Source organism: Setaria italica, chromosome V (assembly GCF_000263155.2).
Source record: "Setaria italica strain Yugu1 chromosome V, Setaria_italica_v2.0, whole genome shotgun sequence".
In the NCBI taxonomy this organism is placed as follows: domain Eukaryota; kingdom Viridiplantae; phylum Streptophyta; class Magnoliopsida; order Poales; family Poaceae; genus Setaria; species Setaria italica.
In genome coordinates, this window is record NC_028454.1 from 7178705 (window position 1) to 7316591 (window position 137887).

At 45.5% G+C, this 137887-nt stretch overlaps 16 protein-coding genes and 1 non-coding gene across 21 annotated transcripts in view; 15 read left to right on the forward strand and 2 right to left on the reverse strand.

Moving 5' to 3' along the window:
- Positions 1-3232: 3232 nt before the first annotated feature.
- LOC101769496 (indole-2-monooxygenase) lies at positions 3233-7363 on the forward strand. The gene is made up of 4 exons (XM_004968034.2): positions 3233-4118; positions 5195-5871; positions 6045-6479; positions 6587-7363. The coding sequence occupies exons 2-4, from the start codon at positions 5308-5310 to the stop codon at positions 7217-7219; spliced, it is 1632 nt and encodes a 543-aa protein (XP_004968091.1). The 5' UTR covers positions 3233-4118; positions 5195-5307; the 3' UTR covers positions 7220-7363.
- Positions 7364-25342: 17979 nt separating this feature from the next.
- Positions 25343-28121, forward strand: LOC101769087 (heavy metal-associated isoprenylated plant protein 37). Its single transcript, XM_004968033.4, has 3 exons — positions 25343-25673; positions 25784-25859; positions 26627-28121. The coding sequence occupies exons 1-3, from the start codon at positions 25635-25637 to the stop codon at positions 27817-27819; spliced, it is 1308 nt and encodes a 435-aa protein (XP_004968090.1). The 5' UTR covers positions 25343-25634; the 3' UTR covers positions 27820-28121.
- A 4665-nt stretch (positions 28122-32786) lies between these two features.
- On the reverse strand, positions 32787-35682 carry LOC101768403 (nucleolin). Of its 2 annotated transcripts, none has more exons than XM_004968031.3 (3): positions 35502-35682; positions 35222-35386; positions 32787-33897 (listed from the first exon to the last, which is right to left on the reverse strand). In XM_004968031.3, the coding sequence occupies exons 2-3, from the start codon at positions 35361-35363 to the stop codon at positions 33107-33109; spliced, it is 933 nt and encodes a 310-aa protein (XP_004968088.1). In that variant the 5' UTR covers positions 35364-35386; positions 35502-35682; the 3' UTR covers positions 32787-33106. The 2 variants fall into 2 exon arrangements, with proteins under 2 accessions (XP_004968088.1, XP_004968089.1); XM_004968032.3 differs by having other exon boundaries at positions 35497-35682.
- A 1562-nt stretch (positions 35683-37244) lies between these two features.
- LOC101768005 (actin-interacting protein 1-2) lies at positions 37245-42752 on the forward strand. Its single transcript, XM_004968030.3, has 6 exons — positions 37245-37709; positions 38344-38505; positions 39324-39510; positions 40047-40472; positions 41176-41583; positions 42100-42752. Exons 1-6 carry the CDS (start codon positions 37318-37320, stop codon positions 42355-42357), a joined length of 1833 nt encoding a protein of 610 aa, XP_004968087.1. The 5' UTR covers positions 37245-37317; the 3' UTR covers positions 42358-42752.
- Positions 42753-43992: 1240 nt separating this feature from the next.
- LOC101767608 (probable ubiquitin-conjugating enzyme E2 23) lies at positions 43993-50220 on the forward strand. 2 transcript variants are annotated; one of them, XM_004968029.3, is made up of 8 exons: positions 43993-44139; positions 45308-47344; positions 47565-47699; positions 47810-48214; positions 48589-48658; positions 48748-48887; positions 49026-49337; positions 49594-50220. In XM_004968029.3, exons 2-8 carry the CDS (start codon positions 45362-45364, stop codon positions 49861-49863), a joined length of 3315 nt encoding a protein of 1104 aa, XP_004968086.1. In that variant the 5' UTR covers positions 43993-44139; positions 45308-45361; the 3' UTR covers positions 49864-50220. The 2 variants fall into 2 exon arrangements, with proteins under 2 accessions (XP_004968086.1, XP_022682510.1); XM_022826775.1 differs by having other exon boundaries at positions 44004-44139; positions 45350-47344.
- Positions 50221-62750: 12530 nt separating this feature from the next.
- LOC101767209 lies at positions 62751-66998 on the forward strand. Of its 2 annotated transcripts, XM_004968028.3 has the most exons (8): positions 62751-62917; positions 63064-63374; positions 63677-63808; positions 64141-64224; positions 64309-64340; positions 64482-64565; positions 65257-65349; positions 66664-66998. In XM_004968028.3, exons 2-8 carry the CDS (start codon positions 63355-63357, stop codon positions 66735-66737), a joined length of 519 nt encoding a protein of 172 aa, XP_004968085.1. In that variant the 5' UTR covers positions 62751-62917; positions 63064-63354; the 3' UTR covers positions 66738-66998. The 2 variants fall into 2 exon arrangements, with proteins under 2 accessions (XP_004968085.1, XP_022682307.1); XM_022826572.1 differs by lacking the exons at positions 62751-62917; positions 63064-63374; positions 65257-65349; positions 66664-66998 and having other exon boundaries at positions 63447-63808; positions 64482-65140.
- A 6040-nt stretch (positions 66999-73038) lies between these two features.
- Positions 73039-75409, forward strand: LOC101766795 (multicopper oxidase LPR1 homolog 1). Its single transcript, XM_004968027.2, has 3 exons — positions 73039-73354; positions 73471-74934; positions 75042-75409. The coding sequence occupies exons 1-3, from the start codon at positions 73112-73114 to the stop codon at positions 75093-75095; spliced, it is 1761 nt and encodes a 586-aa protein (XP_004968084.1). The 5' UTR covers positions 73039-73111; the 3' UTR covers positions 75096-75409.
- Positions 75410-76023: 614 nt separating this feature from the next.
- On the forward strand, positions 76024-77671 carry LOC101768699 (premnaspirodiene oxygenase). The gene is made up of 3 exons (XM_022826620.1): positions 76024-76908; positions 77057-77313; positions 77368-77671. Exons 1-3 carry the CDS (start codon positions 76024-76026, stop codon positions 77669-77671), a joined length of 1446 nt encoding a protein of 481 aa, XP_022682355.1.
- A 6042-nt stretch (positions 77672-83713) lies between these two features.
- LOC101766383 (multicopper oxidase LPR1 homolog 2-like) lies at positions 83714-88034 on the forward strand. The gene is given in 4 exon segments (XM_022826976.1): positions 83714-84270; positions 85915-86662; positions 86665-87404; positions 87539-88034. Coding segments are annotated over 4 exon segments (1782 nt in total). The 5' UTR covers positions 83714-84030; the 3' UTR covers positions 87593-88034.
- Positions 88035-89415: 1381 nt separating this feature from the next.
- LOC101765974 (factor of DNA methylation 4) lies at positions 89416-95229 on the forward strand. Its single transcript, XM_004968026.2, has 7 exons — positions 89416-89544; positions 91939-92862; positions 92992-93173; positions 93586-93675; positions 93769-94056; positions 94192-94404; positions 94597-95229. Exons 2-7 carry the CDS (start codon positions 91968-91970, stop codon positions 94822-94824), a joined length of 1896 nt encoding a protein of 631 aa, XP_004968083.1. The 5' UTR covers positions 89416-89544; positions 91939-91967; the 3' UTR covers positions 94825-95229.
- Positions 95230-95466: 237 nt separating this feature from the next.
- LOC101769102 (multicopper oxidase LPR1 homolog 4-like) lies at positions 95467-97470 on the reverse strand. Its single transcript, XM_022827265.1, is given in 4 exon segments — positions 95467-95688; positions 95776-96174; positions 96177-97238; positions 97327-97470. Coding segments are annotated over 4 exon segments (1623 nt in total). The 5' UTR covers positions 97435-97470; the 3' UTR covers positions 95467-95634.
- An 8801-nt stretch (positions 97471-106271) lies between these two features.
- TRNAV-AAC lies at positions 106272-106345 on the forward strand. Its single transcript has one exon. It is a non-coding gene; the product is annotated as a tRNA-Val (tRNA).
- A 13526-nt stretch (positions 106346-119871) lies between these two features.
- LOC101765562 (phenazine biosynthesis-like domain-containing protein 1) lies at positions 119872-122374 on the forward strand. The gene is made up of 5 exons (XM_004968025.2): positions 119872-119959; positions 120109-120339; positions 120435-121156; positions 121239-121322; positions 121455-122374. Exons 1-3 carry the CDS (start codon positions 119924-119926, stop codon positions 120561-120563), a joined length of 396 nt encoding a protein of 131 aa, XP_004968082.1. The 5' UTR covers positions 119872-119923; the 3' UTR covers positions 120564-121156; positions 121239-121322; positions 121455-122374.
- Positions 122375-123786: 1412 nt separating this feature from the next.
- On the forward strand, positions 123787-124443 carry LOC101764889 (Bowman-Birk type wound-induced proteinase inhibitor WIP1). Its single transcript, XM_004968024.3, has 2 exons — positions 123787-123944; positions 124043-124443. Exons 1-2 carry the CDS (start codon positions 123866-123868, stop codon positions 124231-124233), a joined length of 270 nt encoding a protein of 89 aa, XP_004968081.1. The 5' UTR covers positions 123787-123865; the 3' UTR covers positions 124234-124443.
- A 3956-nt stretch (positions 124444-128399) lies between these two features.
- LOC101769912 (tetraketide alpha-pyrone reductase 2) lies at positions 128400-129811 on the forward strand. The gene is made up of 4 exons (XM_012846215.1): positions 128400-128567; positions 128658-129013; positions 129139-129301; positions 129398-129811. The coding sequence occupies exons 1-4, from the start codon at positions 128462-128464 to the stop codon at positions 129730-129732; spliced, it is 960 nt and encodes a 319-aa protein (XP_012701669.1). The 5' UTR covers positions 128400-128461; the 3' UTR covers positions 129733-129811.
- A 5128-nt stretch (positions 129812-134939) lies between these two features.
- Positions 134940-136064, forward strand: LOC101764482 (Bowman-Birk type trypsin inhibitor). 2 transcript variants are annotated; one of them, XM_012846230.2, is made up of 2 exons: positions 134940-135401; positions 135487-136064. In XM_012846230.2, exons 1-2 carry the CDS (start codon positions 135005-135007, stop codon positions 135726-135728), a joined length of 639 nt encoding a protein of 212 aa, XP_012701684.1. In that variant the 5' UTR covers positions 134940-135004; the 3' UTR covers positions 135729-136064. The 2 variants fall into 2 exon arrangements, with proteins under 2 accessions (XP_012701684.1, XP_004968080.1); XM_004968023.2 differs by having other exon boundaries at positions 134941-135401; positions 135478-136064.
- Positions 136065-137554: 1490 nt separating this feature from the next.
- LOC101770320 (Bowman-Birk type trypsin inhibitor) overlaps positions 137555-137887 on the forward strand; it is a 1269-nt gene continuing 936 nt past the window's right edge. The window contains exon 1 of the mRNA XM_004971568.2: positions 137555-137887. This exon is cut by the window's right edge and continues 94 nt beyond it. Within this exon, the coding sequence (XP_004971625.1) occupies positions 137846-137887 (42 nt within the window). The 5' untranslated portion in view covers positions 137555-137845.

Genomic DNA, 137887 nt, shown 5'->3' on the forward strand with positions numbered 1-137887 from the left:
GAATGGGTTTGAAATGGGATCAGTTGATAAAACACTCTTTTTCCTCAGGCAAGGCAATGACTTATTGATTATTCAGATATACGTGGATGATATTATCTTTGGTGGTTCTTCTTATACTTTGGTTGTCAAGTTTGCAGATGACATGAGCAGGGAGTTCGAGATGTCGATGATGGGTGAGTTGACCTTCTTACTCGGGCTACAGATCAAGCAAAGCAAGGAAGGAACCTTCGTGCACCAAGGGAAGTACACGAAGGACGTGTTGAGGAAGTTTGACATGGCTGATGCTAAGCCACTCTCCACACCCATGGGTACGACGACGGCACTAGATGCGGATGAAGATGGCGAACCAGTGGACCAGAAGGAGTACAGAAGCATGATCGGCTCCCTCTTGTACCTGACGGTGACAAGGCCGGACATACACTTCGTCGTGTGTCTGTGCGCTCGTTTTTAGGCTTCACCGAGGACATCTCACCGTCAAGCAGTGAAGAGGATCATGAGGTATCTCCGCTTTACCCCTGAGTTCGGTTTGTGGTGATCTGCCTCCTCGACACTCACGCTCCGGGGATACTCCGATGCGGACTTTGCTGGGTGTCGCTTGGATCGCAAGTCTACCTCAGGTACTTGCCAGTTTCTCGGTTCGTCTTTGGTCTCTTGGTCTTCTCGCAAACAATCTAGTGTTGCTCAGTCTACCACCGAAGCTGAGTATGTTGCTGCTGCTAGCTGTTGTTCTCAGGTGCTTTGGATGATTTCCACTTTAAGAGACTTTGGTTTGGATTTTACTTGTGTACCCCTTCTTTGTGACAACACGAGTGCCATTAGTGTAGCTAAGAACCCCGTTCTCCACTCAAAAACTAAACACATTGATGTGAGATATCATTTTCTGAGAGATCATGTTGAGAAAGGGGATATTGACCTTGGCTATATTGCTACCCAAAACCAACTCGCGGACATTTTCACCAAACCCCTGGATCAAGCCACTTTTGCTCGTTTGCGGGGGGAGTTGGGTGTTTGCTTTCCTTTTTGAGTTGGTTTTTTAGAGCTTCTCTTGTATTATACTTGTATCATTTTTTTTTACAAAACCTGGTAGGATAGTCACTTGTTTATGATAGCTTTGAGTTCTTCATGTATATCTTATCATGCTATCTTTTGTGATATAATATGGAGGATGATACATATGAACATCATGTCATGCTTTACCTTAGTTCACATTTGGGTATGGCATGTTGTTCATCTGTATCATTTTAGCTTAGTTTCCATGCATTTTGTATCATATTGCATTTTGTATCATGTTGCACTAGATAAGCTTCTCCTATATATCTTGTGTACTCCCTTATGCTACCTGTGAGGTAGTGTTGTGGTTGGTGATTTTGATGCAATGTGCAGTTATGCTCTTGATGATATTGTATACTTGTTGAGATAACTGTTTTTGAAATTCAATGCTAAATTCTACTCTATTAACTTGCTTATAACCCCTGAGTAGATGCTTGGTTATGGTTTGCCCTTGGTTGAATACTGGTTCCATATCTAGCTTATGTTTGGAATTCATGTTCTTTTCAATTGGGTCAAAGATCTAGGTATCATTGCAAATGTTTAGCCCATGATGCACCCCTTGGGGAAGCATGGCTTCTTTGTGCCGCAAAGGCACTTCATGTATTTTGCTTTGTGTGAATACTAAAAAGAAATATGCTGAAAACTTCATAAATTCACCAAGTTTTTGTGCTTAATGTGATATTATTGCTTGCTTAGTTGTTACAAGATGTCTACCAAAAGAAGTAGACACTTGGTTTCAACAAGCTTTAAACATGACTTGTGATGCATATGTGGGTGTTTGCAATGATCTCTTGTTGAGAATGGATTTTCCTAGTATGAGCTCTTGATGGACTAGTCTATTGTTGCTTGGGTGATTCTTAACTAGGTGAATGCTCATGTGGTGATCTTTTTATACATTGCTGAAACTTGATACTTGCTTCACCTCCACTGTTGTAACTTGATATCATCTTGTTGGCGATGCTATTGTTTCTTATGATCTATCAAGCTTTATCTCCCTAGTAGCCTTTGAGAGTGCATTGTGATATATTTGAGAAGCTTGTTAGGTTCTGCATTTCCATGGCATGCATTTTGTGCTTTCATCCTTTTCTTGATGGTTGCATTGTCAACAAGGGGGAGAGAAATCTACACAAATTCTTTCATCTGTCAAGAGGGAGACTTTGCATGTATGCATGTTTTCAGGGGGAGTGCATATGTTCAGGGGGAGTATTTGTGAGTTGTTGATGTGCTCTTGTTATGCTCTTATGCTTGTGAGTTGTTGATGTGCTCTTGTTATGCTCTTATGCTCTTGTACCGGTCGCGTTGAGCTGTTTACCTCTTCTTGAGGAGCCGGTTTTTTGATTTGAGTTTGGATTTTCATGTGATTGGTGTTGAGCCCGTTTTCTATCTCTTCTTGAGGGATCAAATGATTTTGTCTCAGTTGTGTAGAGCCGTTGCCCTTATCTTAGGGGACTGAGATTTTTCTATTTTGAGGTTCTTGTTTTTTTGTTTCAATACCATGAATTTGTGGGGTGTTGTCAATGCACTCATCAAGGGGGAGATTGAGGACCAATGGTGGTCACCCTTGGATGATGAGTGATTGACAACGTTGTGTTGGTTTGATGTTGCTCTTGGCTTGTGATGTGCAGGTGTAGGATGCGACGTGGCGGTCGACGGCGTGCGGTGAAGGTCAAGCGAAAGGTTCATGCCGATGGACCAAGGGCGGTGAAGGATGAACACGAGTAGGCTTGGACCGATGGACCCGAGGAGTCCGGGCGAAGTCACGGGCGGTCCACATGGTGCACGGAATGGCGAGAGGGCATGACAGGATGGAGACGACGTCGGTCGAGTCAAGCGGGAGGCTTGGCGGAGGCTGGACACGCGTCAATGGATGGTTTGGGTGGTTTGGGCCTCAAAACCACTGCGCAAGCAGGTTTCCCAGTTTGAGCCTCAAAACCGGGGGCGAGCCCGGTGCGGCCGGAGCTTCGAGAAGGAGGGCACGTGCGTCATCGCGAAGCTTGCGTCGAGGCGAAGCAAAGTCGTGAAGGCGGCGTGTCCGTCCGATGCACGGATAAAAACTTGGACCAAAATACCCCTGCGTGGGTAGTTATCTTAGTTGTAGCTGTAGGTGTAGTATAGTCTTTCATCCTGGACTATAAATAGGGATGGGGGGCTGGTTATTTCAGCACCTCTTTGCTTAGCAACTCATTATCTATTTGCTTAGAGGCTAGTCATGTGCTTAAAGTGAGAGGAGAGAGGGAGATTAGAGAGTGATTACTCTTTTCTCTTGATTTCTTCATCTTTAGTGGGTGGATGAAGGGAGGAGGCTAGTCTTCATCTTGTAAAGATGTTGTCCTCATGATTTAGTTGTGTTTTGATGTCTCAATTCGTGCTAAATCTTTGTCTCCCGAGCGTTTTTCTATTTCGCTATTTTCGGAGCTATTTTTGGGGATTTATTGTTCTTCGTATTTGAGCTCGAATCTCGTGAGATTGGTTGAAGGGAAATGTTGCTAGGTCCTTAAGAAGCATCTTTGATATGATCCCCCTTCAAATCCCTCACGAATCCGGCTTGAATTTTGAATTTTCCCAAATCGTGTTCTTGAGTTAGGGTTTCGATTTTCTCCAAAATTAGTGATGAATTCTTGAGCTTTTCAGGATTTGTTTCATGGATCTATTTGCCCTTGGGGTATTGCATCCGTGTCTCAAGTTTCATGTCGATCCGCGAAGTATGGGAGGAGATCTTATGATTTGAAGTTTGTTATTGTTCTTCGGTTGTTCTTGGTGTTCCTGTCTCTGTTCGCGCAGGTTCTCTGGATAGCGGAGCATCAGGCAAGATGGCGCAAGCGCACGTGCCGTGCACGCAGCAGCGCTCGTGCTCACGTGCAACGAAGCAGTGCAACGGGCCGTCAGCAGGCCGCACCAGACCCAGCTTGCGGGAGTAGGCAGCCCAGGGGCGAGCGTAGCTGACCAAGCAGTCCAGCAGATCGTTCGCTTCACAGGCCAAGCAGGCCTTTCACGTGAGGCAGGCCTAGCAAGGCCAGGTAGGCCAACAGGAAGTAGCAGGGGCACGCAGCCCAATAGCAATTGTCCAGGTGAGAAGCAAACCGTGTCAACCTGTGAGCTTTTTTTTTCTCTTGCTACGATTAGTTCTCTATTAATTCCTTCACTTAGCTAATTAATCTATGTCACCTTATTTAACTACTTGTTTGGTGGTTTATCTTACTAAATTTATGTAGTTTATTTAATCTATTACTAATCCTTCCATACCTAGTTAAGTAAGTGGTTAGTAGTATTTTTGTTTTGTCTCATCTGTGCAATTTTGATGGAGTCGATTCATGCTATATTTCCGCTGTGATTTGTGCGTCTCTTATCGTTTCTAGGGAGAGCTTGTCACGAGTTGACTTGCGTCATCTTGACGATTGAACGCACGATGTGCTTTGGGGTTATGTTAGGGATATAGACCTTGTTCTCGTAAAGAATTTTTTTTAGCTCCCATTCATCCCCCTCCGGTCGTCCTTACGATCCTCCAAAACCTTACCTGGAAAAAGTTCTATTTATGGTGCCTAGCCAAATACTTCCATGTCATGCCATGCACAGGCACGCATTGATCGATCCCAGTTGCTGTATGGGACAAGAACGCACACGTGACCGTACTGGCTGCTGCGCTAGATTTTTCTTTCTTTTCCTTCAAAAGTTAGATTTTTTCTTTCTAAAAGTACACGCACGTGTTTTCTTCTACTGACTTATTTTTAGCACGTGTCATATCGAATGTTTAGATACTAGTTAGAGTATTAAACGTAGATTATTTACAAAATCCATTACATAAGACGAATCTAAACGGCGAGACGAATCTATTAAGCCTAATTAAGCCTAATTAATCCATCATTAGCAAATATTTACTGTAGCAACACATTGTCAAATCATGAACTAATTAGGCTTAATACATTCGTCTCGCCATTTAGATTCGTCTTATGTAATGAGTTTTGTAAATAGTCTACGTTTAATACTCCTATAGATTCGTCTTATGTAATGGGTTTTGTAAATAGTCTACGTTTAATACTCCTAATTAGTATCTAAACATTCGATGTGACGGGTGCTAAAAATAAGTTAGTGCACCGCTGGACAAAGGTGACGTGTGAGTATGACTTGCTGTCGCTGCTATCTTCAGACACTGGAGCTATTCAGCTATATAATATAGGAGTAGTCACGAAGGAAGACACGGCACGATTCAGTGGATCGTCATTCCTGTTCGATCCAAGCAGTAGTGTTTGCCGCAGAGCCATGGCTCAGATGTTGCAGGATGATGCTCACCACCATGGCGTCCATGAGCTGCTCCGCGAATCGCCGCCTCCACGAGCAGCGCTGATCTACTACTCTCTCCTTCTCGCATGCCCTGTGATCCTCCTGCTGCTGCTGCGCCGCCGCCGCCTGACGGCGTCGTCTGCCGCCGCGAGAGACCGGGAGCAGCTGCTGGGCAGGCTCCCTTCGCCGCCGCGCAGGCTGCCCGTCATCGGCCACCTGCACCTGGTCGGGCGCCTCCCGCACATCTCCCTCCGCGACCTCGCCGCCAAGCATAGCCGCGACGGCCTCATGCTGCTCCGCCTCGGCGCCGTCCCTACGCTCGTCATCTCCTCTCCGCGCGCGGCGCAGGCCGTGCTGCGCACGCACGACCAGGTGTTCGCGTCCCGGGCCTACTCCCCCGTCGCCGACATCCTCTTCTACGGCTCCAGCGACGTCGCCTTCGCCCCCTACGGCGAGCACTGGCGCCAGGTCAAGAAGATCGCCACCACGCACCTCCTCACCAACAAGAAAGTCTGGGCCTACCGCCACGCCCGCGAGCAAGAGGTAAATCACTTGATGCCTTGAATTTAAATCGCATCACTACATGACTTAGTCTATATTTGATCTGCTGACTAAAAGTTAGTAACAAAAGATTAATCACTTGTTCCATTAGTTGTCACCTCACTGTACTGAAATCCGCTCACTCTCCCTCTACATGACGGATTTGGTAACGACAGGTGAGGTTGGTCATGGCCAAGATCCGCAAGGCGGCCGCTGCAGCTCCAGGCATGGCCATCGACTTGAGCGGCCTGCTAAACTCCTTTGCCAACGACATCGTGTGCCACGCCGTGTCGGGCAAGTTTTTCAGGGAGGAAGGCCGGAACGAGCTGTTCCGGGAGCTGATTGAGGCGAACTCGGCGCTCATGGGGGGTTTCAACATTGAGGACTACTTCCCAGGCTTGGTGAAGGTGGGCATGATCAAGAGGATGGTGTGCGCTAAGGCCCAGAAAGTGAACGAGGGATGGAACGAGTTGCTGGATAAGCTCATCGATGATCACGAAAGAAGGTGGGAGTCACAACTTGGGGACGAGGAAAGCGACTTCATTGATGTTTTGCTCTCTGTTCAGAAAGAGTACAATCTCACAAGGGACCATGTAAAGGCACAACTGGCGGTATGACCTTTAAATTATGCATGCAGCATTCTTTTTCCGGAAATAGACATAATAAAGTTACTGTTTTTACAAACAAGCTAACGTTGGTTCTCATGCATCCTATGTAGATCATGTTCGAAGCTGGCACAGATACATCATTCATAGTGCTGGAATATGCGATGATTAAGCTCATGCAAAACCCCCACCTCATGACCAAGCTACAAACCAAGGTGAGGATGGCTATACCAAAGGGGAAAGACATGATTACTGAAGATGATCTGAATGCCAATGACATAGCCTTCTTGAAGGCAGTCATTAAAGAGACACTCCGACTCCATGCACCAGCTCCGCTTCTTGCACCCCACCTATCCATGGCTGATTGCGACATAGAGGGCTACACAATACCTTCTGGGACACGTGTCATCGTCAATGCATGGGCTCTTGCTAGGGATCCTAACTATTGGGAGAGCGCAGAAGAGTTCATGCCGGAGCGGTTCATGGAAGGCGGCAGTGCCTTTGCTATGGAGTACAGGGGGAATGATTTCATCTACCTTCCATTTGGGACTGGGCGAAGGATTTGCCCAGGTATAAGCTTTGCAATTTCTGTTGTTGAGATTATGCTGGCGAACCTCGTGTACCATTTCAACTGGGAGCTGCCACCTGAATCGAAGGATAGAGGGATTGATATGTCAGAATCATTTGGGTTGACCGTGCACCGGACGGAGAAGCTTCTCCTTGTCCCTGTACTGCCTCAAGAATAATTCGGTAGTCTTGTGTGCGCAGTAGCTTTGAGGACACTCTAGTATCTTTTGCCTACTCTATGCGTGTTGGGACTTGTTAAGTAAAAGTGTGTTGAATAAATAATGAGTAGCATCAATTGATCATGAAGAATGATTGTTTCATAATCTATTCGAATCATAGAAGTAACGGAAACGTATCTGGTGCAAACCATCTACTCCGTGCAACCTTAAAAATTATGAATCAAGACCACAAGATGCTAATCCAATGCATTAAAAACATTTATGTAAGTTGTGCCCCAAACTGACATTTGTGGTGGAGATTTAATTATGGATTTTGTTGTCATACTCCCTGAGTCCCTGTATTCTCTTTTAGTAGATATATTTTCAAAACTGAATTTTTCTCTTTTCATAGGCCTACTAAAAAAGCTAGCGCGGCTTTGCCGCGTCTGGCTTGGAGCGTGCCAGCCCACCATACATACATTGTACAGGCCAGCAACGTTACCTTATACTGACAAATTTGAGTACAGACAGATAATTACGAACTAAGCAAAGTTTGTTTAATTTATGTAACAGATGAGATAACAATTCTAGTAAAAGAGGTGTGTATGCAAACTTTGTAGGAACATTTTGGTACCAAAGTTCAAGGATGCTGTAGAAGACATTACCGTTTTGAACAGAAAATTACTTTATTAAGTATTGTGCGGTACGTACGAAGCAGGGAGTTTGTAGCAAAGACATTTTTTTTGAAAAATAGAAACATATTAGAAGATGAGTAAATTACAACTATAATAAGTATTTAGTAAAGTGAAGTTCAGGTGTTATGCCATTCTAGAATTGTAGGAGTACTTTAAATTATGCTTTGTTATTTGAGTGAACTATGAAGTATTAGGACGAAATGGCATATGTACTTTATATCCAACACTGCAGCAGCAGCCAACTTTGGCTGTCATCAAGTTAGGATGACACCTGCATGAATTAAAAAAAGGGGAAATGAGGAGGCGGGAGAAGAATTTCCATGTAGCTTCAAGAATATAACTTTGCTTTGCAGAATAAACTGGCCACTAACCGTATGATTCAAAAGGTGAGTACTCATATTACAGAGCTCATGGTGAATACAGTGATACTTGAACTAAACTAAATATTAGTGACTTGCATTGACTACTTTGCTTTGCTGAATAAACTTGCCAAAGAGAAAGTTCTCGATTGCAGCACTATAAATTCTTTTTTGGATATTATAGCTTACTAAAAACAATAACAATCCAAGATATGATCATCATTTTTAATTTCTCTATAGTAATATTAAGGCTTAAAGTAAGTGTCTTGGGCATGAACTTTTACAGATGGAAAAGGGGCAGGAAATAAGTAATAATTTGTTTGTACTTACCATTATCTATCATCTAGCATTCTGAAGAGCTGACACTGATGGCCAAGCAAGGAGGAGCTCCGACACTGATGCTACCTGCACCTGAAGACCCGGGCCAGGGCGACAACACCGATCAGGAAGCGTGAGGAAGAAGAGGAAAAAGGAGGAGGGGATGACCGGAAGTCTGGCGAAATCTGTCCATTTTCTCACAATCGTCGATCCATGTCTGTTTCGCAGCGATCGTGGGCTGTGAGAAATCTAGTGTTGTTAGATTTCTGTTCTAGAACTCTACTTGGAGTTGGTGATCAGTTGTCGTGTGTTCGAGGTGTAGCCTAGTCTCTTAGCTTGAATCAGGTTAGGAGTATTAGGCTTTCGTCTTTCTTTTCCCCCTAACTGTTTCTGTACCAAACTCTGGAATTTCTGTTGCGTTCAGTAATGGGAATGGGGGCAGCCTCGATTCGAAAAAAATCTAGCATTCTAGCTCTTGGAGCTTATATGCGTTCATCAGCCACAGCTGCGACTGACTGTACCATGCTTGTGCATTTCATCAAATACATATAGAGCGGCTTGACTAAGTTGTGGCAGCATTGCAAAAATGACTGTCGGCAGTGATTTCAAACTGCTGCACCTATAGGTCCACAAGCACAAACGTCAAGGATGACCCAGCCACACACACGGCTCGGTGAGGGCTGCCCGCTGGTAGTGGACGTCGCACTATAACCAGCAACCATCCTCTGTACATAGGCGTCCTCTCCATCATGCGGCCCACACATGGATCAGCACATATGAACATGCAGCATGCATCTGCATATAAGATATTAGCACCAAAAAGAAACACAAAAAGTTTCAAGAGAATTTAATCAAAGTACTTACAAGAAGACGACTTGCAGCAGCAGCAGTCTTCATGGAACGCGAGTAAGACATGGCCGAGGATGTTGTTGTCACCTTGTTCCAGGGCCGAGGACGTCTGGACCTAGAGTTTTCACTGAGCAATTTGTCTTGGAGGCATTTCATCGGGCGTCGTCCATGTCAACAGCCGCTCCGACCGGAGGGACGCGCAGGGACGAGGAGGATAAGCGCCCTTCCTCTAGCCACGGGCACTCCGGGCAGTGCGGCCGGTCAATTGCCCAGGTGCCTCGTGCGGCCGCCTCGAGCCCTCGAGTCCTCGACCACCAGGTGCCTGTGCCTCACGCCTTGTCCTTGCTGGTCGCGGGCTCGCGGCCCTCGTACTCAAAGTGCACGGCGTAGGAGCGCTTCCGTTAGGGACTCCCCACTACCGCCATAGCTGCCGCCTGGACGAGCGCCGCCAGCAAGCTCGTCACATGGAGTCGCGGCTGAGAGGCAGGGAAGGAGCGACGGCCGACGGGTCGAGGAATGCGGCGATCGGGAAAGCTCTGGAAACGCACTAGATGTTACGCCCGCTTCGCTTTTGGACGGCCCGATCAAAATCGGACGGCAGGGAATAACAGGCTACGTGGCCCAATGAAGTGCTAGAGCTTGGCTTAGATTTCGTTATATAGAGATTTGAATTGACGTCTTGGTTATGGCACGGGATGATTGCACAGTATCCTCCGTTATCTTTTGACAGTCCTATTTAACCATGCCATAAGTTATACCTCATAAACAAATGATTCATTAAAGCTCAGACTTCTTGATACCCACATAGCCAATCTCACGTAGAGGAATGAAGGGTCGCGCGTCAAACTCGAGACATCTATTAAATGGATGGACAATTGGATTGAAATGAGACTATCAAAAGAGAATTTTTTTCAAATTTGAAAATAATCCTATCAAAAGAAAATGAACTGAGTAACTCTATAAAGAATAATTTGTGAATGTATATGATAACCTCGGTACCGAGGAGCCCTTGCGGAAAATCGTTTCCACTAACAAGAGTATATAATGACGTGATTAATTGGACTATAAGTAGGGTCGTTCTCCTTGTCAATAAACCAAACTGAAATAGGTCTAATAAAAGAGAATAAAAGGAGTACTAATGTGCTTATCTTGCTTGGAACTCGCGCGGAATGCAGCCCTAGCTTCCGGGGCTACCGCAGTCTCCAAGAATCTGGATATGCATGTATCCTGGATTTTGAGATCGAATTGAATTGAAGGTAAACTTTATTGTTTCTACCCAAATCGTCTTCCATCAACAGAATATATGTTGCATTACTCAAATGCTTACATTGCCACCCGCATGACTTTGTAATACTTGGATTCAGTGTATATGATTATACGCCGTGACAGGTGCGCCAAAGGCGACAAATCTGCGTTTGTCACCTTCTAGCTAGCAGCCCCCCAACTAATTAGCGCAGGCCGGACCAAATAATTAGCGTGCGCCGTTAACTGTTTGTGTGTGTAGTGTGCTCTGTTATTTTTTTCGTTGACTGTTTCTCTCGTTGACCATTAAACTTCTTTATTCATTCACACACACTTGTAAACATAATATTAAGATGCAAATAATTTGTTGTATTAATTTGAAAAACTACATAATTGGATAACACTACATCTTGTTTTGTGAGTCATTTGAAATACTCAGGCAATAATAGAGTAGATTAAAGTTACGGCATAATTGGAAACTTTTGAACTGCAATCATATGTCCTTATTCTCTTGTTTTGAAGATGCAAATACTCAGATGTTCTCTTGTTCCTGTTGTAACAAGAAATAAAAATAATTCATGAGTTTGTCTCAAGATATAGTATTTATAGAAATTTTAGATTCTAAAAACTTACATTATCATTAACGAATTTTCTGATAAACTCTAATTTTGTCTTGTTGAACTGACTGGTACAAAGTTGATATAGAAATTCAGCACGCATTGCAATAACATTCTCCTATATAACAGAAATAACAATTTGTAAATAGAAAAAGAAAATTCTTATATTAAAACAGTATGAATAGAACAGCTTCAGAACAAGTATATATTCTATTTCGAACAAATTAACAGATATGCGGAACAAATTAATAAAGATGCAGAACAAATCTGTATGCTATTTCCAACAAACTAATAAAGCTGCTGACAAGTATGAAGTATATTGAACAAGTGTATTGAACAAACCATTCCTGTTTTGCATAACAGGAACAACAATTTGTAAATAGAAAAAGAAAATTCTTATATTAAAACAGTATGAATAGAACAACTTGAGAACAAGTATCTTTCTATTTCAAACAAATTAATAGATACGTAGAACAAATTAATAAAGAGGCAGAACAAATCTCTATACTCTTTAGAACAAACTAATAAAGTTGAAGACAAGTATGAAGTATATTGAATAAACAATTCATGTTTCCTGTTTCGTAATTTAAAGCAGAATCAATATAATAGTTCTCATTATATAATTAGATTTTTCATATTACTGCAATACAATAGTTTAAAAGGTTTGTATGAATACATCATAGACACATTGCTCATTCCTTTAACAACCATAAATTAATTAGTCACAGGAATCTTACATTTGAAAAGGCTGATGTCCTAGTACCATTGTAGATTTGCATGAACTGTATCACAAAAATTTCTGAATCATCTGGAAAATACAAGGAAACAAAATAATATTATTAGTTTGAAAGAAAATTTTTGTATGCTTGAATTAATAATATTGTCACCAATGATAATTGTGTAATCTGAACTTGTATTTTGGAACTGATTTGTATTTCAGTTGAAATTCCGTAACATTGTAACTGATGCAATTTGGATAGCCAATGTTGAAGAATTTGTGAAAGTTATAAATAACGGAGTGGACAATCGGTTTGGCTATATCAGGATTGGGATTTGGGTCAAGAATATCAAAACTATTGTGCATGAAATTGACAAAAATTAGAAGCCACTGATTCTGGTTGAAACACGGAATGTGTACCTGGAATTAAAATAAATTATGACCTCAAGGAAAATTTATACATTGTATGCAATTGTATTTAGTTCAACAATTTGGTTACCAGTCCAGCATTGTACAATGAAAACCCAACTGATTCAAGGAAATCCACCTTAAAGTGTTCAAAATTTAAAGATTTGGTCATAAGAATGTTCTGCAGAACAAACAATGGAAAATAGAATCAAGCAACAGTATATTTGAGTAAATAGTTTATTAATCATGTGATAAGAAAAAAGAAAAATAATAGTATACTAACCACTTTTGAAAGTGCATCTAGACCTCTAAGTGGGTTTTGGTGAATTGAATGACAAACAATTAAAGAACTAACTTGGTTGCCTAAGATTGTGAGCAAGATTCTACTTTAATACCCATGTTGTAATATTGACCCATGTGTTGAATGAGTATCATATGGCTCGCAATGAAGATAGCAAGCAAGTGTGTGAGCCCATAATACAAATAAAAGATCAATGACAAGTAAGAGCAAACTGAAACTTGGGGATGTATTCTATGATGGTTGAACTATGATTCTCCAAATCATATAATAGCTTGTTTGACAAAGTAAAGGGATCATTAAGAAAAGAATAGCAATATTCATAAATGGATAGTTGCAAGACTTCATGTGAATATAGTAAATGAACATTAGTTATTCATTGGTCTTGTTATTGGAAGCTTGCAACTTATAAGAGATTTTTTACCAATCAAGAACAAGTAGTTGAAGCGGATTTCAAATGGGATCTTATTGTTGATGTAAAAAGCAAAGCTAAACTCATAATGGCTTGAATGGATGAAGAGATCAAGCAAGGGATTTGCAACGAGGTACTAAGCAAGGTTTAGTCAAGTGGTGACTTGAGCCATGAACGATGCTAAGGTGAAGTGGCTATCTCTTGAGGATTTTGAGGTATCAAGTCAAGCCTTATCGAGAGAAGCAATGCAATGCATCTAATCTAGTTTGATTGGTAAATGGAGTGGCTTAAGGATTCAAGTATGTTTTACATGAACTAAGGAGAATCCTAAGTCACTAGCTTAAGATGATAGCTATGTCAAGAGCCCTCAAAATGATTATTGATCAAAATATGACATGGATGAAGACTTTCAAGATCAAGTGGAAAATATAGTGTTTATATTTATTCGTGAGTATAGATATGATGTACTATCAAGAGGGATGCAACATTAGCAAATTGACAATACCAAAAGTGCTCTTAGTTGACCTATGAGAGTTTGGCCTTGAGAAAAACCTCTAAGTGAGCTAAAAGTTCCATATCAGCTAACAAAGGTTGGTTCATTCTTTGGGCCAATCAAGGGTGAGTGTTGAGAGTTTTGGGGCTGACACAGCCAGACCGATCAGATCGGTCTCAGATCGGAGACCGGTCTGACCGGTCCAGGTGTTTTGGGTGATGCTAAGTTGAGAGCTCCGGATTATTTTGGAAGTTTTTTTTAAAATTCCGGAAGTTCCGGAATTTTTCGAAGAAACTTGCGGAAATTTCCGAAACTTTGTTCCAATGGATAGTTTTTGAACTAGACCGGTCTGACTGGTCTAGCCAGTGTTCCTAACGGCTAGTTTTTGGGCAATGGCATATTTATACCCTACGACCTCCTCATTTGGAGGTTGCTGTTCTGAGCTTCCAAAAAGTGTTCTTTGTCCATTCTAAGCTAGGTCAAAGCCAAGAAAAGCTCTCCCCAACCCCTCTTTGTGAGGTTGTGTGATCCTTGTGAGATATTGTGAGTTGGGTTGTAGAGAGAAGTCAATTGAGAGCAATTGTGAGCTGAGAAGAGAAACCATAGTTTGAGCACTTGTGGTTGATGTCAAGAAAGCATTCAAGTATTTGTTACTCTTGGAGGTGTGTCTCCTACACGGCTAGGCATCGCCGGTTAGCTTCCAAGCTGTGGTGAGCAGCGGCAAGTTTGTAAGGGCTACGATCTTGCCTCCACAAGAAAAAGGATCAAACTAGTGGAAACGAGGGAAGTGGTTGAAAGAGATCCTGCTTGTTGGAAGAGAGTTGAATTAGACTCGTATTCCAATAGGCACCTCAACGGGAGATGTAGGATTCACAGGGGTGAATCTGAACTTTGGAGAAACAAATCCTTGTATCTCCTTTTGGTTTGCCTCACTCGTGAATTTCTAGCATAATATTTGTACTTCTGCTTCGATCTACTTGGGTGTACTTTTCTTGTGTGTAGGAACTGCTTTATCCAGCAAGAAATTATCCATAGAAGCTACTATCCAAGCCTTGCTAGTGCTAGAAGTTGAAGAGAGACTCGGGCAGCATTTTGTGTGCTACACAGCTCCTGACCGGTCTGACCGGTCAGGCAGACTGGTCTAATCGGCCAGCCCTAGCTGCAGTGTTTTGGTGGGTTGAAATTTGAATAAATTGTCAATTTGACTATTCACCCCCCCTCTAGGTGACATCAAGATCCTTTGAACCGTGTTCTGCTCAAAATATTTCTGATGAATATGTCCCTCAAGATTAGCTATCAGTTGTTGGTGCCATGAGAGCATTTTTGAGAAACAGTCCATGACATCAAAAATGGACCCAACCACCAGTCATCGTTGACAAAGACAGCTTGTACTAATCTACCTAGCAATATCCATTCTGGAAAATCTTTTGGCTTCTATATAGAAAGAGAAGAAATCAAAAGATTGTCTGATATAGTTATTGTGATACATGAACAAAATATTATTGTAGAAGAAATAATTAGTTTAAATACCTTATTTCCTTATTGATATTAGATGCCATTAATTGAAAAGCTTATTCTCAACTTCAGTAGCAAAAATTAACTTAACCCTATTATTTGTCCTACTTTGATCATTAACTTCCTGACTAAGCATTTCAGCACAATTATGGAAACCTTTTTGCAAACTGTCAAGCAAAGAGTCATGTATTCCTTCTACAATGTCTTCCTATTTGTCAGTTTCTTCAGCATCACTAAAGATATCAAAATTTGGAAAATCTGATTGTAGATTTGACAAGTCAACAGAAGGTGATGCTAAAAAACATTGCACATGTTCATTCAGAGACAATCCATAGTACTTATTGTGCTTTGAATTGCTGCATTCAGAAGATCCAGTTCTATCTTGAGAATCTTTCAAAGGGTAAAGCATCCTTAACCAATGATTTCTTGTTGGATAGTTTGGAAAGTTTTGAGAGTTTTGAATTGCTGCATTCAAAAGGGTCAGTTGTATCTTGAGGATGTTTGAAGGGTAAAGCATCCTTAATCAATGATTCTTTCTTGCAAAATTTTGAAAGTTCTGATGTTTTGAAGTTAATTGAAATAACCAGCTCATTAAAGAAAGTTGTGTCTTCACTTTTCTCAAGAGCTGCTATTAGTAAAGTTGATTTTCTCTTGACCCTAGTAAAGTGAGAACAAAAGAATATAAAGAAACATGGTAAGAAGCAACCTTTTAACATGCTAGTAATATTATGCATAAAATTGTTAGTGACAAGATGAAATTATTTGAACAAAGACTATATATATTGAACACTTACATCCCGCTAGTGACATCAAGTCAACTTTTTCTATCTTCATCATCTCAACAGAAGTAACATAATCATCATTTGTTGTCTCAACAACATAAGAGAAATCGTCTTCTATACTTGTAGATGCACTTGTGAAATTCAAAGAATAGTCATCATCATGATTTATCATATCCAGTTTCAATCCTTGGAATACATTAGAAGGTTGGAGAATAGTGGAATTTATGTTTGATCCAGGTAAGTGAGGGAAGTATTTGCAAAAACATTTAATGAGCCGAACAAATACTTTTACACAGCGAATAAATACAGTAAGGAAACGAACAAATAACAAATATCCTTGAGACGAATACATTAACATACAAAAGAACCTCTAAGGCCAAAAGGACCTATGAGGTTTTATTTATTCAATGTAAAAATGCAAAAAGAGTACATAGCTTTTAGGTCCTAAGGGTAAAAGCGCCGCAGGTGTTGGATGATCGCCACAGTCCAGAAACTGGGTGGGTTCGGGTGGATCTTCAGATTGGATCTGGAACGACTGCGTGAGATTTTTGAAAAGCATGACAGCCGAGTTCTTAAGGACAAAAGGGGCATGGGGAAGGTCTGGCACCGACCTTTTGGGGCATAGTGCCTCCTCAGAGAGATTGATGCACTCAGCAATGATGTTGCTGATGCGATCTAGCCCTACGATTAGATCGGAGCGCATGGGTGGGCTGGTTGCTGCGAGGATGTGTGGGATCCTCTCTGAGAGAGAGATCACCGATCTGGTGGGCAAGCGACGTGATGATTCTCGGGTGGAGACCTTGCTCCGTTGATGCAGATCGGACAGATGCTGAGCTAGCGGCGAACACTGAATCGGCGATAGAGGCGGCAGAATCGGAGTCCACCGACATGCTCCCGAAGTAGAGCTGGATCGAATTGGTAAGGAAGTTTTTCATGCTCTCAGGGAAGATGACGCCAAGGAGGGATGCCATCGAGCTCGCTAGGGAGGATCTCAGCCCTATCTGATGCGCCAACTGTCGGATTCAGTAACCGGCAGTCCACCAGGAGGTTACCGAGGTGGTAGATTTGTAGCAGGGGAGATCGCAAGACCAAGAACTCGAATGGCAACATATAGAAGCAAGGTTTAGATAGGTTCGACCTCCAGAGAGTAATACCCTACGTCCTGTGTGTTTTTGTGGATTGTATTACTGATAGCAGGTGTCAAGAGTTGAGGCTAGATGAGTTGAGGTGCGTTATCCTCGAGGGCACCCCTGGCCACCTTATATAGACTGACAACCTAGGATTACAATCGGATAGGATCGAATCCTAATCGGTTGTTACATGGAAAACAATTCGATTCAGTTTACGAGAAGTATCCTGTGATATCCAGCCAGAATCCGTTCGCCCGACCTTCGAACTTGTGCTCCACATATCTTCATGCTTGGACCCGCACGGTGTGGACCCACCTGTCAAGCCGACCAGTATCTAGATGGATGGGATCCGTTGGTACCTATCGAGGGACGTTAAAATGACTTTCCCTTAATTTTATTCGTTTTCCGTGAACAGCAACGGTCCACGCAGCACCCTGAGTGCAAGCTTTCAAAAAAAAAAAGTGGTGGACTCGCCCCGAAGCCCAAACAAAACGCTGGCCAGCATCCCGCAAGTGGGCCGTGCAGTTTGCTTTGCTTCCTCCGCGTTTCCTCCTCCCATCCCTCCCATACAGGCGGGCCAGTGGGAAAATCCATGAGCAGCTTCAAATTGGGCCGTGCGACTCCGGAAAGGATGGAATTCCCAGCTTCAAATTGTGTTTTGCACCGGGACCTCCAATTAATAGCTTTGGATCAGCCGCCAATCTGCTAGCCTGTGATTCAAGTGTCCGCCTCTCCCGTCGGCCTGGCCGACCGGGCGGCTCATCAGGTTCGTGTCGGTGTCACCGGCCGCTCGCCGACGATCATGATTCATGAGACCATGGCTGACGCGCCGGTCTTTTAACGATCACCAGCAAACCAGCAACCCCTAGCCATGATGGCGCGCAAAAGCATGCACGCTGCGTGTGCAGCCCGGGCACACACCGCAATAGCATGGTCGTCGTGCCTGCAGCCTGCCTCGCCATCGGGGAAAAAGAGTAGCGGTGGCCGGTGCCCGGTGAGCCCTCCTGGATGGTTGGATTTGACCGCATCATGACGTTCGCCGGGGGCCGGCCGGCGCCGGCCAATCACGAACCGGCCCGGCCGTCGCGTCGCGCACCGAAAGGCATGCCGCAGGCGGGGAGGAAAGCAAACGGCAATGCGCTCGCCGGCCGGGCATGCCTGCGTGCTCACGGCCACAAAGCCTAGCTGTCTGCTGTAGCCTACTCCTACATCTCCAATGCTAGCTACCCACCCACCTATCTTCCTACCCCTCCTACGGTGTTAGGCAGCACTAGCTAGGTACCTCCACGGCACAAGGACAGAGACCTGCCCCGCGCCCACATGCATCCGTGTCTTCTTCAGACTTCACTCCTTCAGTGACCTCATCACCTGCCTGTACGCAACTGGGGGCGGTGTCGCTGTCCCGTCGATACGGCCACGGGCGCGCGCGTACGCATTGTCGTCGTGGTCGCGTCCTCTGCCCCCCGCCGTGCTGTTGCAATCACGCAACGAAAAGTACAGTGACCCCGCTCGCCCGATCGCGCCCGGGCAGACGTGTGCGCGCGCACGCTCTTCTCAAGCCTGGTTCGTGCAGCGCAGGCAGCAGGGGCGAGAGGGATCTGTTGGTCGATGAGGTTGCCGATTATTTGTGCTGCGGCTGCGAGTGGGGTGCTGTGGTGCACCGTGCACGTCGTAACTGTGCCGAAAGGACCTGTGCATGGGTAAAGCGTAAAGGTGCGGTGTACTTGGCTGGCCGATCTCAAGTCCTTGGCTTGCTTGCTACAGGGGGCTAGCTAGAGACGCGGCGTCAGCTGTCACGGATCGATGCGAGTGCTAGAGCCTAGGGGCAGCGACATTTGCTTTGCGTTTGCTCCATCTGTTAATTTGGAACGCTAGCATATCAGGTAGTGACATTTCTCGCAGTCCATATGCACAATCCGCCAAGAATATGTTCATATATGGGTAATACAAACATAATGAAAAAGAACCACCCTCAGGACAGTAGCTAAACCTGGTTTTCTTTCGAAAAAGGAAAGAAGAACAAGTTTTTTAAATTTACATTTGACGTTTTACTCTAGTCAAACCTAAATTAGGATGGAATTCAATCCCCTCCTGTTTCATAAAAAAAAACTAAATTAGTATTTAGTTGTTGCTTTCCAAAATGTCAAGCGGACTGCCTTCAAATATTCCCCCCTCAGTTGCCAGGACTCCAATCTTGTACTCTGCTTGGCCAGCCAACTCCAAAAAATTCGTTAGAACAGGGTCTATGAACCCCGGGAAACAACAAAAACCGTAGCCTACACACGCTCTCCTATCAATTGCAGGCGCCCATGCTCCTACCGATGCGTGCATGACATCCGTATGAATGTTTCCGGTGCCTAGCTACGACGTAGAGCTCAGCTGCACGTGTTGCGTGTTGCACCTCCACCCCATGTGGGCGCTCGCCCCGTACGCTGCCACTGTTTGGAGGAGGTCACTGAGTATCTGCTCCACTTGAGGCTGAAGGCACGCACACGCTACTTCCTGGCTGATTGTGTACGCGCACGTATGATGTTACCGCAAGTATACGACAAATACGATACGGTAAAAATACCAGACACTTTTTTTTTAACAAGAAAAAATACCAGATACCCTCGGTCACATCATCACCTGGGTCGAGAGATCAGATTGACAGATTCAGAGGGATCCAAGCACGACATCTAGGCCATGTTTAGGTCATGTTTAGTTACTCCCAACTCCCAACTTTGACACTATGCAAAAAGAAGATTCCCCATCACATCAAACTTGCGGTACATGCATGGAGTACTAAATGTAGATGAAATTAAAAACTAATTGCACAGTTTTGTTGTACTTTACGAGACGAATCTTTTGAGCCTAATTAGTCAATATTTGGACAATAATTCACAAATACAAACGAAACGCTACAGTGTGCTACAGTGCTGTAACAGTAATTTGGCACCTCCCAAATTCCCCAACTAAACACGGCCTAGTTACTCCCAACTCCCAACTTTGACACTATGCAAAAAGAAGATTCCCCATCACATCAAACTTGCGGTACATGCATGGAATACTAAATGTAGATGAAATTAAAAACTAATTGCACAGTTTTGTTGTACTTTGCGAGACGAATCTTTTGAGCCTAATTAGTCAATATTTGGACAATAATTCACAAATACAAACGAAACGCTACAGTGTGCTACAGTGCTGTAACAGTAATTTGGCACCTCCCAAATTCCCCAACTAAACACGGCTAGAACCTCAGCAATCCATCCCATCCGCCATGGAACAGGGACAGGGGCAGCCGAAACATGCGCCGCGCCAATGGAAACGAGCTGCGTGCAGCATGCTTGCATGCTCACTGTTGCGTCTTTTCAACAGCCAGGACCCAGGCATTAACCACTCCCACTCACCCAGCTGCCTGCCTGAGCCTGACGTCCCTAGCTCGTCGCCGATCGACACTCCAACTCTGCAACCCTCTCAAATCACCTTCAGTTCCTCGGCAAATCCTCGGCAAGCGGACAAGAAAGAAATCCAGCGAAAGCGCACGCATCCGGAATCCGGCGACACGCCGAAACGAGATTCGCCCTTGTTTACTTCACCCTCAACTCCCAACTTTAGCACTATGTAAAAAGAAGATTCCCCATCACATCAAACTTGCGGTACATGCATGGAGTACTAAATGTAGATGAAATTAAAAACTAATTGTACAGTTTTGTTGTACTTTGCGAGACGAATCTTTTGAGCCTAATTAGTCAATATTTGGACAATAATTCACAAATACAAACGAAACGCTACAGTGTGCTACAGTACCAGCACAGTAATTTGGCACCTCCTAATTTGGCCAACTAAACAAGGCCGAAAACCAACCCGCTGCTGCTGGTTAAAGTGATTGTTGCAGTTGCTGGCGGACATCACCTCTGCAATTGGATAGCCACCAAATCCGAAGCCTGCAGAAAACGAAGGCATTGCCTTGCCTCTGCCTCGGACCAAATGTTCAGAGGATCAGGATCTATCATACACCTTGTGATCAGTGATGTTGTGGCATGGAATGCGCGTGTTACATTCTCCAGCGCCGCGCGCAGGATGGTTTGCCTGCCCCCCCAACGCGACGTACGGGGAACAGTCCTCTGCCGAGCTGTTGGCTCGCCTCGCCTCGCGCCCTCGCCCTGGCTGTGTGTGTGCATGCACGACGAAACCGGCCCAGAGGCAGGCAGGCAGGCAGGCCGTGTCGGGACGCGCTTGTGCGGACGCGAGTAATGCGCAGCCGTTGGGTTGGGTTGCCCCTGGCGCGGGCGCGGCCAACGGGGAGATGCCGAAGCCAAGCCCTGAAATCCAGCAAGAACTCGCTCGCTGTTGGGTGCTGTCAAGGGCCCTACACAAGCTCTGCTTACACATCATCCAGGGCCGGCCGCGGCCGGGCCGTTCCCACTCTCGCTTTTACTGTCCTCTCCATCGGCTTTCACCGCTCCAGGAGGGGGCAGCGCAAAGCGCACGCACAAGGGTGGCAGGCAGGCGCTGCACGCTGCTGCATTGCATGCCATCGGTGCCGGACGCAAGGACACGGGCAACAGCTAACTGTCATTGGAGTTGGAGTGGAGGCGCGGCCGGGGAGGGAGGCGAGGGACCCATCCATCCATGGCCTGCTGCCGCTGCGCCCTTTTACCCGTTGGGGGAAGCAGCGGCGACGCGCAGGTGAGTCGAGGCTTGCAGTGCAGTGCAGGCACGCACGCAGGCGCAGATTAATTTGATCGATCACCAGGAGCAGGAGGAGTGGTTTGGTTTGATCAAGGAGCTTGGATCGCCCGCTGCCGCTGTGGCGCCAGTGCTGGACCAGTGCGCCAGCGCCCATGACCTCCTCGTAGCCGTCACGGCCATGCAAGCGTTGGAGCGAAACGGCAAAGGCTCTGCGGAGTGCGTAGGTAGGGTGGTACACTTGTCAACCTTCACTGGAGGAAACAGTCGCGCAGCAGCAAGTGGGAGGGCCGAGGACCGGGCTGCGAATCCGATCCGCATCGAATCCTTCTTTTACCAGCGACTCGGAAGCGAAGAGTGCGCTTCCTTCTTCCCTTCTGGCTGCTGCGCATCCTACACGGATCTTGAGAGATCTTTGTAGCGAACCAACAACCAAGGCAGCAGCCGCAGCTGTTCGAGCAGTGCAGCTGCTGCAGCTGGAGATCTACGGTTCGGTTCAGAGTACAACGACGCGGATCACGTTTGTCTTTACGACTCCCCACGAAGCATTTACCACGAGTCAGTGAGTCACCCACCACCGTACCACCAGCGATCCATCGATCCATCTCCCGAGGCGGAACACGATGCAGATGCCTGCCGGACTGGGCGAGCAGTGGCAGTCATGAGGCCTGAACCCCCTGACGCCAATGCCATTGCCACGGCACCTGCTTGCATCTTCGGTAACGTGAAGCAAACACCTCTGCAGCGGCGTCGTACGGCGCCTCGATGGGCTAAATTTCAGGATGGTCATGTCGGATAGTCGGACACTAATTATTCGAGGATTAAATATGAATTTATTATAAAACTAATTGCAGAACCCCTATACTAATTCACGAGACGAATCTATTAAACATAATTAATCTATCATTAGCAAATGGTCTACATTATCTAATTATGGACTAATTAGATTTAATAGATTCGTCTCACAAATTAGACTCCATCCGTGCAATTAGTTTTATAATTAGACTATATTTAATACTTCTAATTAGTATCTAAATATTTCGATATGATACTCCATCCGTGCAATTAGTTTTATAATTAGACTATATTTAATACTTCTAATTAGTATCTAAATATTTATATATTTATAGGTGGCCAAGGTGAGCGGGGGTCATCGTCGCGTCGCTGTTCGCTACTTCGCTAGCTTTTGCCTCCCAGCTTTCAATTCCTTCGTCCCCTTCTGGCCTTCCCCACCTCGCTGGAGTACCTGTCCGGCTGTCCCTCCCCCCTCTCGGTATTAAACGTCCCCGTCGCTCACCTGCCCTCTCCCAGTCTCCCTCCCTCTCTTCTCCGAAGCTCACTGCAGGCAGCCAAACAGTGAGGTGCGAGGGCATTTGCTACTGTTCCGCGGCCGACATGTGGGCCCATGTTAGTATCCCTTGGCGTGCATGCAGCTGTGATCGTGCGGACGGCCGGCCTTGCAACGCCGTGTAGCGTGTACTGTGCCAAACAAATCGCATACCGTATATAGCAACATGCAGTTTATGGAAAAAAATTACAATAATTCGAGACCACCCCACCATGGTTGTTGCTCCCTGTAAATGCAGTGGCACGCATCGAGCTGGAGTACGATTTGTCCAAGGACAATCGCATAAATCTAAGGACGAATAAGAGTATGGTTGGGTTGGCTGGTGCTCACTGTCTAGAAAATCTTGGTCTGTTCAGCAGAAGTAACAACCTAAACGGTGCTAGTACAGTACAGCAGTACCATCTCCCATCTACGGTTAACATAAAAAGCCTACAGCTATGGCAAGGCTATACAGCGTGTTCTTCACCGGAAAGGTAGTCAGACGCGACGACACAGTATGTCAGTATGCAAATTTAAACGGGCAGCTGATAAATGCTGAAAGGGAAGGAATAAAAATATAGGCAATGGATAAAATATTTGGTCACCGGACCGTGGTGCTCCCTCTTGGGCTTCGCTCTTCGGATACAGGTAGCAGTACGGGGATCGTTAGGGGGGTGTTTGGGAGACACGGGGTTAAACTCTAGTCCCTATCACATCGGATGTTTGGACACTAATTAGGAGTATTAAATATAGACTAATTATAAAACTAATTGCACAATCCCTAGGGTAAATCGCGAGATAAATCTATTAAGCCTAATTAGTCCATGATTTGACAATGTGGTGCTATAGTAACCATTCGCTAATGATGGATTAATTAGGCTTAATAGATACGTCTCGCGATTTAGCCTCGGAGTTCTGCTATTAGTTTTGTAATTAGCTCATGTTTAGTCCTCCTAATTAGCATCCAAACATCCAATGTGACAGGGCTAAAGTTTAGCCCCTCCCTTCCAAACAAGGCATAAATCGTAATGTACATTTTTACTCCCATCAATACTCAGAATTTTGCCGGTCAACGTTCTTGGCCATGAGAGCTTCTTCCTCAACTCCGGTAGGTTAGGGTTTCGGAGTTAGAGCTCGAGGTTAGGTTTAGGATGGGGTTACTTGTCACCTGCGGGTGTAGGAGGGAGCTCTGGGTGGCTCACCGGCCGGCGGTGGCGGTGGTGGTTGAGACGGCAGCGGAGCGGGGGCGGCGAGGCGTCACCCAAGCCGGGCGGTGGAGGATCCCGGTTGGTCGGTGAAGACGGCAGGGGCGTCGTGCTTCAATTTTTTAGCGTTGGCGGTGATGGAGGGTGATGGCGGCGGGGGCGAGACGCGCCTCATGAGTCTGCGCTTAGGGATAAAGTTTCATCGTGGGGAAGAGATAAGGGAATGGAAGGTTTTATCACGGCCATCGGTTTTAGATCCTGTGGTAAAAAAATCGAGTGCTACGAGACCCCTCCAACACTCGTCTATGGAAATAGACAGCCCCTAGCAATATACTTTTGGTATTTTCCTACGGGAGCCCAAACTCCGAAGCGCACACGCAGACGCTGACCTCCCCTCCCATCACCCCCACGCAGAGACACAGCGGCAAGCCGAGGACCACGTCACCCTCGTCAAATCGCTCTGACGGGGCTGGCCCTCCCTGGCTTCCTCCCTGCGTCGAGGTCGAGCTCGAGCATCACCGGAGAAGGGAAGGGAAGGGGAAGGGAACGCTCGCAAACACCAAACAGATCAAATCAACAGTAGTGTGGGCACGTGGCGACCTCGGGTCCGCTTGGGACACCACGTATTTCACCTGGCACGCTCGCAATTTCCTCCCTTCTCGACGGTCACTTCGCAGTTTGCACCCTGAAAGGTGCTTATTAGAGTTTCCAGTAATATGTGCTAATATCATGTTATGCAGGGGGGCCCATGGAGACCAGTAATAGGGTGTTAGCCTGCAAACCGCACGCGCACGCGCGCTCTGGAGTCTGACTCTCGAGACAATGTTCTGGAGGGACTACAAAAGCCAAGTTTTACCACGCTATTCTATTCCAACGGGAGGAGAGAGGGAGAGTACAATGGCTTGCAATACATTTTTCCCACAGCGGTGGGGGCAGGCAAGGAGGAGGAGTGGGCGTGAGGGCGAGGGAGAAAGGCCCCAGCCCAGGAGCCCATGTGGGTGTGGGTGTGGGCGTGAGGTCAGTGTGATACCGAGAGATAGGAGTACATAGAAGTGGCAGGACCCCAGGAGAGTGACCGTCTGACCGAGCAACCGAGGAGCGGGCGGGGGCGGCACGGGCAGGCAGGGGAGGAGAGCCATTCTTAAATGCGGGAGGGGAGTGAGTGAGTAGGCTTCTCCTGCACCGCAACGGCACAACAAGAAAACCATCGCCACTACCACCACCATCACTCCTCCCTCCCCCACCCCCTACACTGAGCGAAGCCACCGCTGCTGCCGCGAGCTCGGCTGCAGCGCCACCTCCTCTTCCTCCGCCCGTCTCTCCTCTTCCCCCACCACCAAGCGGTGTCTCCCGTCTCGTTCGTTGCGGCGACCTGCTCACAGTGCCCCGCCGGCAGAATGACCAAAGATGAGGAGTTCAAGCTGGTCAAGATCCAGGTTGCTTTCTCGCTCCCTCCCACTCTCTGACTCTCATGTGTGGCTTCTTCTTGAATGAGAGCTGACTGAACTGTTCTTGGGTCTTCCCTTCCTCGCTTCGCTTCTTGCAGAACCATGTGCTGAGGGTGAACATACACTGCGACGGGTGCAAGCACAAGGTTAAGAAGCTGCTCCAGAAGATTGAAGGTAACTTGTCCTCCCCTCTCCTCCTCTTCCTGCAGAAGAGCGCTGGCTCTAAGCTGGTGGTACTTGTTTTTCAGTTCTCCCTTTTTATTGACACACCCACTTTACAGGAAATAGTTTTTTCAGTTCGCCCTTTTTCTCGACACACCCACTTTACTGGAAAATCTATCTTTTCCTGCCCGGTCATAAAAACTGAAAGCTTTGTCCACTTGCAACTAAAAGCACCACCGTGTGTCTCGCTGAATGCGTTAACACGACAAGAGATCCCGGCTTTTCATGTACCACGCGCGTAATGTCCAGGCCAAATTGTTTCCAGCTAGTATTGTAGTTTCGGTTTAAACAAAGAAAAAACCTGCTAAGATCAGTCTCAATCCAAAGTTTCTTAGGAGTTTCGTGGCAATTAAATACTATGTCACATCAACATTTTTGCATCCTCATTACGAGGAGGGGGAGTTTCGTGGACACTCAACAGGCGCCTAGTTCTTAGTCTTGATAACTGTGCCATCAAACTGTGCCCTGGCCTGAAAACCTTGCTCGCCACTTCACCAGATTGAGCTGGTGTGCATTTTACTGAACCGTGGTAAAATTTCCTGAGGTGAAATTCCCTGCTAATCGTTCAAATGAACGACAGGAAGGACTCTGGATCGCAACCCCACTCACTGCACAAGCCCACATCTTGTGATGCCTATAACGTAATAGGTGCCCAGTACTTGGTAATTACCGTGGCTCACGAGCCGCTTGTGAACTCTCTCTGTTGCGTCTCATTGCAGGCGTGTACTCGGTGGCCATCGATGTGGACAACCACAAGGTCTCGGTGACGGGGGACGTGGACGCGGAGACCTTGATCCGGAAGCTCACCAGGGGCGGCAAGCACGCGGAGCTGTGGACGCAGCAGAAGGGCGGCGGCGGCAACCAGGGCCACAAGGGCAACAACCAGCAGAAGCAGCAGCAGCACCAGCAGAACCACCAGCAGCACCAACAGCAGCAGAAGCAAGGTGCCAATCCGGGGAAGGACTGCCACAACAACAAGAACAACAATGGCGGCCAGAAGGACCAGGGCAAGCAAGGAGGGGTTGGAAGCCTCATGCAGGGCCTCAAGGCGTTCAAGAGCCAGCACAACAACAAGCACCAGCTCCCTGAGCTTGACTCCGAGGATGATGACATGTATGATGACGAGGATGATGAGTTTGACGATGACTATGAGGAGGAGCTCCGCTACCTTGGGGACAAGATGAGCCAGCTGGGGTTCCACAGCAATAACCACCACCAGAACCAGAATAAGAACGGCAACAATGCTGCTGCCAACAATAACCACAACACTGGCAAGAAAGGAGGTAATGTCACCGGAGGTGCCGGAGCTAATCACCACCAGAACCAGAAGAATGCGAATGTGATTAACATGGCAGCAGCAAATGCCAAGATGGGTGCCGGCGTTCAGAACCAGAAGAATGCGAATGTGATCAACATGGCGGCGGCGGCAAACGCCAAGATGGCCAATGGTGCCCAGAGGAACACTGGTGCCATGTCTGGCATGTTGGGCCTGAGCCATGGCCTGGGAGCAGGCAATGCTGCTCCTGGCTTCCAAGGCTACACAGGCTTCAACCACCCGTCCTATGCTGCTGCCGGCTATGGAGGTCTTCAGCAACAGCACCACCTCCAGCAGCAGCAGAGCAACAATCTCATGGCGAGCATGCAGGGGTACCATCATCACCCTGCGGCCACAGCAGCGATGATGAACAATTTGAGGGGTCTGAACAGCAACATGATGATGATGCATCAGCCCCAGCAGCAGCCGCAGATGATGTACCACTCCTCTCCCCAGATCAGCCCCTACACTGGCTACTACAACCCTTACAACTACTACTACCATCCCCATCCTGGCAGCGCGGGTTACCCGGCCAGCAATGGGGATGTGGAGACCATGTTCAGTGATGAGAACACCAAGGGATGTGTTGTCATGTAGGAGTGTTGCTAGAATCTAGAGGTTGGTGATGAAGCATGGTAATGGTGATCCAGTCCTGCTACCTTTTCTTTTCTTTTCTTTCTTTCATTATTTTTCTGCTCTTATGGTTTCGCCCGTATCAAGAATGAATCATGGTGTTGACTTAGATGTGTTGTTGAAAGTAGGGGCAACATGAGAGGGTGATCAAACAGTGTAATGTAATACCTTTTACTGCCTAGTGCTTTGCCCTGACTGGCTTGCTAGAATTTGTATATTGTATATCTGGTGTGGACTTGTATCCTATGGCATGTGATTGGTGATCATGGCATCAGACTGTTAAGTGGAGAGGGTGAACAACTGTTAGCAGTCAACATTGGGGGTGATGTATTACTGGCAGAGTTTGTCCCACACCATCCTACAGATGGTCATGGCACTGGAGTGGGAGCTGGTGAGCATGCATGTGAACAGAAATTAAACATTAACTAGTTAATTAAGCACAGAGCACTTCCAAGTTGTTAAGGCCTGACACCATACTTTAGGCAGCACAATTTCCAGAGTATTGTTTAAAGGTTGAAAATATTAATTGTAGAATGGACATACATATCGCAAATGGATTTCAAGAACCAAAGAGGAGGATTGCAAACCTGTAACACTGGGTGCAGTTTCCTTGTAAGAAAGCTGTGAGCCTGCTGAACCCAAAGATGCCAACCATGATCAAATTCCATGATGAAAGTGTATGCTGGTAAAGGTGGTTGAAAATGAATGCTCATCATAATGGTTGTGGCTCCCTTCATGAACGCATTGGTCCCTAGCAAAAATAAATTCTGATTTCTCATCAGTCCTCCTTACTACTTTTGACAGACTATAGTACAGATACCATAATGCACCCCAGACATAGACAATTGATAAATGTTGAGAAGAAAACAAATTTAGAAACGCTGGTACTAAGATTGTTATTCTAAAGGTCCTCGTAAGTTCGACTTCCCAGTATTATACTACAAATGGAATCTTTGTGACTGAGGTGAGCATGGCGCAAAAGGTGGAATGCACAAGCCCACCTATGCATATTCTTAAGAATTCCATGAACCTTTTCGTGCACAGTTTATCCAGTTTTCAAGTAGTTAGCTAACTGTACGAACTGCAAAGGCAATACTTTTGTAGTTGCACAGTAGGCAGTTCCTCCACTTCACCTGTATAAAGAATGTATAGGATTCTCGGGAAGGGGAATTGGCAGGCAAATGGATTGTTTATTCTTCCATGGATGGGTGGAATTGTTGATGTGCGTATAATATGCAAACACTTGCAGGGGGCGTGCGGCACCCGCACCCCCGCCTGCACTAGCAATGATGGTCAACTCAATGCAAGATCCGGATGGATAGTGCAAGTGTGCAACAGCAGCTGGATCTGTAAGGTGCGAATTAACCTGCAGGAAAAGGAACCCCATGAATTGGAGTTGAAAACTTGAAATATAGGGATGAAACAAGGGTTAGGATGCAGGTATGCAGCTTATTTCAGCATAAAATAAATATGCACGGTAACAAGCACATTGACCCAACAAGTATGCATAAATTAGCAGATGGATTTTCCACCAGACTAATGGTCCTGAATGGCTGAAGTGAAATGGCCAAGGACAAAGCCATATGCAGCCACCAAACAAGCCAAATCTGGATCACCACCCAGTTTTCTTTCCGTCAGGAATGTAACTAGGGCTACGTGCCGCTTGCCGTATTGATACCCAACACACCAGCTTTGTGGAAAAGAGGTTTTTCCTCAACAGAAAAAAGCTGAGAGAGACACTAAAGCAGAGCGAGTACATCATGCTAGCGTACTCCCTCCGTCCCTTAATATCGGTGTCGCTGTGGGAAGCATGCTGATCAAACTTTTTAAATTTGACTATAATTGTAGAAAATATTAGCAACATTTATATTTTTAAATGAATTTATTATGAAAATAGATTCAGTGATCTATCTAATAATACTAATTATGTATCATAAATATTAATATTTTTTTATATATTTTTGGTCAAATTTGATTACGTTTGAGTTCTCGAGAAGCGAGAACGACATATAAAAGGGGACGGAGTGAGGAGTTGAGATGAGGCTTTCTCCATTTCAGTCAACATCTCTCCCTTGCACACACATGCACATTGTGTGTGTGAGAGAGTAGTACACCAACAGCCATGTGAGACATATACAGCAGACCTCTCAGCGAGCTAGGCAGTGAGGACTGAGGAGGGACCAGAACACAGGGAGCAGTAGACAAAAGCTGGAACCCAGCTGAGGGCATGGAAAGCCATGCACAGTAAACTATAAACACAAACAATCATCTTTAAACTTTATCAAGCAGCTTTGGTATATAACTAGAATAAACTTGATGCTTGCTTTTAGTACAAGGGATTATGATGACGGGGGAAGCATGTAAAGGAAAAAAAACAAACTTGTTCAACAAAGAGGGGGCTCTGTGACGGCAAGGCCTGCGCAGGGGCACCATGACTTTTTGACCTGCAGGTGTGAAGCACAGTGAAATGGTGCTTGCAACTACCAAGAAAACTTGACCCCTGCGAGATGAACAAGCGAGCAGAGAACCATTGGGGGAGGTGATGAGATTCTCTCTGGAATGCAACATTCACCTCAACAGACATGCCAGCCTTTTGATTCAGTGCTTTGGTATTTGGGTTATGTTTCCAGTTGTATATTAGTGGAACTTCGAAATTTGAGCAGTTTAAGCAGTATGGGGACCTTAACTGTAAAGGCAACTGCTGAAGTTGTGCCATTTCTGAAAAATTAAAGATAACACTGTTCTAAAGAAGCTCGGTTATCATAACTCATTTGCTAAGTCATTACCATGACTCAAAATATCATTATATTACCAATGAATAACTATTATAAAGAAGCTCAGTTAAAAAACTTCAACAATACAAAGTCCTTTTATTAAGAAACATAAGAGAATGCTTAACTTGCAGTTTCAGGGGTACTTACCTGATCTTGAAGAAAGCACTCCTTGTCCAATACCAATAAACAAATCTTCTGGGTTCAAAGTAGCTTGCCTTTTTGTCAATTGAAAACCATATGAATCCTTGCTGTACGTATGTTCACCGTCTTATTGTATCTTTGGTTTAGCTTTATGTGAGTAAAAGTGGAAGATGAAACTTTAAGTTCCCAATGAAAGAAGTCTGAAAGCCTACAATAGATCATTAGGTTGTGGAGCCAACCAACTACAATACTCACAAGGGAAACTTCAGCAGTGGATGCTTTTCAGACAGACTAATAGCATTTTAGCAGTAGCAACAGGCTCAAGAACTTTAATATTGATCCATCACCCATGCTTCCAGATAAGAAACTAGCACGGCGAATCTTATGATTCTGTTTGGCAGCAATTAAATATGAGTGGAGCTATAACTGAGGCGAGATGGGTAATAAAGTAAAGTTTAACTATAAGTAGAGCACGAGCATGCCCACCTGCATGATCCCGCAAGAAGCTTCCTTTTCTTTGCTCTTCCTGAAAAGGAGAAGTGAACAAAAGAAGGTAAATTATTTGGATGACACACTTTGAGAATCCCGAATGCTCCAGATCAAATATACTATAAACAATTGGTTTTTCAAACCTTTACGATAATAGGGCAACTTCCCATACTCTCTCCGTCCCAAATTATTATTCGTTTTAGTTTTTCCAGAAAAGAACGTACCCAGTGCAAAAAGCTCCCACACAAGGTGGAGTCTGGGGAAGAGAATTTCTAGACAGCCTTATCCTTGCAAAATTCTTTTAAAATTGTGCAAAGAGGCTGGTTCGAACCTAGCACCTCCAAGCCACAAGTGGAGAGTTTTACATCTTTTATTGTATCTTTCAAAAGTTATGTATCTAGAAAATCCAAAATGAATAGTAATTTGGGACAAGGTACGGTGGTACAGGATGCTACGCTGCACCAAAAGTTTGATGGCTTTGTTGGCACAATATTTTGATGCAAATCTCTAACGTTTGGTAGCTTAGTTTTGTGCTCAGTTGCAGTTGGCACAACAATCAGATCCAGGCAGCATGATATGCAGTGTTAGCGACCATGGGCCGCTCTAGAACATATTAAACTTTTCAATATGCAGGTTGAGTCTCCAAATTATCAAGCAAAGGTTAGTGGAATGGCAGCATTAGTTTTCACACAACAATTAGCATTAGTAATAATCTACTATATGGACTACAAATAAATGGGTAACCTTACGTCATACTTCAGTGGCCAACCATAAAAAATTATTGTTTCGCATAGTATTGACAATTAGTGTGTGATCTTCCAAGTGCATAAGCATATTACATGGGACAAAAAAAAAGGCAAAAAAACAGTGGTAACCAGTCAGTTGGAAACAAGTTCGGAACAAGTCCGGCCAGGTACCAGTCACTGTGTCACACAGGGCCTGGATAGTAAACATTGTAAAATCCAGCAAGGGATGATTTCAATTGGTTTTGATGTAATCTTAGTGTCCATGGTTATGAAAGACCAAACAAACACAATATTTTGAGAAAACAGATCATTGCATACTACAGAAGTAAACAAAGAGATGTAAGTATAAATTTGCTCATTTCCAAGCATCTGCACAAGTGCACTCAAATAATACAAAGAAACAAATTTCCCATGGAACTATCATGGGAGATAATAAACTGTTAGTTTGTCATGACAGCAAAAGGGGGAGATGAGAGAGATTCTAGTTATATAGGCTAGATACAAGTCTGCAACGTAAAGCCTGACCTCCCTAATCCTCACTTCCTCAGTCAACCAACACCGAGTCAGCAAGTGTAGAACCACAATGGTTAGTGGTAAATCTGTCACTGTAATACTATATTGATCCAACTCATATACCTTGTGAGCATTTCAAAGGACATTAGTTACTCGCATCAAATACAAGAGAAACTATAAAAAAAAACACAGATTTGAGCATATACTTTCCTCCCAGGTTTCAATCCTAAAAAAACCGGCAACATCAAGACAGGCGTGTGTTGAAGAGTGAAGACAATAAAGACAGTTCAAGTCAGACATGAGTTGCAATTTGCAAACTAACTTCTCATCACTTCCTGTGTTAATGGACATGATCATACTCCCTGCTTCTTACTGAACTCTAAGCAATCCAGAACTTCTCTCAATCCCCAAACAGAACAGACATCACGTGGAATGATAATAACGAATATGGTTTTCTTAAGTGCTTGTGCCATCACTCTGAGAATATCCATTGTGAATTACACTACAGATAATACATCAACCATCTGAAGAAAGCATCCTGATGAGAGGAGAAAAGAAGATGAATGCATCACAATGTATGACATCAGCTCAACGTCTGTCATTTTTCCTCTTCCTTGCTTTTGCTTTCTGCCACTTTTTCCTAGACACTAACTTACTCTTTGGCTTTAACTTCAACTCTGGAGAAAACTTGAAATTCGGGTCCCTCATGCGTGCTTGTATATCCTTAAAGAACTGTATATTGAGCTTTTTTGGTCCACCCTCCCGCAGCTCTGCATATTCTGGTCCTGAAACAATGTTCTCAAATGCACCAATCAGGATATCTATATCAGTGACAACATCAAATACGTTAATGTAGCGTCCATCAGGGCCTTTCTTCAACTTCTTGAGAGCATTTTCTACGGCAAGTTTTCTTGCTTGCTTTCCTGGAGATAGCTCTGGTGGTTCATTCTCCGCTTTCAACAGCTCTGAGATTGTGCGGTACTTTGGTGACTCGTCAAATTCAAACACCTTATCAATATATGAATCACTGCGTTCACTGGGATGTGCCTCAGAGGGAATATCATCGTCGTCGTCATCTTCACTGCCACTCCAGAGAGTCATATCATCTTCATCACTCTCAGGGCATATACTTCTTAACTCGTCGCTGTCATCAGCATCAATAAGATTTGCATTTTCCTTGGCTTGCCTCTTCACTTTCTTAATTTCCCTCTCTAATTTTGTATCACTCTCTTCCTCCTCCTCCTCATCTTCACTACCTGTCCACAGGCAGTCCTCTTCATCAACATCCTCTTGCCAAGCTTTTCTGAACTCTTCATCCCCTGGCCTTCTTTTACCAAACAGGTCATAGTGTGAGCGATCGTCAGCAAAGTATCGGGTTCCTGGATAGAGAAGATCTGTTCAGTATAAATTGTACTCCTCGAAGGTTCATTCATCCATTGAGACCAAAACTACACTATTCTAGACCGATCAAATAACTATTAGTTGGCTCCATAACCACCTTAATGTCATCCTATGGTCCTTTTATTAATCAATATACCTATATAGCAAGTTATCATTCTTTAAATGAAGCAATGGAAGATTTTCAAACAAATTCCTGACCTTCTGGAGCATATGTAACACCATAACGGCCCAATGAATCGCAACATTATAAGCTCCTGAATTTTATAGCGCTTTGCGCACATACATATTATCTCTATGCATCAACCACCCAGTACTTCGAAAGGAATAGAACAGGGAAAAATGCACTAGCAAATAACTTAAAAGAGCAGGTAATCCATTTTGCCAGAAAGTAAGAAAGCACTGAGGTTTACACGCACTCCGCATTTGAAACTTGCAATATGTATATATATGTTTTGTTACTTTTTTTTTCATCTTGCCTGGAAAATAAGTCCAACATTCTGTTGTCTAACATAGAGTCGTTTTCTCCCAAACAGTATACAGTCTAGAGAAAGAGTTCCAGACTTTCAGTTGTATAGCATCTTTTCCCAAATTAGGTAAACACAGCATAATCAACTACATAACTTCAGCATGCATTGAGCACACAGTACCTACAGCCTACAGCCCCAATCAATAGACTCAACAAAACAGATTAGCCACTACACGATTATGAAGTGAAATGGGTTACACACACAATAGTATAACAAAGAATCCTGTTTCTCCTTTTTTTAAAAAGAAGAAGAAGAAGAAAAACTATGGTGGAGTTCCACACAGCACCTCATTTTACAGATTTTTAATATGTACAAAAGAGTCAAAGTACGTACATAAAAGAAAACCGAAAAAAGATCAGATTATACAATTGTTTCTAGCCAATGGAAAATCTGAGGTCTAAGGTCCTCTCGAACTTGGTGCATCTGGAGCACCACTTTTTCATTGAATTTTAGAGTCCAAAGACAATGACCAACATTGGAACCTTCAAATATTTTCCCAATTCGCATTTTCCATATTTCCCAACTGGCCGTAATATAGATTTCCATGGAGAAAGGCAGCTGGTTAGAATTTCTGGTGAAAATAATTCCTCTATGATCATCAGCAACATTAGTCCACTGAAAACCAAAATAACTATGCAGGCAGTTTCAGGTGCAGATGGTGGCAATGATGCATGCGTTCCCTGGTACTCCATCACACTAAACACAGATGATTCATTACCACACGAGATCAAAGAGGGAAGAAGGAGGAATCGGTCGAATTCGAACGGTCCCGCACCTTGAGGCGCCACAACCGGAGAAGACGACGGGCCGACACAGTGCGTAATCATGCCCAGAGCCAGCGGTGGAACAGGCAGGGGCCGCGGCGCCTGCAGGCGCAGGTGCGAGAGGAAGTGGCGCGCGACGAGGCGGCAAGCCATGGATAGGAGGGGTCCTGACACCCCTACAAAAATGAGAGGAAAATCGTGTCAGGATGGAAAATGAGAGAAAAATAGTGTCAGGATGGAGGATATGGGTTGGCACAATGGGAACGGGGAGGAGCGGGCGTCGAACCTTACCTCGGTTCCCCCGTGGCTTCAGGAGTCGGCGGGTGAGTTGCTCCGGCGGCGGGTGGCGCTGTGGTCGACACCTCAGTCCGCGCTGGGCTGGGAGCGGCGGCTTGGCGGCCGGCGGGCGAAGAGGGCGGCGGGGAGCGAGAACGGCGCTGAGGAAGAGACGGTGACGGCGTGACGCACCGTAGGTGGCAGGCTGCAGACGGCAGAAAACGTACGAGCACGAGGGAGTGAGAAAGAGGCCGTGGGCTGATGATAATGGGCTTTAATTTTTTTTTGCCAATTGGGCTTTGTTAGATGATACCGAGCACACGTTTGGGCTTTGCATTTATATTTTCTTTGCTAATATGGGCTTTGGAAGAGGGAATGTTCTTTACATTCCAAAATTAATTCCCGTATTGAGAAAAATTGATAATTGGTGCCTTCATTCGTCACTCCAAGGTTTCCACTTCACTGAATTCTAGAGGTGATTGAACTCTTGTGATACAAGGTTTCGTCTCAGCTCCTTCTAACAAAGCATGTTTGTATTGGAGAGAACTATTGGGAATTTGGGATCATTGGACACTGGTGGAAAAGTAGCAAGAGTCTTACTGCACTTTTTTTCGGATCAATGACCTAGCTGCATGCAATACAACAACGCAAAAATTCACCCGAAACAATATACAAGCATCGTATCCTTTTTTTTCGAATGGAACGCGAAACATCATATCGATTCGATGTCTGTCTCTTTTCCTGAGCTCTTGAAGAAAAAATGCACCACGCCAAAAGAGCTCCCACCGACCATAGATAACGTTGCTATAAAAAGTGCTACCTGACATCCTGTGACCTGCTCATTACGTGTTGTTGTTGCCACTTGTCACGCTGCTCTTGCTCCTAACTTTATCACGACACGCCGAGTCATCGACCTCGTCACCTCAACCCAAGTCACTGGGAACGCTAAAGAGACATTAGCATATGATGCCATCACCGTCAGACTTTTCTTATCCCTATACGCTACACTTCTACTTATAAGTTATAATAGGGGTGCTTCCTAAAATTCATGTCACATCGAATATTTAGATATTAATTAGAGTATTAAATATAGACTAATTACAAAACTAATTGCACAGATGGAGACTAATTTGCGAGACGAATCTATTAAGCCTAATTAGGTCATGATTTGACAATGTGATGCTACAGTAAATATGTGCTAATGATGGATTAATTAGGTTTAATAGATTCGTCTCGTGAATTAGCCTCTATCTGTGTAATTAGTTTTATAATTAGCTCATATTTAGTCCTTCTAATTAGCCTCCGAATATTTAATGTGATATAAATTTTAGTCCAGACTAAAGATCCAAACACCCACTAACTATGGTGCTGTTACCATCATCTGACTCTATTTTTTTTCCCAAAACTAGTCGATGGTTCTAGTCATTCAGCCTAATCAGCATTTTTGGCTTCTTTACACGCAAAATGACTCTGTACAAAAGTGCATAATTTTCGTTATTGAAAAAGAGAACCACATGCTAGCCACTTTTGAGGGAGTGAGCGTGCCGTTGCCAGCATGCATCATGGTACATCTTTTTATATCTCTTGCACAATCCTGCGTGTCGAGTCCAATCAATTTATGTCAAATATCGCACTGACGTGCGGGCCCCATCGTTTTGGTCCCGCATGTCATTTACAGCAATAAAATAAAATTGCTACCGGAACGCATTCGCTGTTACACAGATCAAATCGGTAACCGTATAACCACCTCGGCCTCCAGTCCTCCCACCTCTCTGCCACTCCCCTTCCTTCTCGCGACCTCAGATCACGCGAAGCCAGGGGGGGAAGAATAATGGCGCAGCTGGTGGAGACGTACGCGTGCTCGCCGGCGACGGAGCGCGGCCGTGGGATCCTCCTGGCAGGGGACCCCAAGACGGACTCGATCGCCTACTGCACCGGCCGCAGCGTCATCATCCGCCGCCTCGACGCGCCCCTCGACTGCTGGGCCTACCAGGACCACGCCTACCCCACCACCGTCGCCCGCTTCTCCCCCAACGGCGAGTGGGTCGCCTCCGCCGACGCCTCCGGCTGCGTCCGCGTCTGGGGCCGCTACGGCGACCGCGCGCTCAAGGCCGAGTTCCGCCCCCTCTCCGGGCGCGTCGACGACCTCCGCTGGTCCCCCGATGGCCTCCGCATCGTCGTCTCCGGGGACGGCAAGGGCAAGTCCTTCGTCCGCGCATTCGTGTGAGTAGAAACCGTAGATGCTCTTCCCGCCCCTCCATCTCGATCTCTTTTTTAAAGGATTTGGGGGTAGGGGATGGCTGTGATCGGGATTCGGATGCCAGCCAGCCATTCATTCATTGATTTTGAATTGGGATTGGCCGTTGCCTGGTGATCTGGCAATATGAGGTCGTTTGGGGCATGGATTCTATGAAGTGCGTTGCAAGTTGCAACAGGGACAACGGAATAGCCTTCGTCCCAAGTAGTTCTTCTGGTGGAAATGAATTGTTTGGCCTTTTGCGAATTGGATGAGGTATTTGTTGAAATCTGGACGATTTCATGGATTCTGCATGATCAAACTGTTTTGAGCAAAACTTGAATGTGAAACAGGAGCCTATCAGGTTTAGTCCTTGACACTTTCATATGTTCTTCGTCTTGTTCCAACCTCAAATCAGAGGGATAACTGTCAATTGGTATTAGGTTAGACTTTACAGGTATTGTTGTTTGTTTGAATGATGATGATCTGATTGGAATTTAGTCCAGCATAATACTTGATTGTATGAAAATTCCTCCTCATAGGAACAGGCTTGGACAATTTTGTCGTATGTGTTTTCACTTGTGTTCTTATATACTTATTCAAGTTCTCTGCATAATGTAGGTGGGACTCTGGCAGCACAGTTGGTGAGTTTGACGGGCACTCAAAGAGGGTTCTGAGCTGTGACTTCAAACCAACACGCCCATTTCGCATTGTTACATGTGGTGAAGATTTTCTGGCTAACTTTTATGAAGGACCGCCATTCAAATTCAAGCATTCCATAAGGTCAGTAATGATTGCTGATTTGTGGACCTACTTAACAGTGTGCTGTTGTAGCTCTTCTGGCATATTCGTTCGCTTTGTTCTTCCATGTGTTTTTCAACGGACCGGATATATACATCTGGTATGGCTAACCATACTACATTAGTTACCAACATGTGAATCAAAACCTTCATTTGCTTCTGTATCAGTCATGCACTCATGTCTTAACAGGGGGGGTGATATCTACTAGAATTACTTCTGTTTCGCATCTGCTTACAATATAACCTATCTCAATATACTTTTACCGTTCATTTATATTCCTTTTCTCTTGTTTTGGATAACACTATGTGATCTTTATGACTTTGCTTATATGAAGCTGAATGCTTAGGAGAAAAGGCAACGGGGATCTGATAACATGTACTGACCACAGATTTTTTTATTACTGCAGGATTTGTTTTGAACACCTATAGGCAATAGCAATGTCATTTTCCTTTTGGTTTACTTCTTGGGCCATGTAGAAACAGCAGTTTGCTTTTCTCAGCATTAAGTTCAACACCTGTATGCCTGTAGCCGTTAAATGATTCTACACTCAAGTATGGTAGTTGAAGCTGGCAAACAGTGGTGTGATTGGAGTATATAGATTGTCTGTATCGCTCTCCATGCATTTAAGGAGAATGTTCCTCCTCATGTACATGATTTGGGAATAATGTTCATTACATATTTCACAAGCACTTCTTTTAGTTGACAACTTGTCATGTACTTATGCATCATCTTGTAACATTACTTACTTATGGCACTTCTTGCGATATATTTCACATTTCTCTGTTTACTTTGAATTTCAGGGACCACTCGAACTTTGTTAACTGTATCCGGTATTCTCCTGATGGAAGTAAGTTTATCACTGTAAGTTCTGATAAGAAGGGTTTGATATATGATGGCAAGACTGGAGAAAAGATTGGAGAGCTTTCCACTGAAGGCAGTCACACAGGGAGCATATACGCTGTTAGCTGGAGTCCTGACAGCAAACAAGTAATTTTATATTTGTTGTTCTCTGTTTCTTTCTTTATTGTACCATAATTTATATGTCCTGAATTTATAGTGTGCCAAGACTGTCTTGGGTTAGATGTAGAATTCTTTGTTAGGCATGATTGAAGAGCAATACACAGACTCAGAAAACATGCTTCACAAAATGTAGCGTGGTTGATGGTATAACATGATCCACCTATAAGGGTACTGAATCATATATAAAGTATTTGCTTTCAACCGAGATCTAGAATCATCTAGCCTGTATATTACAAAACTCATTTACCTAGGATATGCATCATCTGATCTCTAGATGAAACTCTTGTCTGTGCAACTTTTAGATTGCATAGAACCAAAGTCTTTTGATCCTTTTTCAATGAATGTTTGGTACCCATAACCCATGCATGTCTGTCTAAGCACCTTCATCCCTTTTCAATAGATGCTTGGTAGCCATAACCCTTGTGTGTCTATCTAAGCAACTTCATATGATTGGTGATATATCTGCTTCTAATGATTTTCTCTTCTTTTATCGGTGCCTTTAGGTTCTAACTGTTTCTGCTGATAAAACTGCGAAAGTATGGGATATCATGGAAGATGCAAGTGGGAAATTGAATAGAACTTTGACTTGTCCTGGTACAGGAGGTGTGGACGACATGCTTGTAGGTTGCCTCTGGCAGAATGACCATCTTGTGACAGTCTCTCTTGGTGGGACATTTAATGTGTTCTCTGCAAGCAATCCGGACAAAGAACCAGTTACGTTTGCAGGACATTTGAAGACTATTAGTTCTTTGGTTTTGTTTCCTCAAAGTAGCCCAAGAACTATACTGTCTGCAAGCTACGATGGTGTCATCATGAGGTGGATACAGGGTGTTGGATATGGTGGCAGATTGATGCGCAAGGACAATACCCAGATCAAATGCTTTGCTGCAGTAGAAGAAGAGCTTGTTACCTCAGGGTATGATAATAAGGTAAGGAGAATCAACGGGCTATCCAACTACTAGTGTTTACCTGAATATTTATTATTAGTAGGATATAAACACAAAATTTGTTGTTTGGATAAACAGTGATTAGACTAATTCCTTCGTCGTAATTGTTTCAGTACCCTGCTAATTTGAAGGGTTAGTTTAGCCTTACCTATCCAAATAAGATTGACTGCTTCCTCTTGAGATACTGTAGGTTTCAATCCAAGATGGTGATAATCTCTGTGCATGCCCTTTTGTTCTAGGTTTATTAAAGTAATCATGTCTTAGCTTTTTTAGCTCATATGAGAAATTTGGTAAGAGGCTAATATGTACAAATGTCACTATTGAACATTGATTGTTATCTAATTTGGAAAGTGCTAGGTGGACAGTGCGAGTAATTCCTATGAAATTTTGTGAGTTATGACTAAACATTAATAATTTGAAATGGCTACAAGCTCTATCATTTTTAGGACTATTTACATGGCTGCATCTAGTCAAGACATGATGAGAGGTATCTAATTTAATGTCTGGTAATTTATTCTAAATCCTGAGAATTATAGACTAAATTTTTAAAGTATTATCCAAATAGTACTGATGAAATCAACTACTGAGTTTAAAGTCTTGAGTGCCATCTTTTCTTTTTTTTAATGGTTGAAACATGGTTAGGCTCAGTTATTATAGATAACTCACAATTTCTCATCAAAATCAGGTGTTTAGAATTCCTCTTAACGGAGACCAATGTGGAGATGCCGAGTCAGTTGATGTAGGAGGTCAGCCAAATGCTTTGAACCTTGCAATTCAGAAACCTGAATTTGCACTGATTACCACTGATTCTGGGATCGTACTGCTGCACAACTCCAAAGTTATTTCTACAACCAAAGTCAGTTATACTATCACTTCATCTTCTGTTTCTCCTGACGGCACTGAAGCTGTTGTGGGCGCACAAGATGGGAAACTGCGCATATATTCCATCAATGGGGATACAGTTACAGAAGAAGCTGTGCTTGAAAAGCACCGGGGTGCTATTACTTCCATACATTATTCACCGGATGTTTCTATGTTTGCTTCTGCTGATGCCAACAGGGAAGCTGTTGTGTGGGATCGGGCAAGTAGAGAGGTACCACCAGTTTTCGACTAGTTCTTTTTTCAGTTGTTAAATGATGAATATTGGACTCTCAAATTTCTTGTTATGTTGAAACGTGTCCAGTTTTGCCCTACATAGTGTCCACATTATTTGTTTGTTGTTAGTGACCCAGTTCATTCATAAAACTTCATAAGTACTCCAGTACTGCCATTTTCGCTGTTTCGTTTTCATCACTTTATAGTTCGCTGAAGTCTGTGCGGATATTTCTTTTGGTGAACACTGCTCATGGTTAGGTACACCTTAATGAGCTTTGCCATGTCAATTAACTGGAACTAAAGCTATCTCCTCTTGATTATTATTTTTGTTCATCACGATCTAATAACCTGTAATCGTTGGTAAAGTAAATAGAAAAATATATAAGGCTCTTTGTCTAAGAAGAAGTGGAACTGTGGAAGGCTATGTGCCAGTCATATGATTTTCTTTTGGATCATTTCATTCACTTGCATTTCAGTTGTAGTCATATATATATATCGTTTTTTTCCTGAACAGGTCAAGCTGAAGAACATGCTGTACCACACAGCTCGGATAAACACGGTGGCCTGGTCACCTGACAGTCGTTTGGTTGCCACTGGCTCATTGGACACCTGCGCAATTGTCTACGAGATAGACAAGCCAGCAGCCAGTCGCATCACCATCAAGGGAGCACATCTTGGTGGAGTCCATGGTTTATCCTTTATCGACAATGATACTCTGGTGACTGCCGGTGAGGATGCTTGCATTCGTGTCTGGAAGGTGGTTCAGCAATAGGTGTTTTTTCTGGTGTGCATTGGGCATGTCTTCACTTTTGGTTGCAATAAATGTTGGTTTCTTTTTTCTTTTTGTTTACGGTTGTCAGTATGGTGGCTGTTACTCACAGGCCATAGGCATCATTGATGCCTTCTTTGCGTCCGGAGTTCAAAATTTGCTGTACAATTCGCTTTGAGTTGTATTCTTCCTTTGCTTTTCAGGAAGGTGTTCTTTGTAAGTGTATCCCTGCATCTGTTTTTGTTAGAAGCTGATAATATAGGGATATTTATTGTTGTTGCTTTCTTTCCCCCCTTTCCTTGGACTAGTTGTTAATACTCCGTAACTGTTTTTTTGCAATACTGCGAGCTTTAATGAATGGTGTGGATGGTGCTTTCCTCTACAGATTGTTAGCTATACTGCTGCCTCTGTGTGACCTTATTTCTACTGTTTCTTGTTATTTCCAAACATTAATGTAACTGTAGCAAGTAAGGCTTTCTGCCTAGCAAGTGGAATAACTGTCTTATTCTTTTTCTTGTGTGTACGAATACCAGAAAGCGTTCAACTTTGGCAAGAAGTATTGTATGGCTTTCAGCCTAGCGAATGAAATAACTGTATTTCTTTTTTTTCTTTCTTTTGTGTGAGAATACTGGAAAGCTGCTGTTTGCTGCGCGCAAAATTCTCGCCAAATGAAAGGGCAAAGCAAAGAACATGAGCTGGTTGGACCGGAAGTTATGCCTGCTCCTTTCCCTCGACACCCTTTCCATCCGTGGGCTTTGATATGGCGCCGGGACTTGACCATCCAGCATTCCAGCCCTTTCACCGCGTAGATATTGCGCGAGTACAAAGCTGTGACTATTATGTATTGCACAAAGCTGGGGACCACCTATGTTAACATGGCATTTCATTGTCACCAGTCACTCACCACCCCTTAATCCGATTAACTTTTCCCAGGTTGCTCGTAGGACAATGCCGTTTCAAATTATAGATTATTTTAGTTTAGTTCTAAAAAAAATATAACAACACCTACGACATCAAAACAATTTTGTTATATCCATAATGAAATATGTCTGATTTAGTATGGCTATTATTATTATTATTATTTGGTATTGTAGATGATAATATGTTTTTATATAAACTCCATTAAAATTAGATTGATTTACTAGAACAACTAACATAACCTACATTTAGAGAAGGGGAGAGTACTTAGCAGATGAGTTTTCTGATCGTTGTAATTGTGCTTATACTGGCCACTAAATTGTCTGCTCATTTTTCTTCACCCTGTCGTTGTGTGAATTCATGTATTCCAATTTTCAAGGTTATCAAACAAACAAATTAGAATCATTGTGTACCGCGGATGTGGATGTAAAATATACTCAATGCACTAGTATGAAACAAATCACGATTTGAGCACAATCGATTTTGTATCGAATTCGAATCTGTTTCTAACAGTACAAAAAAAAACCGTCATGTGCGAACCGTCGGGACCGACCAGGAGCCCACGATCGATCGATCGAGCCACGAACCGGGCCGGGCACGGCCACACCTACAGACTCCAGACTTTTCTCCGCCCGTTTGCCTCCTCTCCCGTTTCGTGTTTTGTGCAGCCGTGCTTTCTCAATATATATTTTTTTGTTCGGTTTCTTTTCTTTTTCTTCGTCTTCTGCGCAGCTCGCCTCGCCTCCGCCTCCACCTCCCCACCTCTCTCGCCCGGCCCCGTCTCATCTCCTCTCACCTAGGGCACCCGCGCCGCCTCGCCGCCGCCGATCCAGGCGCCGTCGATCCCCGCCGCTCCGATCGCCCGAGGTCAGTCCGCCCCCCTCCCCAGCTGCCTCCCCCCTCACCCCCTCCATATCGATCGCTTCCGACTTCCCGGGGTTTCCCGGCGCTCCCGCGGCGGCACGGCCCCCGATCTCGGCGTGCTGGTTTGCGGGTGCGCAATCGTATACTCGGCGCGAAGGATACCCGCCGGCCGATGAGGTTTATACCCGCGTCCCGATTCGGTTCCGGCGAGTGCGGCGGTTGCCGGAGCTGGACGGCCAATGGGACTGCCGCCGCCGGCGCAGATTGGTTGCGTCACGGCGGGTTGGCGGCTGGTCCCTGTAGGTTGGATTGGGGTTTCGTCGAGAACTAGATGGGCGGTTGCTTGTTGCCTCTTGATTCTGGCATATTCGTTGCGTGCAGAGTTTCCGAATACTTGGGTTATAATCGCAACAAGGCCAATGGCGTGCCGCGTTCAGAGATTGTTCGTTTGATTAGGATTGGCAAAAAGAATAGGCACGAAAGATATGAACTTTTGAGGTCTTCGAGTATGGGAACCGTGCCCATAGGGGACCTCCTTTTTGTTAGGTTGCTTGTCGCATTTCTTGCTTTCAATGCATATTGTTGAATTATAAGCAGTATTTATAGTTCCTAAGTCTTCAACCTGTATCTGGTTCTTGCTGAAATATACCATTGTTCCTGTCTATACAAACCCTGCACCAATAATTCTCCAGTTTATCGATTGTAGTAACACTGTACTTTTGAGCTTCAGTTTCTGAATCAAGAATACTCTACCTCATTGTAGTTCCCTGGCTGTAAATGTTATTTATCTTCATGAGTTAAGTTATTCACATGTTTGAAGTTCAAATGATCTTTGATGATAGGGAATTTGGGATAATTTAAATATTAGTATATCCTATTTGTCACTAATTATTCTCTTAACTCCACTCTTTCTATATACTTTAATTAATGGATTTCTGTATTATGGGAGCTATGGCCTTGCCATGTATGCATTCCGCTGGTGCTACTCTTCCTTGTGCTGAGGAAAAGTTTTAGGAAGCTAGGTAGTGGTGATCTGCATGTTTTTGTAGAATTTAATGGCAGCCTATTGACCGGTGTGGGGGTTGTAATTGATGACTTTTAATCTTTTTTTTCCCCTAAGTTTCATGCTTGGCCTCCTGTTCTTTTCTGAATCATGTTTTATGTGTTTCAGTTGAATAAAAGGTTGCTCGATTGTTGGTAATCTACTTTACAGTTGGCTCCAAGCATGGAAAACCTACCAAATGGCTCAGCAAATATTGCTGAGCATAACCAGGAAAACGAGAAGTCCATAGATGCTAGTGAGCCTGAAGAAGTACCAGATGTTTTTGTTTACAGAGAAGACATTGTCAGCTTGAAGTCCAAGGAAGATGCCCGTGGATTAGTGCTGGAGGTAGCTGGGGAATATGATTCTGAAGGTAGCATCACTGACGATGATGAGTCTGAACCTGAGGTGCGTGAACGTAAGGCTTCTTGTGGGGCTGAAAATGGTGGTGCTGATGGTGATGATGCCAGTAATGGAGCTGAAGTTGGCAGCCAGAGTTCTTTGCCGGATAACAAAGTTCGTGTGTTATGGATAGACGGTAGTGAAAAGACAGAAGATATTGACGATGTAGTTGTAGTTGACAGAAGTTTCCTTCATGGAGATTTAGTTGCTTCTGCTTCGGATCCAACTGGTCAGATGGGGCTTGTTGTGGATGTCGATCTTGTGGTTGACTTGCAAGGTCCCAATGGAGATATGATAAAGGGTGTATCCTCTAAGGATTTGAGACGAATCAGGGAATTCCATGTGGGTGATTATGTCGTCTCAGGTCAATGGCTTGGTCGAGTTGATGAAGTGCTAGATAATGTTAATGTGTTGTTTGATGATGGCTCTGTCTGTAAAGTCAACAGGGCAGATCCTATGCGCCTAAAGCCAGTTTCAAGCCCAATGCACCCGGATACATCTTGTCCCTTTTATCCAGGACAGCGTGTGAAGGCAGTGTCATCATCTGTTTTCAAAACATCAAGGTGGCTTAATGGATTGTGGAAAGCAAGTCGTCTTGAAGGTACTGTGACAAAAGTGGAGAGCGTTACTGTTGTAGTCTACTGGATTGCATCTGCACACTTTGCAGATCAGGAATCTGTTCCTCCAGAGGAGCAGAACCCAAAGGACCTGACTCTTTTATCTTGTTTCTCATACGCCGGCTGGCAATTAACTGATTGGTGCCTCCCTTACCGATACACATCGTGTTCTGGTGATGCTGTAACTGAAAACTCAGAGACAAAAGGGCCAAACTCTGATGAGCATACAGGAAACAAGTGTACATGCTCAGAAATTGCAACTCTACTGTCTGATATTCCTGAATCTCAAGCTGATTGTCAGACTGAACAAGATCAAAGGACTGATACAGATGCAAATTGTAGGCCCACAGATGTTGATTCTTCTGCTGATGGAATGAGTGTGTCAGATGGAGATAATTCTTGTGTAGCCAAAGAATCCGAATCAGGAACTAGTTTATCAGCCATCCCAAAGGAGAGCTCACAGGACTATAGAAAAAAGTTTAGGAAAGTGTTTCTAAAGAAAGACAAAAGAACAAAAAGAAGAGATGAGAGCTTTGAGCGAGCTCTACTCATAGCAAATACATATACCAAAGTCGATGTAATCTGGCAGGATGGGACAAAGGAATGTGGAGTAACGTCAACATCATTGATTCCTATCCACAGTCCAAATGACCATGAATTCTTCCCAGAGCAATATGTTGTCGACAAAGTCACAAATGATGTTGATGATTCTTCTGAACCAAAGCGTATGGGTCTTGTTAGAAGTGTTAATGCCAAGGATCGAACTGCATCTGTATCATGGTTTAAGCCTTCTCTACACCCAGAGGATCCGAAGGAGATTGAGTGTAATGAAATTGTGAGTGCATATGAACTGGATGGCCATCCAGATTATGATTATTGCTATGGAGATGTTGTTGTCCGGTTGCCATCTGTTTCACCTCTGATTGAATCAACCAATAGTGAGGACAAAATGGAACTGGATAAGAAGGTAGATTCATCAGAAGGATTGGCTGCTTCAAATGTGGCACCCCATGATGCTAGTGCAGATGAACAAGTTTCACAGCAGGAACCTTGTTCGAAATTTACAAGCCTTTCATGGGCTGGAAATATAGTTGGATTTCAAGATGGTGAGATTGAAGTCATTTGGGGTGATGGATCGACTTCAAAGGTATTTCACAGCTCGCGAATGCACGAAAGACTATGATTTATTTGAAATATAGCATTAGGAGTTCTTGTTTGGGTCAACTGCTGCCGAACGCTTATCATCATCTTTTTTGCTTTGTCAATCTGGAGCTGGAGGCTTCTAACCATTTCCTTTTACCACCTCACCTTAGCCTCACCTAACAATTCATGCACTACCTAATCTTGATGATCTCCTGCTGTTTCAGGTTGGACCTCATGAAATATATGTTGTTGGTCGTGAAGATGATGGTGCCTCGCTAGATGATGGAACTGCCTCTGACGGTGCTAGCTGGGAGACTGTCGATGACAATGAAATGGATTTACTTGATAATTCTGCAAAGGTATTCTCTACTGAGTGTTGTTATTATTTAGTTTTTCGGATCGGTTACATCTCTCCGAAGCAACTTTTAGTTACCAAGTTCTATTTAACAATTCCTGCACCCTCGTTCAGGATGATTCACAAAATGTACCTGAGAATAGCATTGAAAGGGAAAACGGTTCATTCAGTTCCCAGGATGGTAGTTCTGTTGCAACTGGTCCCCTTTCTGTTGCTTTTGGCTTTATGACCCGACTGGCGAGTGATCTCTTTGCTCGAGGTAGAAGGCATTTAGATGGGTCAAACTCAGATGAAGTTGAGTCTCATCATTCTAATGAGGTTTCAGAAACTGGTGATGACATTAATGAGGAGAATCATGTCGAAATGGCCGAGCATACCACAGATACAGCAAATGATTCTTCTGCTGAGAAGTCTATAGATGTGATTATGGCTGACAATCCTGAAGATTCGGAATGCTTCAAGCACTTCGATGTTCTGCAATGTCCTCCAGACCACCATTACCTTGAAAACACAGCACAGGTGAATTCTTTCATACTGCTGTGCATAGATAATGCTTAGTGTACATGTTTTTTCTGATTGTGAAGGCAATTATTCTATTTTTCTCATTTTTAAATCCTTTGGTCATAAATAGGTGACTTCTTTGATTGCATGCAGCCAAAGTAAATAATTTCTTTCCATGTATATCGAGAATTAACATTTGAAAATGATGAGTAGACTTGTCTTGAGTATTAGTAATTGTGCTCTATCCTTTAAATAGTGGCCATCCTTGCATTTTTGGCAGCTGTTTTGATTTATGACTGGATGGATTATTTTATTGTTATTTCACTGCTGTATTCAAATATATTTCTGTATGAAGTTTATTGCTTACATATAGCTAAACAATGTTCTGACAGGGTACGGGTGGAAGAAAGTGGGTAAAGAAAGTACAGCAGGAATGGGGCATACTTGAGAAGAACCTACCAGGTCTGTTGTCACTCATTATTGACTAAATGTACAATGGCTAAAGGCAACTATTTTATGGTTTGCTGATGTTCCTTTCGCTGCAATTGCAGACTACATTTACGTCAGGGTATTTGAGGATCGCATGGATCTCATGAGAGCTGTGATTATTGGAGCGAGTGGAACACCCTACCAAGATGGCCTGTTCTTCTTTGATTTCCACCTTCCACCTGAGTACCCGCAAGTTCCTCCGGTAATTGCAACAATTATGACACCCTGTTATGCTTTGTTTTGGTTTTGTAGTCTGGTCATGTAAAAGCTGTAAATGTTTACCCATTTAGCTGAATTATGCTTACATTGCTGCAATTTTCATCTACTGTCAATTGTGCAGTCAGCATACTATCATTCTGGTGGTTTGCGTGTAAACCCAAACCTGTATGTGGACGGGAAGGTTTGCTTAAGTCTCTTAAATACTTGGACTGGCAGAGGGAATGAAGTATGGGATCCATCATCATCAAGTATTCTCCAAGTACTAGTTTCACTTCAGGGATTGGTTCTCAATGAAAAGCCCTATTTTAATGAGGCTGGGTATGAGAAGCAAGTTGGTACTGTTGAAGGGGAGAAGAATGCAGTGCCCTATAATGAGAACACGTACCTGCTGAGCTTGAAATCCATGCTATATATCTTGAGACGGCCTCCTATGGTAATGCAACGTTCCCTCGCGAGAATTATACTGCATCAATCCAGTTTGTCTGCATTCCTTATCTATCAAGTAGCTCATGTACTAAGTTTGCATTGTGTAATTCTCTCATGAAGTCTTAAGCATGTAATGATATCTTGAGAATTCCACTGTTGCATATGGTAGTCATTTTCTTGTCACATGGTGCCACAAAAAAAGGAGTAATACCTATTTGATACTTATATACATATCCTGATTGTTTAATGTTTGATCACTGCAGCACTTTGAGGATTTTGTGAAGAGCCACTTCCAGAAGCGCGGTCACTACATCCTTAAAGCTTGTGAGGCCTATTTGCAAGGGAATGTGGTTGGCACGCTTACTGATGACGCTTGCACCACTGACAGAAGCAAGGAGCACTCTAGCTCCGTTGGCTTCAAGCTCGCATTAGCAAAGATTTTACCAAGGTTGATCACAGCCCTGAAGGAAACTGGAGCTGACTGCGACCAATACGAGCACCTCGGAAAAACAGAAACTGTTCGAGAAAGCTGATCTCACCCATAGTGGCTTGTACTGGGATCCTTCTGGTTTTTTTTTTCTTTTGGTTTCAGAAAGATGGTGTCTCCACCACCCACCAGGGCTGTTCCCGTATAAATGTACATTCAACATTTGTTGTTTTAATTTGGACATTTGGAAAATGTGGCTCCAAATGAGTTATTCGGAACATGGAACTGAGCTACCCTGTATAGTTAATGTTTTTGTTAAGCTTGCAGGGTTATCAGGGTAGCATGTGATGGAAGCAGGACTAGGCAAACGGGTGTTGTTTTTGGTTTCACGAATTCACACTTGTACAAGAAAATTGCCTGGCAATTCCATGTGTTATTTGATATGAAAGAAGAGTTGAGGGAAGAACAAGTGCTGGTTATCTTCGACGTGTCTTGTCGGCAAAAGTCGCTGGGGGTGAACATGCTAGCTTGTTATGTAATTTCGCCCTTGTACTAGGTCGGTTTTTGAAGAAGAGACAGCCTTGCTAAGAACCCTGGAGTTCCGGATGATCACATCGCTACGATCATCCGGCCCTGGCGGCGATAGAGCGTAGCAGGCATTTCTTGCTCGGTAGGCTTTTCTCATAGTGAGAAGAAGGCTAGAGACGGCCGAGGCGGGGGAACGTGGCTGGCCCGTGTGAGGACAACCATCTTCTTCTGCCACAGCCTCCGGTCCCACATGCGACAAAATAGTGAGGTACCCAAATTTACCCACGCCCACGGCATCCAATCCACTGGGGATTTACACATCTTTGCCGACATGGTTGGTTGATGAGAGGTTTGCTTTTCTAAAACTTATCTCTCTCTAACTCTCTTATTCAGTTCCGTTTAAACCATAGTAATTATTTTAACAAAATAAACCCAATATAACTATATATATAATTAAAAATTTATTATTTTTAAAATGCTGACATTTTGAATGTAGATGTTTAGCAATTTAGACTATTTCAACATTATCACGTAAAAATGTTGGACTACTTTATCTAGTATTTAAAAATGTAGAGTATACTAAAATATTTATGCAAAAAAGTAAATATCACCGGCTTAAAGGATAGAACAAAAACTAGGAAAAAAAGAGAAAAACTTGCTACCATGCAAACATTGTGTGTGGCACAGCGCATTCCGAGCAGCAAACATTTTGGGCCGCTCCTGCTTCTGCTGGGCTACAAACTGATTTGCTGCGGCATGAAAGCCCTGGTTTGGGCTGGGCCGTGCGATGTAGTATTGCTTAGCTTCCGGAACCCACACGGCCCCGGTTCCGGCAGATAGGTCGCCAAGCAAATTTCCGTTCGCGCCTTTTTTTCCACCCGTCGCCTTCTCTCCGATCGCCGGCGCCCGCCACCGACTGCTGGCCTCCACCGCCCGCTCCTCCCATCCTGCGACAGGTATATGCTCCTTCCCCCGATGATTTCACTTTTATGCCGGATCTGCCGTGCCGGGGGTGAGGGGCGCCGGGCGCGCTCCCACCGGCCCCCGTCCGCTGCGCCGCGCCGCGCCCCCTCCCGCGCCACCTGCTTCACGCGCGTCACCCACGGCATGGAGCGGCTGTCGCATGGAGGCGTCCAGCAGTATAGTGTCTGGCATAGGACGCAGCGCCGATCTATTTTTTCTTCGTTCCAATTTTGGTCAGCGTTAGGCAGACTACTGGGGTCCGGAATCGAATCAGATGGCAGTCATAGGAATTGGCAGAATATTTTATTTTCTAGTTTCATCTCCAATCGATAAGTGCTTGCGTCGAACTGTGCAAGGGAGAATTAGAACTGCTGGTGGCTGTAGCAATTCGTCCACTGCTCGTGTTTTCTCACTCCTGGGCTCTTCTAGGTACTGAGTGTGTTAATGTCGATGTGTCAGGTAGTGAAAGGGAAGCGAATGTGCGAGTGCAAAGGGATAAGAACGATTGGGTACTAAATAAGGAAGAATAATTCTTCGATTTCTCCATCCTCCTGTCCATGCAAAGTGTGAGCTAATAGTATGGTTGCCGATTGTCCAAGCAGGCAGCAGTTTGTGCAGCTTCAGTTCAAACAACTGCTTGCATAGTTGCATATGCTCCAGCTAACCGTGCCATGTTGATTGAATTGTACTTGGCTATGATTTCTGAGGAAGAAAGTATCTTTCCTTTTTTTTGGTTAGCTTCTGCATCACTTCAGATTCTTAACTGAGTGCAACTCCTATGTTTTTTTTTACCGTGCTGTGCATAAACTTTGTCCATTAATATTACTGGTTATAGGATCTTTCCTTCTTTTTTGGTTAGCTTCTGAATCAATTCAGATTCTTAACTGAGTGCAACTCCTAAGGTTTTACTGTGCGTAAACTTGTCCATTACTAAAATTATTTTGACTGGCTAACACATTTTTAAGTGTTGCCAGCACCTAGTTTGCAATTCCGTCTTGTTTTCACTACTGTACAGTCACAAACAAGCCATGCTAGTTTATTACCATAGTGGGGAGAAAGCAAGAACAGAGGAGCACTCACCTCCTTTCCCAAAGAAAAATATACGATGAAATGCTCCTATGAACTGATGCTCTGATGCTTCTTTTCCTTCAATCGATTTACCATTTCATGGATGTTCATGCCTATATGAAATGCAGTGAGGTACAATGGTCTTCTCCGATGATGATGACCTCATAGCTCAATGGTGGGCGAGGAAGAGGATGACTCAGAAGACTCGGATGACTCAGATGATGACAATGATGATTATGATTTCTACATTGCAGTTGCTGCTATTTTGGGCATGGAGCATGAAAGGACCAAGACGAAGTGTTGTGGATCAGTCTCGGGCCACCAGGCAGTTATGAGAGAGATGCCTAGTGGCAAGTTGCACATTGTGACCAACAAGAGGCCAAGGACAGACAACTCCACATCATCAGCTGAGAAAGTTGGTCAAGATGAAGAAGATGATAGCAACAAGAATCAAACTCCTGATTCATCACAGCCAAGTCAAAAGAAAAGGCCAGTAAGAAGGAAGCAAGCAAGGAGAAGATGGGTGGAGGCGAAGTTGGAGCATACAAGGAAGCACTACAAGAGTTGCTTGCAGTCAAAGAGAAAGAAAGGAAGCTCAAGGAGGAGAGATGGAAGGTGATTAAGAGTCTTGAGGAGCGCAAGCTAGCACTTGAGAAGCGCAAGTTGGTGTGGGAGCAAGAACACTGGATCATAACACTGGATCATGTTCTGCGATGTGTCCACCATGAAGCCGGAACAGAAGGCCAATGTGTTGGCAATGAGGGCACAAATTGCAGCACAAAAGATGGCATTCTTCAATGAGAGCTCTGATGGAGCTAGTAGTGTCTTTGGTGGAGGTAGTGGTGGCATTCATGGTGGTAGTTCTAGCTTTGGTGATGGTAGTGGAGGTGATGCCAATGGAGGCGACATTTGACTTTTGAGCTATGTTTGTGATGCACTTTGTTTGTGAGACTATGTGATGTGATGAGACTTTATTTGTAATTTTTATGTTTGAAAAAAATTACGCTTGTGCCTAATTTGTTGCATGCATGAGGCTCTCAACTTATGGTAAAGATTTGAGCGAGCTAGAGCTTAGCTACACCACATTTTTTTTAAAAAAAAACGCACCTATATATTTTTAATTTTTTAGTGAAAAAATATGTTCATGTTGCTCATGGACCCTCTTGTTGGCACTCCACTTTTGTTATTTTTGGTTCATGATTTGGCACTGATTCCATGTAGGCATGATGAACGTAAGTACCTTGTGTTATTTCTGTTTCATGAGCGCAGCCTCCGCATCGCCTCGCCGGCATGGCGGACAGCGCCTCGGCGTGCGGTGTCCTTCTCCTTCCCACGGCCACAGCAGCGCTCCGGCGAAGACGTGCCCGGCTGCGTCATGGAGCGCGATGAGGCGCGCGCGACCTCGTCGTAGGAGTCCTTCGGCGGATGGCCGGCCGCGCGGGGCTCGACCTCAAGGACGACCTGATCGTGCACCTGGCCGCACGATCTCAAGGACGCGTCCAACCAAGTCACCCCCGCCACGGCCTGGATGGGTTCGGCCGAGCTCGCCGCGCTCCGCAGCGGCGGGAACGGCCCAGCGGCGCCGCTGCGGTTCATCGACGACGGCCTGGTCCGCGATGACGCCGACCTCGTCCTGCGCCTCGCTCTGGCCAAAAGCTCCTGGACCCCCGAGCTCGCGCCGAGGACGCGCTCAGAGCCATGCGCACATGCCGCGGTCACCTGGGCGCCGCCACGGCGGTGCTGCTGGGCCATCCGGGTGTCCCTGGCACGGACGGCTCATCGAAGCCGAGCACGCCGCCGCCGTCGCGGGCGCGCTCGAGGCCGCATTGCTGCAGGCGGCGGAGGTCACCGCGCTGATCGGCGCCGCACGCGAGGCTGTCGGTGTCAACTGAGACGTCGGTTATTATATGCAAGAACAATTGTACTTGCTTGATCGGTAACACCGGTCGCGTGCGTTTCCCCGCAGCCCTGTGTTTGTGTTGTGTTGCTGACCGTCTTGATCTAAAGATGTCTCGATGCCATTGATGGGTAATGAAGCGAAGAGCTAACCCATGGTCCAACGCTGGACTCCATGTTGCTAGCTGCTGCTACTTCGATGCTTTAATATAGGTGCTCCAAAAACGGTTTTCAGGACAGTTGAAACAACATTTGAAGGAGCGGACATACTACTACCCGTTTCTAACTTTCGCAGCTACAAATAACTGTTTGTAGGAACAAGTAAGGTGTCCTCCCCTGCAAATCAGGTAAAGTGTCCTCTCCTGCAAACCATTTGCAGGGGCAGGTGAGGGGGTGACCTGCCCTAGAAACCCTATTTGCAGGGATGAGTAACGGCATAACCCGCTCCTATAAATTGCATTCGTAGGAGTGGGTCACCATCACGCGCCTCTCGTAACCGATTTAAAAAATAAAAAAATAAAAAAAGGCACTAGCCGACCGCACGCCGCGTGGAGCTGCGCGCGCCCCCGCCGGCCGCTGCGCTCATGCATGCAAATTCACTACTCCTGCATGCGTGCTTTCACTTGCAACACTAATGCATGGGCAAACACTGCATTACTCTCTGCAGTCATGGATCGATCCAGGATTTCAATCATGAAGGCACTAACTTAATCAACGCAACCCGCCAAAATTCAAGCACAGTACACCATGCAAGCCAACTACGAAACAATGAACAAAATAATTACTTGAGGTATGAATCCTCCTAATAATCAAAGCGCCGGACGCTGCGCTCCGCCGCGCTCCCGCCGCGGGGCGCCGCGCTCCCCCGCGGTCGGCCGCTGGCCCCTTGCGCGGGGTGCCGAGCTCCCGCGCCGCTGGGAGCTGAGTTCCTGCGCCGCCGGGCCACGCGCCATCGTGTCCTGCTCCGACCGTCGAGCCCGCCGCCTCCGTGGAGAAAGAGATAAGGTGAGAGCAGGACCGGTCCTATTTGGAAGGTCCCGAGCGAAAGTAAAACTCGGATCCTTTAATATAAACATTATAATAAATATACTATAATAAATATATATGAAATGTTACTAATAAATACTTAAATGTATCGAAAACAATATTCATATGAAATTATTTATACATATTACCTTAAAAGTTTCTTCTAACATTCCTCGATGCAAAGTCGCTTATGATAGGGTTGATGTCAATCTCATCCAACAATTTCTTCTCGATGCATAATGTTGCCAAACCATTTAACCTCTCATAAGTCATTGTTGACCTCAAATAGTTCTTCAATAACTTCAACTTTGAAAAGCTTCTTTCAGCCGATGTGACAGTCACAATAAATAAGAGTTGGTAAGCAATGGAGATATTATGATAACAATTCGCATCTCTGATATGCTCGAAAATCTCCATAGCAGATATTACGCCATCTGGCAAAGTGAATTTCATAATCTTTAATTCATAAATAAGAACATATACCTCAACATCAGATGAATCATCAAAAGAAAAAGTTCCTGCAAATTTAGTGCAACATTCTTCAAGTTCATTATCATTTAATGACTAAGCATAAGGTTATCTTTTTCTGGACCCCCACCTTAATGCTATTTGAAATATAAGCATTGCTCTTACCCTAAGAATTGTGTTACCGTTACTGTGCTCCTGGGATTTGGGGGTCCCTGGTATTTGGGGCCGGGGCAGCCGCACACCCTGCCCCTAGGGCCGGCCCTGGGTGAGAGGGATGGATAAGGAGAGAGAGAGGGTGGAGGGAAGGGATAAGAGGAGAGGGAGTTGGTGAGAAAAGGTTCGGCTAATGGGAGGGCTCGGTTTTGGGGGCGGGGATTGCTGACGTAGTAGTGTGTGTTTTTTTCATAATCTTATAACAATTTTTTGAACCACTAAACAATTTTAAATAAAAAAGTTGTTAACTATAAAGTTTTAAATTTCATCTATATCTACAATTTTGATATAAACTTCATTTTTATCTGAAATCATATGAAAAAGTTATAATTTTTTTTTTGCACGAGACCATTTTCAGGGGCGGGTCAAGCCATCACCTGCGCCTAGAAATGATTTCAAGGAGCGGGTGACACCATCACCCACCCCTAGAAATTATTTCCAGGAGTGGGTGGCGCCCCTACAATTATTTTTCCATTTGTGTTTTTCTTTTAAAATAATTTTTTGGGCTATTAAATGATCTCAAATACAAAAGTTGTCAACTAGAAAGTTTCAAGTCTCGTTGAGATTTACAATTTTGATATAAAGTTTGTATTCATCCGAGATTACATGAAAAAGTTTGTATTAAAAAAAGATATCTATTAAACTTATTCACGTATAGTCACACTTGTACTCATACATTCACATATACTTATACATTAACATATACTCATGCATATACTCATTTATTTATATATACATGCCAACTTCAAAGTGTTAGGTCTCATCGAGCTCTTCAATTTTGATATAAAGCTTCTCTATAGTCGAAGTCATTTGAAAATTCAGAAAAGTCTATATTTCAAAATTAGAGAACTTATAATGATATTTTGAAGTATTAAATAATCTCAAATTGAAAAACTTGTCAACCCCAAAGTTTTTGGTCTCGTCTAGATCTACCACTTTGATATAGAGCTTTTTTACATCCGAGGTCATTTAAAAAACTTTAAAATTCAAGATTTCAAAATGAGAGAGCTTAGAATGACTTTTTGAACTACTAAACAATTTCAAATGAAAAATTTGTCAACTATAAAGTTTTAGATCTGATCTAAGTCTAAATTTTGATATAAAGTTTGTATTCATCAGAGATCGTATGAAAAAGTTTGTATTAAAAAAATATATCTTTTAAACGTAATCCTTCCAATCCTTAACATCAAATGAAAAACTTGTATGTTTGTGACCACACGCATATGCTCATTTATTTACTCATATATATTTAGATCTCATTAAGAGTTACCACTTTCATATAGAACTTCTTCTCTATATCCGAATTCATTTGAAAAATTCAAAAATTGTAGATTTCAAAACTAGAGAAATATAGTAACATTTTTAGTAGTAAACAATCTTAAATTGAAAACTTGTGGACTTCAAAGTTTTAGATCTCGAACTCTATAAGTTTTATGTAGAGCTTATCTATAGCCGAAGTCATTTGAAAATTCAAAAATTTTAGACTTCAAAACTAGAAAACGTGTAATAACATCTTGAAGTATAAACAATCTTAAATTGAAAACTTGTCAACTACAAAGTTTTAGATCTTGTTGAACTATACAATTTTGATATAAATGTTGTATTCATCCGAGACCATATGAAAAGCTACAAATTTATTTTGACGCTACCATTTCTAGGAGCGGGTCATGCCATCACCCACCCCTGGAAAAGGATTTCTAGGGGCGGGTCAGGGGCGACCCGCTCTTGGAAAAGGATTTGCAGGGGCAGGTCACAGGACGACCGACCCCTAGAAATGGTAGCGTCACCTGCCCTTGAAAAGAGCATTTCTGGGGACGGGTGACGGCGTGGTTGCCCCGTGGCCCGCCCCTGCAAATGCTTCTCTAGGGGCGGGCCAGATGGTACAGTAAACCTCTCGTTTTGTAGGTGTGGGTGGCAATTACAATTTTTTTTGTAGTAGTGGTTGATGCATACAGTTTGGCTGACAAGTGATCTAGCAGGATGTTTATGTACTCATCTAGGATGTAAGATGCAGCTCAACGAACGCAATAAGACACAGCCGTATATGATGGGACTGTCTATAGCTCACCCGGATGAAACAGAGGCTCCCCTCACTTGATTTTTTGAGCCATCCGATTTGCATCGGATGGCCGACGCTGCTTCTTCTACCTCGCAACCTCTTCTTCTACCTCCTGCCGCCCGCCACCCAGTTGGTCCCCTACTCGTCCGGTGCGGAGCTCCGGCGAGACCCTAGCCCAACCGCACCAGCCACCTCCCTACCCCTCCCCTCACCGCCTTCCACCACCGCCGCCGCCATCATGTTCCCCCCGCCCGGCACTGCCCAACCATCCTCCACCGCCGCCCGGCCGGTGGCGTCCCTGCCCCCGCCCCCCGCCTCACTGCCCCCGCGCCCGCCACCTACGCCGGGCCGGCCTGTCGCTGCCAGCCTTCCCTCTTAGGGCCGGCGGTGAGCACCCACCCCGGAAATCCCGAACTCCTAACCCCGGCGCTCCTAATCTCGCTGGAATTTGGCCAGAGTTGGAGAAGAAAGGGGGAATGGGGGTGAGGAAGGACTCTGCTTCACCCGGGTGAGATTTAGCTAGGCTGACAAGTGACAACAAAGAGGAAGGAGATGCAGTTCAAAAGCTGAGAAAAATACAACAGAAAGAGAGACGTGTAGGTAGTAGTAAGTATAACTAAATAACACTAACCCTTTAACTTGCTGCGTATTCTTACAGGTATAGTAGTATATATGTATAGCACAATCCTAGTACTAGTATAGAGCAAAAATCACATGACCCCGCCGGTAACTGAGCCAGAAACGTACGCATGTCCTCTCGCCAAGATGGCAAGATCGATCGATCTCCAGTAGTACCATCAGTACGTTGTCGGGACACAAATCTGACAGATACCATGAAACAGTACGCCCGAATCGGAAAGCGCCAGGATCAATGCAGAGTTCACAAGCACGTGGGGACCTGGGGTAACGACTAGCAGGCAGCTAGTTCGGCGCGACGCGCTCATCACTCGTCTTCTCCTCCTCCTGCTGGGGGTCGTCGTCGTCGTCGTCGGTGGCGGCGGCGGAGGCGGCGGCGGCGGCGGCTGCTGGTGGGGGCTGCTGCGGCCGCGGCGGGCGGTTGCGCCTCGGCAGGCGACGACGGATGGCCGGCGTGATCGCAGGGCAGTGGTCGTGCAGGTGCTCCACCATGCGGTTGTCCGGCGCGCTGAGGAACGTGAGCGGTTGGTGGCACACGAGGCAGCGGAAGTTGTGGTCGCGAATCAGCTCGCCGAACGCCGACGTCGTGTACAGGGGCTCCTTCGATATCACCATGGACGCCACCGCCTCAGGTCCCCTACAATTACACATTATTATGCCCGTGTGCATGCTATTGCTGTCAGTACAATGCAAGTTCAGACAGTTTCAGAAAAGAAAACGTCGCGTGCTATTAGAAGTTAGCACTAACCTGTCGAGTGTCGGGAAGTACACGCGCAGGTAATCCTGAATGTGGCGTGACGTCCTGTCCCTCTCACCAGGTAGCTCTAGCTCCCTACACCGGACAGAGAGAAGCATGCACACACTGAGCACAAGGTATCAAGCACAAATCATCACTGATCAGCACAAATTGTCAGCAGAGCAGGCACTTACAGCTGTGCAGCAGCCCCGTCATTGAAGATCATGTCCCGAAGCCGCGCCAGAAGAGTGTCCAGGTGATGTGTGCGGGGGGCGACGCGTGTCGGCTCGAAGATGCTCTCGTTGAAGTACTGCTGCGCCTCCTCCAATTTGCCGTCGCCCAGGAGCTCCAGCGCGTGTTGACCACGAGGCAGCACGAAGAGCTCCGGGTGAGCGCGCAGCATGTCGTCAGGGGACGGAGCGTCATCTCCATCCGGATAGGCCACGGCAGCCTGCGCCTCCTCGCGGTGGAAGGTGAGCGCCCTGCCCAGGTACTTTGCAACATCCAGCCAGTTCCCGGCGGCGAGGAGGGCCTCCAGGACGTGCGGCTTGTTCAGGGACCCCGTAAGCACGTGCACCCTGAATGAACCCATGGAGGTCAGCAAGCAGCTATTCAGCTAATAGCTAGAGTGGTAATCAACTCAACTCCAGTAGCAGATCAATGTCACAAAATTTGAATTTCTACAGCCACAGATTAAGTCGACTACACATGCAATTAAGCCGAGCCGGACTATTAGACGAGCAAGGTCGATCGAGATGAACAAATAGCATGGCCTGGCTGTTCAACAAGGAAGCTAACTCTAAGAAATCACACAAACCAACCTATACGGTCGACTAGTAGTAGTAATTCGCAAACAGCCAACCCAATCGATTGATAGATGGAACTAAGCACACTAGATGGATGCACACATATACTAGACGATATGGAGTTATGCTATTTGTAGTTGGCAACAAAAAATATCAATCCATGGATTAGGAGTTCAGAGTCCAATCAACTGGAGAAGAATCAGTCACTTCACAGTTCAAAGTTCAATCAACCAGAGAAAAATCAGTTACATCCAGTAGAAGAGAACAAGCCACGCGCACAAGCACATCCAGTAGGAGAACAAGCCACGCGCACAACATACTATATACCCAGATCTGCTAGTACTAGCGCAGGTACTCGTCAATCTAGGGTCTGGCGGCCGGGTCACTTGCTTCATTGCTTGGATGGATTCAAAATTATTCAACTAGAGCAGGCAGGCGAAGGAATCCAAACGCATGCATCGACGACGGCGCGGCAGGCAGCGGCTAGCAGAGGAAGCAAACCGGAAATGCAAGCAGCAGTTGCGTTTGCATGGGACGGGATGGGGGATGGGATGATGGCGATGGGCGCACGCACCTCACGTCGTCCTCCGTCAGCGCACCGGGAGGAGTCGGGGCAGGGGCGGCAGATTCGGCCGAGGACGCGTCGCTGTTGTCGTCTGCCATCGGGCGGCGGAGCAGACGCGGCGCACGGCGGCCGGCGAGAGATTGAGAGCTGGCTCGCCTTTTTGGGGAGAGAAAAAGCGGAAGAAGAATGAGAGAAAGAGAGAGACGACGAGGTTTTTATCTGCCGAAACGACACCGAGAGCAATGTCTTCACCGCCTTCTCCCCCCTCCCCTCCCTGCTCCTTGCATGAGTCCTCTGGATCAATACGGGTAACGACAAATAGCAACCAGGTGATTTCTCTCTGCCATGTGGGGGCGCTGTCTCCAGGTAAACTCTGTAAAGCAGGATAACTTGAAAAGCAAGAAAGACACATCCCTCCCCCCCCTCTCTCTTGCAATTAATTAATTTTTGGATCCCATTGCAAATCTCTAACATGTGTTACGTGCCTTAAATCCTATCACAGATCACTAATGACCGTAAAAGGAATACCGTCCTACAAATAATTGGATTTAACATTTTTCAAACAGATTATTAGTATAGATGTCAAACGACCTATAGGCCCTTTAATTACGTGCAAATTAGTTGCCCTAGTGGGCACAAATCGTTCGATTCTTGAGTCCAAGTCTCCACCTAATACGCATGCACTTTGTTATGGAAAACCAGCGCAATAGCGGCCAGTTAACTAGAGCAACCGTGAAATGGATAAAAGGTGGGAGGGAGAGGGGGATATTTCTACATGTCCCATAATCTAGCTCATGATTCGAGGGCTTAGCATAGTAAAGTACTTCTACCGTCCCAAATTACAATTTGTGAAGTACGTCCCAAAGTACAATTTGTTTTGCCTTTTTAAGATACATGACTTTTGTTATGTATTTAGACATAGTATATATCTAGGTGCATATGGGAAACTATGTACTTAGAAAAACTAAAACGAATAGTATTTCTAGATGTTAAAAATAACTAATGTTTGTTTGAACTTATTTTAAAATCTCTAACTGTATTTCCCTGTACTACTCATGACTCATAAGCTAGCTGGGTATAAGAAGGTAGAGAAAATATCAAAGTGGTGAGTTCACTCCTTGCCCACCGGTTAATACCATTGATGGAGATCGTTGTGGGTTGTGGCGGCTAGGATATGGTATGTAGTAGAAATTCGTGACAAAAGGGGTATACTAGCTTTAGCACAGGATATCGATGTCGCATGGCATTGCTAGTAATTCACCTACTTCCAAATTATAGACCATTTATTTTCTAAAAATTATAAAAAATTATAAGCCGTTTTGTTTTTATTGTGAATCAAACTTCTCTAATTTTAGTAATTTTTTTTTGAAAAATCCATAAAAAATATAAATTAAATTAGCTAACTAGATGGATGATGAAATATATTCCGAAAGTGCATTCATTTGATATTATATATGTGGATATGTGGATATTTTGGATTTTTCTAAAGGTTAGTTTTACTTAGGATAAAATTAAAACAATCTATAATTTGGAACTAAAAGAGTAGATTCAAGGCATGGCGTGAAAAAGACAATGTTGGTGTGTGGTGTGGCCAAGTGGAAAGAAACCTGATCAATTGTCCCAGAAACGTCGTATAGAGGAGGGTAGTAGAATCAGATCAAGATTATAACATGATTTGGAGAAGTAACACACGTCTGCATGATGTGACCATACTACATCTTATCTATATTTGATATAATTCTTTCTTATTTCTCCCGCAAAACAAAATTCTTTCTTATTTCCATCTAATGCATTGCAGCTTGTCAGTGCTTCAGATTAAACGGCTGACTTGGGAATGGGAACAATCATAAACACTAGAGAAAAAATGAGTTGCATTCACTCCTGGAGAAAAAAAAATAAACAAAAGAAACAAAGTTGGTTTCCTTCCTGACAAGAGATGAAAAAAGAAAATAAAAAAATGAAGGGACCCAAAGCGCGTCCCTGCCAAAAACATCTGAAGGAAGGAAGAAGGGGTGGTTCCTGCTTCGTACGGCGCCCAACCCACCCACCAGACCAGACCACCACCGCGTCGTGCGTGATGATGCGACGGTGCTCCGCCCAAGACTCGCGGGTGCTCCGTCTCCGCCTGTGCGCCCGGCGAGTGCTCCGCCCCCGCTCCGGGCGATTGCTCTCCGCCTTCCTCAAGCTCCGCCGCGAGTACGATCGCTCGCTCGCTCCCCCGAATTTCCGTCCCCAACCAAACCCTAGATGATTAGTTCCCCTGCATCGATTCCCTCCCTTCGTACTTGTTTTGATATCTGAATTGCATTCGCCGGATGCTTTGCTTGATCTGGGAATCGAAGGGTGGCGAAGCCGGTGGAGGTGTTCGACGCCGAGCAATTCGAGCGGATGCCGCGGTGGGGGCAGCCGGATGACGCCTACGCCTGCAGCGCTTCTTGCCCATCCCCGGGTCGGATTGGAGCGAGTTGTGCACCAAGCTCTTCACCCATGCCGGCGTCTTCAAGACTATCGCCAGGATCGTCGCCGGTGGTAAGGACGGCGACAAGATTGTGTCATTGTTGGCAGGACCAATAACCCACTACCGTCTCAAGAAACCCCCCAGTACAACTGGCCTGACCGAGTTGATTGCCGTAATGCATGCAGATCGCACCAGGTAATTACTACTTTAGTTAGGTTGGATGCTAATTTGCTTGCCCGTTTTATCGTGCATAATTAATTTACTGTATACATCTACATAGATCAGTCTGGTGGAGTGAGTTTTTTCTTTTCTTTTCGATAAGACGGCTGGAAACCATACAAGGGGTACACCTGACATCGCCACACAACTTCACTACAAAGACTGTGAAAGGCGAGATCCAACTAGCAAGCAAAATTTCCCTACTGCTTGCTAGCTAGCTCTAGCTGGTTGCAACTTGCAAGTAAATGATACTTCAGTGGCTGCCTCCTTGTTTGTAGGCGCTCCATGCTATGGCAGAAGTTCAAGCCGGAGGGAATACAAAGGATCATGGACTTGGTTGCTAGGTGCCCTGAACTGCAAGGCAAGGCGCCACTGCGATTCCCCCATGCAGTGGGATGTGGCCCAAACTGGTTCGTTCATCAGCTTCTTGATTTCTTCTCCCATATCATAATTCATTACTTAGCTAGCTTCTCCTACATCACCTCTTTATATGTACCCACTGTGCTGTGCTGTCCTAATTTCTTTTTTTTCCAATGCATTCTTGATGCGTTCTTACAGTACAACAACAACAACGTAGCCTTTCAGTCTGAAGCAAGTTGGGGTAGGCTAGAGTTGAAACCCAACAAGAGCCACAAACCAGGGTTCGGGCACATTAATAGCTGTTTTCCAAGCACTCCTATCCATGGCTAAATCTTTGGGTATCTTCATGCATTCTTATAGTAATTCTGCTAAATATAAGCAGGCTACCGGAACGCCCCAGACGTTGCAGGCGGACAACTAATCACACACCCGCAGATCTTCTCACTCGTGCATTTCTGCGTAAGAGGTATAATGCGCAAAGTGAAACATTCTGTTCATCCTGCTGTTTCTGTTTTCAAATTAATGGTTCAACCCGCATTACTTCATGCAGGCTACTTTCAATTCAGGGGAAAAAACATTCAGGTATGGCTTTCAGCTTCTATGAGAAATGCACAAATGAAAATATCCTTTTTCTATGTGTGACTTCACACAATCTGTGTAGTTCATCACTGCATGCAATACATGCTCAGTTTTACTTTCATGTTTTTATTTTTATGATCGCAGCACGTTCCAGAAATCCACCATCCCAATCTGCCACGCCATACATGAAAATGGTACAGATCACTCCACAGCCAGAACTTCTTGAAGGTAAATTTAGTTTACCCCTAGGTCCCCCACTTGTTTCTATATCATTTCTGCATTGTGATTCAGTAGGTAGTGAGCATTCAATGACACAGGTATTCAGGCTATGCTCTTTGTTAAGCGATAGGGTGAGTGCTAAACAGTACCTTTTTTCACTAGCTACTGGTAGATTTCACTGCTTGTTGAATTTGTACACTCTACCATTCTCTCACAGTAAACATACGTCATACGTGCATATTGGCTACTTGAATAGTTGTTTGCCAATAACCAGAGCCTCTGCAAGTTATTGATAGAAACCAAAGTTTGGGTCCTCCTACTGACTGACTATGTCTGTCAGATCTGCGATTTCTGTTACTACCTTTTTTCTTACTTTTCGTTTTGAATAAATACTAGCTTTTTCTTGTTGGTCACTTTTGGTAATACACAAATAGGAGGCATATCAACAATGTTATTTTGCCCATGCTTACTCCATGATGATCCTGCTTTTGACTCGTATCCTCTCTTTTGGGCAGAGTATCAAATTTCAGTGTCCTTTTGACATACACTTCTGTGATGCATATGCATCCGGCATCGTCATTAGCATTTGTCTCCTGACAGTATGTGTGTCTGTTGGGGGGGGGGGGGGGGGCTATTCTGTGTATTAGGGATACTTCGTAAGTACTAGTAATTATCTTTTTTGTTGCCAAACTACCTTTAGGTGTTTCCCATGCTCCTGCTGTGCGTCGTATACCACATATCATGACAGGTCCATCTAAAAATTCAGGCATCTTCCAATCAGCAACTGATGCAGGTGAGTTGACTGCAATATGTTTATTGTTTTCAACATGAACAAGTATGCCTGTGTCCCTGCTTTTGGTTGTTGCTAATAACATCATACATTACATTGAGTTAACAAGTTTTAATCATGGACAGTTAATCCCTGTGTCCTATTCTTATTTTTTGCTTGAGAAAATAAATGAGGAGCCATGTTCTTTGTAATCTCACTGTTTTGCCAGAGAGAACGAATCTGATACACTGTTTCTTAGAAACATTCTACATTGGAACCAATGTTGGTACATGATGAAAATATACTTGTATGCCATCTGGTTGTGTTAGACCGGTCTGAAATAAAATAACAGGATATAAGCTAGTTGCAGTCAATAGGTTAAGCACAACAGTTCATATGGAACATATGATGGACCTTTTTGCCATACCTCTGTGAAGATGTATTTTCAAGAGTTCTAGAATTATTTCAAGAAGCATGAATTAGTTCAATCGTTTAATTAGTGGATCTGGGTCATGCTTGACCCTGTTGGATATATCCTGTTCCTCAATCTAATCTATGCAAATATGATACAGTTGTACATATATTAGTGAAGTGCTGTTGTTTTGTGGTATGCACACAGGATAACTGTTGTGAAGGGATTAGAAAATTACTTAAACTAACAATTGTAGCATGGATTAGAATGGTGTGTCCATGGTCGTGCTTGCAAGCATGAGTGTGTGTGGTGGAAATTGGAAGCAAGGGTATACCAAACTGTGCTTCAAACAAAGAGTTGTGACTTGTGGGATCTGAGCATGTTTTCCTTAAATGTTCATGTGCAATCTCTTGCATGTTTTCAGTTGAGGGGAGCCGAGTTCGATATCGTGGACTGCCAAAGTTTAAAACTGTACCCATACTTTTGTTGATGACTAAGATCAAAGGTTTAAACTGTCAGTTATATGACGCAATGAAGTTCTATTGCTTCAAAAAAATACTAGGTGACAAGTCAATAGGTTTTCATATTACTACCCACGAGGTACAAATGAGAAGAAATGCAGTGATATGGAAGGTGCAAACTTCCAGGATTGCTAGTAACAAGTGCCACTGTTCTGTCCAGTTCCAGTTTTGAACAATTCTGAACAGCATTGGATTTGCGCATTGTGATGTTGCATCATCGATAATCATCAATTGGCAGGACGTGATTCCAAGAAGTTACTGATTATAAACTGTACCCGCTTTATGAGAAATTGGCCACCAGTTCTTGGCAATCTTTCTTGACACGTATATTCTTTTTGCATTAGTGCATTTGCCGTGGAACATGTTAAACTGATTGAGTTACAATTTCATCCTTCATGTTAACAGCAGCGAGTGGAAATCAGGGAGCCAATTCGACTGTTTCAGAGAAACAAGGCATCTCTCCACTGTACTCGATCTAAAGCTGCCATATGCTTGATGCTTGCCATGGCCGGAGGTTGCTGAATTGCATGTAATGGATATAGGAAGTCTGCGGGCAAAATAATTTTCTGTTTCCTTTTTCTGAGACTCTGGTTGTCTGGTTCTGTCGGAGTCAGAGATAGAACTGGTTGCAGCTCCTGTAGTGGTAAATTGCAAATATAATGGGGGAGTGTTGGAGGAAGATTTTGTCTTTCCCGGTCGTATGCATTGTTGCACCTGTTGTGTTCATGCGAGTATTTCATTGGGAAATCATATTGATGTTGCTATTGTGAGCAGGTTGTTACATATATGGTGTATGCAAGTGCTTTTCATTTATTCTTTTCAAATTCAATACTATATGCCAAAACATTCATACTCCATAACTCCAATGGCCCAAAGCTGGACTGTATTTTGATCCAGGGGTCCAAACAAAACTTGCTCCTCTCCCCTCCCTGTCTTTCCAGTTTTCTTCCCCCTCCTCTTTCCCGGTCGGCTTGCCTGAAATTGAGTTGGGGATGGCGGTGACGGTGTGTTTCCGCGGCGATCGTGCCGCCTTGACGGCCTTCGCCTCTGCCACGTTGTCTCCTTCCTCGGTTGTCATCGCCTCTACGACACCGGACACGCGCACGCCGTTTCCTCCTTGTTTGTGATCGAGCAATCCCAATCCCTCCTTGTTTGTGATCGAGCAATCCCAGTTCCCTCCACTGACGCAACAATTTGCAGCCTGGAGAGGCACACAGGCGCCTTCTTCGACGCGGCGCACTTCCGCCTCCACTGGGCCAACTCCGATTTACTTACTTCTCCACCTGGATGTAACTAGTAGCCGTACCACGAATTGCTCTTGTTCCCCTTTTCAATTCGGAACTAGGAGTGTGTTTGGTTGCATGCATCACATGATGCATGCATGGATGATCCTGAATGGTGGGTTCAACCAATTTGCTTGCAGTTCACTCCTATTAGTAGAATAATGTATTAAGTGGGATGGCTTCATCCTGGATGAGTTGATACAATTCAGCCAACCAAACAAAATGATACCATTTCATATATGAATCAAATGATACAACCAACCAAACACACCCTAGGTGTACTCCTCAATTTGCTTCTATTTACATGGAACAACTATTTTGACAAGAAAAATAAACCCTGTCTGGCTCCGAATTGAATATCAAGCAATGCAATGTGCAATTGCATATATCAAATCTTGATTGCGTGGCCTTCATACTTGCAGGCCTCCAGGCTCTATCATCACATCAAGCCCATGTCAGTGGATGTCATTTTAAACTTGGCTACCAAGTGTCCTGAGCTCAAAGCCAAGTCACAGTTACCACGCTACACCTCTGATCCTGCCGCCTACGCCCTGTTAGTGGTCTTGGAATATACCTTATCTTCACATATATGGTTCAAAGTGTTGATTTTAATTCTCACCCAACTTGTGCTTCATCATTCTCATTGTGTCTTTCTGATACCACTCAAGTTCCAACTGTGTGTTTTGTTACAAAGTTGCGGGGATGCAAGGTGGGTCAAAACTCAAAAGAGTAAAGCTGGCCGCATCCTAGCACATGTTGTCGCCCATTCATTCATGCAGAAGAGGTATTTAGCTCATACAAAAGCTATATTTGGATTTCCTTGGTCCTCGTACTCGTGCATTGAAGCTACTAGCTTTGTTCAAGCCTCATCTGGTCCTCCATGACATGAACTCTTCAGGCGTGTGCATGTGTAATGTTACATGCAGCACTGGTTTACAAAACAATTAACAGAATGCATCTTCTTATTATGCCTTTATTTTACAAATCATCCTTTAGTGATAGGAGTTACACCTATATAACCAGGAATTTCCTTATGCACAGTAATTCATTAATTATTAGACATTCTAGCTTTGTAGTTTGTAAATATGGCATTTGCATTTTGTTTTCTATAATTATATATGTTAGCTTGTGTGTTAACTGAAAGTGATTTACTAATAAACTGAAATCCAAGACCAAATATTACATCCAGCAATTTCACTCTATTTTCGAGTCATTGGTAGGTATATTTTTGCATTTCTTGAGAATGAATAACATGGCTGAGCTATTGACCTCAATTACTTCAACATCTCATGCTTAATATGCACAGGTAATCTGTTGCCTCTTTCTTTATTTGATTATCTTTGGCCACATATCTTGTATTATGAATCTTAATTGTGATTGTTGATTGATTTATGTCACTGTGTGTAATGATTAATGAATCCATGTGCTTTTAGTTCATACTTCACGTTATGCAAAGTTGCAAACCCTTTGATGCTCAAGAGCATCCCTTTGAGACATTATGCAGCCAAGGTAACTAGGCGTACCTCACACACTTGTTTCCTTTTCCTATGGAAACCTTAGTATAGACTCTCATGATAATTTTATCCTTGTTTACCCACCTCTACTGCTAGTGCGATCACAAATTTGAATCGGAACAGTTTAGGTGCATTACCTGTTGTCTCCTCATGCCTTTTTTCTTTTGTCTCATTATTCATGGATTTTATGCATATGAATCTCAGCCCCTGTTTTTCTTCTAGTTTAGAAGTGTCCTCTTTCGTTTATGACTGTAACACTATGCCCTTGCAGGTGTTCCAAGTGCTCCTGTCTTAGAGGCTGTGCTGCCTACTTCTCCTCGAGTCCAGGATCGGGTAAAATTCTTTTAATCTCGCCTGCTATTAACACCGGTAAAATATTTATCGTTTTTCCACAGAGAAAAGTCTTCATGTGTATTTTTTTTGGCCCCTGAAATGGCTCAATGTTTGATACTAGTTGCATCAAGGACACTCCTGTTATTTGTATCCATTAATTATTTGATGCTGCTGACCTAGTGATCACGAGTGTTCCCCATTGCAATTTATGCACTTAAAAGTTGTCTTGATCAGGTAAGAAGCATTCATGACCTTTTGATGCTCATTTTCCCGAAAGTTTTGAGCAAGCTTCTGATCCAAGAAAGGGTACAAAGAGGCTATGTACAACTGGAGAGTTTTCTAAAGTAAACCCTTTTGTGATACTGTGCTCAAGTGCATGTGCTATTGAGAAAACAGCGCATAGCAAATGGATAGGAATACAAGGTATTCTTCTGCTTTCCATACTTCTATGGATTCTGGAGTCCATGTGACTTAGTTCTGGACATGCTTGTAGGCATCCTGCCTTTTCTTAACCGATTGGTGCTTTTCTCATACACTCATATAAGATCTCATTTCTTGACTTGCCATTAGGCATCATTATTTGCAAGTGAAACTTTGGATACTATCCATTTGGATTAATGCTTTCTGATCTCATACAGGAAGTAGAGGAAGAAGTATTAGGGTTCACTGTTCACTGGAAACCTGAAGAGCCTTTTTGTAGCATCACAGGTAATGTAGATGGACTTGGTTCAGTACACTCCAATTCGCTGTGTCTATATAAATCACAGCAGAATTTTAGATTATAAAAAGTTTCGTTTCTTAGCAATCCGTCTACTGGTAGAGTACCCTGCATTTCTTCCATACATCACAACTGATTAATATAACCATTTCCTTGAACACACAGGAGAACTGCGCATCATTGCATTAAGAAAGTTAAGTAGTTTTGTTATCTTTCTGGTTAATACATTACATTCGTGCCCTTGAACATATTGACTACGGTAATAACTAGGGAAATAAACTGTCTTTCTATTGCTAGACCAGCCAGATCCTTGGCGCCTGCACGACTCTAAAGCTCCACTTACTCCTCGGTAACCCTTTGGATTTCACTCGTTGCATTGATCCATAGCAGCATGCGCCCAGGATAACCAGTGAGTTGAATCCTTTGCGTCTGAACCGATCATCAGTGCTTTCAGGGGAGACATCAGAGAGCCTGTAGTCAGTCAGTAATCGGTACCAAGCCTCCCTGGCGTAGATAACAGGATGTGAACAGGTGCTGTCTGTGTCTCGCCCTCCTGATCACACAGTGGCATCTCTGGGTCTGGGGATGAGACAGTCCACGCTTAGCTTTGGTCTGAAGAGTATAATTATCATCCATTCCACGTATAATTATCACGCCAGGGAAGCTTTATCTCTGCAGTCCAGCTATTTTTTTATTTGACTTTATTACTTTATATTGACTTTTTTTACGCTGACTCTGAATGAAAAATCGTGTTATCCCAGTTGAAGAGAGGATCGGATTGAATTGCAAAATTCAAACAGACCAGGGTTCGAGTCCTCGACTCGGTACTGGTGCTTGCATTTTTTTGGATTTATTTAAAATTTTTACTAGCGTTATTCTTTTAGTGGTGGGTGACGTGACTGTCGATAGCAAGACGCCAGTGGTGACTTCGTCAATCTCGAGAATTTACCGATTCAGTCTTTTAGAGGTACTCATAAAAGTAGGATTGCGCGTGAGTAGAAACAACCATACGTGCGTGTATGTGATAAGTTCGGTGACGACCGAATCGATGGGTTATCTGCTACGCATCATGCAACCCTGCCACCTGCTGTTGGCGTGGCGCGTTGCACGTTGCCGCCACACCTGGACGGCTAGCCTAGCGCTGCATCAACATTTCTCAGGCCAGCAGCTGCAAAGCAACGTCGTCCCGCACGCTTTCACAACAGCGGAACCACGCAAATTAAGCCGGGCATCATCCATCAACCGATCGATTTAATTGGGCCCCTGAAGTACGCCGTCGCCGCGCGCGCAAGCATTCGGCGCTCAAATAAGCATGCAGCTCATCGGCTTGTTGTTACGAACTGATCTTCTGATTAAATTAACAATAGTATCTTATTTACTTAAGGAAGAAGTGAGCGAGGTCAGCAGCTGAAGTACTAGCTGAAGCGTAAAGCTGCTACTCTCTCCATGAGATTCAAACCTACGATCTTAAGTCTTGCGCGAACCTTTCTTACCATCTCACCTACACAGCACATGTGATGGAGTTAGATATATTTTCCTTTTGAAGTAACTCATGAAGAGCCATTAGTACCGGATCACTACACCACCTAGTACTAAAGATGGTGTTATGACCCGGTACGAAAAGTCTCCATGACTCTAGTACCGGGTGATATTGTGACCTGGTGCTAAAAGGCCTCCAGGAATCGAAAATTTAGATCCGGTACTAATTCCGTGTGTTAGTACCGAAAAAAACCCTCCGATGTATATACGAATACGAACATGGAGTTCTTAATTACAAGCCATGGTTGACGATTGGCTAGATGCGTGGGTTAAGAACGCCGTTGCCAGACGAACAAGCAAGGAAATTATCTATTGACTCTCGTGCATGTACATGCATGATCCTACTAATTTGTTTATTCACAACTCCTACACTTGAGCGCTAAGGATTTCTGCACGCAATGTGTGCGAATAGGTGTGAATGCAAGGACGTAAAGTTTCCTCAATCTCGACTTAGAATAAAGTCATAGATATTGTGTTGACTACGAAGGGGTGCAAGTTTTAGTCATTTAGGTGATTGCGTCGACCAAAAACTAATAGAATAAACTAATTAAAATGGCATTCCACGTTTTCTCTTAATTCTCTTTTGCTTTCACCCAGTTTTCCTATCTTGACGAGGGTGTGCTGTCACCAAAACTTAGATTCTTGGGGTTGATTTTATTTGGTGTATTGGCACCAAACCTTGTGCAAATGCGCCGTGCGTGCGTACTTGGTGCTCGTTCGTCTTGCAATAGGAAAAAAAAATATTTCCTGAAAATTAGCACCTTCCATAGAAAAGCTACTTAATATATGATCTCAAAGAGAACTGAGCGTCTATTGTATCAGTTCATGTCCTACCATCATCACTTCAAAAGCTACCCAATTTCTGCTTGAACTGACGTGTTATAGAGATGGTGCGCTCGAGAGTGATTGAATCGATTGTTGTTGGCCCTTGTTTATTTGCTTTCCAGAGTAAGCCGTGCCGCCTCTAAGTGTAGTATAACTAGAAATGCTTGCTCCATTAGGGGGTCTTCATCATCCATGCATATGGTTTAGCAAATCCATCTGCCCATCACACTAGCTGTACGGCTCGAGCATGCGTGCCAACATCAACCTGTTGCATAATGCATACAAGTGCCACTAACTTAGTCACCGTAGTGGGAGCTCCACATCGCATGAACATTTGGAGTAGCTGACCATGATCTTGATCTGAAAAATGTATTGGTGCACGCACGCATGCATGCTCGCCAACATGTACCTGATGATCGCCGCTAGTGCTCCTCTCAAAAAGTTCTCCCCGACCACCGATCGGCGCCGCACGCAGAGATGGCCGCACTACCCGAGCTCCCAAATGATGAGCTCCACGCACTAGCCATCCTTGTGCGTCTTCCCATTTCCATGGCATCCTGATGCTATTTCAGTGTGCTCCTGTCTTGGTCTTGGCTCTTGCATGCAGAGGCAGCAAGCAACAGCTAGTCCGGCCGGTCGAAATGGTCCCCGTCAGAGCGGAGGTCGCTGCTCTTCTCCTCCTCCTCCTCGTCGCCGCCGTGGGCGTTGCCGCCGGGTTCAGGCCTGGGCCGCCGGTGTCGGAGGATACTCTTGAGAAGGTGGCCGCATCCCTGGAAATGTACGTCGACTTGCTTCCCCAGATGCCCAAGGTCCTCGGCTACTCGCTCAAGTACGGCCGCCCCGCGCCGACTCACCTCACCATCGGGATGTACCAGAAGAAATGGGTGCGTTAATTTCTTTTGATCCTGATTGAGATTTCGATTTGCACAAGTGATAAAGATGTGTTTGAAGCCTGTTCAAAATCAGCTGATATTTGTGTCCGTGTATGCATAAATCGCAGAAATTCCACCGCGACCTGCCGGTGACCACCGTGTTCGCGTTCGGCACGTCGGCGGAGAGCGCGACGTTCCCGGGGCCCACCATCGAGGCCCTGCAGGGGGTCCCGCTGTGGGTGACGTGGGAGAACCACCTCCCCGACCGCCACATCCTGCCGTGGGACCCCACCGTGCCCGTCGCCATCCCCCGCGCCGGCGGCGTGCCCACCGTCGTCCACCTCCACGGCGGCGTCCACCCGCCGCAGTCCGACGGCCACGCCAACGCCTGGTTCACCGCCGGGTTCCGCGAGAGGGGCCCCACGTGGACGACCCCCACGTACGCGTACCCGAACGCGCAGTCCCCCGGCGGCGTGCTGTGGTACCACGACCACGCGCTCGGCCTCACCCGCGCCAACCTCCTCGCCGGCCTCCTCGGCGCCTACGTCATCCGCAACCCGGCGGCGGAGGCGCCGCTCGGGCTCCCCTGCGGCGACGCGCTCGACCGGGTGCTCGTGCTCGCCGACCGCAGCTTCTACGCCGACGGCTCCCTCTACATGAACTGCACCGGCGACAACCCCGGCGTCCACCCGCAGTGGCAGCCCGAGTACTTCGGCGACGCCGTCACCGTCAACGGCAAGGCCTGGCCGTTCCTCCCCGTCGCGCGCCGCCGCTACCGCTTCCGCATCATCAACGCCAGCAACGCGCGCTTCTTCAACCTCTCGCTGTCCAACGGCCTCCCATTCCACGTCATCGGCTCCGACGCCAGCTACCTGCCCCGGCCGGTCGCCGTGACGCACCTCCTCGTCGCCGTGGCCGAGGCGTTCGACGTCGTCGTCGACTTCTCCGAGTCGTCCGAGGCGGAGCTCGAGGTCGTCAACACGGCGCCGTACCCGTACCCCGACGGCGACTCGCCGGACCACCTCACCGGCAAGGTGATGAAGTTCGTCGTCGCGCCGGCGAGGCTGTGGGACGACCACTCCAGGGTGCCGGCGCGGCTGCTGGATTACGTCAAGGTCGCCGAGGAAGAGGCGGCGCAGAGGCGATACATCGTGATGTACGAGTACGAGGACGAGGCGACGGGCAACCCGACACACCTGTACATCAACGGGAAGCGACCGGAGGACCCGGCGACGGAGACGCCGCGGGCCGGCACGACGGAGGTGTGGGAGGTGATCAACCTCACGGCGGACAACCACCCGCTGCACCTCCACCTGGCCACGTTCCAGGCCGTGCGCGTTCGCGGGCTCGTCGAGCTGGAGGAGTTCAAGCGCTGCATGGAGAGGCTCAACGACGCGGCCAGGTGCGGCGTGGCGCGGCACGCCGTCGGGGAGGAGGTGGCGGTGCCGGAGCACGAGAGGACGTGGAAGAACGTGGTGAAGCTCGCGCCGGGTTTCGTGACGACGGTGGTGGTGAAGTTCCTGATGGTCGACACCGGCAGGGCGTACCCGTTCGACGCCGCGGCCGAGCCAGGATACGTCTACCATTGCCACGTGCGTACCCTTAGTTGATTATTACAACTCTGCAAGACCTGCTTAGTTTGATTGTTTAGCTGCTGATGATTGTGAATGCTTGATTGTTTTATTGTTGTTATCTGCAGATTTTGGATCATGAGGACAACGCCATGATTCGGCCGCTGAAACTGATCAGATGATGTTCCGTCCACTAATTCTTGGGGCACATGATTTCATATATAGCAAGTAGCTCCTCATTTCAAGAAAAGAAATAATGTGGTAGGCCAAACAGGGCCTTAAACCACCAAGTGTAAATGGGTTCAGTGACTTCAGTCACCAACGAAGAAATAGGCTGCAAGCCAATAGACAACAGAGATATATGTAACATATGTTTTTTATACAAATGCCAGCAAATTAAACATTTGTTGTTATATGTTATGTATACTGCCATGTCATGTAACGCACTGTAAATGCAAGTGTTGCTCTTGCTTCTAGAAGGGACTATTGACTAGTAGTACATGTCAAAAACTTTATAGGAAAGAAAAGAAAATGCTCTGTTGTCGCCTCCACCTTCACAGCCAGCAGTGGTGGACGACGACATGGCAAAGAGGATGGCCATGACATCTGCAGCTTCCCTATGTAGCGATCAGTGCTCCAGAAAGTCCAGTTCCCCAGCGTCGTTTTGCATGACAGCATCCCCCAGCATACTATGTCTTCTTGCACAAAAAGATTAAGAGCCGTCTGAATCTGTCGACCTGATCGTGGCATGCATGGTTGCATTCATTGAGCAACACTACATAGCAGATCAATTTCCAAGCTAGCTTACTGAAGTTGCGTGAGACCATCGACGAGATGTACATGTACTTGATCAAGTCCCTCGACAAATCACAATTCACAAGGATGCAAGCAAAGGTTCTTAACCAGGCATCGAGCTGTGATCAGTGACTGCACACCAGAGTGTGATGACGCACTCCACGATGACACATGCACGGCTGCAGCGCCAATGTGAATGGGAAAATATGCTTTTGTCTGATGCACGAATGACCTGCAAATCTCTATATATATACTAACACCTCAGTAGGCCATCACAAAAACAAGAACAACATAAAGCACCTGATCTACCTGTCCATGGCTCTCCTGTCAATGGAGCAAGCAACGTGCCTCCTCTACCTGTCCATGGCTCTCGTCTTCCCATTCCTACTTCTTAAGCAGCTCAGGCGTCGTGGTCGCGGTGGCGTTAGGCTGCCACCAGGCCCGTGGCGGCTGCCGGTGATCGGCAGCCTGCACCACCTCATCGGCAAGCCGCTCGTCCACCGCGCCCTGGCCGACCTCGCCCGCAGCCTGGACGCGCCGCTCATGTACCTCGAGCTCGGCGAGGTCCCCGTCGTGGTCGCCTCGTCCCCAATCGCCGCCGGCGAGATCATGCGGGCGCACGACGCCACCTTCGCGTCGCGGCCGGCGTGGAACACGACCGTCAGGATGGCGAACGCCGACGGGTACGGGCTGTGGTTAGCGCCATACGGCGACCTGTGGCGGCAGCTCCGGAGGATCAGAGTCTCGGAGCTGCTCGGCGCCCGGCGCGTCCAGTCGTTCCGCCGCGTCCGGGAGGAGGAGGCGGCCCGCCTCGCCGCCGCCGTCGCGGCGACCCCGCCGGGAGAGCCGGTGAACGTGGGCGAGCGCGTCGCCGCGGTGATCGCCGACTCGACGGTGCGCGCCATGATCGGGGACAGGTTTGAGAGGCGGGAGAAGTTCTTCGAGGCGGTCGAGGAGCTGAACAAGCTCACCGCGGGGTTCAGCCTCGGCGAAGTGTTCCCGTCCTCGTGGTTTGTGAGCTTCATTGGCGGCGGCGTAGCACGGCGAGCGTATGCGAGCCACCTCAAGACCTTCGAGCTCATCGAACATGCCATCAGACAACACGAGGAGCGGAGGGCCGCAATCGTCCTCCTGAGAATACAGAGGGAAGGTGGCCTCAGTGTTCCTCTCACCATGGGAAGCATCAAATCACTTATCTTTGTAAGTGCAGACTGTGCAGTTGCTAGATTCAAGATTGCAGCTGCTTAGTACTGTGTTTTCCTTTCAGTTTCATCCTTTTCTTTATATCAATATAATGTTTCTATTATTTTTGTACCTGGTCTGAATTAAAATCTCTCAATGCAAGTAGGATCTATTCGGCGCGGGAAGTGAGACATCAGCAACTACCCTGCAATGGGCCATGTCGGAGCTCATGAGAAACCCAAAGACGATGAAGAGAGCACAAGCCGAATTGCGCAGCGTTCTTAATGGAAAGCCAAAAGTCACCGAGGACGATTTGACACCAATAAAGTACCTGAAGCTTGTTAGCAAAGAGACATTGAGGTTGCATCCATCTGCACCACTTCTTGTCCCAATAGAGTCCAGGGAGTCGTGCAAGATCCTTGGGTATGACGTGCCAAAGGGAACAACAATGTTTGCGAACGCATGGGCACTTGGCAGAGATCCTAAACATTGGAAAGATCCTGAAGAGTTCAAGCCCGAGAGGTTCGAGGATAGTACAATTGATTTTAACGGCACAAACTTTGAGTACATACCATTCGGTTCGGGCCGAAGAATATGCCCCGACATACTATTCGCGCACTCAAACATGGAACTTACACTCGCCGCACTCCTTTACCACTTCGATTGGACTCTTACAATCGGGGTGAAGCTGTCTGAGCTTGATATGACAGAGGAAATGGGCCTCAGTGTTCGAAGGAAGAATGATCTGCACTTGCATTCTGTTGTCTTTAATTATCAGTGATTGTGAATTCCTATGCAGTTATACATGTTCTATACAATAATGATTCTACCAATAAAAGCTGATGCATATGATTTATAGCTTTAACTCTTACAGAAGAAAACACATATTACCTTCACTTTGGTGTGTCAATGTAATCTAGATGTGCTAGGAGCAAGAGAAAATATCATAGTATACCTAGCATCGAATTGAATTGCCATAACTTTCATTTGAATTGACAACATTTATGGTTTACGTGATTTTCCATAGCCATAGCTTTTGTTTTCCTTATCAAGCTACACATAAAGCCTCGACCACTTTCTTAAGTTTGAGCAACACTACATATGATTTAAAGCCCCTCACTACACATGATTTACACATATGCTATAATGATTACATGTAAAGACAACGTGAGTGCAACACTGATCTTTATAAGGACCACTTTCTCGAGTTTGAGCATAAGCTAATCATGGGAGGGTGATATTGAAGCTTGCTATGCACATATTTTGCTACAAATTTTAGTGAAAATTCATTTCATAATCATATATTATACACCACTTGGCATCTAACATTAGCCTCAAATTTCTATATGTCGTTTATTTTGAAGCATATTGCATATTGATAAGAAATGCTGACATATATGGGCAATCCCTAACAAGACACATTTAGGAACAAACTTCTAGAATGAGAAGGTGGATGCGAGAAGAAAAATAGGCCTCGAGGGAGGGTTCAAAAGCCTGTCCTGGACTCCGGTGCCCTTAGCTGATAGGCCCAGTGGAATTCAAGGCCGATACAAGCCGGTGATACTAGAAGCTTCCTTGAGGATGAAGACATTGAATTGGAGCCTTGCAAAAGATGCAAAAGAATATTCAAACAAGGAAGCTAGGAATGCGTGTACATGAAATGATCTTGGTTCAACCTTTGAAGGACACTCCTGAGGATATTTGCAAGGATGAACCCACTTGAAAGCCACGGGCTTCCCTCTAGAAGATTCCACAATTGAGATTTTAGAAAATTGAACACATATGAAAGAAATTACCTTAGGCTGATCGGCTCAACCATAATTTTGAGTCGATTAATCCTGATTTAACATCACCAAGTTATAGTAGACTATAAATATGACCCACGACCAAGAATGCAGCATTAAACAGGAAGAGTTTGGGACACGGATATATTCAACTTGTGATCACGTTCCTCAAGGGAGAGCCACCAAAACATATTAACGTAGTTCATGCATATATAGGGTAGCCATGGTTGAAGAAGCCGCAATTGATCCTCACCATCAAAGTACACTACAGTGATGTACTTGACTTGTATGAAAGATTTGTCCATATCCTTTTATATGCCTTATATATATCTTGGTCATGTTATTGTTTAGTAGTGTAAGCAATTGTTAGGCTATATAGCATGTATTGCATGATCGTTCTTGACAGATAACTAGATGTGGTAAACATTGCTACTTAGCATTGTCTATGTGTTCCCTACAAACAAAAATACTGATAGGGGTTGCCTGTAAGGCAGGACTTGATTCTGCTTCCCCTCTTTTTTTTTAAGAATACCGAGTGACTTGGTTCTACTTCCCTCTTTTTTTAAGAATACCGAGTTGGGTTCTTCTCCTACCAATATCGAATTGAACATATTCAACAAGATCTTCTTCGTGGAAACCCGCTCGATTTAGATACAGATTTTATGAAACCATGTGCTATGGCTCGAATCCATAGTCAATCATATTTTCGATAGGACCGGTTGATAATTGAATCCAATTTTTCCTATTATTTGACTGTCCATAATAGTGCGGAAAGAAAGCCTGGAGGAAGAGTTGCCTTGGATTTCTCGCCCCTTTGCCTTAGGATTTGTTAATTCTCTTTCTCGATGGGACGGGGAAGGGATAGTCGAGAGATGAATTGAGGAGGATGGTAGTTTAAAGACATTTGAGATATGAATATTGATGATATGGTCTATTATGCTATAAATTTTATTTACACAGATTCATATAAGAAAAAACACTAGGAAGATCCAGCTAAAACCCTACTCTATAATTTATCCTAATATGCTCTTTAGTCTATATACTTCTTATTTATATGCAATAGTATTTCACACTATGGTTGATCCGCTTGGTTAGATATAAAATCATATATCTGTTCAACTATTGATTCTTGTGGATTCAATATAAACATGGGAATACTTTGAGGGAAAGCTAGCTTTGTTGATCATATCAAAAGAGGAAGGTTCCAGTGCTCCAGACCATTAGGATGCTCCCGTGCACTGGGGTAGTTGCACCCCTTGGATGCATATTGAACGTTTTAGATGAGTTATTGTTGTACTGCGCTAGCAGCGGCTAAAATGCAAGATGTGCATAAGGGTCACATTATTAGTGCATCTACACCTTCCCGGTGCATCCCGCGGATGCAATTGGCTCCGGCTAGGTCCATGGGTGCACTTGATGGATCGGGAGCACTAAAATCTCTTCCTCTCTCAAATATTAAGTGATTTTGTGTGCTCCTTCCTAAATTTGTGTACCACTTGTTTTTAAGAACTTTAGATTTAGATTTTAGACCGTGTTTGCTATGAGTTTTTTTCTAAGAAGTTATATTAATTATCATTTAAATCAACAATAACATTCTCTCAACCTAATATTAGTTGACTTTTCAAATGATGATAATTAGCCTTTTCGGTTGGAAGTTTTCTTCTATATAGAGAAACGCCCCCGCATGCTAACTAACCGGTAAACCGAATATGTTGTGTGTGCTTGTCCACAGGCTCGCCTAAAGTAGTGGGGTGGGTGCTTGAGCCAAAAATTGAAAGGTGGTGTATGGAGCACAAAATATCTAAATATGGATTAAAAAAATAAGGTTCTTGGGTATGTACTATCTGTGACCTCACTAAAAAATTCCTACCGAAGGACTAATGCATGCATGCGCATTTTTTAGTCGGGTTCATGTGTATGTACTGTATGTAACTGTGAATGCGCTAAAGAATGAGAAAACATCATATGTCTAGCATGCCACGCAAAATTAGAGGACCCATGGTAAAAAAATCCAAAAAATCTTACAGTAGTACAATATTTGTTAAGAGATGAATGTGACTTATTTCTAGTGAAAAAGTCCCTTATTTACCTACTTAACTCAAGAACTTGGTTTGGGTCTTATGACCCACTAATTTTTCGTCACCATATCACTTGCATCGAACTTCGAAGGCAGTTTTCAGGTTGTATTACACGGTGGCAACCATGCCAGAGCGTGTTGACGATAGTTAGCATGCTAATTTGTGAACTGCAAGCGCACGGATCATCGTACCTTTTCCCTTAGAGTATTCCATCTAAGGTTTATCAATCCGTGGATCGGCAGCGAACTGGCTAAAGTTTTCTATCTATTCTAACGGATCTATCTTAACATGAAGCATAGATCACATATGAAGGCAAACTTGTTGTAAAGATTGATATCATGAATAAGGGTAGATCACATCCACAGATATATATGATATAATACCACTAAGGGTAGCAAGAGCCTATCATTTTCTAGTTGTAGTTCCAGCCAACGAGCAAGTATATCATGCATCTTATCTAAAGCAATCTTTAAACTACTAGCTCCAGTCAACCTCCCTAAAACTCCCACCTTACACGAAAGCAAACCCCGTCACGATCCCCCCTATCGGCGCAGGCAGTTTAAGGGCACGAACACAGATGAACATGTCTAGCTATCAAGAAGGGTCAACATACTAGATCTAATCACCATTATTACATAAAGCATTCTATATAGTCTAATCGCAAATTAGACTAAGGAACAAGCATATTTATGATAAGTAGAAAGCATAAAAGGAGGCATTAAGTCACTAACAGATCGGATGACAAGAACATTTCTCACATAATAGATGTATTTAGATCATCACCTCCGAGTACATACCATTGATGATCACAACTAGCTCCTAAACTCCATCATGGCACAAACCACGCAAGGAGGCCATGGCAGCTTGGGGCGGCCTAAACCATCTCCTAGACAACGCCGAAGACTTGCGGCGGCCGTCAGCTCCATCTAGTGATAGCCCTAGGTTTCGTCGAGTTTTGGTGGATGGATTCTATGTGTCGATGAAAATTGGGTATATTTATAGTCCAGAGGTGCCGTGGGGTGAAGGGCACATCGATCGGAGCCAGAAACGGGCTAGGCCGATCAGCCTGGGCCCGCTGGGCCGATCGGCCTAGGCGATTTCGCCACCTTCCCGGCCTCAAACGCCAAAACTTTCTGTACTAAAGTTGTAGATCTTTTCGAGCCATACAATTTAGACACCAAGTTCACCCTAATTGGAGTCTGGAAGAGGTAGATATGTCTCATGCAAGATCTACTACTTCTGCGGGCCTTCTGACCTTCCAATCTTGAGTTTCCCTTAGCTTGACCACGAGATTGACTTGCCAAATCACCACATACTTCGCCTCTAAGTCATCTGGAATGATGGTTCATCGAATGTGGGCCTATGGGTCCTGGGCCAATCGGCTTACCCTCTTTTGGTCTCTGCTGGTCCTCGTCTTTCTCGTGTAGATTTCTTGTGTTGTCCAAAGTCCATGTCCAAATTCAATTTGTAGAAAAACACTTCATTTATGTCGTATTCCTGTGATTTTACAATATGGTCCAAAACACAACACATATACGAATATGGGGTTATTTTAGGTGCCAAGTGGTGGGTTAGTATAAGAATATGCATGAAAACACCATTCAAATCGCACTAAAAGTATTTCAATAATGAGCATCAACAGAGCACTTCTAATTAGCACGTGCGTCAGGAGGGCCGCCAGTGCTCGATCCCCGAACTTTCCATTTTTGGAAAATTATAATTTCCGCAACTTTCGACTTATATCATAACTTCGATGCATAACTTTAGACTAACAACTTCCTATGATATAATTATTTGGGAAAATATTCGGTGAAAACCACCACCTTGGTGGAAACGTGAAAACCACTCTAAAATTCATACTTAGAAATTTTCAAAAAAATTAAAATGATGCACACATTGTGTATCTATAGATTTACTTTATTACAAAAGTACATCTAGACAAATTATAAATGTGCATAGTTTCAATTTTTTTAGAAACTTCTAAGTATGATAAGATAAAATTTTTGCAATTCATATGAACTTGAATTTTATCATTTTCATATGAATTTTTTTATAACGAGTTTGCATCTCAACTTTTGCAACAAAGTACATCTAGACAAATTATAAATGTGCATAGTTTCAATTTTTTTAGAAACTTCTAAGTATGTTGTTTAGAGGGGTTTTCATGTTTCCACCGAGATGGTGGTTTCCATCGAATATTTCCCCAAATTATTTAGCACAACTTAGATTGTATGCAGATCTTATGCATACAATTTGTACATACAATTTCTAAGGAATAAGTTTGTATTTTTATTTTTACAAAGTTATAAGTTTATACACATGATTTATACGCATAATGTTTTTCTAATAACAACTTACGTGATAAATTTAGTAACGAAACTTTTATTATTTACATAACTTATATGCATAATGTTTTCTACAACTTTTATAAGAATGTTGTTAAACAACTTATATATGTAACTTATATGGATAATGATATTTACTTGATTACAAATGGTACGAACAAAATAATTGAACAAAAGATGGAAAAGAAAAAGAAACAGAAACGTGCGGCGTGCGGGCGCAAAGCGCGTAGCAAGCGTCGTTTGGCACGGTGGACCCCGCGGGACCCGGCCGCTTCGCGTCGCGTGCTAGGAAGCGCGCTGACGGCTGACGCGCGCTGGTAGGTTCAACTTCGCGGCCATGCCACCCTTATACCCAAGGCTACCATTCCCTGCATATCTGTCCACAGCACGTCAAAATTTATGTAATTATCTCGATTTGACGTCAGAAAATAATTAATTAATAAATCAATAAAGCATGATAAAAAGGAAACTTGTATAACGAAATTTGGTAGGAAGAGGACCTTCCCCATGTGAACAGAGAGAAATATTGGCTGACAGCTACTGCTATTCCATTTTTATGCTCGAGAACAATCAGAATATCAGATAATTGGTTCGAGAGGAGAGCAGAACGCCACATCTTCCCCCCAGCAAAAGTGAAATTCCAAGTCCACTAAAAACCAATGACACTCCCCAAGTCTAAAGCGGTCGAGATTCCTGCCCCCGGCGGCCGTCCTTAGATTTTTCTCTCGTCACCGGTCACCTCAAAACCAAGAACCAGGGGACAAACAGCGCAGTGCCGATCGGCCCATCCGCGTGCCAGCGGCAGCGGCAGGAAACTCCGAGCTCTCTACCAAGAATCTCCCCTCCCCTCTCCCCTCCAATCCTTGGCTACCTCTCTTCGTCTTCGTCCTCCACACCGTCAGTGACTCGGTGACATTGCTCGGCGTTTCAGCAATGGGGGAGAGGAGGTCCGCTTGCTTGCTCGCGGTGGCGATGGTGTTGTTGCAGGCGGCGGCGGCGGCGGTGCTCGGTGGGGGCGAGCGGAGCGGTGGCGGGGCACTTCTGGACCCGCGAAGGCTGGAGAAGTTCGTGGACGAGCTGCCGGACATGCCGAGGCTGCGCGGGTACGGCGTCACGGAGGGCGGCGCGCTCGTCGCCGGCAACCTCACCATCGGCATGTACGACACCACCTGGGTAAGTACGCGAAACTCGATCGATATACTCTCCTTTATACAGTTTTTGGTTGATTTGTATGCATGATTTGTATCTTGCAAAAGGTTAATTTGTTCGATATGTTCTACGGCCTTCGAAACAAGATCGTCCAACTTAGTACGTCAAAAGAGTTATACGGTACGAACAAGGGGAGGACTCTGAACAATTCGCAACGACCTAGAGGCTAGAGTGCATCTGCGTAGGACTCCTGTTCAGTGTGTTCGTTGACTCTGTTTTCAACCGTACCCTCTGCAAATGCAGACTCATGATGTGTGCAGAAAAAGAAAAATGCTAGGTAAAACTTATGATCAAGGCTCTGTTTGGATAGCTAGAGCCGATAAAAACGGGATAGTTCAAAGCTGGGTTAAAAGCTTGATCTTGGGGTCATGGTGGGCTAGATTATTGCTTTTGGAATATAATTGTCTATTTTACCCTTAATTGCCACTCTACTCTCTCCGAGCAAATTAAATTTCAGTGGTAGGGTATTTTAAGCTGATGGGTATTTTGATCTTTTTGCAGTAGGTAAGTGATGACAGTTAAACCTGTTCGGTTACCTGGTAATGTTCGGATCAGCTAGAGCCAATATTAACTTGTTAGCCTTGGCTGGGTGGGACCCAAATAGACCCTAAATTGATTTAGGTTGCAAGGTAAAAGCAACACATCAAGAATAATTACTTTATTTGATTGTGCTGTTTCTCAAGGCTTGTGCACGGAATCGTTCGTCTTTAAAAGCGACATGGAACTCTAAATTATTTAGTATTAAAAAAGATTGAAAGATTGCACATACTCGTCTGCAATCTTCTGAATGATGCATAGCATGTTGACAAAATTGTTGAAAGGTATTGAAAGTAGCAGTGTTCTTTTCTCGGCTCTTTACTCCAAAATTGTTTTTAAGCTCATCGGCTCGTTATGAAATTAAAGCGAATACTGTTAGGTGATCGCAACGAATTTTTTTGTAGAAAGGAAGAAGGTTAGATGAAAAGTGAGAGGACACTGTGTGCTGTCATGCACTAACTAGAGTCGTTGTTAGCTCCTTGGATTGGAGGGACCGGCCTCTTTGGAGGTTCTATATAGGAGAACCTGCGAACTGAACTGAACTTAATCCATTCTTCTAAGAAACAGCAAGGGTTTCAGTAGTTTCGTGCTGATCTATAGCATATTTCCACATTCTTCTGCACTTACAATTCGTCGAAAAATAGGGCTATAGAAGGTGAAATGGAGATGTAAAAGGCACCCTCTGACGAATGGTGCCTTCAGCATGGTGGATCAGATTCACGAGCCACGACGACCGGCCAGTGGCCACCGATCAGTCTCACACTAGAATGCTAGTCAGCACTATCACAGTCCATGTAGCTCGATCATGGGCCACGCCCCCCACCTTATCATCAATGGCGGACAATAATTCAGAGTCTTGGAGCCCATTCAGCTTCCAGCCAGTGCCTTTTTGCAGACTTCGCACTTTCGCAGCAGCATCATAGTTCATGTGGGTTTGCCCTTCAGTGTCACCATCGCAATTCGCAAAGCATGGCAATTTGAAAAGCTATTTCTTTTTTTGCGAGCAATTTGTAATGTGAAATAAAATTCACTGTCTGAATTATTGATTTTTCTCCATGTGACTTGTGCCAGAAATTCCACCGCGACCTTCCGGCGACGCGGGTCTTCGCCTACGGCGCCAGCAGGGAGGCGGCCACGGTACCGGGCCCCACCATCGAGGCCATGCGGGGCGTCCCCACGCACGTGACGTGGGCCAACCACCTCCCGGCCAGCCACTTCCTCCCGTGGGACCCGACGCTCGCCACCGCCGCAGCGGCGGGCGCGCGCGGCGTCCCCACCGTCGTGCACCTCCACGGCGGCGTGCAGCACTCCTCCTCCGACGGCCACTCGCTGGCCTGGTTCACCGCCGGCCTCGCCGCCACGGGCCCGCGCTTCTCGCGGCCGCCGTACGCGTACCCGAACCGGCAGCCGCCCGGGAACCTCTGGTACCACGACCACGCCATGGGCCTCACGCGCGTCAACATCCTCGCCGGCCTCATGGGCGCCTACCGCGTGGTCAGCCCTGGCGAGGAGGCCCCGCTGAACCTGCCGTCCGGGGAGGCGTTCGACCGGAACCTCGTTTTGTTCGACCGCGACTTCCGCGCCGACGGGGCGCTCTTCATGAACCGCACGGGCAACAACCCCGACGTGCACCCGCAGTGGCAGCCGGAGTACTTCGGCTCCGTCGTCGTCGTCAACGGCAAGGCGTGGCCGTACCTCCGCGTGCGCCGGCGGCGCTACCGCTTCCGCATCCTCAACGCCAGCAACGCGCGCTTCTTCCGCCTCAGCCTGTCCGGCGGCCTCCGGTTCGTGCACGTCGGGTCCGATTCGGTGTACCTCGCCGGCCGGTTGCGACGGACAAGTTCCTCGTCGCGCCGTCCGAGATCGCCGACGTCGTGGTCGACTTCGCGGAGTCGAGCGCCGGCGCGGCGGTCCTGAGCAACGACGCTCCAGCCCCGTACCCCGGCGACCCGGGCGACAAGGCGGAGCCCGTGGCGGTAATGAAGTTCCTGATCGAGGACGCCGCCACGGAGCCGGACACCTCGGCCGTGCCGGCGTCGCTGATGCCGCACTACCCGAGGCCGGACGCGCGGGAGGCGGCGGCGACGCGGCGCATCACCATGTACGAGTACACCAAGAACGGCACGGACGAGCCGACGCACCTGTACCTGAACGCGCGGTCGTACATGGAACCGGTGACGGAGACGCCGAGGGAGGGCACGTCGGAGGTATGGGAGGTGATCAACCTCACCGACGACAACCACCCGCTGCACGTGCACCTGGCGCTCTTCGCCGTGCTGGAGCAGCGGTCGCTCCGCCGCGTCGACGAGTTCAGGGACTGCATGGTGCGCCGGAACGACGCCGGCGCGTGCGGGATGGGCCGCCACCTCGCCGGCGGCCGGAGGCACGTCGTGCCGCCGCAGGAACGCGGGTGGAAGAACGTCTTCAAGGTGCGGCCCAGCGCGGTGACCAGGATCCTCGTGCGGTTCAAGCCGCTGGCGTCCGACGACGCGTCGCCGGAGGAGGACAGCCGCTTCCCCTTCGACGTCACGACGGGTCCTGGCTACGTGTACCATTGCCATGTAAGTCTTGCTGCACATCTAGTCCATCTGCCGAGATGATTTGATCGATTTCATTTCACCACTCTGTCAATCTGTATTCTGTCCTGAACAAGAATTCTGTTTTTTTCTTGCGTTCTGCCCTTTGATGAATGCAGATTTTGGACCATGAGGACAACGAGATGATGAGACCGATGAAGATTGTGCGTTGAACGACTCCCAGCAAAATTTTATTGAGGATTCGTTTCGCAAAAAGAAATAAAAAGGGTCTGTGTACAAGACACAGGAATTTAGCAAGAACAACTGTCAGATGACTGAACCTCCGAGACACCGAGTGGAGGATAAGACGATACCGCGATAAGATGCCCTTCAAGCTTTGACAGAGAGTTGATTGAGATGAACTGATCCAGTTTGTTGAGATGTTTACACAGTAGGACTAGGAGTGACAAGATATGTCCTGATTCAAAATCTCAAATACAATAACTAGTGTGCCAAGAGCAGACAGCATTTGTCGAAGCAAAATTTATATGGTTCCATAGGTTGTTTATATATGATTGGCCCCAAATGGATGGCTAATTTTGACACGCATTTTTCCACCTCAGGTTACTCCTGCTACAGTATCCTGACAAGGAAAGAGCAATGCCACATTTCAAACATCTGAATTTTGGCTTCTTTGTAGTGGACGTCATGAAACTGAATGATGATCCAACGGTCAAGGCACGATCTTCAACCCATTTCCCATCTTTCTCCGTCGTGCCCCCGCTTCAGAGTCATGGACTCATGGTGACCACCGTCGACGCCTTGGCTCCGACATGTTCGGCGTGCTTGGATGCATGCCCGCCACACCCATATGCAGCGCATCGCACGAAAATGGCTACTGCTTGATTCCTGTCAAATCTTTGGCGCGCCACACGAAACTAGTTCATTTCTGCACTCGTGGCTTGCCTAATTATGGTGCTGTTTTTCCGCACCACAACTGCGGCGGTGGCGCTCGCGACTTGGCAGAGCGTGGCCTGCATCCAAGCAACCCGTTGTCTTCGCTTGCTACCACTGTGGAAATCTATCGCTCTTTCGTCGGCGCCTGCAGTCAGCAATATCCTCACCGCTCCCATGTTTGTCAACGCCGCTAGATGGGCACCTGCGACCTTTGATCTAACCTGGCAGTAACCAAACCTCTCTTAAAATCCGAAATCATTGCGACTGGAGTGTAACGCAAGCAAGAAACGCATTGACTCGAAACTGCAAGAACACAGTCACTCAAAGTATAGAAAAGTGTGATAAGAAAATCTCTATCCAAAGTTTGGTGAAAGCCTTTAGTCACCGGGTTTTTTATTTTACCAAAAGCCCTCGTAATTTCTTATGGTCACGAGCCCTCGTGCATTTGATGCTTTCTGCTTTGTGAAATTAAAAGTTAATAAAATAGGCTGAATGGCAAGGTAATCAATATGTCAAAATATGAGTGGTAATTTTACGAAGACCATCTTAGCAGTGGCAAATTTGTGAAGCCACATATTTAGAGTGGTAAAATTCTAAAATTTCTCTTCCTAGGTAGGAATGGTACGAAAGTTCTACAACTGGACCATTTGGTTGCTAGCTACTACTCTATTTGCCAACATCTAACTTTTAGTAAGTGTGGTAAGAAAAAAGGTGGCAAAGGTATTTAAAGTCACATGTTGTCATGGCAAAATGAATCTTGCCACACTTTTTAACTCTAACTCTACGGCACGTGGAGCTAAAAAAATCTAGCTGAAGTTTTTTTTTATACTTGTGCCTAGTTGTCAACCAAACACCAACCAACGTAGTCAAATGTGGCTAAAGTTAGACCAAACGACACCAAAATGACAAAATCACTCGATGGTGAAATTGGATTTTGGGTTTTTGCCGAGGGAGGCAATGAGGCCTCACACCAATCAGCCCCAATTCCTCTTTTCTTTTTTCAGCTGTTTTAAAACAAAAGGAGAACAAAAGGGGGAAAAAAAGGAGAAGAGGACTGGACTACTGGAGTTCACGCCACTTTGACACTCCACCTGTCCGTGGCCCACTGTCCACACGACACAACGCACGCATCGAACTGGACAGACGCGGCGTGGGGGGGAGGCAGCGCAAAACCCTCTTCCTCGCACGCCCCGCCTCCACCGACCGCCGCCGCCGCCGATCGCCGGAGGTATCCCCCACCCCTTCCTCCCCTTCACCCTTCCCTCACCCGCGTCTGTGTAGCGGTCTCTGCTGGGGGCTTAATTTCGCTGGGTGGAAAGGATGAAAACCCTGCCCACCCAACTCCAAGTCGTCCAGGCGGCCCCCCTTGGGAGGGGATCGCTGGGGAATGCGGGTTTTCTCGTCGCTCCGTGCGGCGATCGGGAGCGCGCGGCGCGGGTTTTCGCTTGTGAATTTTGGGCTTCGTCCGATCTGATCAGGGGTTGGAGATCTCGTGGGGTTCGATCCGGTGGCGACGCGTGGGGAAGGGAGTGGTCCCGTACGACAGAGATTTGTAGCCCAATGCATGCGCGGTGGGGTATTTTATTCTAGGGCGAGCCGAAATGCCGTTTTATCCCGGTCGATTGCTTTCCCAAGTCCTAAGATCCACTAGACTGGTTACTTAATTTTTTTGTAGGGTCCTGTTTACTAATGATTGAAGCATGTATGTGCTTCCATATAGTGGAATCTGGCATCTATGCCAAGTTTATCTGTGTCAGCGTGCGGTTAGCACCTTTGCATCCCCTTCACTGTGAAAAGTATGCTAGTTCATGAATTTGGCAGTCAGGCCTTTGCCCCCATTGTGCTTTGATTATTCTGAAGGTCTGAATTCTGAAGTCTCTGACGGGAGAATCGTTCGTACGAGCTTACTCTCTGCATCACAGTGCTCTGGGATTTGTTTACTTTTCAGAATTGGAGTTGTACTGTGTTGTTATATGTACACTTTGTAGTCGTGCATGATTTCTATTCTAAATTTCACCACGCTATCCATTGCATGGTTAGGCAAAATGCTGGTGGATGCAGTTTTAGCTACTTCAGTTTGCAGTTCACACCTCTTTCTTCTCCTTGGGCTAGATTTATATAGTGAATGAATGCGTACATGTTTGTTGCTTTGGCATAACCTTTTCAAAATAACTCTGCTTTACATTTGCCATATTTCCAAGCTCACTGGATGTTTTTTTGTTAGTGGTACTTTCATTTGGTACAGATTTTGTCGCATAAGATTATCTGCTAATCAGGCCAGTTTCAAGTGCAAATAAATGGATTACTGTGCAACCAGTTTTTGGGAACTTAGTGGTGTTATGGCATGTCTGCTCCATTGAGTGTGATTACTTACAAAAGTATTGCTGCTTCCTATTTCACTAAACTTTATGAAGTTTGTGCAATATAGAGATGATGAGATGGATCTTGTGATGCCTACCACCTAATCAAGTTATGCTTCTGCCTTTTAAACTTATGCAATCGATGTTTACCAATCTCATTCTTTTTTTACATCCTTTTAATCCTAATATTGGGTGTGCATCACCTCCAGTACAGCTTTACCTCACTGCATGACAGCATCCTGCTCTCCCCTTGCCCGCATGTTTTCTTGATTCATGGCAGACATTTTCAGCCATATAGATCATCTATTAAAGATCAAATCTGAGTTGCTTGAAGTTGTCATTGCTGTCTTTGTAAACCTGTGTTGTATGAGATTGTTGTGATTCTTGGTATTCCTTTTTGAGCGGTGGGGTTTAGGAAGGGAGGACTTTTCAACATATAGCGTCCTAGTTATCAATGAAACTAATGACTTAATATATTGCATCTGCTGCCTACCTTGCTGCTGCCCTGTGTATCACACGCGAGTCCACCTCTCTAGTGCTGGTTGATGGCTCAGTTCCTCACTTTACGGCTCACTGTATACTTTATGAGAAATTTCAGTAAAGGCATTTCGATCAAGTGCCATTAGTTAGATCTTGTGATTGAGGGGTGTTGGGTAGAATCAGATAAATAAAAATGTCTTTTGTACAATTAAACAGGCGCTGTTTTATCCATTTTGCCAAATTTGGGAGCTAGTTTTTTTGACCGAAGTCAGCAGGGGAAGCCCCAACCTATTTTTTTTATATTTTTTTATTCCAGACCTGTTTAATTCGCTCCCACGGAGAGTCGAATCCAAACCTGCTGGATGCTACTCAGGTGCTCTAACCACTAGGCTAGAGGCCCTTTCACAATTTGGGAGCTAGTTGTTTACTCATTTTATTGATATGCTTTAAATATTCCTTTTGTCCTTGCCAATGGAGAGATTTTAAATGTGTCTTGCTTAATTGTATAGCAATTGTAAACTGGATGCTGAAATCTGCTAAAACTGATTCAATCAAGTATGTTTCAGATACCTTAGATGAACAATGTTCATGTTATGAGAAGCTTGTAAAGTGTACCAAATGAAGCTATACACACATAAGACATGTTGAGGGTTGTTTGCTATGTTGGTTTTCGTGTTGTTCCTCTACACCATTCCAAGCTTTCATACATTTTCAATTAATGTTGTATGTTGACCAAGTTAATCAAAATGCTGAATTTATTTTCTCGTTTATTTATCCTCTAGGTCATTGCACGCTAACCTTCTATCTGAAAATGGGCTCTAGTTCAGAAGATGATTATGAAATTAGTGATTCTGAGATTGATGAGCGTGAAGCGGAGGTTTATGAACAATTAAAATCAGGAAACATAAAAGTGAAAGATCGTGAGGCCTACAGTTGTCCATTCTGCAGGGACAAAAGGAAAAAAGATTACAGCAAGAGTAACCTACTTCAGCATGCCACAGGAGTAGGTTCAGCTGCTAATCGACAAGCAAAAGACAAGGCAACCCACCGTGCCCTTGCCAAATATTTGAAGGATGAATCTGCCAGGTCATCTGAGCCACAGACACAACTGACCGTGCTTATAGAGCCTCAAAATCTCGGAAACAGAGATGATCAGTTTGTCTGGCCCTGGATGGGTGTTCTAGTTAATGTGCCTACTGAGTGGAAGAATGGGCGCCAAGTTGGAGAGAGTGGAAATCGGCTGAAGGAGCAACTTTCACACTTCTGCCCACAGAAGGTTATTCCTTTGTGGAACTATAGAGGTCATACAGGCAATGCCATCGTTGAGTTTGCCAAAGACTGGACTGGCTTCAAAAATGCACTAGCCTTTGAAAATCATTTCGAGGCAGAGGGTTATGGCAAAAGGGACTGGAAGCTGAAGAAGTACCGAGGGTCAGAGATGTTTGGATGGGTTGCAAGGGTTGATGATCATAGATGTCAAGGGCCTATAGGAGACCATTTGCGAAAAAATGGTGATCTGAAAACTGTTGGTGATCTTGAAAATGAAGGGATCCGTAAAACTGATAAGCTTGTCGCTAATTTAGCAAGCCAGATTGAAGTAAAGCACAGGCATGTGCAAGAACTTGAATCCAAGTGCAATGAGACAACTGCATCGCTTGACAGGATGATGGAGCAAAGGGAGCAGCTCCTCCAGAATTACAATGAAGGTTTCTGTTGATCTTTTACTATTGATATATGTTTTACTATTTGAATTGTCAACATATATATCCATTTCTGTCCTCTAAGCATAAATGGAACTTCCAGTTGATAGTCTTTTATACTTTTTTTCTTACCAGAAATTCGCAAGATCCAGCAAATTGCTCGTAGGCATTCACAGAGGATCATTGATGAGAATCAAAAGCTACGTTCAGAGTTGGAGTCCAAGATGCAGGAACTTGACTCAAGATCCAAGGAGCTTGATGAGTTAGCTTCGCAAAGCGATTACGACAGAAGGAACCTTCAGCAAGAGAAGGAAAAGGTGTGTGATGGTTTATTGCTATTCTGCAGCTTTCTCCATTAAGAATTTTGAAGTTTGTGTTCTCTGCAGCCTTCATGCAACAATGATACCCCTTTCATTATGTATCTTCCTGGGATAAAACTTAAAAGCTAGTTGATTTTGTCACCACTACTTTATTGATCCCCTTTAGCAACCTATTGGTTAGTGTTTTGGTGATAATCTTATAGATGACTCTTCAATGAGTAAATGGATCCAAATTTCTCTATGACCCTACCATCCTTAATCTCGGGCAGTATAGTGATAACAAAATTCTACTTTGTCGGGCAGTATAGAGATAACCTATTGGCTAGTGATGAAATGCAGGGTGCTGTGAGGTAAGTTCTCTTTGGTGTGATATTCATGCAACTTATTTCAAGCTTGTGGTTGAATGCAGAACCAAATGAAAACTAAGCATCTTAAGATGGCAACAATGGAGCAACAGAGGTCCGATGAGAACGTTCTTAAGCTTGTGGAAGAACACAAGGTTTGGTTCTTGGTCAAATATATATTGTTTTATGTTATTTCTTGATAAACTACTATCTATGAGTGTCTTTGTCTTACTGTGTGTAAAATGCAGAGGGAGAAACAAGTTGCTCTGGAAAAAATCCTCAAGTTACAACAGCAACTGGACGCCAAGCAGAAGCTCGAGTTAGATATACAACAGCTGCAGGGAAAATTGGAAGTTATGAAGCATATGCCTGGTGAGGAAGATTCTGAATCAAAGAAGAAGATAAAAGAACTCAGTGAGGATCTACAAGATAAGTATGATGAAATGGAGGCAATGGAATCACTGAACCAGACTCTGGTTATCAAAGAAAGAAAGAGCAACGATGAGTTGCAAAATGCTCGGAAGGAGCTGATAGCTGTAAGCTACCTCATTGTTTAACCCAGTGTCCAATATTATGTTTTGTTGTGCTGTTTCAAATTAAATGGCACTTATATATACTTTTCTTTTGCTCACATCTCATGCCATTCCCCTTCTGGTGGTTGCATGCTGCAGGGCTTTAAGGAGCTTTCTGTTGGCCGAATAAATATAGGTATCAAGAGAATGGGCGAACTTGATCCTAAAGCATTCGGAAATGCTTGCAGGAAAAGGTTATCGAAAGATGATGCAGAAGTCACTTCTGCTATCCTTTGTTCAAAATGGGAAGATGAAATTAGAAACCCAAACTGGCACCCTTTCAAAGTTGTATTGATTGATGGAAAAGAAACGGTACGGACCCCGATCAGTTACAGTTGCTTTCCTGCTTCCCTAATTCTGGATATAATTGAGTCAATTACAATTTCTATTCATGCTTCCCTAATTCTGGTTTATAACTTGAGTCATTAGTTTCATGGAGGCCTTGCAGTTTTGCAAGTAGTTCCATGCTACATTCTAGCATCTGATGGGCATTCTCTGGTGCAGGAAGTTCTTTCAGAGGAGGATGAGAACCTTAGCAAGCTGAAAGAAGAGCACGGCGAAGAAATCTATGTGCTGGTAACAAAGGCATTGGTTGAGATCAATGAGTACAATCCCAGTGGCCGCTACCCTGTACCAGAGCTGTGGAACTTCAAGGAGGGCCGGAAAGCAACCCTGAAGGAAGCCGTCCAGCATGTCATGAAGCAGTGGCGGACTCACAAGAGGAAGCGTTGATCCATTTGTCATGTTGGGTTCTTCTGCCTGAGCTCTGCTGTGCTGGACACTTGAACTAGGCAGGGTGTCGACGGTTTAAGTTAACTCCTAATGGTGATATTGGGTGTAGGCTATGGTTTACTAATATTAGATTTAAGTTGCTGGGGTTCTTCTGGATTCTCCTGCTTTAGCATTGACATGAAATGCTGCTGTAATTTCAGAATGTGAACAGCGTCATGGACCTACTGTCCAACTTGCCGAAGCAGAGGCATGTTAGAGCTTTCTGTTCATGCATCTTAGATGTGATGGGCAATGCTTGGCAGGCATATGTCCCTGCAGCACTCTTGAACGGCAAAAGTTTCTGTCAGTAGTTATTTAAGTATGCTGATGGGTGATATCATGGTTTAAAATTTCCAAGTGCCTGCAGTAACCTTGCCACGTAGTTTTTATGTGCTTTTGCATTTTTGTGATCTGGCTGCATTATACTGCTCTTCTTTCTACAACTACTAATAGAAGTAATGCTGGACATAACTAGAACGTATTGACTGCATCAAGGAGTAGAAAACAGAGGCAATCTACAACTGACGGATGACAAAGAATGCATATATAAATCATATACTTGCCAATCAACAGTATGATCAAAATGCTTACAAATGAGTTAAACAATAAATTAAAATTTACATATAAATAAATGAACATGAAATCGGAAATGCAATAATGAACATTTGTGTTCTTCATGGATGTTTCTGATCCCCGGAATTATCAGTTCCTCCGCAGGCAACAACTACTCTTCATCAACCAACACTGACTTACTGGATCTTGGAAATCTCTTCACGGAAGCAGCTTCAGTGGCCGGATCATGGCGTTGTCTTCGTGATCCAGGATCTGGACAGGATCACGATGCCACGTCAGAATATTTGTGGATTGGGACGATACATGAATGAATGAATCAGGGGAAGAGGTGGCGCTTACGTGGCAATGGTAGACGTATCCAGGCTCCGCCGTGGCGTCGAAGGGGTAGGGCTGGTCGGTGTCCACCAGCTTGAACGCCACCACCACCGTGGTCACGAACCCCGGCGGCATCTTCACCACGTTCTTCCACGTCTTCTCGTGCTCCGGCACAGTCACGACGGGCCCGACGGCGTGCCGGTCCACGCCGCACCTGACGGCGTCGTTGACCTGCGCCATGCAGCCGGCGAACGCCTGCAGGTCGAGGAGCTGCTGCATCTTGACGGCCTGGAACATGCCCAGGTGGATGTGCAGCGGGTGGTTGTCGCCGGTGAGGTTGATCACGTGCCACAGCTCCGTCGTCCCCGACCGCGGCGTCTCCGTCACGGGGTCCTCCAGCCGCAGCCCGTTGATGTAGAGGTGCGTCGACACCCCGACGGCGTCAGGTACTCGTACATCACGATGTGTCTCGTCTCCGACGCCGGCCCCGGCGACGCCACGCCCGCGTACGGCACCTCGCGGTCCGGCACCGTCGAGTTGTCCGGCGGGTCGCGGGGACCGTTCGGGGTGACCACGAACTTCATCACCTTGCCGTTGAGCGGCCCCGGCGCCGCGCCGGTCGGGAACGGGTGCGGCGCCGAGTTGAGCATCTCGACCTCGGCCGTCGGCGACGCGAAGGAGTCGACGACGACGTCGAAGATCTCGGCGGGGGAGATGAGGAGGCTGGGCACGGTGACCGGCGCAGTGAGGTAGGACGCGTCGGAGCCGACGACGTGGAAGGGCGTGCCGTCGGAGAGCGAGACGTTGAAGTAGCGCGCGTTGCTGGCGTTGAGGATGCGGAGCCGGTAGCGGCGGCGGTGCACGGCGAGGAACGGCCACGCCTTGCCGTTCACGGTGACGACCTCGCCGAAGTACTCGGGCTGCCACTGCGGGTGCACGAGCGGCGCGGCCCCCGTGGAGTTCATGTACAGCGAGCCGTCGGCGTTGAAGCTGCGGTCCGCGATGACGAGGTGGAGGTCGTCGCCGTTGCAGGGGAGGTCCATTGGCGCGTAGACCTCCGGCTTCTCGATGACGTAGGTGCCGAGGAGGCCGGCGAGGAGGTTGGCGCGGGTGAGGCCGAGCGCGTGGTCGTGGTACCAGAGGTTGCCGGGCGGCTGCACGTTGGGGTACGAGTACGTGGCCTGCGTCCACGCCGGCCCCGTCTCGCGGAACCCGGCGGTGAACCATGCGAAGGCGCTGCCGTCGGACTGCGGCGGGTGGGCGCTGCCGTGGAGGTGGACGACGGTGGGGACGCCGCCGTGGTTGGGGATGGCGGTGGGCACCGTGGGGTCCCACGGAAGGATGTGGCGGTCGGGGAGGTGGTTCTCCCACGTCACGGCGAGCGGCACGTCGTGGCGGGCGACGATCGTCGGGCCCGGGAACGTTGCGGAGTCGGCGCACTGACCGTACACGAACACCGGCGTCTCCGGCAGGTCGCGGTGGAATTTCTGCCGGCCACGAGTGAAATTGCGTCAGCGTAGTCCACGAGTCAACGTAGTGTAGAATTTTTTCCGATCGTCAGCTCTGTACACGTACCCACTTCTTTTGGAACATGCCGATGGTGAGGTTGACGGGCACGACGCGGCCCTGCTGGAAGCCGTAGCCGCGGATCTTGGGCATCTGAGGCAGCGGGTCGACGTACATCTGCAGCGACCCCGCCACCTTCTGTAGCAGCGCGCTCGTCACCGGCGGCGGCGGCGCCTGCGCGGACACCGCAACTCCGGCAACCACGACCGCCACCAGCGCCGGCAGCACGGCAGCTACGCGGCGCAGCATCCACGCGTGGTTCCCCTTCCCCATGATCTGCATCAGAGACATTACAGCCAAAAACGAAAGAATGCGATGACGAATTTCTGCATGTAACCTGGGTAGTACTTGAGAGGAGCAGAAGACTGATCAAGTTGACCTTGCTGGAGAGGGGCATGCAGAGTGAGAGGCTGGAAGGAGACAAGGGGCGTGTGGCTGACACACGACTGATGGAGCTGCCAATCCAGGCAAGCCTGTATTTATAGGACTAATCGAGGCGTAAAGAAAGTGATCAACAAGGAGGCAATTAGAGGGGTACGAGACGATGCTCAGTTAGTTGGAGCTGGCCGGCCTGCCCACCATGATTAGTTGTACTGCTTCTACACACTCCATTTTAAATACACAAGGCACTAGCCAACTAAGCTTGGAGATGGTCAATGGGAGCTGCAAGAAAGAGCTTCAGAGCTTGCTTAAGTCTGATCCAGTTAGATGGATGGCTTATTTTTGTCCCTGCTGCTCATTTTCATTGCTGTGCTGAACTGCTGATGTGGACTAATGCTGTTTCCACCTGTCCTGATGTGGACTTAAATTTTGGCAGCGCCCAGGTAAAGGGGATGAATTAATTGGTAACTATAGGACTAATCTCAAGGGATGGCAACATTCAGGCTAAGTTTAATCTTTTGTTTGGAAACCGGGAATTTTTTTTAAAGAAATAGATGGATTCCAAAGGGTTTGAAACAAAAAAATACCTCGCATTACAAGTACACCAATTATAAGATGTGCAAGACTGCAAGAGGCTGGATCAAACAGGTACTCTCTATTTTGCAAACCGATGAAAAACTCGACAAATCCAAAAACGAGAGTGCGAATTGGGGCCTCTAAAGCCACCACCAATCCTCTTTACTTTAATTGATTGATGAACTAGTTTTTTCTAAGAAAATTGTTACAGTAGATTCTTTTAAAAAAAAACTACTACAATCTATTATCTTAATACAATAGTCTTAAAAGAAAACACCACGTTCATCGAGAGGGGCTAGAAATTACCACGTTAATCGAAAAAAGAGAAGAATATATGCATCCCTGGGGTGACATGACGGCACATGGCAGGATCAAGGATTGATTCATGCACCACGCCTCCAAAAGGTAGGCTAGGGACTTCAGGGTGGCGGCAACTGACTCCATGTTCACACTAAGATAGTTATAACCGCAGACAACCTCCTCGGGTACAAAAGGAGGGGAGCATATCTCTTTGGACAAAAAAACACCAGAGGAAAGTAACAACTCACTGAACATAGAGCATTACGCTCTTGTGCGGCATGAACCTATGTAAACTACCGTATCAAAAACCCTCTCCTTAACTTGTGTGTGCCATCCCTGCTATGGCCGAATCTCAAAAAGGGTCCCATCGGATCCACACTCTCGATGCAAGACCACAATCAGTCACTGTAGAAAAATGTCTCGGGGAGTCAATATTCTCACGCCTAGATCACTGATTCACCTTTATCTTATTAAGCCACCACATTTAGAGGGTCTAGAAATACTCCCACGTTAATTAGAAAAAATAAGAGAATATAGAGCATCGAATTTTATGATGATATAACGGTCTAGAGTAATCGAGATAGTTCATATAGAATACAACTAATCAATATATTAATAAGTTCAAAATGTTTTAAAATTATATGATAATTTCTATATGGTTTGGGACGCACTAAAGCTAAATAACGAGTCCACGAAAACTAAAACTAATAAATAACTAAATCTATGTTAAAAATGATAAGAAAATGCTTTTCCAAAATCCCTTGATATTGGTAATAGAAAACTCTTAAATAGACAACCCATTCAGATATAATTAGTTGATATATGAATTTCCAAATAAAAATAATATAAAAATATGTTGAAGTAATCAAATCCATTTAAACTAATCTACACAAACAATATAATAATATAAGGTAATTTATCATCATAACAAAAAATTCACAATAAAAAATGTACATCACCAATCAAAAAAATATATAAAAAATTATATTCATGTGAAAAAGTATAAATCTTTATGGGTTGCTTCAAAAATACCAAAAAGTATATTCCTATATAAGGTATTCCTGTTCTCTCTAATTTATGTTTGAAAAGACGCGCCACAAAATATGTCACTAGAAAAATATGATAATATTTTAGTCTATTACAATGACATGACTAACACAACTATATATATTTATTTATTTTAAAATAAAACATCCAAAAGGTATTAACAAAAAGCTAGCTACCCGCGCTAATTGTGCGGACCACCTTGCTAGTTATCTTAATACAATAGTGTTAAAAGAAGCCACCACGTTCGTCGAGAGGGCTAGAAATTACCACATTAATCGAAAAAATAGAAGAATATGGATCGTTGGATTTTATGAAGATCTAACGGTATAAACAAATCAAAAGAGTCCATTTCAAATAATACGACTAATTTCTACATGAATTGGTAAGCAAATAGTTAACTTAAATAGTTCGATACAATTAATAAATAATTAAATTAAATACTCTAAATTTGAAATTATAGATATAGAAAATTAAAATATAAATCACTATAATAATCGGCAAAGAAAGAAAAGACCATACACCACCGATCTTTGTGGGTTTATAAATTGTAACATTTAACTCTTGCTTAGATACTTGAGGATCGATCTGGATTCTTTAGATGGAAAAAACAGGAAACGTGTAGATGAGACTACGGATTCCTTTTATGAGCATATGAATTCATACTTATTTATTACAGATATTAATCTGAGCAACTCCAAGAGATCCCTTAAATTACCCCTAATAACTTAATTAGGAAGAAAAAGAAAAAAAACCCCTCTCCAACAGCTCCCCTAAAGCTGCCGTATATTTTCGCAGACCCGAATCGGGACTCCCACACCCCGCATATTTTCGCGAGTTCCTCACTTCCCCAATCGACCCTGCGCTTCCTTTCGTGCGTGTTTTTTTGCCTGCCGCCGAAGAAGCGCACGAACACGACGGCGACGCGGTGCGTGAACGGGACCAGGAGGACGCGCGGCGCGACCCCGGAGGTGCCGGTGCCGGTGCCGGCGGTGGCGTTGACGCCGTTGGCCCAGAGCGCGTTGCTACACACGCATAGCGCTCAGGCCATCGTGGAGGAGCTACAGGAGAGGGAGGAGACAGAGGTCCGCGTCAGGCCGTCGTGGAGGAGCTCTCCTGCGAAACGGAAGACCGAGGGACAGGAAGATTGAAAGAGGCGGAGGAAAAGCTACAAGCATATCGAACCTGTGCTGCTGTCCTGCTGCGCAGCGCGGGTGACATCAAGCACTCAGCAGTCACCACCTACAGCCGCTACCTCTTCTTGCTTTCATCAATCGCCCAGATGAGGATCAGGCCACGGTGGCTCTTGTTTGTGGAGAACGATGAACCAAGCAACGGATAAGAATGAAGCTTTGTACTGAACGTAGGTAGATTGAGTTCATGGACCAAGGAACCCCCAACTCATGGCGCACGTCGGCGTGCTGTGCTGTCAAAGGAGCGATGGAGCTCTGTTCTGGAGATAGGAGGCTCTGTTCCGGAGGTAGGTCTAATTACGATGATGTGGCAAATATTGGGAGTAGTTTTTAGCGTTCTGCTGTGGTCTGATATATTTTTAGAGGGAAATTTTTTCAGCATAACCCCCAATACTTTATTTTGGGAAAGAATTTTTTAGGGAACTCTTGGAGTTGCTCTTATCATATTGATCAATTGTCACAATGTAGTCATCGGTCTAAGGCACTATGGTGGTTCTGCTAGATAACGGGACTGAAGTTAAAGGTTCACAACGCAACCGTGATCAAAAACCTGGGGAGAAGACAGTGCTTTCTGCATGGCCATGGCAGAGCTGCGGTACGGAGAATAAGTACTCGACAATGGCTGCTCAGTCATGCCGAAAGCGAAAGCTGCAATGCAATGCTCATCTAGAGTCGGCTTGCTGATGTTTCAAGGAAGAGACATTGATAAAACAGATAGACAACCAACAAGGTGAAAAGACGTGGACGCAGTTACGTCAGAGCAGCACGGCCGGCCAGCAACAACTAAATTAGAAACTAATGTAGACAGCCACGTCACTACCAATGAAATAATAACGTTGGATAATTTCTAAAATAATCTAGGAAAATGCACTGCGCTGGGAGCAAGGCCCTGCCCTTCTTCCCGCGCCGCCACGCACTAGCGGGTGGCGGCCCCATCCTTTCTCCTCACCGCGCTGGGTGCCAGCGGCTAGGCCTCACCATCCTCCCATGCGCTGCACTACCCTTCTTTCATGCTGAGCGCGGGTGGTCGGGTTCCTCCATCCTCCCCGTGCCGCCACACACCGGCAGGCAATGGTCCCATTCTCCCTCCTTGCCGTGTCGAATGCCGGCCCCTGCACCCCGCCCCTCTGGCTCCCGCCTCCATCCCGTGACTGCGCTCGCACCCCTCCGTCCACATGCGCAGCGACTCACCGGCGTTGGTGACAGCCAAGGCAAGGTTGGTGGAGGGAGACATGGCACGTAGGAGGCATGAACGAAGCAGCATAGAGGAGATAAGAGAGAGGGGTCCGAGATGGAACAGTGGGACCCACTTGGTGTTGGGAGTCGTGCTATCTGCTCTCGCTAGAGCCAACTACCTTCTTTTCTCTCTCTTCTCTCTTCGTTTCTCTCACATCCGTGTAAGCGAAAACATGATGTGGAACTGTTGTAGCACCCTCCTATCCGCCCATTGCGGCTTCCCTTAGGAGTACCAAACTAAGATACAACTCTCACGGCCTTAGTTAAGAGCACGCACACCCAAAACGGAGGATCCATGTAGCATCATTCCCAAGCATTCATGGCAGGAGGAGCCCGCTTAATTATGTCCACCGAGGAGAAAATTCAACAGCTTAGCTCTTCAATGGAGAATAAGAACAAAATGGGGTGCTTTAGAGATAAAGAACCACTTTTCAAAGTTATGTGGCTACAAGAAGGTGTATTTTAAGAGCTACCATAAAAAAAAATGTTGGGCTAGCCATGGACAGACACAACTTAACTGCAGCATACAGGGAACAACACGTTCAAAAGAAAGGAGAGAAAAATGTCATCATGGAGTGGCTATGGCGAGATGTGAGCCCATGACTCGATTCCAATCTAGCAGACGATGATCGAGTGTCAGATGTCAAGAGGGTCAAGTTACAATAGGGTAATGGCAACCATGAAGAAAAGTGATGTTTTGGCCATGAAGAAGTGCAAGTCCAATAGTAGCATTAGGAGAAAGCCTGCAGGATGGGAAGATTGAAGTGAAGAATGGCAGAGCTAATAAGCGATTTTGATCTAGAAAGCAATGGGAATGCTTGATTTCAAGACCACAATGATAATGAGCACATGAGGATTAGGGCATGAAATTGACAAGCTCGATTGTGCAGCCATATCAACGCCACTATGCAATCCCAACCAGGTCGCCAGGTCGAGTATCACCCTGACACGCCCTGGCATTATCACTATCGTTGACGCATAGTGAGTTGTGATCACCATCGGCAACTGATGAGACAAGTAAGATGGTGATGTCCTACTATTGAGCATAGTGATCAGTGGGTGCCTCGACTAACTGAGAGCTAAAAAATTTAGGAGAAAAGTATGTCGTCCGTTGTAATCTTCCGTTGTAACCTTGAACAAAGCAACTCTTTGGATTCTAGAACATAGTGGAGTGAATCATAATGGCTACAAAACATGGAGTGAATCATAGTGGTGTCATGCCAATGTAATCTAGAACAAAGCAACTTTGAAATAGTTGTTTGACATGCATGCCCATCCACAGTAAGATGCAGATAGTGTTCAGCGAGTGGGGATGACACACGTCGTCAGGGACGCGTACTCAATGATTGCAGCTTAGCAGAAAGAGCTCCTTGGGAGCAAAGGCAGGAGAGAGGGGACGTGAGCCCATGGTATTTTTTAGATGCTTCACTCCATGTGTTTTTCAGCTCCACTCTAAAAAACTCCATAGTGGAGTAGCTCCAAAAATTTCTAAAGTGCCGCTCTTGCAAATCCACTAGAATGAGGTTGGGGATGCCCCCATCTCCTTGGGCTTGGCTGCTTTAGAGTTTGGTGGACCTATGGTGTTTGGGATAAGGTGTTTTCACCTCCACAACACGTGGAGGTGAAAACATGCAGTGTAGCAGTTTCAAACTGGATAGGAAAGGGATGTACCATATTAATCAGAAAATATTAGGATCAGTAAATACAAAATATGTTTCTACCCAAAAGTATTCCTTTTCTCCTAAACCCATGTTTCAAAATGGATACGGCAACCCTAGATGATACCTTGGCCTGGGTCATTACGAGAAAACAATTGCAATGACATGACTAAACAAAAATATTTGCATACATTTATTTTCAAGTAAAAAAAGCTCAAATGTTAGTATAAAAAATTCTAGCTAGCCGCGCTATTTGTGCGGGTCATCTTGCTAGTTAATCTATATATAATATATAGAAGCACCTCAGATGCATTGATTGCTAATTCTCTCGTATGTGGTGCAGCCACATCACCTTAATTATTTGCACCGTCCGATTTAAAAAGCTTCACATCCTGACTGTACAATTCACTAAGGGTTCTTAATTATTTACTTGCCTTTTCATTAATGCCTCATAAACCGTCTACAATCCACTAAGGGTTCTTAATTATTTACTTGCTTTTTATTAATGCCTCATAAATAGTTTTTCAATAGAAAAACAACAAATAGTACAAATAATATCACTACTTTGTTTTAGTGACAAATCAGCTGCAATATTACTAATTTAGTTTCAATTAGGATGGAATACAAACCCATATTACTAATTTAGTTTCAATTAGGATGGGATACAAACCATTTTTTCTTAACTTTTTTATCAGTTCTCTTAATAAGATACACAATAGATATGTCCAAGCAATGAATGAGCTCAAGGAAAGTTTATCTAAATATCATATCTATATATATTATATAGAAGCAAACCACGTGTCTATATATATTATATAGAAGCAAACCACTAAGAAGTATTTATTATTATTTCTCTCTTCTCTCAAACAGCCACATCATCTTGATTATTGTAACCATCCGATCAACTTCGTGCATATTTTCTATCCATTAGATACATGTCATCCATTAATTAACCAATGAGTAACTCAAAAGTCTATGATTTTTATCCAAGAGGTCGCTCACATGACTTTTAATGTAATCTCTACGAGTGCACCATTTATGTGAGCAATTAAACAACCACATTGGTTCATAGTTTATCGAAAAGCTCTCTCAAATCCCGCGGCAACGCGCGGGGAATCACCTAGTTGAACTTAAAAGTGTTGGCAGTGACTCAATTCGCACCCTTATCCAAAATAGCAATAAACCAATCCAAATAATGTCTCCACCACTTCAAACATGCAAAAACCAACCTTAAAGTCTTTGAACAACACATGAACATACGTTCTAAAATCCGATACTTTTTCAGACCGTGGCATAATTTACGAAACGAAAAGAGAGAAGCTAGCGTCCAATCCTGTAACCAAAAAGTATTATATTTGATCGGATATGTTGGCAAGGTAAGCAGCCTCCAGAATCAAGTAACACCTCCCCCTGATGACAAAAAAAAATTACAAACGGTGTGTACTACCCAATCTAATTTCTCCGTCAGTGGCGATGAGCCAATGGTGGCGAAGTTTTGGTTGACATCCTACTGCGATTCGGATCGATTCGCCAATAATGGGGAGGAATCGCGCCAAATCATTGGCGAACGTATGGATTCTGGATTCATATCGTTAGCTGTCCATCAAACATGACAATGTGCTACTCCATGGAGTTTTATATAGACAGCGATGAACAGTCCTGTGAATGAAAACCGTTGAATTCGCTCATGTAATCAGCGTTAGGGCCACACATGGATGGCGATAGATGCATGTATTTGTAGAAACGAGTGATGGATCGAGAGCTTTTGTCAAGGAGTTTGCACTTGCGTTCCAAAAGCTGGTAACGGTGGTTGATGAATCTGTGTGCAAGGTTCCTAGTTTTGGACTCTACTAATGTCTGCATGTTCGTGTGGCCGAGGGTGCCGCTGATAAGCGCGCTCCCGATCGGCGGCACTAGGTTTTTCTTTTTTTTAAAAAAAATTCTTTTTCATTTAAAAATTTATAATGCATTCACACAATTTTACTTATAACTATGTTTTCAAGACAGCTTCTCAGTACAACAGGAAAAAGGCAAGCGATGCGAAAAGCGAAATCTCAAAACCTTACCCGATTGCCATGGACCACTACTTTAGTTTCTGAACGGGCAGTCCGGTGGTGGGCCTCCGCGGCTCCGCCGTATCTCTCCCCCATAGAGCTCGGAGACGTGCTCCGCCGGATGAGGCCGAGCGGGCCGAGCCGTGCCGTGTCGATAGAGCTGGGCTGCGCGACACGGATGGACAGCCCAGGGCATAGACCCTTAGCGGGAGGATAAATAAATGGGCAAACCTACACGGCTACACTCCACAGCCATTGCAGGTGGGCCCTCTGCGCGATGTTCGTCTTCTTTGCAATGGAACACGAGCGTCTTGCGCATCCCTATCACCACCGTGGCGTCCCCACCAGTGCCGGCGACGACGGTGCGGTCCTTGCTGCTGGTGGCCTTCCAGTTCCAGTATCCGGTTGGTGCGCTGCCTTGTCACGTACCTGCGGTCGCACAGGTTGAAAATATACTACAGATTCCCGTGAACAACATTAAATAAGTAAAGAGTTGACACTTACAACAATAAGATTTCGTGGTGTAGTTGGTTATCACGTCAGTCTAACACACTGAAGGTCTCCGGTTCGAGTCCGGGCGAAATCAATGTTTTTGTGACTTTTTAGTTTTTTAAATTTCCGCTCTTCCATAGCTAGACTGTTTCTCTTTATGTCGCTCTTTTTTTTTTTCTGGAGAGAGGGAATAGAGAATCTGAACTGAAACCTTAAACAATTGAAATTGCAGATTAATGAATGTCGAAAAGAAGACATCAAGTAACTTGGTTGATGAGCAGCTAGTGCTTTTGTTAGTACTGACCTGGAAAGTCCCATGGCTGGGCACTTGCTGAGGTCGACGTCGACGATCACAGCGCCGCCGTGGGCGCAGCTCTCGGTTGCGTGCCCGCCATCGGCGCGACCTTGCAAAGTGTCAGCATCGCGATTCTCATTTCCGCCGCGTCGCATCCATGCCGACATCGAACGTGTCGCACCGGTACGCTGTCAAATTCAACTATTCAACCAGCTGCCGCGCGCGCAGCTCGTTAGTTGGTTGTGCCTGTACAGCACCGACCGGCCGTTGCTCACCGTTCCGATGTGCATGCGTACGTAAGTTGGCAGGTCGACGCGTTCCCGGACGCGCCGTTCCGCGCCAACCCGGCAGCCGTGTGCCTGCCCGACGGCGCCGGCTCCGGCGCGCGCGTCCACGACGTCGACCGGAAGCGGATGCTAGCCGTGGCATGCAGCCGAGTTCAGATCAACTCGCCGGTCACGGCTTTCCTCGCCCCCGGCGCCGCCGAGAGAGGCACGGCGACGCCGCGCTTCCACATCATATCCGGTGGTTCACCACGGTGACCGAGGTCCATTCGCACCATTCCACATCTCCGTTGTTGTAGTTCACCTGGAGACAGTCTGCTGTAGGTTATTTGTCGCTCTGGCAGTACTGGCGCTTCCTGCTCACCGGCGGCGGCGGCGGCGGCGGAAACGGCAGTACTGGTGCCATCGAGTTCGTCATCGTGTCAGGGTTGGTCCTGACGGCGAGGTGGCAGGTGAAGGCCCGTAATCGAGCCCAAGACTCTGCTACTCATGGAGTTGATCGCGGCGGATTCTCCATCGAGCTGGACTTCCCCATGGCGTCAGTTGAGGAATGCACCTCCGGCGAGGTGGCAGGTGAAGGCCCGTAATCGAGCCCAAGACTCTGCTACTCATGGAGTTGATCGCGGCGGATTCTCCATCGAGCTGGACTTCCCCATGGCGTCAGTTGAGGAATGCACCTCCGGCGATGTGCTGGTGTTGCCCGACTGGCCGACACCCTGAAAGGCGCATCCGTCATCCACGGATATTTAATTAATTGCTACCGTAAGAAACAGCGCTCCTTCTAAAATCACTTTTAGAATTCCATCTACATTTTTTCCACCGGAGAGAAAATTTAGTTACACGTTCGCTATTTTGGCCTCCATGGCGCGCCATGTCACGGTTCCACGCTGGACTCCGCTCGCAAAAAGACCCGGTGCCCCTGCCCCTGCCCACCAGGCACCACTGAAGGACTTGCTGCCCGCCGCCACCCTCCCCCACAACAGGGGCGGTGTGCGCCGTCATCAGCAGCTTCAGCGGGCGCGACGCGAAGAAGTCGGCGGCGTCCGGGTCCGCGTTGACGTAGGAGATTGCCGTGGCTCGGGGAAGCATGCTCGACCTCCTGCGCCCAAACCTGGAGACGGGCTGCCTCTGCACGCTCCTCTCCGTTGACGTCTTCGGTGCCATCCGCTCGCTCGCGCAGTTCCACCTCACCGTATGACGCCTTGCCCGGCGCGATTACTCCAGCCGGCGGCCAAAACCTGAACCCAACTAGCCCTAGAGCATCTACGCGAGCGTGCACATCTCCTTCTCTTGCTCCTATCCCCAGCGCACAGATCCAGCAAGGTCGTCCCCATCGGCGGCCATGGCCGCGGCGTGCTTTGGCTAAGGTTGGGTGTTCCGGCCGCCCTAGCCGTTAGCTACTCCAACACACGCACGGCCATCTACTAACTTCGGCAAGCTCATTTTTGTATTCATCTTGAGCGGAGAGGGCTGGGAAGGGGGTCCTCACTGTGGGGTGTCAGGGTGTCAATGGTGGCTGGCGGAACACGGGAGCGGTCACGGCGGCGTTGTTGCTCATCTCATCGGGCGAGGAGTTGTTGGGGTCACGACGGTGTTTTCGCGAGCAACGTCCAGCATGGAACCGTGACATGGCGCGCCATGGAGGCCAAAATGGCAAATGTGTAACTAAATCTTCTCTCCGGTGGTAAAAATGTGGATAGAATTCTAAAAGTGGTTTTCGAAGGAGCGCCATTTCTTACGGTGGCAATTAATTAAATATCCCGTCATCAACATGTGCAGGACCTCCACAATTGGCGACCTCATGGTAACCTTTGCTTCTCTCTACTAGCTTAGCACCTTTTCCTCAGTTAGTTAACAACTCAATTCTGAGTCCAAGAAAGTAAATGGAAAATCAATCAGCAGTGAAACTCAAAATTGAATCTTGTTTAGGGGCAACTGTATTAAATTTTTCAAAAAAAATAGTATGGAGGGGGACTTGCCCCCCTGGCTATGCCCCTGGTGATCAGTTCAAGGTACCTGGAGAAACACGGGACATGATCAACGGAACTGACGGAAATGTACTGTGCGTCCTCTCTGTCACGATCAGATTCAACTCTCGTCGGGAGAAGAGGTAACACGTCTCTATCCTAACTTTGTTGAGACTCACAAATGTGCGAAAGGGCAATGATCAATTGATCATCACAGGGCCAGCTCCAATTGGATCTCAAGTTGATTTCATCACCTTATTGTTCGCCCCAAATGTTGGCATTAACGAATAACGAGGTACGACATGCTGAAAGTAAAGGCAAACATTTTGACTCATCAAGTAACCTATATCTAACAATGAAGAGGCCTCGTGGCTGCAGGATCAAGTGTGTGAAGGCGTACATGTCATAAACCTAACCACTCGATTCAGAAATTGGACCAGCGGTAGCAGATTACAGGGTACATGAAAGGAGAAAGGAAGGGGAAGAGGAAGGTAATCTAGCCTAAGCTAGCCTCGAGCAGATGCTCGCCTCGAGCGTGACCTCACCGCCGCCGATTCGTTCTGGTCCCCGACACCCTGCTTGGTGTTGGAGGTGATCCTTTTATGCTGCATTCCTTTCCTTCTCAGCATGCTAACAAGCCCAATATTTGCCTTCCCTTGGTCAAGGGGTGGAACGTTGCACCTGGAGCTTGACGAACACGAGCAGCAGGTGCCGATCTGTGGAGCTGTGACTGTCATGGTTGGCACTCTGCTAGCTTGAGTTTGATGCACAATGTGACATTGTTGGTCGGACTACTAGCATGACTTAATATCATGTTTGGATGACTTAGGAGGTGTTTGGGAACACCCTGTTAAAGTTTAACACCTATCACATCGGATGTTTGGATCCTAATTAGGAGTATTAAATATAAGCTAATTACAAAACTAATTGCACAGATAGAGTATAATTCGCGAGACGAATCTATTAAGCCTAATTAGTCCATGATTTGACAATGTGGTGTTACAGTAAACATTTGCTAATGATGGATTAATTAGGCTTAATAGATTCGTCTCGCGAATTAGCACAAGGTTCTGCAATTAGTTTTATAATTAGCTCATGTTTAGTCCTCCTAATTAGCATCCGAACATCCGATGTGACACTGTTAAAGTTTAGCACCTCGTATCCAAATACCCCCTTAATATCAATGATACATGCTTTTCAAATCGATGCAATATGTTCCCACTCTGATGTATATTGTGATGCCTGTGTATGCACTCATGGTAGAACAATTTTCAGGCAATTTCATATAAAACATATACACATACACATATACATATACATATACATATACATATATATATATATATATATATATATATATATATATATATATATATATATGTATGTATGTATGTATGTATGTATGTATGTTGTGTTCAGTTGAATAAATCTCGTTGGATTGTTGGTCGTTATTTCTATAGCGTGCATCGGACTGTTGGTCAGTATAGATTATACTGACGCCACTTGTAACGACTTATTATAGCTAGGGTCGACACAACTCTATACCGACCAATGATTCATCCTTGCAACGACTTGTACCGACTGTTGAAAATATTCAGAGGTGGTCAAAAGGGCCGAGAAAAAGAAGGGATAAGGAAAAACGCCCAGGGCCTCTCGGACTAGCGACCTCTACCCCGCGCCTTGATCGGAGGCGCAACCAACTTGTGGTTGCGGCCCCAGATCGCCCAGCGCCACAATAAAAGGGGGCCCGGCAGGGTTTTGAGGCAGTCCAACAGACACAAAACCCACGCACGCCCCCGATATTGCCGTCCCGATCCCTGGCGGCGCTGGAGCCATCGGCAGCGGGATTCCCAGCCTCGTCCACGACTCCTATGGCTGGTTCATCGAACAACATCGCTGCTGGTTGTGTTTCTAGCCTTGTATTAAGTGGTGTTCATGTTTTAGATGCTAAAGATCCTGTTTAGATTAAGTTAAGTAATGTAGATTCCTACATTTGGTATCAGTTAAGCCAATTGCATCTAGACATGGACCCTAAGGCAGTGTAGATTGAATCTTAGTGTGCAATTGAGTCGCATTGTACTGGTTTTATATGTTTTTGATCTACACAGTAGCATTCTAGTACGAACTGCTATGCTATTAGGCCTAATCTTCTTCGGTTACATGTTAATGCTCAAGTTTTAGTTCGTTAACTTGATCTGTTAAGTCAAGATTAGACCGAATTAGATCTCAGTTAGCCTAATTACATGCCTAAGCTACTAGATCAGATCCTAATTGAGTCCTAATTCATGTTAATTGAGTAATCAGGGTTAGGGTTCATCGGTTCGTTCCCAATTTTCCCCACTGTTATCCCCAAATCCGCACAATTAAGTACTTCGACATGTGCATAAGCAATTAGAAGGAGGGGAAATCGAAACGAACAGGTCATAAGCAAAGAAAGTCCCGAATTTCCCCAAGTCCCCAAATCAGAAAAGGTCATAAGCAAAGTTAGGAGATCTACCTCTGTTGATGGCCTCGCGTGGCATCAGTGTCGCCGTGCGTGGTCGCCATAAGAGCACCTCGGGCGAAGCCCCTCCACGGACCCACGCGTGACTCCGTCGCGCGCGGTGGCAGGGAGACGGCTCGCGGTGGCGCAAGACACCGGCGACGTTGTTTGGCTAATGGCGGACAGCGGCCGGCGCCGGAACCGCCGGATCACCACCGTGCCTTGAGAGCGCGCGCCCGCCATGAAGCCCGCGGCAGAGCCCCTCGACGGAGCCGCACGCGACTCGGTCGCACGCCGGCGCCGGCGAGAGGGCCCGCGGCGGACTTGGCAAGGGCGGCGGGCAGGTGGCCATCAGCGGCGCTGTAGAAGAAAGCGGCGGCGCAGAGGGAGAACAAGGGGAGCGGCTGCGGGAAAGGCTGCGGCTGAGGGGAAGGGAAAATGATTAGGGTTTCAGGGGAGGCCGCGCGCTCGCCATTTTGTTCCTGCGCAACGCGCGCTGGACCATTTTGCTCCGCTCGCAGGCGCTAGCGCACTCAGGCCGCTGGCCATTGGCCGTGAGGAGGCGCAGGCCGCCGTGCGCGCTCAGGCCGCTCGCACGGGCCGTTGGCCGCGCCTCTTGCAGGCCAATGCGCTAAACAGAACTGGGCCGTCTCGGGCTGGCCTTGCGAAGTCGCACTGGGCCGTTAGCTGTGCCCAAGCAGGCCGTGAGCGCTGTGCGAAAGGCCGGCGGGCAGGTTTGCACCGCGGTTTCGGATGAGCGGATGCTGAGCAGGCTTGGGCCTTAAGTTGGCCGAGTAGTGTTGAGTTGCTATGTGCGCACGTGGGCCGGTTGCGGGCTAAAAGTTGAAGTTGGGCTGGTTTTTAGATTGAGCACAGTCCACTGTTTCTCCCATTTGTTTTATTATAAGTTGTTTAACTATGATAACAAGTGTCTAAGTTGCACATAGTTAAACTAAATAATGTTCTGATTAAATTGAACCAACGTGAAATTTATTTCAGAATTATTTATTAAGGCATGCAATTAATTTCTAACCAACATTGATATTAATTTGGTGTGCATAAGTGTTTTATTTAAGTTTTAAGTTATTTTGCTTCATGTTATTTTATTTAAGTTTTAAGTATTTTGCTTCTACCCAACAGTGATGCAAAATTATTTCATGTTATTTTAATTATGTTTTGCTTCTGCCCAATGGTGATGCAAAGTTGCCAACGCAGATTAAATTCATTATTTATTATTGTCATCATTGCTAATTGAATTTTTTTCATTTATTCAGACTTGACTCCATTAAGTGTCATAAGCTATGTCAATAGCATAGAGAAGCTTAGGGGAGACAACTTCACCAACTGGAAGAACCAGATTGGGTTGGTCCTATGCATTATGGATTGGGACTACTCCATGAGGAAGAATCATCCTGTTGCTCCTACTGCTCAAGAGGATAATGATACAACCCTTCCTGAGAGCATTGCTGCCTATGAGAAGGAAAAGGAGTGATGGGAGCGATCAGACAGGGTGGCCCTAATGATCATGGAGCAGACCATAAACCTGGCAATAAGGGGAGCTATTGAGAAAAATCCCAAAAGTGCTAAACATTTTATGGAGAAGGTTGAGGAGTACTTCAAAAGCTCCAGTAAAGCTAATGCTAGCACCCTCCTGACTAAGTTATTGAACACTAAGTATGATGGGCAAGGCAGTGTAAGGGAGCACATCATGAGCCTCGTTGACCTAAGGGATAAGCTCAACGACTTGAATTGCCCCCTTAATGATGAGACACTGCTTCACCACATCATGCTTTCGCTGCCCTCAGTGTTTGAACCATTTAAGATAAACTATAATGGCAGTGACGCGAAATGGGATATTCCCACACTCATCGCGAAGTGTTCTCAGGAGGAAGAAAGGCTTAGATCAGAGAAGGGTGATTTTGCCAACCTCATCAGGCACGAGGTAAATAAGGGCAAAAATAAGCAAATCGTCCCTTTTAAGAAAATTAAGAAGTCTTATCAACCTCCTCCTAAGAATGATGGGTCATCCTCATCTAAGGGTCCTAAATGCCATCACTGCAAGAATTTTGGACATATTAAGAAGCATTGTGCTCAGTTCAAGGAATGGTGCATCAAAAATGGTAATGATGACTTCATTTCTACAGTCGATGAGTCCCTTTATATTGATTTTCCATTAAGTACATGGTGGATTGATTTTAGGGCAACCATTCATATTACTAATTCCTCACAGGGATTACGTGGCATGCGGACTATAATAAAGGGGACTCGCGCCGTTAAAGTTACAAATGGAGTTGAAGCTGAAGTTGAGGCTGTTGGAGATCTCACATTAGAACTTAGCAGTAGCTTCAGGCTTCATTTAAATAATGTTCTTTATGTATCATCACTTAAGAGAAACTTGATTTCTATTTCATCAGTAGATTGTGATGGTTATTCCTGCAACTTTGGGAACAGCAAGTGTGTAATAAGTTTTGAGAACAAGATTATTGATCATGCCCCTTTACATGATAAGTTTTACTTGTTGCCTCTAAGCGTTAATTCCCCTATGATGAATGTAAGCGATGTCAACCATAAGCGAAAGAGAAACATTGAGACTTCGTCGAAATTGTGGCACTTTTGCTTAGGCCACATTTCGAAGGGGATGATGGAGCGTCTCATTAGAGAAGAGATATTTCCAAAATTAGATTTTTCTGACTTAGATCAATGCATTGACTGCATTAAGGGAAAATTTGCAAAACAAATTAAAAAGGATGGAGCTAAGCACAGTTCAGGATTATTAGAAATAATTCATACTGATATATGCAGTCCATTTAATGTAAGATTAATGGATGGTTATAATTATTTCATTACCTTCACTGATGATTTCTCCCGCTATGGATACATCTATCCCATAAACGAAAAGTCTGAAGCACTTGATAAGTTTAAAATCTTTAAAGCTAAAGTAAAAAATCAGCATGACTTAAAGATCAAAGTGGTAAGATCAGACAGGGGAGGAGAGTATTATGGAAAACACTCCACATATGGACAAATTTTGTGACCCTTTGCCAGATTTCTCCAAGATAATGGTATAGCAGCTCAGTATTCCACTCCCGGTGAGCCTCAGCAAAATGGTGTTGCTGAGAGAAGAAATCGCACCCTTATGAACATGGTGCGTATCATGCTCAACAACTCTACGATGCCAGTGAGTTTGTGGATGGAAGCTTTAAAGACTACCGCACACATTAATAATCATGTTCCTAATAAGTCAATCCCTAAGACTCCTTATGAACTTTGGACTGGTAGGAAGCCCAGCATGAATTATTTACATTTATGGCGTTGTGCAGCTGAAGCAAAGATTTTTAATCCACAACTTGGGAAATTAGATCCGAAGACCGAAAGCTACTATTTTATTGGATATCCGGAAACGTCAAAGGGGTACCGCTTTTATTGTCCTAAGCGTACCACTAAGTTTGTGGAGACAAGGCATGCTATCTTCTTAGAGGAAACTGGATACACTGAGGCTAGGAAAATTGATCTTGAGGAGATTCTAACCTATGAGCCGTTACCCATAAGACATGATTATTATACTCCTATGCCATATACCACTGTTACATCTCAGGTGGTGGAACCCCTAGTAGAAAATGTGGGAGTAACACCTACCTTAAGTGAAAATGTAGATGCACTTGTGATAAGTGAGCATCAAAGTGAAGATGTGGTAGAACCTGTTGGTGGATTGCAAGGGGAGGCCACTGATGAGCACGAGGTGGTTCAGCAGGAACCTTCTCAAGTAGAAGCACCACAGATAGTAGTACCACAGCCTCTGAGAAGGTCAACACGTGAGAGGAAGTCCATCCTTTCCGATGAGTATGTGTACATAACTAAAGAAGAACATGACATGGGGAAAGTGGATGACCCAAACTCATTTAAGGAGGCCATAAGAAGTGAACACTCGCATAAGTGGAGCGAGGCCATGGAAGAAGAGTTGAAGTCTATGGAAGCAAATAGAGTATGGGACTTAGTAGAAATTCCTGAAGGAGCCAAAACAGTAGGCTGTAAATGGGTCTATAAAACGAAATATGACTTTAAAGGGAAGATCGAAAGGTTCAAAGCAAGACTCGTGGCTAAGGGCTCCACTCAAGTAGAAGGAGTCAATTATAATGAAACCTTCTCGCCTGTCTCAAAGAAATATTCATTTAGAATCGTTATGGCTTTAGTAGCTCATTATGATCTTAAGCTGCATCAGATGGACATTAAGACTGCATTCCTTAATGGTGATTTGCATGAGAATGTATACATGAAGCAACTTGAAGGTTTCATCGTGGAAGGCATGGAACATTTGGGATGCAAACTAAGAAAATCCATTTATGGATTGAAACAAGCGTCCAGACAATGGTACCTTAAGTTTGATGAAGTGATTAAGAGAATTGGCTTCATTGAAAATAAGAAGGACAACTGCATATATGTTAAGACTAAGAGGAGCTCTATAATCATCCTAGTCCTTTATGTGGATGACATCCTATTAGCAAGCAGCGATAAGAATTTGCTGCCTGAGACAAAGGGCTTTCTCTCATCGAACTTTGACATGAAGGATCTTGGTGATGCCGCTTATGTCTTAGGCATTGAGATTCACCGAGACAGGTCCAAAGGTGTATTAGGACTCTCTCAAAGAGCTTACATAGAGAGGGTCCTTGAAAGATATAATATGCACTAATGTTCAGACACAGCTGCTCCAGTTGTCAAGGGTGATAAGTTTGGGTCATTCCAAAGTCCCAGGAATCAATTAGAAATTGATCAAATAAGAACGATTCCTTATACTTCAGCTGTCGGAAACATAATGTATGCACAAGTTTGTACGCCCCTGACATGGCCTTTATAAGCGGGATGCTTGGAAGATATCAGTCTCATCTAGGAATAAGCCACTGGAAAGGAGTTAAGAAAGCTTTGCATTACATGCAAGGCACTAAAAATGACATGCTCACGTATAAAAGAACTGAGAAATTAGAGATAATCGGCTATTCAGATGCTGATTTTGCAGGTTGTGTTGACACAAAAAGATCCACATCAGGTTATATCTTCACACTTGCAAATGGGGCTATATCGTGGAAAAGCTCCAAACAAACACTGACAGCTGCATCAACAATGCAAGCTGAGTTTGTGGCATGTTATAAAGCTGTGGGACAAGCTGTATGGCTTAAGAGTTTCTGATAGGAACTCGCTAGGATTGGTTCTCGATCTTTCGATGAGAGGGCGTGGAGTAACTCGATTAGTGGATGGAGACGACATTCACAGCCCGACTACAGCCTTCCAATCTACACCTTAGCAATCGATACACCAACTTCAACAGCTGCCATGATCTTGTGGAGCGCGTCACTCGGCCACTAGGGCACTCGTCCTGCAAGCAATCGAAGAACTAGCAAGAACAAGTATAACAAGTACTGAATGTACTAGATGTAGATGAAGATTTCAAACTCAATCTCAATATTGGTGGGGTTCCGAAGATAAGAAGACGGGCGGCTGATCCAGCACGCGCGCTTACAAGCAAGTAGCGAGAGCTAAACTTGATCTAAACAAAACCCAACTATTCTAGGTGATAGCTAAAGGGTATATGACGGTGGGAGGACAAGCATCAGGGTGTTGGGGTCGTGCTCCAACCCTAGGATGCGTCTCTAATGGACCCGACTTGATACACGGCCCATTGGGCCAAATTAAAGTGACGCATCACCTTTAGATAGAAAATCTCTCGGTAGTAATTCGTTCATTGCGGCCACCTCAGACCAGATATGGACTTGAGTCTAGATCCATATAAAATAGACTTCATAAAGAATCCGTGAAGTACTTGAACGCCCCAATCCGAGTCCGTATGTGACCGTGGTGACCATCACAAGTTGGTGCTGTCGTGGAGTCCGAATCCAGCTTGCACGAGTCCTTTTCCCTTTCGGTCTTCTCCCTGGTTCCTAACCAAAACAAGAGTGCATGTGTCTTCATGGTCTAAATATGACGGATAGGAACTCAAGAGTGAACTTACTTGATGATTAAGTTGACGAGCATGGGCGCGAGTAATAGGACCAGAACTGGTACTTATGTCGGCGTAGAAACTGGTACTCGTGTCGGCATGGATATATCATTGGTGTTGATGTCCTCATCAATTTTATCCTAGGATTAAGAGTGGTAGACAGCATAAGCAGGCCACTAAAATTATACTGCGATAATAAGTCAGCAGTTTCTTTTCGAATAACAACAAGTCAAGTGATACTGCCAAACACATTGAGATTAAGTATCTTGTTGTGAAAGATAGAATCCAAGATCACACCATTGAGCTAGAGCATATAAGTACCAAGAAGATGCTTGTGGATCCATTAACAAAAGGCTCCCATTGCATTCAGCGAACATGTTGCCGGCATGGGATTATCGGATAGCCTGTGATCTTGGAGGGTCATAAGACAACCGCCTTCTATTATGATAGGTAGTTTTATGCATTGTGGACAACTGTGTCACAGTGGGATTTTAATCACCACTGTAACACATTGTCTTCTGCTTTAAGAATGGCATAAGTTACAGGCCTTTAGATCAAAGGGTAGAATGTTGGAAATATTCAGAGGTGGTCAAAAGGATCAAGAAAAAGAAGGGGTAAGGAAAAATGCCCAGGGCCTCTCGGACTAGTGACCTCCACCCCGCGTCTTGATTGGAGGCGCAACCAACTCGTGGTTGCGCCCCAGATCGCCCAGCGCTACAATAAAAGGGGGCCCAGCAGGGTTTTGAGGCAGTCCAACAGACACAAAACCCATGCACGCTCCCGATATTGTCGTCCCGATCCCTGGCGGCGCTGGAGCCATCGGCAACGGGATTCCCAGCCTCGTCCACGACTCCTATGGTTGGTTCATTGAACAACATCGCTGCTAAGTGGTGTTCCTGTTTTAGATGCTAAAGATCCTATTTAGATTAAGTTAAGTAATGTAGATTCCTACACCGACTACGTTGTAGTCGGCCTGAGGGGCTGTGGTATAGTTTCTGTACCGTGATCACGGCAGGTTCTGCATCGAGCTGGACTTAGGGGGTGTTTGGATCCTTGAGCTAAAGCCTAGTCCATGTCACATCGAATATTCGGAGACTAATTAGAAGAACTAAATATGAGCTAATTATAAATTTAATTACACAGATGGAGGCTAATTCGCGAGATGAATCTATTAAGCCTAATTAATCCATTATTAGCACATGTTTACTGTAGCATCACATTGTCAAATCATGTGCTAATGATGGATTAATTAGGCTTAATAGATTCATCTTGTAAATTAGTCTCCATCTGTGTAATTAGTTTTATAATTAGCTCATGTTTAGTCTTCCTAATTAGCCTCCGAATATTCGATGTGACATAAATTTTAGTCCGGACTAAAGATTCAAACACCCACTCAGTATTTAAACATTTGATGTAACAATAATTTTAGGAGGAACTGAATAACCAAAGATCTTAGCTTCCCCGTGGCGTCCGTTGAGAACTGTACCTCCGGCGAGGTGACGTGCCGGCGATGCCCGACACCCTGAACGGTCACCATCGGCGACCTCATGGTAACCTAAATTTGCGCGCTTCTCCTCTCAGGAGTCTCTACTAGCTTAGCACCTTATTTTGATCATGGTAACCTTAAAAGAGAGCTACCTCCACAAACACACGGGACATGATCAATGGAACTGACAGAAATGTGTTGTGTATCCTTCCTGTTGTCTACGCAAAGTCGCAAACTATAGTCAAAATCTACAGTCCAATTTGGCGGAGAGCTCTCTACATAAGTTAGTTAAGTCCAATCAGTAAAGATGAGCGCAACAAAGAAATTTGTTTGACTTATAAATAAAAAAATGTCCAAGACAAAAATAGAAATTGTTCTAGAGCAAAGGAAATAGTTCCATAAGAAAAATGTTCCAACAAAAAAAGTTTTGAGCAAAAAAAAATGTTTCATAGAAACTTAGAAATGGTTCTCGGAATCAATAAAAATGTTCCAAATAAATAAATTCCATATTCTATTCTGCATTAAAAAATTATCATTTTGAAAAATCAAAATATATTCACGTGGATCTTATTTTGCTGCATTAATTGCGATTAATGTTATTGTGCAAATGGGCTCAAAATGAACATCCAATTTGAGCGAAAATAGCTTCAAACTTTGAAAACATCTATACCAGTGTAACATACCAAACCCACATGCTTGCATTTGCCAATCCTAGCCCGCAACATTGGCTGGCCGGCGTCAACAATCGTCAATCGGCCCGCATAGGATTCGCTCAATAGATTGGGGGTGTGATCGTAACAGGTTAACAGCCCGCGCCCTTCCACGTGTAATAATAGTGTCACCGTCGCCTTAATGGAGAACATTATTAGCGTGACTGAACTGATGGCCTTAATACGAACTAACCACGTGCTTGAATTTTTTGTAATAAAAATGAAAACTCAGGGCACACCAACTGCAACAGGGACGTTGTACCATGAGACGACAAGGAGATGCAGTCCTCGATTTACATTAGTGCCCCTGCCCTCCATTGGAAAGGAAAATTACATGGGCATTGGCCATATTGGGGCCAGTGCCCTATAAATACCGGCGGTGACCTTGCCCATGTCGGTACCGTGAGCGACCTTGCAAATCGTCAGCATCTCGATTCTCATCTCCGCCGCGTCCCAGCCATGCCGACGTCGACCAGGTCGCACCGGTTCGCCGTGGTACGCCGCCATGCATAATGCTCCGCCGTCAAATCCAATTTAACCAGCCAGCTGCATGCCGCGCGCGCAGCTCGTTATTTGGTTGTACTTGTCAGCACCGGCCGTTCGTTGCCGTCGTTGCCCACTGATGTAAATGCATATGCGGGCAGGTCGACGCGTTCACGGACGTGGCGTTCCGCGGCAACCCGGCAGCCGTGTGCCTGCTCGACGGCGCCGGCTCCGGCGCGCGCATCCACGACGTGGACCGGAAGTGGATGCTCGCCGTGGCAGCCGAGAGTTCAACGCGCCGGACACGGCGTTCTTCGCCCCCGCCCCCGCCGACAGAGGCACGACGACGCCGCGCGCGCTTCCATATCCGGTGGTTCACCACGGTGACCGAGGTTCGTTTTTGCACCATTCTATACTTCCGTTGTTGTCGTTCAACTGGAGACAGTATGCTGTAGGTTATTTGTCGAGCTTACAATATTTTGTGCAGGTTGAGCTGTGTGGGCACGCGACGTTGGCTGCCGCGCACTTCCTGCTCACCGGCGGCGTCGTCGGGACCGGCACTACTGGCGCCATCGAGTTCGTCACCATGTCAGGGTTGGTCTGGTCTTGGTCCTGACGGCGAGGTGGCAGGTGAAGGCCCGTAATCGAGCCCAAGACTCTGCTACTCATGGAGTTGATCGCGGCGGGTTCTGCATCGAGCTGGCCTTCCCCGTGGCGTCAGTTGAGGAATGCGCCTCCGGCGAGGTGGCGGGCCCTGAACGCGTGCCCACACGTAGTAATTTACTTTATTAGGGATCTCTACTACTCCCTCCGTTTCAAATTGTAGGTTGTTTTGGCTTTTCTAGGTCATAGATATTATTATGCATCTAGATATATATGCATAGCAAAAAAATATGCACCTAGAAAAGCAAAAACGATCTACAATTTGGAACGGAGGGAGTAACATTTTCATAGTTCCGAGTTCAAGAAAGTGAATGGAAAAGCGGAACACATGATCAACGGAACTGACGAAAATGTTTTCTGTGCCCTCCCTGCTGTCACGGTCAGATCGAACTCTCGTCGTCAGAAGAGGTCGCCCGTCTCTATCCTAACTTCATTGAGATTCAGGAATGTGCGAAAAGGGCGATCATCATCGCAGGTCCAGCTCCAATTGGATCTCAAGTTGATTTCATCACCTTATTGTTCGCCCCAAATGTTGCCATTAACGAGGTACGACATGCTGAAAGTAAAGGCAAACATTTTGACTCATCAAGTAACCTCTAGAATCTCAGAATAAGCCTTGTGGCTGCAGGATCAAGTGTGTGGAAGCGTACACTGCGCCTTCGCGCCTTACTGGGCAAAGAAGCTTGGGAAGACTAGGCTTACGGCACAGATGGTACACACTTCCTGCAGTCTCCATCCTACTTGCACAAATTAAACAATGAATGCAAATGTTTGATTAAACTGCAGGAAAAATGCATTCTGCTAACATTTTATTTCCCCGTGCCACCATGGAACCTATATCTAGGCTTCTTCAAGGGGCGGAACGTTGCGCCTGGAGCTCAACGAACATGCGCAGCGGGTGCGGATCCGTGGAGAAGCTGTGACTGTCATGGTTGGCACTCTGCTAGCTTGAGGGCACAGACTTTTATCTGTCTGAATAATACGATGCTGCATGAAAATAAGCTTGGAGACTTTGTAACCGGAATGCAGTGATAGGTGATAATAACTTGAGTAAAAAGGGGGGGGGGAGTCGATCGCGTTGAGTGTATGCATCTAATCAGGCCGGAGTGTTGGCCTAGGAACGAGTAGCCCATTCAGAAATTACACATCCGTTCTAGGCGGGCTGAATTGGATCGTGTTTATTTCCGTGACCAAAAATTGTAGCGGGCTAAAATCAGGCAAGCCAATAGCAAACCAATGGGCCGGCAACTGACATGGGCTGTCCGTGAACTAACTTGCTTCATTTTTTTTTAGGGCGATAACAAACTTGCTTGACTGGGTACAAATTTAGGCGGGCCAGTATCACTGTAGCCAGGTAATAAAAAAGAAAAAGAGAATCCTAAAAAAACATAATAGATGGCGCACATGGACCACGTGACTAGCGTACAAGCAACCCCGTCGGTGTATCACCAATCGTATCATCAAAAGATACGATGTGTTTATGCCATGCTACGTATATTCCCATCACCGACAACATTCATATACTCGAATACGATTGTAAGTACATACGCACATCGATGATCGATCTGCAGCAGCCGCAACGCGTACCTTGTCTGTTTCAGAAACAACGTGCAACGCGAGGTCGGGAGCGACAGATCTGCACACTTTGCTATACAACTATACAATCGTCGGAAAAATAATTGGAGGTAGTGCGATAGGTAGATCTACATTGAGTTTTCGCCCGTGACGCCACCCTTAGCGAGTCGATAGCTAAGTGCTCGTCCCATCCCAACCCAAATTGTATATTTCTAAATTTATATCTTATATTATATATTCAGATATAAATGTATATCCTATGAATAGTAAATAACCTATAAATACTAAAACGACCTACAATTTGGGATAAAGGGAGTAGCTAGTATTTCCAAAATTAGTACTCCCTTCATCTCAAAATATATGTCAAACACTTTTAGATTTGACCAACACTATCTCTAGAAATAATTTATTTTAAATAGAAAAATTTACAAATTATAATAATTGGTTTGACGATAAATCTACTAACATCATTTTTATATTATTAGTATCTATGATTATTTTATTTGAGACGAATGGAGTACTCTCTTTTTTGAGGTGTCTTAGGTTTTCTCTAAATCAAACTTTACAATTTTTTACCAACAATAATTAGTCAAGTTGTATGACTTCTCAGTGGATAAAATTAACATGTGTAGACTCGTATTTGAATATGTTTTAAATGCGAGAAATCGATTGTCAAAATATATTTTCTAAGACTTTTTCAAATCCTAATATGCATACTTGAGAGAAAACAGAAACGTTTTGAGTTTTTGACAACGCACCCATCTCATTTAGCCTAAAGACTAGCTAATAGCTATGCATGCAGGTGTACGTGGTTGAGTGGAGTTGAACCTAACAAATGTACCTTTAGTAAGTAGGCAAGTAGCGGCTTCGGAGAACTTTGAGCATCAACCCAGGGATAATCAACAAGAGCCTGATCCGCAACGAAGGCGTAGCAACTTATCTCGAAGTGCATTACAGCTTCGCCAACTACAAGATGCCAAGATCATAGCGTCATTGCTGTCCATTTTGATGCGACGATGCGATGTATCCCGAACTATATTGCTGATGATCGATGAGCGCAGTATACTTATATGACGACAATGAGTACAGCTGGTTTCCACGATAATTCGGAGCCTCCAGCCAGACACGGCTACGTATACCGGTATCCAGATGAGGACGGGTTGGCGGGGGAAGCGGGGGATCGAGGAGGAGAAACACGCACACGGCGATGGCGTCCCCTGGTGAATGGGATCCAGCGCGGCACCAACCTTTACAGTATACGCTGCTGTTTGCTAGCCCACTACTCCTGCTAGGCTGCTTTGATCTAAGATGCATGGCACCAGTACTTGTCACCGCACTCCATTTTGGACCAGCGCGCTGAATTGCCGACACCAGCTAGGACGACCATGGATATCAGGATATGCATGGGATTCCAGTTCCACAAACCACACAACACTTAGCCGCCTCTACTAGTCAAACACGCCTAACACGTGTCTTTGCCCAAAAAAAAAATCCGGTCAAGGATGTGGGCCCTCATGGCAATAATGTGCATCATATGCCATGTTCCCATCTGGACGCCCCCGGCCTATATATAGAGAGGCGCCCCATGGTGGTGTGCCTCAGCAGCGCAGTGCCAGTGACAACTCAAAAGAGCCTTGTTGCTCCAAGCTAAGTGTCGGCAGCAAGCAGCGTGGGGAGAAGATGAAGATCAGCAGCACCGTCCTGGCCATCCTGGTTCTCCAGGCCGTCCTGGTCTCAGCAGCCATGGCGGAATCAAACGGTAGGCACTAGTACTACTCTAGCTAGCTCTCTATGCTGTAGATTTGTTCATATATATCTGTGCGCGCGTGCGTGACCTGATTGCGAACACGAATACAGGCTTGGGCGCGAGCGCGAAGAAGTCGTGCTGCAACTCCTGCACCAGCTGGTCGGGGGTGTACACCTGCGACGACCTGCTGACCAAGTGCGCCGCCACCTGCCAGAACTGCGCCGCCGTGCCCACCGACAAGGGCACCCGCTACAGGTGCCGCGACTTCCTCCCCGAGGGATGCCCCTGCAAGGCCAACTGATCGATCCATCGGTCGAGCTCGTTGCAACTTGCAAGACATCAATAATCCGTTGCTGTTTTTCCATGTGTGTGTGTGTCTCTGATCTTCTCGGTCGAGATGCATAGAATAAGATTAAGTCAGGCGCGCTAGCGTCTTGCTGTACTACTACTGTTAGTTCATTCTCGACAACGCTCGTGGATTTAATAAAGCCTTTTGTTTTGCGATGATCCATGCTTATGGCTTCTTCTCGAGTACTCTCTCCGTTCTTAAACGAATAATGGTTAGTAGGACAAGCTAATTAGGTTATCCTAAATTTCAATTTTTTTGGTGCACCTATCTCGATCTACACTCTACTTACAAACAAAATTAAGTAATCTTTACGGTCGATAACACATGAAAGGATATATCCACATTCTGAATCCAGCTAGTTTCACGCATGCGTACTAGTTCGTCACCCTTATAAACACCAGTTTATGAATCTAGCTAGTTGGAGTTGCACATAAGCACTACAAAATTCGATATTGGCTGTGAGGAAAATGGCCCTAGCCATAATGATTTTGGTGATTAGTGACGAGATAGTCATTGAGACTAATGCGTTTGCAAGATGCACCTTTGTAGGTGTTTTATAGGTCTAAGGATGAATCACAGAACCATCAAAATAAGAAGAAAAAGAAAGACTTAGAAGAATTCTATGGCATCCAAATGATAGTAAAGAAATTTAGAGATAGTTTTATACTAAGGCTTACAAATGATGGTAATGAAGTCAGGACAAAGATACGCGAAGATTTGAAGCAAATCCTGCTGAAAATATGCACCAACACATTCCACCGACTCATACTCTCGTAACAGTAATCGTCACCGATTACCATATGACCAAGGTAGGAGCGTGCACTGTTAACTCTGGTAACAGTAACCATCACCGAATCAGTCGGTGACCACAAGCAGGACCAAGGTAGGCGCATGCACTATTACCACCGATTCATACTCTGGTAACAGTAACCATTACCGAATCAGTCGGTGATCGTCGGTTCGGCTCAGATCGGCTCAAAATCGACTCTAGAAGTTTTGGAGTATAATTAGGCCTCACCGATTCATATGGTGGCTACAGTGACAAGGGCAGCGAATGAATCAGTGATACGCAGAAAGTTACAACGGCTTTGTAACGGCTAGTTCTTGGAGTTGGGGCTATATATACCCCATTGCCGGCCATTTGAGGTGTGTTAGAGCTTGGAGAAGCTATAGGCTCTCACATACACACAAGTGCTCTATCCACCAAAGTGCTAAAGAGAAGATTAAGGCAATTAGCATAAGATCTAGGTCTTGATTAGTGCTAGTTTAGGCCTATTAGCGCATTGCTTTAGAGTTTAGCCTAGAGTTAGGCAAGGTTTGCACACCTCCTTTGTATCGGTGCTTGCGCGCACCAAGAGTGGTAAATCCAAGACCTTGTAAGTCTTGCGAGACCCTCCAATCGCGCTTGTGGAGTGGCCGCCGGTGCTTGTGAGAGGATTGCCAAACCTCTACCAAATGAAGAGCAGTAAGGAGCATTCGGGAGAGGATAGGCGGAGACCCACTTGCGCGTGGGGAAGGCACGTCGGCTATCCTACGGAGTTACTTGACCAAGGAGTTTATGTCCTTGCGCGGGCATTCACTTTGAGAGAGGCTCCAACAACAAGGACTAGTGGAAAGCTTTGCTTTCCGATACCTCGGTAAAAATTATCGTGTCACCACACCAAGAGTTTGTCTTCTCTACCTCATTTATCTTTCGCATTTCTTATTGCACTTACAATTTCGCTTTTACCTTTTCTAGAATTGCCCCGTATAGTTTATACGATTGGAACCTAGGGTGCAAAACTCTTTTGCGGTAGAGATAGCAACACATAGAAAAATTTAGTGCACATCTAGATAGAAATTGATATAGATTTTTATATATACTTGGAGTCTTAGTTTTTAGAACACTCGATTCAAATCCCCTCTTAAAGAGGTGTCACATTGTTGTCAAAACGTGTCCCGCATCGCGCTCATTCCTAAAATGATAATTATATCCGACGGCCATGACCTACCACTAAAAGGATAACTAACGAGTACCACAGCTAATACGCTCAATTCAATTTTTTTCTCTATCTATCCAATCCTTCACTTTTTTTTTTGGTTGACTGTCGCCGCTTACTATTTGCAATCTTTTGGATAAAAAGCGGCCCTACATCGTAGCATCAGAGTTGAGACATATTTGCATTTTTCTCATTTCATTTCTTTCTTGTTTCTTTTCTTTTTATGATGCGTATTTTAATTTCTTTTTTCCACGTCACAAACTTTTTGAATTATTATATTGGTATTAGGAAAACATAGAAAAAGGAGATGTAATTGGGCTCAATTCTGGTCTAAGGGTTGCGCACAGTAGTGTGGGCTGCTAGATAGATGGGTACATATGTGAAGCCTAACATCATTTAATGGGCCACTAAAAATAGTCCTTTCGTGGGCCGGGGGTGGGGTTCCATATATGGGCCCTTGATGTTTATTTTTCATGCAGGCATATGGCCGAGAGCAGAATTAAGAGTTTGCGTTGTAATAATTTGTTACCAGCGTTGTAATAATATGACGGAGTAAAATTATGTAATTTAAGCAAGTCCCACAGAACTAAAAGTTTATCATGTAACTACAGATTTAAGATTGTTAGTGTTTGAACTGCATTGTCATTGTTAGCCGAGCGTGAATGTAGCCGTTGGGCGAACAACGACTTCCTTTGCCACGAGGAATCATGCCCTCTCCGACGAAACTGTTGCATCTGGCAACGATAACACAATAAAGCTCGACGTCCATCCTCGCAGAGCATCTCCAGTAATCTACCTCCCAAGAGAGAGTCCTTATCATTTTTAGGTTTACTAAGACAAATGCTACAGCGGTTTTTTCAATAATCCCATCGCTAATGATACACTCAGCCCAATGATAATGTAGTTCAAACACTAACAATGTTAGTCCGCTAAAGAGAAAAAAAGAATTGTTTCAGATGCTGACTGTTGTACTTGACTATACTAATCACATGCTCTCAAGAAAATTCTTACGATTATAGAGGGAAAACCTACAACCATCATCTTTGGTGGACCAAATTATAATGGTTGAGATCAAAACTTTTAAAAAATCCACATATAATTATTGTTATAAACAAGAAAAAAAAGTCAAGCAGGCACGCAAAAATTCTTAAGCACGTTTTCCCTATAGCACATTTTCATTGTTAAGCACGTACTGTCCTTCCCTATAGCACATTTTCATTCTTAAGCACGTACTGTCCTTTACACGTGTCCTTCTCAACTCCATTGGCATTATTCTTGACATGTACATACATGTTAAGCATTTGGGGCCAAGCCGGATGGCCAAGAGCTATGACCTAGCTAAGCTGCATGCCTCTAAAGTTCGTAACCCAGGTCGCCACCGCTGAGGCCGCGAGCATCGTGACCTCTGCTTGTTCCCCTCGAAATGCTATATGTTCCCCTCGTTTATACTGTAGCACTTAGTCAATGCCAACGGACTAACGGAGTTGATAGGATCACGTATATAAAGGACAGTACGTACAGTACATGACACAAGCAGGGACAGAATCATAAAATATACAGTGGTAGGCCAAGTACTAAAAGAAGAAATATCGGAATTTTTAGACCATATCATTACGACTGAAACAATGGTAGGTGCATTGTATTTCACAGGTAGAACTTTTCTTCTGAGACCGGAACCTTTCAAATTCGACAGATTTTCAAGCAAAAAAAATGCTTGTCAGCTCTGATTTTCTAGTAGAACACATTTTGTTCGTCCTTAAGCAGAACATTTTGTTCAGACCATATCATTACGAATAAACAAATTTGAGCCAGAAAACATATGCCGACAGACAGATAAATAGCGTTTCTCTTTAATATTTTGGGTTGAGTAAACTCTTTTCCCGTGCATGTCATGACACATGTCCACCATTCTGCAAGCAATTGTAGGAGCACGAGTCTTCTTCCCATGACCAACCTAATCCAACCCAAAACATGTAAAATTACTCTGCAAGTCTGCATCCAGCCGGCCAACGGCCCGTCTTTCATCTCTATCCAAGAGGGAAAAGTAGAACAACCGCGCTGGTGAGGGCATGTACCGATCGAGGCATGGCTTTATATATGTCTGCATGTTCGAGCCCCCGCCAACGAATTGTAGAAGCACTCGGATCGGAGAACGCGACGACTAGCTAGCAAGAGAGGAGCCCCGCGCGTGAGCGAGAGAGATGCCGGAGTACTGCGTGACCGGGGGGACGGGTTTCATCGCGGCGCACCTCATCCGGGCGCTGCTCGCCGCCGGTCACACGGTTCGCGCCACGGTCAGAGATCCAGGTACGCATCGATCGATCCCCCACGCCAAGCTCTAGCAGGTAGATTACGTGTTTCCATCAGTTCTTGGGTTTTGATTCGCCGTGGACGCAGAGGATGAAGGCAAGGTCGGGTTCCTGTGGGAGCTGGATGGCGCCGGCGAGCGGCTGACGCTGGTGCGCGCGGACCTGATGGTGGAGGGGAGCTTCGACGAGGCCGTGAGCGGCGTGGACGGCGTCTTCCACACGGCCTCCCCCGTGGTGGTGGTCGCCGGCGGCAAGGGCGTGCAGGAGGAGCTGGTGGACCCGATCGTGAAGGGCGCGTCGAACGTGCTGCGGTCGTGCGCCCGGGCGTCGGAGCGCCCGCGCCGCGTCGTCTTCACCTCGTCCTGCTCCTGCGTCCGCTACTGCCACGCCGCCACGCTCAACGAGTCGCACTGGTCCGACGCCGACTACTGCAAGTCCTACAACGTATGAGCGTCGAATTGTCAGCTCGTGTTCCATGTTTGCTGATTATATTTGTTGCTCGATGGATCGCTCTATCGATCTGACGAAGAACTGAATTGCGTTGGAGCATGGTGATGTGTATACCACAGCTGTGGTACGCGTACGCCAAGACGGTGGCGGAGAAGGAGGCGTGGCGGCTGGCGAAGGAGCACGGCCTCGACCTGGTGGTGGTGAACCCGTCGTTCGTCATCGGCCCGGCGCTGGGGCCCAGGCCCACAAGCACCATACTCATCGTCCTCGCCATGCTCAAAGGTTCCTCTAGCTAGCTGCGATCGATCTGCAGGTCCATCGATGATCACGAGTACTGAAGTTGATGACTGACGATGCCACGATGGAACGGGTATGCAGGGGAGCTGGGCAAGTACCCGAACACGACGATCGGGTTCGTGCACGTGGACGACGTGGTGCTGTGCCACGTCCTGGCCATGGAGGACGCCAGGGCCTCCGGGCGGCTCATCTGCTCCTGCGACGTCGCGCACTGGTCGGAGATCCTCTCCTCGCTCAGGGAGAGGTACCCGCAGTACCCCATCCCCACGGAGTGCAGCGCCCAGAAGGGGGACGACAGGCCGCACAGGATGGACACCACCAAGATCAGGGCGCTGGGATTCCCGCCATTCCTCTCCGTGCAGCAGATGTTCGACGACTGCATCAAGAGCTTCCAGGACAAGGGCCTCCTCCCGTAGTCCAAAGACATATCCCTCCATTAATCGCATCACTTGCATGAAGAATGAAGAAACTCTTACTGCAGCCTCGTCAAATTAATTCATGGCTCTGTGTCCCCAAATATAAGCATTACTGATTTTTTCCTAAAAGGCAAATTGTATTAATTAAGTCAGATTTATAAAAAAAGTATCGACACCTACCGTATCAAATATATTTTATAATGAATTTAATAATATTAATTTCATATAGTAAATGTTGACATTCTTTTTTAAGCTCAGTCAGGCTGAAGACGATGCATAGTTTAACTTGGGATAAAATTAAAAATCATATATTTTTAGAGATCGCCAAAAGAATATTATTGGTAAAACCTCCCTCCCTTCTAATACCACAAAGTGAATGCAATGACACACAATTAGGACATCTAAGAAAAAGGAAACGTAAAAAGACGTCGAAAACATATGCTTTGACCAACATAAAAACACATGGAAGAAAATGGCGGTCTGTGAATTTGAGGATATATATGACGGTTCGTTAAAAGCCATATGTAGTATAGTATGAATTGCAATCAACTCAAGAAATCGTCTCTTAAATTGGTCAACTCCGGATCCAGCGCCACGGATGCTCGGCGTCACAGGGTCCTCCAAATCAAGTGTCATGGGGGTAGTGGCATTGGGGATGGGAGCTGACAAGATTGGGGGCTGTGGATGGGGATGCAAGTGACGACAAGAATGGCGATGGCCAAGGATGCGGTTGACGACATGGCGGAGGCGGGAATGGCATTGGTTTGGTCGCCATGAGTACCGCAAGGTTGATACCACTGGGCTTGTCGGAAGCGAGTGGAGAAGCAAGGAACCTAGAGGTAGCTAGGGTTATTAGAAGAGCTTTAGGACATTGGATCTTTCATGTTAAGGTGGCGCTTGATCCACGATACTTTTTTACGAAAGTCGGCAGCGAGGTCTCTGCTGGAGAGAGATCCAGTACCCGCACGGAAGGAAGAAGATGGAGTTCTACTAAAATTCATCTGTAATCCTACTAGGACTCATACCATATAATCCTACTAGAACTCATACCATGTAACTCTACTAGGACTCCTCCTTATAACGGACTTGTAATCCCGCCTCCTAAAATATATAAAGGAGAGCAGGAGTCACTAGATCGGTAAGCCAAGACCTCATAGAACCACAACAGCGTACCAAAAATCCTCAACACCAAACAACACCCAAATGCAGGGTGCAATATACAATACCCAAAACAGGATGTAGGGTATTATGTTACTCTGACGGTCCGAACCTGTATAAATCCGTATCTTGTGTCATCACTTTTACCTTCGAGTTCCAGGTTCGGCGATCCCCCAGCAATCAATCTATTATCTCGGGATACCCCTCGGTAGATTGCTGGGTATAAAATACCGATATCTGGCGCGCTAGGTAGGGGTGATTGTCGAGATCATCGAACGAGCTTGAAGGATCTTATCATCAACAATTATCAAGATCAATCTACTCTACAAGAACGTTGTTCTCCCATCCAATCGACGACTCAATGTGCAACTGTGTCGGAGTCCAAGGCGAAGTCGTCGGACAGGCTAATTCCAAACTAGCATCTGTTCTTGCTGAATTGGAATTCAAAACGGAGTATGGACTGGAGAAATTCACCTGTCGCTGATCGTCTCCAAGCATCAAGATTGACATGGAATAGAATTGGACGGCGTCAAGACGAAATCATATAGGGAATCGATTTCCTTAGTTGAGTCCGAAGCAGAGACCAGGTTTGTTGATCGGAAACGAAAAAGCACGCCAATCATCAAAATAAAGAAACAGTTGCCTCTGTTCCCTCTGGCGTTGGAAATCAATGGTGTATTCAGCTATGCGCACACCAAAAAAACTACCAAAAGGACTTCAGTTTGCACGTCAACACCAACAAATCTCCGACGATGCGATCGACTACTTCTGCAAGAGCAAGACGTCTACGCCGACTCGCTAATGAGTACTTCAACTACTCGTCTCGACTACAAAACTAGTCAAGGGCGGGCCTCGTACCGTCGACAACTAGTCAGAATCAACTCCGACTAGTCGGCTTATCAACAACCGTCGCGGCTTGATCGACAATTGTTCATGAATTAAGGTAAGTCACTTTTTTAATAATTATTTTTCTTTGCCTTGTTTTCAGAATGGTTGGTGAATTCGCTGATTATACGCCTCTCGACGGGAATTACCCTTCAGAGCTACACTTCGCCAACTACTCTTGGGGCATGTTGACCGACAGCTATGGGCTTCTTACACCGAATTACGGAGGCTATCGCCACGGGTTTGGTGCACTGAGTTCCGGAAGCTCTGCCACAGGCTTGGTACACCGAATTATGAGGCTCTGCCACGAAGTTTGGTGCATCAAGTGCAGGACATTCACAGCGGCTACACCCTAGTGAGGCAAAAATCCTATGCTTGGCATACACGCGCTTTCCTCACCAAAAGGCAGAAAAGTCTCAATGACTACTTTACGCGCAATTGCGTAGTCTTTTTATCACAATGCCGATTATTTATTAAATGTCTTCTCTTAGCGGTCACTGTTGTACATACATCTATGAGCCCACCAAAAGGTTTGGACAATGCTAAATATGGGGCTGGACACCGAGACGCATTTTATATGGAGACCATGACGCAGGACGGCGTAGTCTACATGGAAAGACAGGAGCTAGTTGAGGATTAGGAAAGTACTCATTGTAATAAGAGTAGAACTCTTCTAGCCGTATCCAACTAGTATTCTTGTAACCAACCGACCTGTAATTTTGCCCCCGGCAAGATAAGGTGAGGTAGGGATCCCCTCAAATTAATTTAATCCAACCAAAAGATAGGACGTAGGGTATTACGCAATCTAGCGGCCTGACCCTGTCTAAATCGTGTGTCTGCGTTTACCTTCAAGTTCCTAATCTCGACGAGCCCCACTGACCAAAACACTACCTCGGGCACCCCCCTCGGCAGGTTGCTGGGTTTAAACATCGACAGTCACTAATCTCCTCAAGCAGAACACGCCTTAATTTGTGAAAGACTCGGATCTTCTGTCATGCCTAAATGTTAGGGCGTGAGATAAAGATCTCTGTAGCAGCAATGCCAGTACGCGTACACGAGATAAAGATCTCACACACTTTGGCTATGGCTAAACAGGGACTGAGAGCCTAAACGTAATAGGCTAACTACTCGAGAAAAATATAGCCAAAACAAGAGCATGACACACAACATTTACACTACATTCATCACTGAATAAGAATAAATTTTAGTGTTTTCAATATTTTACAAATATACTACATAATGTATTCATCTCTTTTTGTAGGTCAAGCTTTGGCAACGACTCTCCAGGATGCTCAGCGTACCTATAATGGCTTCGCTAGCTCCCAGACTCGGGGGCTAAGTGCGAATTACTACTCAGAATATCTCCAGTGGCTCAGCAAGCTTCCAAGCTTGGGGGCTAAGCACCAATAACTACTCAACGTGGTATCTACAGCTCACCTGGCGCATAAGCTCGGGGGCTGGACGCCGCAATACAACTCGAATGATGACTTGCGTGAAGATAAAAACCCTCGGATTGATTATTTAATCATTCCAAGGCTTGAGGGCTACCCGTCAGTTGATTTTTTTCAAGACAAAGAGAGAAGATTCAAGATTTTATTGACCCTCAACCTGATTCTTCGATTCAACCTAAGGCTCGGGAGCTACTCCATATGGAGTGCGACTTTCGCCGCCCTCCGTATCACAATCCGAAAATGAAGATTACAAAATCAAGACTATCAAGGCTTGAGCACACCATAGCCTCATAACAGCTTTGAGAAACTTTGAAGATTCAGTCAGACAAAATACTCGAAGAGCACCAAAACTACTCGGCGAGGATCTGAAAAGTACTCGAAGGCTGCTACACTCGACTATGAAGCGCTCGGGGGCTTGTCGGGGATAGATCTCCAGTACCCGCAAGGAAGGAAGAAGACAGACTACTACTAGGATTCCCCTGTAATCCTACTAGGACTCATACCATGTAATCCTACTAGGACTCCCCCTTGTAACCGACTAGTAATCCACCCCTTGGAGTATATAAAGGAGAGCAAGGATCCCTGGATCGGTAGGTCAAGACCTCATAGAACCACAACAGAGGACCAAATCCTCAACACCAGACAACACCCAAGTGCAGGCAATATACAACAACCCAAACAGGACGTAGGATATTACGCTACTCGGGCGGCCTGAATCTGTATAAATCCATGCCTCGTGTCCTCGCTTTTACTTTCCAGGTTCGGTGATTCCCCACCAATCAATCTACTACCTCGGGATACCTCTGGTAGGTTGCCGGGCTGTCTCACCTTTTTTTTTAATAAAAAAATGAATATTTACATTGAGCTTTCATGGGCCTATGACCCAAGAAAGAAAAGGGAGCTAGAAATGGTTAGAAATTAGGGTTGTTTTAGAAAATTTTAAATCACTTGGAGTTAGATATTGGTGGCTCAAAAACAACATGAAATTAAACTAGACTTACATATACATATATATCAGGAGCATTCAGATGAACCATTGTAATCATAGTTCAGCCCAAATACATATATTTTAAATTACTTTACTTTAACCTTTATAGATTCAAAATGAATCTCGGAGCTGGTGCTGTGCCAGACAGCCCCTATACAACCAAGTTTCTTGATTTTATTACTCGAAACATGTTCTCTACCGATCCATCGACACCTATCCCTTAAAAAAATGAATAAAAAATCTCGACGGTGGTAGCCTGGTAGGTAGCACATTGTGCGGTAAGGTTGCCACATATATGCTCCATGCAGATGACGTGTTCGACGACGTACGTCGCCACGATTTTATCCAGGGCATGCATGCGGCAGTGCAGCGTTGGGCTTGCAGCCTTGCACATGTACTTGCTTGGATGAACGGATCATCTCGATGATCTTCTGGTTCATGCAGGCACGTGTGAGGCCTTAGCTCCCTACGCCTGCGGCCTGCAGGAGAAATTAAAAGATTTGGAAATCAATGAGTTCCGTGCGAGCGAAATTCAGGATACTGCAACTAACTGGGAGACAGGATCCATATAATACACGGACTCCATGGCTCCATGCTGCCACTGATGCGTTCGATCGCGTACACACGTGTCCACGCCCACTGGCTCCCACGTACGCGCACGTCGTCTCGCTCGTCGCCCTTCTACCGATCGCACCAGCGTGCTATTATTTATACGGCCTCCGCCATCTCAATCTGTCGCCAAGAGCCCCAAACCACACGAGTAACAAGACTGAGGCAGCCACACCCATACATGGAGAAAAGAGTTGCTTCAAGGATCCTGCTGATGATGCTTTCGCTCCAGGCTCTGCTCCTTGTCGCCGGGCTCTCCACCCCCGCCGCCACCACGGTGGCGGTGGCTGGCGGCTCCGGCGAGGACATGGGCGGCGCCATTCGCCTTCCCAGCGACACCGCGTCAGGTGAGAGGCCGTGGAAGTGCTGCGACCTGCAAACATGCACCAAGTCGATCCCAGCGTTCTGCCGGTGCCGGGACCTGCTTGAGCAGTGCTCGGACGCCTGCAAGGAGTGCGGCAAGGTGAGGGACTCGGACCCTCCGCGCTACATTTGCCAGGACGTGTACAGAGGCATCCCCGCGCCCATGTGCCACGAGCACCAAGGGAGGACGAACCAAGTGGTCGTCGTCCATGCCGGTGCGTAATTGTCTATACCTTAACTTTTTTTTTTCTTCTCTCGATTTGCCTGTGGATAATGATCGATTATTCCCAGGTCCTAAAGAGATGGCGGCAGTTGTGAGGGGGTCGAAGAAGGGAGAAAATGGCAAGGGGAGGCCATGGAAATGCTGCGACAAGGCCGTCCCCGGGCCGACGACGGAGGGACAGGTGTGGTACTGCATGGACAAGGTGGACAAGTGCACCTGCAACCGCTGCTTCGAGCTGGAGGGCAGTCACCGCTACTACTACTGCCTCGACGGATACCAGGGCAGTGACCCAGGGCCAAGCTGCACTACCCATGCATGAGGTGAAGAAGAAGAGAGACGCCTTCCATGGCCATGGCTGTCTCCGATCACTACTAGAGGTCAATAAGAGCTAGTGCTTTAGCTAGCGTGCATGCGCACGCATTGATGCATCGTGGTCCATGTGCTAATGGCGCTGCAGTTCTCGATGGATCGATGGCGAGGTATGTTCATCAGTGTCTCGCTGGTAAACGCTGGATGCCTGGATCGAGTAGGACTGTAACAGATCGCGGTGTTTTTTTTTTCCTATCGCTGTGCTGTTTACCGTTTCCTGTCACTTATGTTTCCTGTGAAGCAAACATGAATAAAATGGACGAGAGTATCACTTCAGTTTTATGTATAAAAATGTTTGCTATATGACCTGAGGCATATATCTACCCGCTCAGAAGCGCAACCAAAGCATGGCCCAACCAGGAGAGAATGAATAACGGTCTAGAGGTTTATCGCCCCGAACCATCTCTAATTTTGCCTTCCCTTCGGACGACGGTATCCATCCGATTTTGATCCAACCCTCTACAGAACAGCATGAGGCACTATGTTCATCTTCTTCCTCCAGTTGCTTCGCATACGCCCCATGCCTGCCCGGCTCCTCCATACCGCCAGCCGCCAGGTCCCTCTCGTCTCCGACATAGGGACGCACGCACCCATCCACTGTCATGCTAACGTACCATTTCGTTTGTACACTTCCCCACCGCCGGCACTGGCCCAGCCGCCCAGGCCCACTGGTCTTCCTCCAACGGCTACGGCCACCCGCCACCCGCTTCCTACGTTGTCGGTCTTCCTACCCTCTCCCTCTAAAAAACCCAAGCCGAGAAACTTAATCCCGATCACGAACAATCCCTTCCTCAAAGCGGAACCAAGGAGCTCGTTATTGTGATCGCCTCATCGGTGTTCATTGCATGAAAAGTTTTGCAAAATTGACGCGTATATTCCAAATATCCATATTTTGAGCCGTATCAGTTTCACAAAGCGCCGTATCAGTTTCACAAAGCGACTGAAAATAGGGATACGGTTAAACTTTACTCTGTCACATCGAATGTTTATATAAGTTATTTATAAAACCCATTGCACAAGTTGGAGCTAAACGGCGATACAGCTGATACACGGCGATACGAATCTATTAAGCCCGATACACGGCGATATTAAATATAAGTTATTTATAAAACCCATCGCACAAGTTGGAGCTAAACGGCGATACAAACCCATCGCACAAGTTGGAGTTAAACGGCGATACAGTCGATAAACGGCGATACACGGCGATACGAATCTATTAAGCCCGATACACGGCGATACGAATCTATTAAGCCTAATTAGTCCATAATTTGACAATATGCTGCTATAGTAACCATTTGCTAATGATGAATTAATTAGAGCTAAATGGTGATACAGCTGATACAGGGCGATATGAATCTATTAAGCCTAATTAGTCCATAATTTGACAATGTACTGCTATAGTAACCATTGCTAATGATGAATTAATTAGGTTTAATAGATTTTTCTCGCCGTTTTGCCTCCATCTACTAATAATGGATTAATTAGGCTTAATAGATTCATCTCGCCGTCTCGCCGTTTTACCTCCCTCTAGTTAATTAGTTTTATATAACTAATTAACTCATATTTAATCCTGCTAATTAGTATAGAATATTCGATATATTCGATGTGATACTAAAGGATCCAAACCCCCCTTAATTAAAGTCGAGGCCGGGCCATGACCCATCCAGTTGCATGCAGAGGACGGCTGTGAAACGCTGCCACGGCTCCAGCCATGCATGCCAGCGCTGGCCTTGCATGCGTGGCATTTCGTCAGACGAGCTGCGAGTCGTTCAACGCAGGCATGTGGCGCCCGGCGACAGACCCTGAAGTCAAGTGTCATTACATGCATGATCTGCATGCTGATGGTCATACTCTCTCGCCTCCAGCTAGCTAGAGCCACCGCCGCGTGTCCTCTCCATGTCGCTTCCTGATTGGTCCGAGCCCGTTACTTATGCCGTCGCACATCATCACTCACCACGCACACTGCCGCCAGGACTCAGGAGCGCGAGAGTGGAGCGCCCTGAAAGCACTTCACAAACTGATAAATAAAGCACGTGGGGAACGCGACTGAGAGGCCGAGGCAGCCACATGGCGAGAGGCGTTGCCTCCAACCCGCTAATGCTTTCGCTC

What these genes read in the sequence shown, in the direction of transcription:
- LOC101769496 (XM_004968034.2), top strand. Translation starts at nt 5,308, where the DNA reads ATGGCTCAGATGTTGCAGGATGATGCTCACCACCATGGCGTCCATGAG. An exon ending in GCCACGCCCGCGAGCAAGAG is followed by an intron (nt 5,872 to 6,044) that starts GTAAATCACTTG and finishes TGGTAACGACAG; the next exon opens with GTGAGGTTGGTCATGGCCAA. An exon ending in ATGTAAAGGCACAACTGGCG is followed by an intron (nt 6,480 to 6,586) that starts GTATGACCTTTA and finishes CATCCTATGTAG; the next exon opens with ATCATGTTCGAAGCTGGCAC.
- LOC101769087 (XM_004968033.4), top strand. Translation starts at nt 25,635, where the DNA reads ATGACCAAAGATGAGGAGTTCAAGCTGGTCAAGATCCAG. An exon ending in TCAAGCTGGTCAAGATCCAG is followed by an intron (nt 25,674 to 25,783) that starts GTTGCTTTCTCG and finishes CGCTTCTTGCAG; the next exon opens with AACCATGTGCTGAGGGTGAA. An exon ending in GCTGCTCCAGAAGATTGAAG is followed by an intron (nt 25,860 to 26,626) that starts GTAACTTGTCCT and finishes GTCTCATTGCAG; the next exon opens with GCGTGTACTCGGTGGCCATC.
- LOC101768403 (XM_004968031.3), bottom strand. Translation starts at nt 35,363, where the DNA reads ATGGCTTGCCGCCTCGTCGCGCGCCACTTCCTCTCGCACCTGCGCCTG. An exon ending in TCCGGTTGTGGCGCCTCAAG is followed by an intron (nt 33,898 to 35,221) that starts GTGCGGGACCGT and finishes TTCTCTATCCAG; the next exon opens with GAACCCGATACTTTGCTGAC.
- LOC101768005 (XM_004968030.3), top strand. Translation starts at nt 37,318, where the DNA reads ATGGCGCAGCTGGTGGAGACGTACGCGTGCTCGCCGGCGACGGAGCGC. An exon ending in TCCTTCGTCCGCGCATTCGT is followed by an intron (nt 37,710 to 38,343) that starts GTGAGTAGAAAC and finishes TGCATAATGTAG; the next exon opens with GTGGGACTCTGGCAGCACAG. An exon ending in CCTCAGGGTATGATAATAAG is followed by an intron (nt 40,473 to 41,175) that starts GTAAGGAGAATC and finishes CATCAAAATCAG; the next exon opens with GTGTTTAGAATTCCTCTTAA.
- LOC101767608 (XM_004968029.3), top strand. Translation starts at nt 45,362, where the DNA reads ATGGAAAACCTACCAAATGGCTCAGCAAATATTGCTGAGCATAACCAG. An exon ending in ACTTGAGAAGAACCTACCAG is followed by an intron (nt 48,659 to 48,747) that starts GTCTGTTGTCAC and finishes CTGCAATTGCAG; the next exon opens with ACTACATTTACGTCAGGGTA. An exon ending in TCTTGAGACGGCCTCCTATG is followed by an intron (nt 49,338 to 49,593) that starts GTAATGCAACGT and finishes TGATCACTGCAG; the next exon opens with CACTTTGAGGATTTTGTGAA.
- LOC101767209 (XM_022826572.1), top strand. Translation starts at nt 63,684, where the DNA reads ATGCTATGGCAGAAGTTCAAGCCGGAGGGAATACAAAGGATCATGGAC. An exon ending in GTGGGATGTGGCCCAAACTG is followed by an intron (nt 63,809 to 64,140) that starts GTTCGTTCATCA and finishes AAATATAAGCAG; the next exon opens with GCTACCGGAACGCCCCAGAC. An exon ending in CGTGCATTTCTGCGTAAGAG is followed by an intron (nt 64,225 to 64,308) that starts GTATAATGCGCA and finishes TACTTCATGCAG; the next exon opens with GCTACTTTCAATTCAGGGGA.
- LOC101766795 (XM_004968027.2), top strand. Translation starts at nt 73,112, where the DNA reads ATGGTCCCCGTCAGAGCGGAGGTCGCTGCTCTTCTCCTCCTCCTCCTC. An exon ending in GGATGTACCAGAAGAAATGG is followed by an intron (nt 73,355 to 73,470) that starts GTGCGTTAATTT and finishes CATAAATCGCAG; the next exon opens with AAATTCCACCGCGACCTGCC. An exon ending in GATACGTCTACCATTGCCAC is followed by an intron (nt 74,935 to 75,041) that starts GTGCGTACCCTT and finishes TGTTATCTGCAG; the next exon opens with ATTTTGGATCATGAGGACAA.
- LOC101768699 (XM_022826620.1), top strand. Translation starts at nt 76,024, where the DNA reads ATGGCTCTCCTGTCAATGGAGCAAGCAACGTGCCTCCTCTACCTGTCC. An exon ending in GCATCAAATCACTTATCTTT is followed by an intron (nt 76,909 to 77,056) that starts GTAAGTGCAGAC and finishes CAATGCAAGTAG; the next exon opens with GATCTATTCGGCGCGGGAAG. An exon ending in GAGTCGTGCAAGATCCTTGG is followed by an intron (nt 77,314 to 77,367) that starts GTATGACGTGCC and finishes GGCACTTGGCAG; the next exon opens with AGATCCTAAACATTGGAAAG.
- LOC101765974 (XM_004968026.2), top strand. Translation starts at nt 91,968, where the DNA reads ATGGGCTCTAGTTCAGAAGATGATTATGAAATTAGTGATTCTGAGATT. An exon ending in AGCTTGTGGAAGAACACAAG is followed by an intron (nt 93,676 to 93,768) that starts GTTTGGTTCTTG and finishes TGTAAAATGCAG; the next exon opens with AGGGAGAAACAAGTTGCTCT. An exon ending in CTCGGAAGGAGCTGATAGCT is followed by an intron (nt 94,057 to 94,191) that starts GTAAGCTACCTC and finishes TGCATGCTGCAG; the next exon opens with GGCTTTAAGGAGCTTTCTGT.
- LOC101765562 (XM_004968025.2), top strand. Translation starts at nt 119,924, where the DNA reads ATGCCGACGTCGACCAGGTCGCACCGGTTCGCCGTG. An exon ending in GGTCGCACCGGTTCGCCGTG is followed by an intron (nt 119,960 to 120,108) that starts GTACGCCGCCAT and finishes ATATGCGGGCAG; the next exon opens with GTCGACGCGTTCACGGACGT. An exon ending in GGTTCACCACGGTGACCGAG is followed by an intron (nt 120,340 to 120,434) that starts GTTCGTTTTTGC and finishes TATTTTGTGCAG; the next exon opens with GTTGAGCTGTGTGGGCACGC.
- LOC101764889 (XM_004968024.3), top strand. Translation starts at nt 123,866, where the DNA reads ATGAAGATCAGCAGCACCGTCCTGGCCATCCTGGTTCTCCAGGCCGTC. An exon ending in AGCCATGGCGGAATCAAACG is followed by an intron (nt 123,945 to 124,042) that starts GTAGGCACTAGT and finishes ACACGAATACAG; the next exon opens with GCTTGGGCGCGAGCGCGAAG.
- LOC101769912 (XM_012846215.1), top strand. Translation starts at nt 128,462, where the DNA reads ATGCCGGAGTACTGCGTGACCGGGGGGACGGGTTTCATCGCGGCGCAC. An exon ending in CGCCACGGTCAGAGATCCAG is followed by an intron (nt 128,568 to 128,657) that starts GTACGCATCGAT and finishes CCGTGGACGCAG; the next exon opens with AGGATGAAGGCAAGGTCGGG. An exon ending in ACTACTGCAAGTCCTACAAC is followed by an intron (nt 129,014 to 129,138) that starts GTATGAGCGTCG and finishes TGTATACCACAG; the next exon opens with CTGTGGTACGCGTACGCCAA.
- LOC101764482 (XM_004968023.2), top strand. Translation starts at nt 135,005, where the DNA reads ATGGAGAAAAGAGTTGCTTCAAGGATCCTGCTGATGATGCTTTCGCTC. An exon ending in AGTGGTCGTCGTCCATGCCG is followed by an intron (nt 135,402 to 135,477) that starts GTGCGTAATTGT and finishes GATTATTCCCAG; the next exon opens with GTCCTAAAGAGATGGCGGCA.